General features: G+C 46.3%; 4 protein-coding genes and 2 long non-coding RNA genes across 14 annotated transcripts; 3 read left to right on the top strand and 3 right to left on the bottom strand.

Annotated features, from left to right (window-relative positions):
* Positions 1–9634: 9634 nt before the first annotated feature.
* LOC309354742 (transmembrane protein 100-like) lies at positions 9635–10018 on the top strand (the record flags this gene model as incomplete). Its single annotated transcript, XM_081885015.1, has 1 exon — positions 9635–10018. One exon carries the CDS (start codon positions 9635–9637, stop codon positions 10016–10018), a length of 384 nt encoding a protein of 127 aa, XP_081741141.1.
* A 4668-nt stretch (positions 10019–14686) lies between these two features.
* On the bottom strand, positions 14687–19570 carry RPL28 (ribosomal protein L28). The gene is made up of 5 exons (XM_081886179.1): positions 19413–19570; positions 17714–17805; positions 17353–17476; positions 15331–15449; positions 14687–14816 (listed from the first exon to the last, which is right to left on the bottom strand). The coding sequence occupies exons 2-5, from the start codon at positions 17792–17794 to the stop codon at positions 14727–14729; spliced, it is 414 nt and encodes a 137-aa protein (XP_081742305.1). The 5' UTR covers positions 17795–17805; positions 19413–19570; the 3' UTR covers positions 14687–14726.
* Positions 19571–19706: 136 nt separating this feature from the next.
* Positions 19707–30063, top strand: LOC309355386. Of its 2 annotated transcripts, XR_014162525.1 has the most exons (3): positions 19707–20102; positions 21001–21193; positions 29677–30063. It is a non-coding gene; the product is annotated as an uncharacterized lncRNA (long non-coding RNA). The 2 variants fall into 2 exon arrangements; XR_014162526.1 differs by lacking the exon at positions 29677–30063 and having other exon boundaries at positions 21001–21552.
* A 3809-nt stretch (positions 30064–33872) lies between these two features.
* LOC309354678 (germ cell-specific gene 1-like protein) lies at positions 33873–46867 on the top strand. The gene is made up of 6 exons (XM_081884940.1): positions 33873–34008; positions 36402–38461; positions 39089–39136; positions 41543–41695; positions 43155–43266; positions 44631–46867. The coding sequence occupies exons 2-6, from the start codon at positions 38152–38154 to the stop codon at positions 44977–44979; spliced, it is 972 nt and encodes a 323-aa protein (XP_081741066.1). The 5' UTR covers positions 33873–34008; positions 36402–38151; the 3' UTR covers positions 44980–46867.
* Positions 46868–49055: 2188 nt separating this feature from the next.
* IL11 (interleukin 11) lies at positions 49056–115101 on the bottom strand. 8 transcript variants are annotated; one of them, XM_081886172.1, is made up of 7 exons: positions 114300–115101; positions 90744–90868; positions 83221–83421; positions 53047–53210; positions 52439–52525; positions 50761–50922; positions 49056–50357 (listed from the first exon to the last, which is right to left on the bottom strand). In XM_081886172.1, exons 4-7 carry the CDS (start codon positions 53092–53094, stop codon positions 50193–50195), a joined length of 462 nt encoding a protein of 153 aa, XP_081742298.1. In that variant the 5' UTR covers positions 53095–53210; positions 83221–83421; positions 90744–90868; positions 114300–115101; the 3' UTR covers positions 49056–50192. The 8 variants fall into 8 exon arrangements, with proteins under 8 accessions (XP_081742298.1, XP_081742297.1, XP_081742300.1 ...); XM_081886171.1 differs by having other exon boundaries at positions 83221–83416; XM_081886174.1 differs by having other exon boundaries at positions 83221–83416; positions 90744–90841.
* On the bottom strand, positions 108681–110448 carry LOC309354609. Its single transcript, XR_014162361.1, has 2 exons — positions 110360–110448; positions 108681–109329 (listed from the first exon to the last, which is right to left on the bottom strand). It is a non-coding gene; the product is annotated as an uncharacterized lncRNA (long non-coding RNA).
* Positions 115102–117337: the final 2236 nt, after the last annotated feature.

The following is a 117337-nucleotide window of genomic DNA, read 5'->3' as shown; positions in this document are numbered from 1 at the left end:
GGACTGGTTCTCCAAGAATTCAGATTAAGGAGCACTCCCATCCCTACCTGGAGATGTTCAGAAATTGAACCCAGGACCTTCCGAACATAAAGTAGATGTGCTGCTACTTGAGCCCACAGCCCTTCCTTCCTAGTGTAGGGTTGCCTTATTTCAAAAAGTGAAGAGTTGTGGAGCTTTTTAAATTTTTTGTTTAGTTTTGCTTTTTGGGCAAATTGCAAAGAACGACACTGCTGACATGGGTCCCAGACATGTTTCTGATTTCCACTCATACACTGCTTATGGCTGCAGTATTTTGGCTATGTCCGGAAAACATATGGCAACCCTTTCCTAGTGTCTGCGAGTGCTCCAGTTGGAGAACAGCCTTTACCAAAGGTGTCATGGGCTTTGAAGACACTTGAGCTCAGCACGCAAGAGACGTGCTAAGAGGAAGGCACGCTTGGCAAATCCACACCGTGATCAACTCCCGCCCAGAAACCAATGTCCCCACTGTGGAAGGATGTGTGGATCCAAAATTGGCCTCCACAGTCACTTACGGACTCATTGTTAAAATTGTGTTTATGGAAGACAATCTTACTTGGCTATGAGTGATCGCCAAAGAAGAAGAAGACACAGAGCCATAGATTTGCAGAGTTGGAAGGGACATTGCAGTTACTTTCAGTTGCTAGGTTTAGTTGATTGATATACGGACTTTGACTTCTATGATTGTCAGCTTTTTAAATGCTATGTTAAAATTTCTAATTGTAAACTACCGTAGCATTAATCCAATACAATATAACATTATTATATTTCACATAAGCTGTATATCCAGGGGTAAAGTTTGGATAGACTTTGGTGCTGAAGATGTCATATGCAACCCCTGGATAGGATGGGGGCAAGCATCAGAATGAGTGTATATTTAAAAACAGAGCTCTAATAAATATAGACAAAAGTAGTGGGAGGGTGTGGGAAGGTTGACAAGAGCAAAAGGTGTGTGAATGCAAACAAAAAGCAACATAGGGGATGGACGGATAAGACAAAGCCAGGGTGGTATAGTGTTGTTTAGAATACAGAACAAGGTTCAGAGAGACCTGGATTCAAATCCCCTATCGTTTGTGAAGCATATTAGGTGATAATCATCACTACTTCTCCACCTAGCCTGGCTCATAGGGTTGCGAGGATAAAATGGCAGTGGGGAATGTTATTGCATGGAGCTCTTTGAAGGTAAGCTGGATGTAAAAGGAATAAATATATTGGCAGACTATATGAGTAAGTGCAATGAAGAACTATTGGGTCCGACTGTTCATTGATGGATTGATGGCATTTATATCCCACCTTTATTCTCCAAGGAGCTCAGAAATAATACCCACAGGTTCAGGTCCTGAAAATCATATTTTTAATCTTATCAAAAGCTGCACACCACCAGCACAGGATAATGATGCTTGGCTGTCTCTTCCAGGTGAGGTGTTACTACTGAGCATTATTTGCCTGCTGGGAGGCTAGACAAAGTTGTGTTAGAGCAACTGTTATCTCGCCACTGCACACACACCCCTTCACTCTCTCATTGCAAGTGGGGAAGTGGTTCTGTTGCATAAGAGTGGGATCTGAATTCCATAATGTGGATCTTCTTATATGTGACCAAATCCCACTGGAAAGTAGAAACCGCCTGGAGATACCTTGGGATTCAGTCTCCTTTTTCTGTCAGGCTATTGATCTCAAGAGGACTACAAAAAGCCCTAGTGTTGGGCTCTCAGACTCTTGGTTTCCACTCAAGTCGTGGCTCCCTATGGCTCCTATCCCATAATGCCTCACCTGGAAAACCTTGGTGTTCCTTGTGGTCACTACCTGCTGTTCGTGTTCCCTCTTTCAAGAAGAGTCAGTCTTATGTTAATTTCTCTCATTCTTTAGGTCAAACTCCTCCCCAGGAATTCCTAGTTCCCAGCCTTCTCCCCCCCTTCTCTAACCAGTAGTGAGCACTCCTTTCCCAATGGTGTTACATAGTCTCTGACCGCCTCATAACACCCACCCACCCCACTCTGGTGGCTAATTGCAATGGGCCATGGCTAATTTGTCTGTCCCTTGCTGTCCTCAGCCATATGTTCAATCCGCTTTGCCCATCCAGATCGGCCAGTAAAGCAGTATTAGTGTCAAAATTAATCTTGTCAGGATTCAATTGTGTGTGAGGGGAGGGAGAGGCAGAGAGAGCGATCACCCCAAAACCTCAACCCCTCACGAAGGGAAAAGGGAGAAGGATTGCAGCATAAAAAAGATGGCCCCTTAGCAAATTTCTATTTCTGCTTTAGAGCAAGTGAGGTAGAACCACTAGTAAACAAAGAGTGAATCGTCCTGCAAAGTAGCACCTGGAAACTAACTTAGGCTGTGTACCTTCAAAGCACATTCAATGCACAATCCCCCCCTCAAAGAATTCTGGGTACTGTAGTTTGTTAAGGGTTTCTGGAAGCGGTAATTATTTGAAGGGTAAACTACAACACCCTAGTTCTTTAAGGGGAAGAATGTGCTTTAAAGGTATAGCATGTGTGTTCTGCCTTGGGGCACTTCCTCAGACTATCACTTTCCCCTGGCTCAGATTCGATCACATCCTGGGAAATTCAGGTTGCGTGATTATAGTTGATTGGGAGGTCTTGCGCAACAAATTGGCTTCCCCGAAAAATCGGACTTTTTCAGATAAGGAAAGTGCAGGGTGGCACTTATTCTGATGCGACTGTCAGCTAATCTCCCCACAAACAGGTAAAAAGGAATGATAATTTAACAGCCAACATCATATGAGCTTTCTGTAAACAAATCAGGACAAACAACAATTTTTGGGGTGTCCTGGTCTTTACTTTTTTAAATATGGGAACCCTACAGATGTTCAAAAGCAGGTAGTTCAGAAAGAACCCATAAGTCCTCTTGGCCTTGTTATGACTTGAGAGATGGAGACAGGATGATGACCTGACTCTAGAACAGAGGGTACCCCTTCTCATATCAGCTTCTCCACAGTGCTGTGCAGTTAAGGTGGGCAGTCTTTAGCCTTGAGGTATGAGAGAGACCAAGTACAGTGGCACCTCAGGTTACATACGCTTCAGGTTACAGACTCGGCTAACCCAGAAATAGTACCTCGGGTTAAGAAGTTTGCTTCAGGATGAGAACAGAAATCGTGTGGCGGTGGCACGGTGGCAGCGGGAGGCCCCATTAGCTAAAGTGGTGCTTCAGGTTAAGAACAGTTTCAGGTTAAGAACGGACCTCCGGAACGAATTAAGTACTTAACCCGAGGTACCAATGTACAGGAACTTGGGAAGCTACTGTATACGTGGTCAGGCTCTTTGTCCATCTAGAGGCCCAGTATTTTCCAGTCCAACTACTCTGTAGGTCCGGATATCAGGCAGAGAGATAGGATTATGCCTTCACCTGTTGCCTCATCATCTTCCTTTCAGGGCCTCTGGGGCTCTTTCACATACTAACCGTGTTCCACATACTAACCTGCAGTCTTATGGCTCAGTCCTGGTTAGCGGGGGTGGAAGGATCTGTCAAATTTTTGTTGTCTCAGTTTCTTTTTTCTGCCAACCTTAAATTCAGTACAGTGGTACCTCAGGTTACAAATGCTTCAGGTTACAGGCGCTTCAGGTTACAGACTCTGCTAACCCAGAAATAGTACCTTGGGTTAAGAACTTTGCTTCAGGATGAGAACATAAATCGTGTGGCAGTGGCATGGCGGCAGTGGGAGGCCCCATTAGCTAAAGTGGTACCTCAGGTTAAGAACAGTTTCAGGTTAAAAGTGGACCTCCAGAACGAATTAAGTTCTTAACCCGAGGTACCACTGTACTCCAGTTTAGTGCAGCAATTTGTGATTTTTTAAAAATAATACTCATGAAAATCATTCAGATTTTAGTGCAACTCTATCCCAATAAGCACATCTTTGTATATGCAGTTTTGACTATTTGCAAGCAATATCTCCCAGTATAATTCATTTTTGTATGTTGTTTTCACGAATATATACATTTTATGCACATTTCCCCCTAATACACGCATTTCGGTAAGCATTGTTTGGTTTGGAGAACTACCTGGTACATTGCAGAATTTGGATGAGTGCGAATTTCAGAGGATGGCTGTGTTTTGGTTCTCCTCTCGTTTCAGAAAGTGCAAATTGGATGAATTCGGCTTTAAATATGAACTGAATCAAAATTTCTCTCCCATCCAGCTCAGATTAAGCCTGGCTTGCATCATCAGAGCTCCATGGAACGAGGAATATAGGTCGCATCTCCTTCATACATTTAAACCACACAGAAAGCACATAGCTTCGCACACACATATACACAGAACCCGTTTAACTGTAATTTTGTAAGGATGCCAGGAACTGTCTCTCTGCGAAGGGTAAACTACAGTTCCCAGGAATTTGGGTGAGGGGAGTGAAGGCATGTGTTTTAAATGTATTGTGAGGATGTGGCTGTCTTCTAAAGCTGTGGTTTTCAAACTGTTTTTTCCCCCCTGGAGAATTCATGGAAGCTTATCAGGAGTTCCTTCCTAATAATGTGTGCCTGCGCGCACACACACATATATAAATGACAGGTGACTGAATGGGTTCTGTTCATTTATTTATTTACAGCACATTCTGAATGGCTGGGTGTGTACCTGAGGCGTACAATGTGCTGTGTGCATGTACTGTGTCCTGCATCCAAGTTTCTCCAGTGCCTACTAAGTTACAGGAACTCTCTAATTACCTCCTTATCATTCCATCATCCGTGTCCCTGCATTGATAGACATTCAAATAAATGAGGGTGGGGGCGGGAACAAATTTGAGGTCCTGAGCAGCCAGGCTGGCAGTAGAGGAGACAAACTGACCCCAAGAACACAGACTTGGGGTGGGGATTTTGCAGTGGAAGGAGGACAGAAACAAAGGATTGATCTTGAGCAGGCCTGGCACACTGAAGGAATGGGGAAATAATACTAAAAAAAGAATACTACCACCAAAACTCTTTTTTGAGGTAAGAAAGGGGTAATGGTTGAATTATCTGAGGGGAGCAGAGTGAATGGCTCAGTCAGATCCATAGCTGTCAACTTTTCCCTTTTCTTGCGAGGAATCCTATTCGGAATAAGGGAAATTCCCTTTAAAAAACGTTGACAGCTATGATCAGATCGCCCTGGAAGGAAGCATGTTTTTCTCACTTAAGAGGCCAGGGGCCAGCGCTGTCCGGAGACACTTCCGGGTCACGTGGCCAGCGTGACATCGCTGCTCTGGCGAGCAGGCACCCGGCGCCTAGGACTTGCCGATCGAAAGGTCGGCGGTTCGAATCCCTGCGGCGGGGTGCGCTCCCGCTGCTCGGTCCCAGCGCCTGCCAACCTAGCAGTTCGAAAGCACCTCCGGGTGCAAGTAGATAAATAGGGACCGCTTACCAGCGGGAAGGTAAACGGCGTTTCCGTGTGCGGCTCTGGCTTGCCAGAGCAGCGATGTCACGCTGGCCACGTGACCCGGAAGTGTCTCCGGACAGCGCTGGCCCCTGGCCTCTTAAGTGAGATGGGCGCACAACCCCAGAGTCTGTCAAGACTGGCCCGTACGGGCAGGGGTACCTTTACTTACTTTGGAGAACCTCAGTAGTTTTAAGGGTTGCCAACCTTTGAACCTCCCTCAGCAGCTATTGATGTGCATCGAGGTGATCGGGTTTATTCCACGTTATGAAAAAACCCTCCCTCTCACTTCTGCAGAAATGGGAGTGGTTTTTCCCCAGGTTCATTGGCAACCCTACAGAGTATACATTTGGAAATGAGTTGCTGTTTGCCAGACTTGTGCGTTGGGGTGCTGTGGGGTGGGAGGGGTGTGTGTGTGGTGGTGTGGGGTGTGGGGACAGAGATCTACATCCATTTATTTGGAGCTCCATTTGTGTGTGCCATTCTGCCTAGGGAGGGTTGCCAACTTTTCAGCCGGGAAATGTACCTCTTTGCCTGTAACAGTCAATTGGTGTGAGGGCAAAACATTTAGAACGCTGATGCTGTATTACCTCCATCCTGTGAAACTTCACAAGTTCTTAACATGCTTGTTCATCTTGGGTTATTGGTTGCCAACTTACCACCAGTATCACACGGCAGCTCAGTCTGCATCAGTTGACCATTCTGAGCAGGGGTTGCCCGCCAATTTCAGCAGATCAGAAAAGGCTCAAGAGCAGGCTGAGTGAAGGGGATCATTTAAATGTGCAATTCTTTTAGTCAACTGGGCAACACAAAGAAAACCTGTAATCAAACTAGAGAGTTTTTAGGCAGATATGCAAAGTGCCTCAGTGATCTTTTATGATTTCTGCTACCCTGACTGTGTTTTTATTTCCTTATGTTGTCAGTTTGTATTTAATGATTTGATACAAAGTTTAATACTATTTGTAGAGGAGCAGGACAGGTTGTTGGGCTGGATTTTATGGTGTAGTAATGGTAACTCCGCCTTTTGCCAAAGAACTCAAGGCGGTTTCCCTCAAATGAAAGATGTGTTGAATTCTTTGGCAATAGGTAAGGTCATAACTACAGTGGTACCTCAGGTTACAGACGCTTCAGGTCACAGACTCTGCTAACCCAGAAATAGTACCTCGGGTTAAGAACTTTGCCTCTGGATGAGAACAGAAATCATGTTCCAGCGGTGTGGCAGCAGCAGGAGGCCCCATTAGCTAAAGTGGTGCTTCAGGTTAAGAACAGTTTCAGGTTAAGTACGGACCTCCGGAACGAATTAAGTACTTAACCCGAGGTACCACTGTATAAGGAAACAAATCTCTACAGACAGGAGTGAAGCAGAGGGATGTAGGATGGGTGGGGAGACACAGAGATAAAAGAACTGATGTATCATTTTTGTTCATGGCACAAATAGATAATATATAGAAGTGTATTACATTCTATATTCAGGTTTGGCAAATTTATAAAGGTTTAAATTAAACTTTATTTCCAGCTTTTCAGGGGACTCTGGTTTCAGATATTTGTAAATATCTGATTAGCAGGACTCAGGGGCTGGGCTTCGTTCATTGTGGCACTTATGGATTCTACCCCCAAGGGAAATCTACCAAATTCCATCTCCGCTAAAACACTTAAGAAATAATCCATTGGGCATTTACTGCTTTTATGCTGTCTCCTGGGCTTTAAACTTATAATGTAGCTGTGCTTTGTACTTTTGCCATTTGATTGACTTAAAATTAGTGTTTTTATTGTGGTTATACTGCCTGGTTCATTTTTAAAAAAGAACCTAGGGACTCTTTCAGCCAGAGGGGGGCATTCCCCAGGTGCCACAATTCCCCATCTCTGTATCTCATTGACACAAAGACATTCCACCTATTGGTTCAGTCTGCTGGACAGCTGTTGAAGGCAGCTTTAAAAAGCTGGCCACTTTACACAATTAAGGATGCCAATTGACCAATGAGGGACTGTCCTTTTACTTTGTGTTTTTAGCGGCTGTAGGATGTGTAGAACTTAGCAGAGGAGGTTTTGTGATGCATGGAAATAAAAATATATAGTCTGTTACAGCAGCAGCTTCAAAAACTGGCAACTACCAACTCAGCATTTGTTCATTGTTAGAAATTCTCAAGAATTTTACTCTCCCGGGACCAGTGGCGTAGCATGGGTTGTCAGCACCCGGGGCAAGGCAAGTAATTTGCACCCCCTAACCCGTGGATTTGCGCCCCCTAACCCGTGGATTTGCGCCCCCTAACCCTAACCCCCAGATGTTGCGCCCGGTGCGGCCGCCCCCCCCTGCACCCCCCACGCTATGCCACTGCCCGGGACTGCAAACTCTTCAGCTGACCCCCAGAGCTGCTGGCTTTACATCAGCAGTTTGACTTGAAGCAGTTGTTGCCAGTTTAGATTTTAAAAAGCTTTGTCTTCTATAGCCCAAACTTCTGTTAAAGGGAGAGGAGCCTGGGCTAGGCTGTTGTTTTCCTGATCAGTATGGCAACCCCTATTCCAGGGGTCAGCAAACTTTTTCAGCACGGGGCCGGTCCACTGTCCCTCAGACCTTGTGGGGGGCTGGACTATATTTTGAAAAAAAATATATGAAGGAATTCCTATGCCCCACAAATAACCCAGGGATGCATTTTAAATAAAAGCACACATTCCACTCATGTAAAAACATGCTGATTCCCGGACCATCCACGGGCCAGACTCAGAAGGCGATTGGGCCGCATCTGGCCCCCGGGCCTTAGTTTGCCTATCCCTGCCCTATTCCTTTCCTAGCTCCTCCTGAAGTCCACCTTCTTTATATCTCTTTTTTAAAAAAAGATATGGGCACCTCAACACTTTCCCTTGAGAACGTCTTCCAGTCCTGGGCTCTTTCTCTCAGCTCAAAAGATTATCTTCATATGTAATCTAAAGCTCCTTTCTGGGCAGTGCCAAGCAATTCTGTCTCCTCTCATTCTCTCTCTCTCCACACATGCAACCTCCCAGATAGAGCCTGATAAGAATTCCTCTCTTCTTTTCCAAACCAACTGCCGACATACAGGACAGCCTTTTCTACATGGCTTGGGGAATAAAACGTTTCAATGGTCAGCTAAACAAGAAGACGGGCATACGTGTCCTAAATGTGGTAGAAATGGCTTTGATGGTCTGGAAAACACACTCACAGCAAATGTGTATGGAAACCCAATCCACCTTAGAATGTTACATTTGTTTTCATCCTTGCGATGTAACATTTGTCTTCACCCTTACCAAATATCTTTAGGCTTCAGACTGTTACCTCTCTCTTCATTCCTACCTAGTGTTGTATACAGTACAGTGGTACCTCGGGTTAAGAATTTAATTCACTCTGGAGGTTCGTTCTTAACCTGAAACTGTTCTTAACCTGAGGTACCACTTTAGCTAATGGAGCCTCCTGCTGCCGCCGCACGATTTCTGTTCTCATCCTGAAGCAAAGTTCTTAACCCGAGGTACTATTTCTGGGTTAGCGGAGTTTGTAACCTGAAGCATCTGTAACCCAAGGTACCACTGTACTGTGTTAGTCAAATGGAGAGCTGACACCGTGAAGTTAATGGACTTGATGACGAAGGTCTATTAATTTCAGTGGCTGAGTATAACTTGGTTAGATACAACCCCTAATCTTTCTCTACAGTCATACCTCGGGTTAAATATGCTTCAGGTTGAGCATTTTCAGGTTTCGCTCCACGGCGACCCGGAAGTAACGGAATACGTTACTTCCAGGTTTCACCGCTCACACATATGCAGACACTCAAAATGACGTCATGTGCATGCGCAGAAGCAGCGAAACACGACCCGCGCAGATGCGCGCTACGTTCTACTCAGGATTCGAACGGGGCTCTGGAACAGATCCCGTTCGCATCCAAAGGTTCCACTGTACTTACAATAGTTTTCAGACTTGCTTCTCTACAGGCTATGTGTTTTTCACAGCTATATCAGCACATTGCTGGATTATAGCAAGATCCATTCAATCCAGCATTCTGTCTCCTAAATGGTCACCAGCCTCTCTCTCTCCCTCTCTCCCTCCCTCCCTCTCCCCCCCCCCCATGTGTGTGTATGTGTTTGTATGGGGATTTTCTGTCTGCTTTTCACCTTCAAGACGGGGTGCTCAAAGTGACCAACAAGGCAAAACATATAAACTGAGAATAAAATAGTTAAAAAGTAAGATCCAAATCTAATCCACCAGGACTCTTATTATGCTCTTATTTCCCTGGTTTTCCTCCCTAGGATGGATACTGCTGCCGCCCTCCCAACCGTGCCTTATGACCGTGTGAGGGTCAACATGGAGAGGGAAGAGGTTTCCCTGGAGCGCTCGGCCTTGCCCCTGGACCCCCGCCTCATAAGTACCACCACGGGAGGTGTGGAGGCCTCCTGCCGAGACTGCCTGCTTCCCTTTGGGCTGCTGATGAGCATCATCGGCCTGGCTGCCACTGGTGTGGCTGGTGCCCGTGACCCTCCTGGCTCTGTGTTGTCTGTCCTGGGGTGGGTCTTGCTGGGCTCCGGGGTCTTGGGGGTGGCTGCCAGTTGCTTGTGGCAGCAGTACAGGAGCCGTAAGAGGTGTGGCAGCTGGACTCTACTGATGGAGCCTGAAGCAAAGAAAGCGGTCATATGAAGACCTGAGACCAGATTTTTCCTGTCAGCCGGAAGAAAACGTCAGCATGGAGTGAGAATCCAGCCCAAAAGTCTGTTTCCCAAGGAAAGCCCAATTTTGAACTGGTGACAGGTTCCGAAATCCATTGGAAGATCTCAATCCAAACCAGTCCAGGTTTTATAATCAGCCTGTTTCCACTTTGAACAAATGGCAACTGCATTCTGGGGTTGTCAACCTATATAAATTGGAAATCCATGCTGGGCCATTTCTTACCCACGTTTCCCTTCTAGTCTGGACACAGTTGGAAGTAGTCACCTGATTCTGACACGGTAAGACTGCAAGAAGTGACAATGTTTTGGAAACACTTCGGAATAATGTATTACCCTTTACGCTGTGCCAGCACTTGGCAACAAAGTCCTAGGCCTGGGTGAAGAGAAGGATCCCTTTCCCAATCCTAATTCCTTGCAACTGACGATGTGGAATGCAGTCTACAAAAGTTTACGTCTCTATAAGTTCCTAGTCCTTATGAGGCATGAAGAAAATCCATTGCCCTCCACTAAAACCTCATTCCTCACCATTATAAGGGCCAATAATTTGTTCATATTGATAAGATGACTTGTTCCTAGAAACCACACGTCTACCCCAAAATTGGACCTCTTTGCTTTCTTTTCTTTCTTTCTTTTTAAAGCACGATTCTGTCTCCCAAGTTTGCAAATATTGGCTGAGGTGGATTTCCATGGGTAAGAGAGGGTGGTGTATTAGTATTTTGTGTAGCTCTTTGCACTTCTCTTACTTACTGGAAGCGGAGTATTGTATTTTAGAATTATTTCTGGTGCTGAACGAGTTGGTAGAATGCTTATCCAGCCCTACTTGTGCCATTGAAGACAAAGACAGAAAATATATAGACCTCTCTCTTTTCGTTGAACCCTGTTGGGTGCTCTCTGATAAAGAAGGGATAGACTCCCTCCAAGTTTCCATCTTCTCAGGGCAAAGCACACGACCGTAAGCAACCAATTCCCTGCAATGGTGCTTCACTTCTGAGCCATCTGCTCCTCCTGGCAGTATATTTTCCACACTGCAAATCTGGGGAGCTGGTCAAGGCTCCAAGGAAGACCAGGTGAGATGGTAAATGTGTTTCTGGACTACTTCAGACTGCAAGGGGCGACTCACATGCTCTTCTAGAAGTGGAGGGAGCAAAGGAATTCCTGCACATAGAAAATTAGCATATCAAGAAGAAAGGTAGGTTAGATCCTTTCCTTTCGCTATAGATTTCTATGTGCAGGGCATTCAGTCACGGGAGTCCTCATTCCCAGTCTGAAGTAGTACTGTCCAGTTTAGCATTCAAATTACTGAAAACTGCGTCTTTAGACCTCGTAAAATCAATTTGGCCCAGACCCATCCAGCAAAGGCAAGTCCTCAAAGAGGAAAGGAAGGCCCCCCGTTCCCAAACCCTGGACTGACTACAAGTGTAACTGCAGACAATATACTCTTGGTGGCTGGCTTGATCTCGGCCATCTCGGTGCCCATGTATAAACAGACCAAGCTTATCACTCCGGCCCACGGTGCCACTCCTAGGTCAGGACATTGTTCTGAGAGCAAGCCCCGGTTTCCTGCTAATGACACACCCCAGGCATAGTTGGGAGTTTGGTCTAGGAGCTGTCCGCTTTCAAATTGCATTAGGAAAGTCTCTCACACACATCCTAGAGTTCACCAAGTCACAACATAGCATAGTACATTTTCATCCCCACATTATGCACTCAGTCTCAACCAAAGTCCATGTGCAGGTGAACATCTGCATTGCTTAGCCAATGGCCAGTCTCTTTGGAGTTTTGCCTAGACTTGCAAGATGGTCCTAAAGGGATGCCCTTTGCCCTTTGCCCATGCGCAGATGCTAACTTTCCGGAGATTAAGTGGCATTACTACAACATGTTGTTACTTTTATGCATCCTTCCACATTCCCTTCTATATTATATTTAGCTTCGTGCCTTATTGCTTTTCCATAATCTAGTGATTCATTTATTTATTTTCAATCAGCTTTATGTATTATCCTTGGAAAGAAACAGTTCAAATACATTTTGCAGCCTAAAGCAAATGAAAAGATTTCTGTCACAACCACATCCCCATATGACACATACAGAAGCTGAGTAAAGGGGGCTGGGAGACAGAGACATTCATGTGGGGAAGAGGTTTTCTCTTCTCTGAGGGAAAAGGGCCAGAGGAGGGGTTGAAGGAAAAGGCTGTGGCATATAACGCAGCCATTTCCAGAGATGGATTAGGTATCAAGCAGAAAGCAAAGTCAGTTCCTGCTAGTTGACTGATACAAGACCAAACTCTGCTTTCACCTGCTGCCATGTTGTGATTGGCTCTGTCCCTGAAGCACCATTTAGTGGCTGATGGGCCTCAGTAACTTGCAGCCTTCTCAAGTGGTCCCTGGGGGTAAAAGTTTAAGAAGCCCTGACCTAGAGGACATAGCTGCGGCCTTTGGCCCTTCACTGCTTCACCACCGGCCACGCAGTGCAAAACAGCCCACAGGGTGGTGGTCATGCAATAACTTCGCTTTGTTTGTTTTTGTCTGACAGAAACATGCCATGTCCATTGCCATGCCAATGAATATTGTGTATGAAGGTGCATCTAACATTTATACTCTCTGAAGATATTTACTTTGGGTTGTAAAGGTAAAGCTGCACGGCTGTTGCATGGTTAAGCTGGGGGAAAAGAGTACCTATATATGAGTTTAGTGATGTAATGGTGGGATGTTGAATGAAATAAAATATATGAATGAATTCCTAATACAGTGCTGCTGGGGAAAGGTCTTTTTTCCCTCCCAGAGGACTCTGTGCCAGAATTGGGACTTCTGGAGAGAAGGGGGAACCTTCCACCCACCCCTCCCAACTCTGGCTGCCCGCTCAATTGTGGTGCCCAGGAAGGGAGATGGCAGGGCAGGAAAGAGGTCAGGACATACGTCAGCCCAGGGCTTCAAATAGCTAGCTGGGGTCATTGGGAGGCCTGCCAGTAGCCTGCTGGGCCTATTAGATCACCTTGCTTTGGCTCAGCAAACACCACAGAGCTCTAACAAAGATAGCTTGGGGCGGGGGACAGAGATCAGAGCCACCTGTAAGAATAGGTGGATTTAGGGAAATGCACTCACACCTGGCCCTATGGCCACAGCCATCTCCAGAGATCCAATCACCTCAGTTGTGGACCTGCCAGAACCTCACAGCTTTCATGCGGAAGGCACATGCTATACAGGACAGTGAGGTGTTTTAAATCTGGAAGCTTCGCCGCATTTCTCACCAGGGAATCAACATTGAACGGACAGGTGAGGTTCATGAAGCATGCATGCAAATGCACATCCATTTCACACCAGGTCCTATTTCCTGTTCAGCCCCCTCCCTTTTGGGATGTTCCTTTCTGATTGCCCCACTCCCTCCCAACCCACCCCACCCTTTTAAAGCATGAGAATAGTAGCAGCAGTGCTTGGACTCTAAGAGTCCCAGATTCAAATCCCAGCAATGAAACCTGTCAGCCTAGTTTCCTCTCTCAGAATTGTTGTGGAGAATAAAAACATGGTAAGGAAAGGAAGCCCTGGACCACCAGCACTTCTTGGGAGAAAAGAAATGCAGAATTTTGTGTGTGTGTATGGCTAGTCTAGCCTCTTATCAAGTCTTCCTGTGGCTTCTCCAACCACTAAATGCAAGGGGAAAGGGAAGAGAAGTTTGTGAAAATATTTGATGCAACCCTGTGTCTACTTAGATGTAGGTCCTAGTGAATTCAGTGCGGCTTATTCTCAGGTAAGTGGAGCTAGAATTGCAGCCTATGCCTTCTCTCACCAGTGAAAGACTTTCCTAGCTTAACTACCAGATTCTGCAGGCAGCAGCCCATTAGTTTTTGCCTGCATCGTTCCTCTCTCACACAATGACGCTCTGAACGAGCACAAAGTGCAATTATCATTCAGCAACTGCAGCCAGCTCTTATATCTGAGGCGGAGACATTAACACAAAAGTTGGTTTTCAAGTACTTCTAAGCCTCACCTCAGAATAAAATTCACTGGTATTCATCTATCCCTTGGGACAAGAAAAAATGGAAGTATACTAGGTGGTAACAAGGAGTTTTCTTAGCTCTAAACTGCCATCTGTTGGTCATTGTCAAGGCAATTAAACAAGCATCTGTAAATCACCTTCATGACCCCCAATAGTGGACATGGAGACTTAAAAGACCGGCTCCTTTTATTTTCTCTCCCCACCCCACCCCATTTCCTCCTATGCCTTTCTTCTATTCCTTTTTTTTTTTTACTACTGAATTTGTCTTGTAGCACCTTAAAGCCTACCACATGTATAGTGCTGTATGCTTTTACAGAGGCCACTTCCATTATACTCTCAGAGTGCTATTCTCAGCAGGAGTTATAAAAGAGTAAGCTTCCCAACAATTGGGACAAGAGGCTCCACAATGCAAAGTAGTTGTATGTATATGAGAAACCCAGTTATCAGCAAGGTAGGAGATTATTTGGCCACTAATTTTTTGAGTTGTTCTCTTTGTGCAAATGAATCTCTGCAGGACAGGGAGCAACACAGCCTCTTTTGCCTTTTGGGAGACAATTCAGCAAAATGACAACTGCAGACCAGGGCTTGTATTCAGTGGCAAAGAAACAACCCAGGTTTCAATCTATTTACACCAATCAGCAACGCCATGTTCTGGTTCTAATCCTTTATTGGATAATCTGACAACTGTTTTATGTAGCCTTTGTAGCCCGAGTTCGCTTCTTCTTCACCACCACTGGCTTCTGGCTGCGCAGAATTGCACTGGCACGACGCAGAGCAGCCTGAGAGGGAGAGTTAAGAGGAAAAGTGAGCTAACAAGAGCCTCAGATGGAAAACTGAGGCTGCAAAGCACAGCAGTTATTTCCAGGTCAAGCACCTCTAGCGGTTTCTTAAAAAACCCAGATCCTGAAACACATCGTTTCTATACTGTTTCTCAAACTTGCAATACCCTCCTCTCCTCCTGTCAGATCTACGAACTTAAATGAGCAGAACCATCTTCACTCCTAAAGCAGGAGTGAAACAGAAGCCCTTTAGCAATTTCTCAATGTCTTTTGCAATTCAAAACACACTATCATAACCCTGGTTTTACACAGAAGGGTGCTTTTCATTGACTGCACCACACTTTGAACATTCATAGTGTTAGATAGATTTCGTAAGCATCTCAATTCTCACTCTAAAATGCCAGCTTACCATGCCATTTTGTTTCTGATGAATTGCCACCATATGCTCCATATGGAGACTAAATATATCCCAGTGCAAATCTACAGAAGGAGAAACCAAAGGGCCTCAACTTACCATGCGCAGGTCTTTGCGGTAGTTGTTCTTGCGGATGATGTGGCGGAGGCTGCTAAGAGTGGCACGGGCATTTTTGTTGATGGTGATCTTCTCGTAAGAGGTGGCTGGCTTCCGCTGGCCTGCAAGAGTGAAAGGTTAGGTCGCATGGATGGAACAAAAACCTAGAATCTCTAAGATGGAAGCAGCAATGCCAAATGACACACCAGTGCACTTAGGAGAAAAATATAATAGTTTGGAAGTCCTTACCATCAGCCCCAGTCAGCATGGTCAATAATTAGAATAAAGGTAAAACAGTAAAAGTCCCCTGGACAGTCAAGTCCAGTCAAAGGCAACTATGGGGTGTGGCGCTTAGCTCACTTTCCAGGCCCAAGGAGCTGGCATTTGTCCACAGACAGCTTTCCGGGTAATGTGGCCAGCATGACTAAACCGCTTCTGGCGCAACCGAACTCCGTGATGGAAACCAGAATGCACAGAAATAACATTTACCTTCCTGCTGCAGCAGTAACTATTTATCTACTTGTACTGAGGTGCTTCCGAACTGCTAGGTTGGCAGGAGCTGGGACAGAGCAACAGGAGCTCACCCAATTTCACGGATTAGAACTGCCGACCTTCCTATCAGCAAACCCAAGAGGCACAGTGGTTTAGAGTAGACCACAGCACCACCTGCGTCTCTTCAAAATAAGGAGATGTAGTCCAGCAACATCTGGAGATTCTCAGGTTCCCACCTTATAGTCACCACGCAAGGGAGGTCAGCATTTTCACCACACAGTGGCCTGCCTAAGACCTACCCAGTAAGTTCAGCTGAATTTTTCAGCTCGAGACTTTCAGTCCAAACTCACGTTCTAGATGGCAGCACACACAAGTGAGGGACAATGGCTGATCTTAAAGGATAGGAAGATTCACAAAAGAGGAGATTGCCCCTTCAAAGAGTTTGGTCGCAGTCAGAACAGGGTTTTATATGTAATCAGCATCTTGAATTGCATGGGGAAACAGACTGAGAGCAAGTATAGCCGGTGTTATTTATTTTCCGCCTTTTCCCTTGACAGGACTCAAGGTGGCTTACAGATAAAAACAAGAACCGCTAAAAACACAGAAATACTGATCATTAAAATACAATTAAACACTGAAAGAATTAATCCTATATACATCATAAAGGGGGGGGGGAGTGGCCACACAATCGCAACAGCTTGCCCCAGTCAAGATTTCCACAGCAGCCTTCTGCACCTATTGGTTTTTCTGTGGTTTTCAAAGGCAGCTCCACACAAATCACATAGCAGTAGCAAAACTGAGATATGCAAGTAGGACCATAGCCAGAACCGACTATCAGGTAAGGCACATCTGGCAAAGCAGCTGAACTTCGGCAAAAGTACTCCAAGCCACAGCAAATTTGTGAACATCCAACAAGCCGGATCCAGGAGATCTTGGGAAGCGCAACATCATCCCAAACAGGACAACCTCCTATTCCTGAACCAGTAGCACTCCTACCCAACAGCACTGTTGTCTTGTCCAGATTTAAATTTCAGTTTGTGTACCTTCATCCAGTCTGCCACTGACTTCAGACACAGATTCAGAACTGTATGGCCTCCCCAGAACAGGGTGGCATGGAACTATAGAGATGAGTCTCATCAGCATACCGAAGTAAACCCACTCCCTGGCCCCAGATGATCTATCTCCAAGTGATATCATGTAGATGTTGAAGAACATTGGTGATTTTATGATCCCACAGAGAAATATGTAGACCTTAATTTTCGATAACATTTCCTGTTCCCCAAATTTGTATTTTCAAGCTTTTAGAATTTCATTTTAAAACAATGGCTGGAATGAATACAGGCACTTGGGACAGCCAGGTAGTGTTCGCAAAAGGGATAAGGGTGTTAGAAGTCCCTCCCCCTCCAGCCACAAAACTGCATCCCTCTGACACTCTACGAAATGCTGCACTATCTACACACAAATTTTCTATGGCTCCAGAACGAGAAACTTACTCCATTCAACATTATTTTACTCTAAACTAGGCTAACCCACCTGCACGCTTCTTGAGGACCACAACAATGCCCTTCCCATCAGCTGCAGGTTCCACGCCCACAGTCTTGCGATGAATCAGTCCATTGTAGCGGAAAGAGTTGCGGGCTTTGAGGTTGTTTGGTTCCTTGGAAGAAACAAGAAAAGGTGTTACTAGGACTCCTGGGTTCCAAGAGGAAAAGAGGAGAGCTTAAGAGGTGTGGAACAATGTGTTTGAAAGTGAAAAAAGGGAAATAGAATTGTTGGAAAATAAAACCTAGGTCAGCGAAGTTCTTTAGGAAGGAAATAAGCACTAGAATTTTCAGCAAAGAGGATAGAAGGTCAAGGCTCCTGGTTTTTATTTTTTTAATTGAGGGCAGCTCACCGTGCTATATATTTGCTTGTTCCTTTTGATAAGGAAACTCGAGCAGTTGCGGACTATCATCCATTGCAGATGGGCAGACATCGTGCAGAATCCTAGGGATGAGAAGATCAAGCAATGAGAATATAAGAAAAAGAAATACGCCATTGTCAGAAGCCCAGTGCATAATCGTCTATATCCTCACACTCTCCTGCTTTAGGTATTTCCCCTCTAATTTTATGCTCCTTTACACATTATTCCAGTCTTGACATCCTGGTACCTCTAAATGTCACACTCCTCTCCAAACACAATGAAAGAGACAGTGTACTATTGTGGTTAGAATGCTGGACTAGGACCTGGCAGATCAGGGCCCAAGTCCCCACTCAAGCAATGAAACTCATTGGCTCACCTTCACTCAGTCATTCTCTCTCTCTCTCAGGCTAACCTCACTCACTTGTAAAGATGAAATGGAGATGGGAGAGGTGTGTGTGCCACCTTGACCTCCTTGGAGAAAAAGTGGGATATAAATGTAGTAACAAAGAGGGGGCTATGCTCATCAGATTCCTAATACAGCACACTACAATACAGTAGACAAAAGGCAATTATTAGGCCTCAAGAATAGGCTATTTGTTTAAATACCACTTCTTCTATCAGTGAGTGGTAGTAGTAGAATTCTGTTGTATCTTCTTCCCCCTGATATGTCACAGCAAGTAGAGACACAGCCAATGAAGGAAAGGGAAATATAAACTTAAAAGGAGAACAATAACACTGAGCAGAGGAAGATGCCTGCAAATGAGTTGCTGTTTATCATCTGACATAATATACCCTTATAACATCGTTAAGCCAGGGTTTCCCAAAGTGGTGGATACGGAGCACCCTGGGGTCAATGGGACTATGTAGAAGGTAAATAAAGACATTGGGGTTAAAATTAAGATTACAAGGGATAGTGCAAATGAACAAACAACAAATTACTTGGAAATTATGAGCCTCAGATAAAAAGGGTGTGGGCATATAGAGTGCACCTCCCTTGCCATTGAGAAGCCTCTGCATTTAATAAGTTATCTAATTTTTACATTTTGTGAATCCTAGAGATGGCAATTAATGGTTACTAAATGTTGATTATATATCATTCATGCCTGATTTTATTTCATTTACATTTCTAATAATCTGGGTTCGGGTGAATGACATCTTTCAAAGCTCATCAATGGGTCAATGAAACCTGCATTAATGCTCCTTACCATACACAGAGTTATATTATACCTTTGTAACATGCCACACATTCATTCAAACCTCAAGCTAGCGAGGCACCAATGCACAGACTGTATTTCACACACACAAAAACCGGTCTCAGGAGCTGACAAGCATCCTCAACACGGTAAGGGAGAGAGCCCTTAACTGTTAAAAATTTAGCCCAATCTTAGCGCATACCAAAAGTAAAATGAACCTGCGCGCTGCCTCCGGGAATAAGGGTGGGAATTAGGCGACCCACAACCCCTTTTTGTGCCCAATTGAAATCAACCTACAAGACTGAAATGGAGAGACTGGCCACGTGACAGCCCCTCCAAACCAACTTCCCCTCCCCACTTTCTGGTAGGCCTCAGGCACATACACTGCGGGAGAGGACCCCGAACCTGCCCTCACTACCCCCAATTCTCTTCCCTCCCCTCCAACCGGGATAATCCCACTTCCCCCGTCCAGGACAAACACGAGGCCCACTCCTTACCCTCTTCTCGCGACGACGGCCGGAAACGGAAAAGGAGGTCCGGAGCCGGCGCGAGGGGGTTTTATACCAGCTCCTTCCCACCTCTCGGTGCTGCCCGCCTCTTCCGCTTTGCGGCGCAGGGAGTCTCTCGGGCACTTCCGGCCTACGTTCGAACAGCTTTTCCAAGCCGACTGTAAAGCTATAGAGGGGCGGGGGGAGAGTGGGCGGTTTCGCCACAGAGATGTCGAGGGACAGAGCGGCACCATCATTGCCTTTCAGTTTTGAACGGCAGCCTTCCGGGGGCCTTTCGCGAAGCTTTCGGAAAATGGCGGCGTTCCTATGAGAAGGGCTTCGGAAGAGTTCGGCGGCACCTCGGAACCGTTCGGGTTTTCCTTCGGGCCGTTCTGCATGACGTCAGGAGCGTTCCGAGAAGGCGGCAGTGGACGATCGAGCGAGAAGCCGGAGCCAATCGGAAACCGCCGGGAGCGCCTTTCGGAGGCTCTGCTCGGGCGGCTCAGTTCAGCGGCTGCTGCCTCTGGCGGAGGGTGGCGAGAGCCTGACTCACTTTTGCGCATTCTACACTAGTGTGATGGGGGAAAGAGAGAGAGAAACCTGAATTAGGTTTTGAGGGACGCCTGTGCCGCTCCATTTGTTTTAAGCATTCATATACCACTTTTTAGATATACAAAACTCCAAAGTGACGTAAACAGTGTGAGTGGGAAGGGGATTTTTGAAAAACACAATTTGAATAAACACAAATTGGGACAAAATAGAGACTTGCTGCACATCAGGAGATTAGCAAATGTACAGTGGTACCTCAGGTTACATACGCTTCAGGTTACAGACTCCGCTAACCCAGAAATATTGCTTCAGGTTAAGGACTTTGCTTCAGGATGAGAACAGAAATCGGGGTCCGGCGGTGCGGCAGCAGCAGGAGGCCCCATTAGCTAAAGTGGTGCTTCAGGTTAAGAACAGTTTCAGGTTAAGTACGGAGCTCCGGAACGAATTAAGTACTTAACCTGAGGTACCACTATATTGTGGCATCATCTTTCCGTGGATCAGATGTGAAGTGACAAAATGGGTTGGGGTGTGTTTATTTTTGCACATACCCTAGTAACTGTAACTAAGCTTAAGTACATGTACCTGAAATAACACAAAGGATCCCCCTTTTCTGCCCTACTTCTGCTTGCCCCCTTTTTTCTGTTGTCTTAAAGGTAAAGGTACCCCTGCCCGTGCGGGCCAGTCTTGACAGACTCTGGGGTTGTGCGCCCATCTCACTTAATAGGCCAGTGGCCAGCGCCGTCCGGAGACACTTCCGGGTCACGTGGCCAGCGTGACATCGCTGCTCTGGCGAGCCAGAGCTGCACACGGAAACGCCGTTTACCTTCCCGCTAGTAAGCGGTCCCTATTTATCTACTTTCACCCGGGGGTGCTTTCGAACTGCAAGGTTGGCAGGCGCTGGGACCGAGCAACGGGAGCGCACCCCGCCGCGGGGATTCGAACCGCCGACCTTTCGATCGGCAAGCCCTAGGCACTGAGGCTTTTACCCACAGCGCCACCCACATCCCCTTTTTCTGTTGTCTTACCTGTGATGAATTTTGTATTGCAGACTCCTTGCTGCGAGGACCTCTCCTCTTTTATCTTTTGAAAAGCAACGTGCATGAAGAAGGCAGGTTGTGTTTTGATAAAAAGCATCATATTTCTTGAGCCTGAGGCACCCACCATCTGAGCAAGAGAAAGTGCACACACTGAACTGAATGCATGAGTTGACGCTGAATCCCAGAAGATGGGAGGCCCTTTGGGTAGGCAGTTCCCAGGTTGGGGAATTGGGCAGTTTGCTTGTTCTGGACAGATGTGTAGTATTGGGCGGAGGGGGTGCTTATTGAGCCATTGTTGTCAATGGATGGTTCAATAAGTTTCTGCAGTGGCTCTTTGCATCCCTTTTCCAGCTCAGGCTGGTGTGCGAGATACAGCCATTACCTGGAATGGGATGGCTTCATGACAGTGACCCATGTGTTGGTTAATCTCAAGATTTGACTCGTGGGTTGTGCACTGTGTAAAGGCTGCCTTAAGGTTGACTCGGAAGTCACTGCTGTTGGACTTCCTTTGCCAACCAAGTTTGCGCAGCGACTGGGATGATAGAATTAAAACTTGCCTGCAATATCTTTGCATATTTTATTTTAAATAATAATCAAACAGCTACAACTCACCACTCTACACCAGCCAGTACCATACAAAGCATTTGGTCAACTTAAATACAGATTTCAAAAGAATCAATTACCCTGTCACATCGCTGCATTTGGTGCAGCAGATAAAGTACCCCCTGCTAATTCGTTAAATTGTTAAGATACTACAGGTGTGTTGAATTGTTAAGAGCTCACAGATGTTCAGCCATGCAGGTTATAATTACAAAGACATACCATTGACCATAAGAATATTAAGAAAACCTAACAGCCACTTGTGCAAAACTCCGCTGTTTAGATTGTTCACAGAACAGCCTCCTGCAATCACGAAACACTTCTGTCTATGGAGCAACATGATCTGCCAATTTATTTAAGACATTTATATTCTGCTTAAATAGTTACATTTCTAAGCAGCTGTGCATAAAAACCCCCAATCCACTGAAAACTGGGACAATAAAACAAAAAATCAGCATAAATCCAAACACTACATTAAAGGTTCTGTTCGCTGACTTATAAAGCCCTGAACAATTTGGGACCTGGTTACCTGAGGTAACACCTGCATTGTCCTGGCTTCTGAAACCTCAGGATGAAGCCCTCTTGGCTGATCTGATGGCAACCAGGGGAGGACCTTCTCTGCCGTGGCCCCCAGTGGCCCACACTATCCAAGTTATGGCAGTTCATGATGCGGGGCAGGACAGTAAATGAGAGCCAATGTGGTGTAGTGGTTAGAATGTTGGACTAGGACCTGGGAGACCAGGGTTCAAATACCTACTTGGCCATGAAGCTCATTGGGCGACTTTGGTCCAGTCACTGCCACTCAGCCTAACCTACCCCACAGGGTTGTGGTGGGGATTAAATGAGGAGGAGGAAAAACCATGTGCCCCACATAGGACAATTGAGCTCCTTGGAGAAAAAGGTGGGATTAGAAAAGCAATAAATAAATGTTTGAAGCGCAAGCAAATAAACAGCAATATGTTCTTCATTAGTTGACCTAAGGTTCTGCTCCAACCCGTTAACTCATTGCCGTATCTCTTATTCTCTGAGAATGAAGCAGCAACAACAGCCTATAATAGGATATTTCCATCCCTCCATACACCTTAGAAGTGACTGGTTACCCCCCCAGCTCACTTTGCAACACGTCACCCCCCCTTGCTTTGTTTCCCCCTCAGAACTCTCTGTGATTTATTTTCCTGCCTCTTGTGACTTTTGTTCTGCCATGGAGATGTTCCCCCCTTGTTTCTTTTATGCCACCTTGTGACTTCTTTTATCTCTCTCTTTCTGTGTAATCTTTCACACCTCCCAATGACTCTGTGTGTGCTTCCTTGCGGTCTCACGCCCTCCTCCTCTGTTTTCTATTTATTTTCTCCTCTCATGCAACCACTTCATGCTGCGATTTTTATTTTAAAACAAAATAAATCCCCCTCGCCCCCTAGAAACTAATTTCACACTTTCTTCTGCAATCCTTGCTGTGCAAATTGCTTATTTGCTGCACCTTTGGGACAGGTCCTGACAGGGACCAAGACTGGCAAGGGGCTTCCAGAAGCTGGCTCTGCGCCCTCTGCTGCAAGGGAAGCTCTGCAGCTGGCCCATGGGTAAGCAGGCAAGCAGATAGGAGACTTCACGGTGGACGGCTGCCCATTAGGGATAATGGGGCACTGCCTCACCAACCTTGTTTGCCATTGATGGGGCCCCACCTGCCTGTCTTCTGACTTGCACCTATGCCAGGCAATAGTCCTAGCTGTTAGCTTCCTGCTCCCTATTCCCAGTGGCTCCACCTACTGCTGCCCTCTCTGCCTTCTGCCCTGCCAGTCCCGCTGTGGCTTAGCAGATCCTGGAGGGAAGGAGAATGGCAGAGGGTTGTGTGTGTGTGCATGGGCCAAACTGGCAGCAGGCAAAGTGGTGGGCTCTGGAGGTATAAGACTCTGCCCGGGGTATCCAAGGGTGCAGAGACATTCCCTAGTCATTGCACTCAGCTCAGCATCTCTCAGCCAGCATGATGTAGAAGTTAGAGAGCGTAGACTAGCACCTAAGGGACCAGAGTTCAAATCCCCACTCGGCCATGAATTTCACAGGGTGACCTTGGTCCAGTCACAGTCTCAGCCTAACCAGAACAGGATTGTTCTGTGGATAAAATGGGGAGGAAGAGAACTATGTCTTGAGCTCGGAGGAAAGGCAGGATATAATTCGTTAAGTAAATGATTTTGGAATTAACCTCAGCAGAACTCCCAGCCGAAATGCTTGAAAGCCCTGTATCCAACCACTACCCCATCAATCAATTCATCCTTTGTGCTGGCAAGCCACTGCAGCATCACAGGGGCAGAGGACCATTTGACCCTTCCAGTATGTGGGTATGCCTGGTGATGTGGTGGCTGTAATTATTGTTATTTTTATTCATACCCTACCCATCTGGCTGGGATCCCCAGCTACTCTGGGCAGCTCCCAACAGAATATTAAAACATGATAAAACATCAAACGTTAAAAACTTCCTAAAACAGGGTTGCCTTCAGATGTCTTCTAAAAAGCAGATAGTTCTTTATTTCCTTGACATCTGATGAGAGGGTGTCCCACAGGGCGGGTGCCACTACCGAGAAGGCCCTCTGCCTGGTTCCCTGTAAGCTCACTTCTGGCAGTGAGGGAATTGCCAGAAGGCCCTCAGAGCTGGACCTCAGTGTCTGGGCAGAACAATGGGGGTGGAGACACTCGTTCAGGTATACTGGGCTGAGGCTGTTTAGCCAGACCATTCTACCTACCAGGGAACAGATTAAAACTGCAAGTGAGGCATTAGCATGACCAGAACTGTTTTGAATCAATTTATCCCACTTTGATACACACCCCGTTCTCTGAGTTTTGTGACATTCCAGGGGTGCATGAGGGCTTACCTATGTTTGGCTTCCTTTGGAAGGAAGCCACTGGGGGCTGACTGGTGTTATGTAATGTTTGAGTTTATTTACAAAAGTATAGGTTGAGCATAGGTGGTTTCATGGACTGGTTGGTCACATCTGGGATGAACCATCTGGGGAAGCACCAAGGGAAGAAGGTTCAGAGCCCAGGGAGTGGTGGTGAGACAACCATGAGTAGTCAGAGGGAGGACTGGGAAGAGGTGTCAGAAGCTGAAGAGGTACCAGGGCTTAGTGAGCTGGGAGAGTCTGTGGCAGAGAGGTCCAGAATCAGAGACAGCTGAAGCAGGAGAGAAGGGAGGCCAAGAGGCAGAGATGAGTCAGGCTGGTGAAGAGTCATGGAGCAAGTCCCTCCCCATCTCCCAGAACCAGGAGAGGCGTGAAAAGAGTGGAGGAGAGGTTGGCTGCATGCAGACACAGTCTCTGATTGCTTGGGGAAAGCCCTGGAGAGGAGGGGACTTAGACGGATGTCGGGAGGCAGGGACTTTCAGTCTTAGCAACTGATCCATGGGGCAAGACCTACCAGGGATGAGCTGCTGTGCTCATTAGGTTTGTCACTCAGCCAAGTCTGTGCAGATTGTGTTCTTGCTAATAAAGAGTTAACTCCAACTGGCCTGGTGTGATTTACTGCTGGCTCCTGCCTGACAGATTGATCCTGACTGGTGGAGATGCACACAGCTTAAAAAAGGGATAACATGCCTATAGGCTGCATTTAGCTCCCCAATATTTTTTTTGTGATCCCCTCAAACCCTACCAATTTGTCATTTTATTAAAAAAAAAGTGGCTGTCAGCTGCTTCTACCGTCGTGTGAACGTGGCCCCAGTTGCATTGGCCTGACTGGGGGACAGGAAGTTTCCCCAGTAAATGAATGCAGTTGATCAAACTTTGGGAGATCTGGTGGGCTAGCAGGCAGGACCACTCAGCTTCACCCTTTGATATAGGATCTGAATTCATCTGTGGTCCTCTTGAGACTTCAGGACTGGGATTGCGCACATTTTTATTTTTATTTTAAGAGAGCGGGAGAGAGAGTTTGGTTCAGGGAGGACGGGGTAATTAACAAGCTATTGATTGCCCAGGCGGGCTGATCGATTGGGAAGGAAGCGAGGTTGCGCTGAGCACCGGCCGCACAGTGCGAGGTTGTTGGAGGGGGTGCAGATGGCATTGATGCTCTGGCTGCTGCTGCTGCTGCCCCTTCTCTGGGGTGGGGGGCTCTCGTTTGAACTGCACGAGGCCATTGAGGAGCTGCAGAGCGAGAACACACAGCTCCAGGGCAAGATCCAGAATCTCACGGAAGCCCTAAGTGAACTCAGGCTCTTCGTATGGAACCGATCGCAGGGTGAGACCCCCCAAATCTGGATCATGACCCCTCCCTTTCCTGGCAGCACCAACACTCCTCTATTCCAACCTGTATTCCCAGGGCTATCATCTCCTCTTTTATCCGATCCCATTCTTTTCAGTATAGGTAGATTTGTAGTAGCTCTCTGTTAGTTGCACGCAAAGCAAGTTACTAGTCCTTATCGGTATGTGGAAGAGCTTGGAAAACACTGAGCAGTTTCTAGTGAAAGATCGGAAGCTGGTACAGTGGGAGCAGATTGCAATATCTTGTGGTCAAGAGGACATGTGCATGTTGTGACAAGCAGAAATATTTTGTCCACTTAAGTGTGCCACGTTTGGGGGGAATACCAGAAATGTGCTTCTTCAAACAGAACATTTTACTAGTGGCAAGAAAGCAACAACTACGTGCCGTGTTTAGATCCCATGCTGAGCCGATGATGAATAAACTATGCGAAGTAAGGCGATATATATGCTAATTAATATGCTTAAAAAAAATTATTGCAGAACTGGGGTGACCTTGAGATAGAAGCTCTGCTAACTGTGCTCATAATTAACAGCACTGATTTTGCTCACTAGGGAGGTGGGTTCACCTGCCTGCTGCAACTATCCAAAGGGCCTCACCTTTGTTGACAGCAGATCTTAATAACTCCAGTGTTTACAGTGATTTTGAAATCCTGAAAATGTTCCCGTTGGGGAGAGTGCTGCTGCATGTGATGATAAAGGCAACCCAATGTATAAATATCAGAATGCAGCTCCTGTCAACTGCTATGATTAAGACTAGGTAATGACCAAGCTACGATGCCTTTCCTGGCTGATTGGAAAGCAATTTACTCTTTATTGAATAAGAGCAATCTATATGAAAATCTGTGCCCTCAAATATTTTCCATGTTGTTGATGTTTGAGTGATCCATATACATTAGGTCGCAGTGTGTGGGTACTGTAAATCAGTCCTTGGCTCTAGTAATGGGTTGGACGAGGGCCAACAAACAGAAGCTAAACCCAGATGCAGAGAGGAGGAGTGTGTGGGTACGTTATTAGTCTTCCCAAGGGAGTGGTGTTCACAGCACAGGGGGCTGGTGCTCAATGGAACTGGTTGGGTGGGAGGCCCAACAGTAGGTGGCGCCATAGAGCCAATGACGGGCAGAACCAACAAGTTGTAGTTCTGCCCCATTATCTTCCCTGCTGAGTCCTACTAGTGAGTACAACACTGAGACTAAGGAAGAGGGAGCTGGCAGGCGGGGCTTGGGGGCTGGCTGTGAGCAGACTGAGTTTGGTGGAGCAGGGCCCCATCTGCCCCCATGGGCCAGCCTTCATTGCATTATTCTTATTGATCCACAGCTGCAACTACATGTAAACAGAGATAGCCTGGCCATGTTATCCCTGTGCTGGTAATCTCCAGTCTAGACTACTGTACATTGGGCTGCCATTGAAGGTTGTTCAGAATCTACCCTTGGTGCAGAATGCAAATGCTACATTACTAACTGGGCATTGTTTTCATATTAAGTACAATGCTATGCCCACAACACTGTTCCTAGTCTATTTCCAGGCCCAATTTGACGTTAAGCTGTTCGACAGAGGGCTTCCTGTGAGGGGCTTCTTTGTGGTGGTGTCCCAGTTGTGGAATACCCTCCCTGCAGAGGCCCACCTGGTCCTTTCAGCCCCAGACATACATTTTTTATTTTCCTGAGATTGTTTTCCTCAATCCTGCTTACTGTTTTATGATTATTTTGTGGCCTTTTAGCTTATCATCTTTAGTTATATTTTACTTTTTAGGAACCATCCTGGGAATACAATGGAAGGGTGCTATTAAAATGCTTAAAAATAATTTATTTATTATGCCTTATTAGCAATTGAGCGACTGTATCTAGTTCAGTTCACCATTAGGCATAAGAAACGCCAAGGAAATTAAATGTTAAGTATCAAACAAGCGAGCGGCTTTAATATTAATAGTTATGTTCTTCTTAGTCAAATCTGTTCGTGACTCAGCTAGTGGTATTAAAAATGTAGCAATGTTCCTCATATCTTTGAAATCATTATTTAAAAGTATAAAAGCATAATTTAAAAGTATAAAATATCATTTCAAGGATAGATCGGATATAGAATTCCCTTAAAATATCTGTGAGGTATGCCTTTATCCTTACAGCCTGGGATTGTATATAATTGTCCAGTTATTTGGTATTTGTCTTTTTTCTTCTTTTTAAAGTATGCTAAAATAAATGATCAAAAAGAAAGAAAAGATCTGAGCCCCAGTTGTTGAGAAAGGAAAGAAATGCACAGAGAATGGGAATGTGGCAAGCGAAACGCTTTGTACTCCAATGCCAGAAACGTACTTTTCCAAACTGAAGACCATTCAGATCTCATCCACAGAAGCTGGATACCCTGAAGTGACGTCTTAAAGACCTGGGCCAAACATAGTTTGATCTCAGTCAGCGCATACCCTCCAACATTTCTCTGGTGAAAATAGGGACGTCCCATTCCAGAATGATAATTTTACTATTTATACCCCACACATCTTACTGGGTTGCCCCAGCACTCTGGAGAGCTTCCAACATATATAAAACATAATAAAACAGTAAACTTTTTTTTTAAAAAACTTCCCTATACAGGATTGCCTTCAGATGGCTCGGGGGGCAGATAACTCCATACATTTCTCCAATGAAAATAGGGACATCCTAAGGAAAATCGGGACATTATGGGATCAAATCAGAAACTGGGATGGCTTCTCTAAATCAGGGATGTCCCTGGGAAATAGGGACACTTGGAGGGTCTGTCAGCTCCATAACCTCTTTCTCATGCCTCAGCCCTTGAAGTAGTTGTTATGTACTGAAGTTCTCACCCTGGCCAGCAGGGGGATACTGTAGATAGTTATGCAAATAAGGGATCGAAAGTGACGTTCAGTGATTGGGTAGTTACAGAAAATTGTTACAGTTACGTTGTACTGGAGCTGTATATAAGCAGGCTGACTGAACCCTTCAGTTCAGTTCTGTCCTGGCCTGTGAATAAACAAGAGCTGTTTGAAGAATCGCTGTGTCGTCTGATATGTTCACCCAGTGGCATAGTGTGGGTTGTCAGCACCCGGGGCAAGGCAAGTAATTTGCGCCCCCTAACCCGTGGATTTTAGCACTCGAGTCTCTTCCACTAGATTAGTTAAAGAAACCCTTACCCCCTAAGCACATGTATTGTTTGTTATGAAAATACTGATGTAATTAAAGTAAAATGCATCTAAATACAAGTTTATTTTCAAACACTTTATTGAGTGCGAAAATGCATTACACATTCTCCACATTTTCAGCAGGTCTATGAATACAAATCTACAAATGTAGTAACTTAGCATGGGCCATGCTATTATATGTCGTCTCACAACCATCGTAAACGACAAAAAATATCAAGAACAAAAACTAAACATCAAAATGGAACCATACCCTGGAGATGATCCAAGACTGGGCTAGATGGAGCCAACTTCCCCAATCCTGTACCTCTAATTGTAATTCTTTAATAGAAGTGCAAGATATCAATCTGTATATACAGATTAATTTAAATTCGCCTGCTTTTAATTAGCACAAAGTTTTCAACAACGGAATTGAAATCTACATTAAAGTCTCTCTCAATGGACAGTATTGCTATATTACTCATTGCAGCGAGAGAGAGTGAGTGAGCCAGGTAGGGGCAGAGAGCTGCAAGTGCGAGCGCGTCCCCCAGATGTTGTGCCCGGTGCGGCCGGCCCCCCCTGCACCCCCCACGCTAAGCCACTGTGTTCACCCACAACATAACAGTAGTAATAAAGAAAAGCAGCTTAATGGTGTGTGTGTGTGTGTGTGTGTTGAGCATGCCTGAAGAATGGTTAATTTCACAACATGTCTTTTCCTTCAGGTTCTCATTCCACGGCTGAACACCTTCTCCGTGAGCACCTGCCTTGCCGCCCAGATGCCCATTGGCGAAACACGGCTGCTCCCCGCCTTCCTGAGCCTTCCTCGTGGCTCCTTGCTGCTATGCTCTTGATGGCGATGTTGTCAAAAGTCATGGGCTGAAAAAAAATAACAGCATAGGTGTGTGCGCGTCTGTGCACAATGCTCCTCTGCCTCTGCCGGGGGAGCTCTGATGCTTCTTGGAGCTTCCTTTCCCACCTTCTAGAAGGGAGATCATGCTTTCTGACCTTTTCTTGGACTTTGGCTCCTGCACCAGAGGGTTTTGGGTACAATTTTTATTTATGCTATCTTGACCTGTTGATTCTGGATTGCATCTAACCCAGCCAGATGGGCAGGGTATAAATAATAAAAGTATTATTATTATTATTATTATTATTATTATTATTATTATTATTATTATCACCATCATCATCAATGGACGACTTAATGTCTGTGAACAGGTGATTCAATGGGTGTACGCAAAAGCTCAGTGGTTGCTGAGCAGCCCTAAGTGATTGGGGGTGTGGCCCTATGAAGGGTACTTTGAATAGTTTAAGATGTTTCAGTGGATATTGTGCAGACTCAGTTTTTGACCAAAAGAAGCTAACTTGGGGAGGGGGGTCATTAGAAAGGGGTTGGAGTCTTTGATTTCTTGCAGTTTCTAAGCCTGGGGCTTAGATAGTAGATTTCTTGGCAATTATATTTTAACGCATCATTTCCCCACCCCCCGGCTAACTCTCAGGATTTGCTATTTAAAGGGGAATTCTGTAGAAGACGCCCCACCGGATGTTGCTTTTTTCTTTCACAAGGAGGGCAATCACATTTGGGCAATTTCAGGTTGGCACAGTTTAAGTTGATTTGGAACGAAAATGCTTCCCTCTCCGTTCCATTGGATTTATTTATTTATTTTTTTTTTTTTTACGATAAGCAACTGGGTGTGAAAATGGGCCAGATTTCCTGCTGCAACGTGGTAGGACCTGCCGACAAACAATTCAGAATGAACACTGAATAAACAGGCAGCATTCCATGCAAACCGATGGAGAGGAATGCTCCATGGAAGCTGTCTGGAAGCAACCTTACAGAACAGACACCGAAAGCAGCTTCAGGTTGCACTGGGGATAATTCTGGCACCTGACAATATGACTGAGATAAAGCAAGACAGAAATGAAGATGCATACCCTTTTGCTAAAGTGGGCTTATTTGTGGTGTTCACAATTACTAAATTTATTGTGGAGCGGATTCATGGACGTGTGTGTGTCTGTCTATCTATCATCTATCTATCTATCTATCTATCTATCTATCTATCTATCTATCTATCATCTATCTATCTATCTATCTATCTATCTATCTATCTATCATCTATCTATCTATCTATCTATCTTCTATCTATCCCCCTTTTCCAAGGAACTCAATACAGCAGAAATCTACCCACCACCACCACTTTTTATCATTACAACAACCTTGCAAGGTAGGTTAGGATGGGAGACAGTGGCATGTCCAAAGCTTCATGACTGAGTGGGGATTTCAAGCTGGGGTGCTAAAGTCCTACGCTGACACTCTAACCACTGCACCACTCTTCCCCCCTCTCTCCCTCCCTCAGATCTAATGGTAACCTTTTAAGAATACATGCTAATGCCTGCTTGGAAGGAAGATTGTGGACTTTTAAAGCATGTCTTTAATAACAACCTGTTAACTGGAATTTTAGCAGCTCAAACTTTCTCCTTTATTTTATCTTCATTCCAGGAAAAGCATCATCCTTCTAAATATCCGCTGGATGAAGCTGATCTTAAAAACGCAAGAGCAGTGCCAGGGGAAAAGGTCGCAATCTTCCTAGAAGTCTCCCTCCTGGCCAGTTCTGAGATGTATGTGGGAGCTTTTCAGTGCCATGGTAGAAATCCCCAGCTGGGAGGTCTTGACGTGCCTGAGGATGGGCCTGAGCTTTGAAGTGGTGAATTTCTTACAGTGGATGTGATTTCCTTAAGAAATTGCTGCTGTGGTCACATCCACACCATACACAAAGCACAAATTTAAAGCTTCCCTCAAATAATCTTGAGAACTGAAGTTTGTTATGGGTGCTGGGAATTGTAGTCCTGTGATGGGTAAACTACAATTCCCAGGGTTCTTTGGGGGGGATGCAATGTGCTTTAAATGTCTGGTGTAAATGTCTATTTGAACTTTATTGACAAGCAGTTGTTAAAAGTCTGAGGAACCCCCCCATTGGAAACAGCCGGGCTCTCAGTACCTGAGAGCCAGCTGAATTACAGCAGCAAAGAAATGGATCCCTATATGAACAGCTCCTTGATCTCCCTCTCCATCACATATGAGTAGCACCATCAGGACAGGACCCTCGCTCAGTAGAGGGAGCAGAAAGGCCCCCTAGTACAACTGGGTCGGCTAAGCACATTTTGAAGTAATACACATCACCAGCTGAAGAGGGTCTCTCTTCCCCCTCCATAACATTAAATCCAGAGCATAAAACAATTTATTAGTGATTAGGAGCCTCATACCCAGAGTTGCTTGGGAATTCTAATAATCCAAAAATCAGCGCTGTGAAAACAGTGGCTGAAATAAGGGCTATTTCGAAAGGTTCAGTCTGCTGTCTTGATTCAAAATGGCATCCAGTTGTATCCTGACCTATGCCTTGATTGTCAGGAGCAAGTCAGCAATAAAACACCCAGTGTCAGAGAAGCTGACTCTTTATTCAAAGAAACCAAAACAACACAGGCCTAGCGATCGCAGTGACTCTTCGCAGTAGGTGTTGCCCCAATGTGGCAGTTGTGAGGACTGAAGGTCCCAACCTTATTACTATTATTATTATTTATTGAATTTATATACCTGGGGGTCTCAGGGCAGTAAACAGAATAAAACAGAGATATAAAACCACAAAATACACCGCTCTCTAAGACTCCTCCCCAGATTCCTTCCCCAGCAGCCTAAGGCTCTGTTGACTTCTCTCTCTTTGCTCTGCCCTCTTCATTCCTCTGTGTTCTGGGAGACCAGAGGTGGGGAGAAGCTGGTCACAGAAGGAGCAGGAAGATTCCCAGGCTTCTTCAGCAGCCTGCCTGCACTCTGCCTCTTGACCCGCCTCTGTTTCTGAACTGCCACAGCCTCTTCCTGCCCACTAAACCCTGTTACCTCTTCGGCTTCCGAGTTCCGACATTTCCTTCTCCCAGTCTGCTCCCTCTTCTTCCTCTGACTGCGCATCAAGACCCACTACCAATCTGCTGGCACAGAGCCTTCTTCTCATGGGGGCTCCGGGTCAGAGGAGCACCAGAAATAGCTTGTGTGCATGGGCACGGGCCTCCTCCAACCCGGAGGTGCACCGGAAATAATGCCTGCGCATGCACACAAGCTATTTCCAGTGCTCCTCCGACCTGGAAGTGGCCAGCTGCGCAGCACAGTGCTGGTAAGAGCGGGCGGTTGCCGTGGGCCAGATAAACAAGTCCCTCAGGCCTTATCCGGCCCGCAGGCCTTAGTTTGGGGACCCCTGGTCCATGACATTGATCTCAGGAACCATCATGCCAGATTTGGTTATGGTCTCTTAAGACGTGCCCAGATGCATAGAGAACTGACAACCAACTGATGACCAACTGACGACCAAAATACATATAGTAGATGATTACTACTTGTGCCTTCCAAAGGGGAGAGGCTGAAGCTGCTGGTGGGGCATTCGGTGTCTCCAAAACTGTTTGCTTCTGCAGGTCATGCCTACAGTTCCCTCCCTGCTCAACCCCAAGAAGCCCAGGGCAGATAGAAGAAGAAGAGGAAGAAGAAGAGGAAGAAGAAGAAGAGGAAGAAGAAGAGGAAGAAGAAGAAGAGGAAGAGGAAGAAGAAGAAGAAGAAGAAGAAGAAGAAGAAGAAGAAGAAGAAGAAGAAGAAGAAGAAGAAGAAGAAGAAGAAGAAGAGTGACCCATAAATCACAACTAGTAATGCCATTAGACACTGGTGTTAACAGTAAGGAAGTGCCTTTTCCTGTGATAATTATAAGGTGCCTGAGAACAGCTTCTCCTTATTCTCTTAAACTCCCTCTCAAAACAACAACAACCCAGGAATGTGGACTTCCAGCTAAAGCGACCAAAGGAACTTTAAGCAGCTGTCTAAAAAAGGGAATTCATGCAGGGGAGGGTCATAACCAATGAGAGTGGTAGGGTGAAAGGCAAGGAGACAACCAGTAGAGGGAGCTAGAGCCAATGACAAGCAGAACCAGCTATTTTTGTCCCCACCCTCTTTCCTATTGGCCCATACCAGGGCAACACTGAAGAGAAGGAAGAGAAGGGTGCTACCCTCTGGACTGGTTGTAAGTTGGTGGCTGACTGGGGGAGGGGGAACAGTGCTCCAGTTACCCTAATGAACCAGTCTCCAGCGGCCATAACAGAGTGGGTGCTTTGCAGGCAGAAACACTGGGGGGAGGGGGCTGCCAGTTAGTGCAGGCAGTATCTGGACAGTAGATGGTCTGACTTCTTAGCAGGCAGCTTTTTTACGCTGCAGATGTTTCTCAGCCCTGCTACACGCACAGAAACTCCTTTTTCACACAGCACCATTAAAGATACAGAAGTGTCCGTCTGGTCATCCAGTTGCTGCCTCTTCAAATCCTGGTACTAGATTCTATTCCCACCACAACCTTGGGAGCCCTCAGCCCACACACGCTTGTTTTCTGCTGTTTTTTCAGCAGGCGTACCCCTCCCCTCTCTCTGAGAACCCTGGAGACTGGAGTTCTGGCTCCCAGCCCATCCTGCTAGATCCTCTGTGTCCTAATTACTTTGCTGTGTTTTAAGTCCGTGCCGGCTGTGGTGCAAGTGGTTTGATTCTCTGCGTTGCTCTTAATGAAAGGGACACACAAAAAATCTCCTTATTGCCAGCTGGGAGTTAATCCCAAGAGACACAGGGTCCCAAATAGAAAGACTGTGAACCCGGGGCAGGGTGACACAGCAGGAAGGGTGTGCGAGATGGGGCCACACAGGGCACAAAGACGAACAGGAATTGTACGTGCAAAAGGGGAAATAGAATGTGCTGGGCAGACTGAAATTCTCTTTCGCTCTCCCCCTTTCCACGGGATCGCCATATCTCCTGCCTGTCTATTCACTCATCCACACCTCTTTCTCTCTCATATATAGACAGACGGCGTCTACACCCACCTGTAACATAAAGCATTTCTTTGTATTGGCCTCTCCACTGGCCAGTCTTTCTCTACCCTTCCACACCTTCCCCTCCACGCCCACAATCCTTCCGTGCCAATAGATATTTTCTGAGGAGTGAAATATGACAGTGAAAAGCAAATTAATGAAAAGCTACAACCATGAACTTTATTTTTGCATTTCTTTGGTACCATCTGCCCACAATATTTGTTTTGTTTGTTTACATACATTAATACACACATACAAGCGCTGAAGATCCAGATTTTGTTGTGGTGGTGGGGGAATATTTCACTTCTGAAATAATGACCTCTCTCTCTCTCTCTCTCTCTCTCTCTGTGTGTGTGTGTGTGTGTGTGTGTGTGACATCAATCAATCCACCCATTAACGTGCACGTCTTCCACTGTTGATCGATCCGTGCCCCATTATCCCCCCTCCATCTCCATACAATTTGCCTTCCTGTTGGCGTCCGTTCCCCTCTCTCCCCTCCAACAAGCCCTTGTCAGCCTTCCAGCCTCTTTGTCTCTCTCTGCCTCCGTGTCCACTCTATCCCCTCTGACCCCAGCTGCTCCTTCATCTCCGCATCCAATTTCTCATCCTCTCCTCCTGGCAGCCGGGCGATTGCAGAAAGGCAAGACCAAAGCGGAGATGCTCCCCCTCCCTCTCCCTGCCCTCCCCTTTTATTAGATGCTAATCCCCACCACTTGGCACTGGTGCCCCCTTGGCACTAATGAAGAGGTTTTTTAATCAGCCGCCACCGCACTTCTCCGCCTGATTCCTATCCCCCGGGGACGGTGCCGCGCTGGAGGGTGCCGGAGCTCTCCGCCGCTTGCTCATTTATCACACTGCTTATGCCACCTCTCCACTCTGCACAGCCGGATTGGAGAGCACCTCCTGTTTCTTCCCTCTGAGCAGCATCTGGGGAGCATTTTCTCACAAGCTGCACACTGCGCCCTTGGGAGCGGCACTTTCCTTCGCCTGCAGAGGGGTCCTTGGCTCCTTTGAAACCTTTGGGGTGGACATGCACTGGGTGCTGTCTCTTTGCTGAGGAAAGAACTCCAGACCTTCTCTCCAATGGCCGTGCAAGTGTGGGCCCCAAATCCGATGTTTGGGGGTTGATCTCCAGCCAGCAGGTCAGCTGAAGGACTCGGGGCAACAACCTTATGCCAGCGAAACCTTTTTCGTGAACGATTTTATTTTGAATCAGTTTGGCAGCCTATCCTGGGGGAAGAAAGAGGATCAAAATATTCGGATGTTGAACATCAGGTCTTTTCTTCCACTTGGGTGATTTGGAACTGAAGTGGACACTGTCTCCTTCTGTTGCTGCCGGATGGCATTTTGAGCTTTCCTCAGAACCCACTTTTTCAACTCCCTCAAGCAACAGACTGAAAGGCCCTGTTCCATTTGAACCCACGGCTGCTTTCGCAGGGGCTGAGATTCACCAGACAACTTTGACAAAAGTACCTCCAGAAAGAACCTTTTCTCTCTTCCTTTTCTTTTCTTAGCCTGCTACTCTTCAGCTTTGCACAAACTTTGGATTTTTATCATCCCTTTCCAGGCAACTGTTTGGCCAGGCAGATCTCAAGACCCTGAAGAGAATCAGCACGGTGAACTTGGCGTCTTCTTGCAATTGTAGTGTGTATTTGAACAATAATCACCCTGCAAACTTGCAAGCGTGAATTGGAGGATATTTTTGAAGGAAAGCGGCGATGGAGTCAGGACAGAAGGGAAGAGATTGGATTCCTTCGTGCCTGAGGGAAAGTGGATTAGAATATAATTCTTAAAGGAGGACAAACAAAAAGCCCTTGGAGCCGTCTGACCCCAAAAGGGCACAGCTGACTGACTGGGTGTAGGGGGCAGAGACAGACAGGCCGTATCTGAAGACAGTTTCTAACAGAATTGGAGGGGCAGGAGGAAACTCTTAACAGGAGTGATCTGAATGAAAAATAAGGGGCATTTCAGAGGGCTAGTTGGATTTTTGAGTGAGCAGAACCTAGAACTCTAAGCATTGTCTCTTCACCACAAGTGACGGGCATTGTGGGTTGTGAAGACTGCGCCTTAATCTGGCTACTCCCAAAAACACCACTGAGGGGTACCAATCTAGAGGGAAAAGAGGGGTGCTTGAGACAACGGAACTTGCTAGTAGTAAGTCATTTTGGGGAGTCAGGGTTGCAGGCTGGGTTTTCCACTCCTTTCCCCCTTCCCAGGGGCTTGAATTTGAGGGGTGGACGAGGCCTTTGAAAGCTCACAGAGCTTTCCCCTCTTAGCAGACAAGCAGAACTGGCAAACCTTAAATCACTCCATGCCTCGTGACAAACTGTAGAGTTGTTTATACAGTCCCCTCTGAGCTGCTAGAAAAGGGGGAAGCGGGGCGTCCACATTTCTTGACACCCCAACTCTCTAATGGGGAGGTTTTCACTCTTTAAAACTATTTCAGAAGGGCTACTGTGCAGCATTTAGACTGCAGCAATTAGACTAAAGTTTAGACTATTTCCACTCTGTTTGGAAGAGACTTTGTTAGTCAAGGACATGTGAGGGAGAAATCCGAGATGGTTTGCAATTCTTTGTGGACTCTAAAAGACTTTTTGCATTGACTTCAAACCCATCACTTTAAAAAACCAAACCAAACCTTAAGGGATTTAAGATTTTAATTTGGAAGATTGATTAATCGGGGCAATGGCCTACAACAGCTTTTTAACAAGACTTTGAATGGGTGTTGTTAATAATTAATTAATATAGCTATAAAAGGGGGGAAGGTTAGCAGTGGGGGAAAGTATGTGTGTGTTTTAAAGTTCTTCTTAAAGTACTCAGCATAAACTAGGCAACCTGCTAATAATTACTTTATACACAGATCATTAATCAAGATCTGGAAGGTCTAGGTAGGAATCATGCTGCCAAGCTCCTTCTGTGTTCATTAGTTCAAACTAATTTCTTTCTGAGACCTTAGGTATCTTGGGTGCCAGCACCTGCGTGGCTCTTAAGCACTCCTCAAGTAACTAGTCCCTAATAAGAACAGAACCCCAGGCTGAGTTCAAATTATGATTACACCATTTTGTGGTGTACTGCTTCATAGTGGGCATATTGGATGGGCCACAGCATACGAATAAGGAGGAGAAAATCATGATCAAAAGTGAGGCATTCTCTGTAAACGGAGGTTTGTTCAGAATTCCACTGAAACAAGGAACCAGCAGATTTATCCAACAGTAGAACATAGTTTTCTGGGAACTGTGAGCGAATTTGAATTATTTGGGTGCGACTTCGGGCAGCAAAACAGACAGCTCCTCACATCTCTTGGGAAAACAGGGACGATGATTAAACTGAGCCGAAGGTCCCGCTCAATGCTCTCCTTGGGCCTCAACTCTTTGGCCCTCTGCTTTTCGGTTTCGGCCTTCTGCACCAGCTATTGGTGTGAGGGGACCCACAAGGTGGTTAAGCCGCCCTGCCTCTCGGCCGTCAAGAAGGGGAACTGCGTGCCCATCAACAGCAACGAGACGATGGATGGAAACGTGACCATGGACCCCCACGTGGTCCAGTACATCTGGGAAACGGGCGAAGACAAGTACGCTTTCCGCTATTTCCACACGGGCTTCTGGCTCTCGTGTGAGGAGCATCACGGAGGTACGAAACCAGCCTACATCTCAGATTCCATGGCAGCTGTTATTATTTTGACAGCTAGGTCACAAGCCCCTCTCCTGTTAGATAGACAAGAGAGGGAAAGGAGAAGAGTGTTGGCGGTGGGGATGTGGAAGGTGGCTGTCAAAGGGCAGCAGAGGAGCAGAATAAGATGAGGTCTCCACCTCTTGTGATCTAGGGCCAGTGGTCAAGCATAACAGGCCACATGCACACCATGCAGTTATAGCGCACAACTTCCCCCGAAGAATCCTGGGAACTGTAGCTTGCTCATGACACTTGGCATTGTAGCTCTGTGGATTCTTTGTAGGGGAAATGTGCTTTAAAATAGTGGTGTAGATCTGGATTCCTGATCCACCCTATATGTAGTTGGGTTTGTTCTACTCACCTCCCACCCCCCGGTCCTGGGGCTGCATCCTGGCTCAAATGAAGCCACCTGCAGTTTAAAAGACAAGTGCGTTCCAAGCCTGGATGGGGAGTAAATTGTGGGAAGCCCTCTTTCGCTGCGAGGGGAGAAGGAAATCTTGACAAACAGAAGAATGACATAATTGTCGCGATCAGCACCAACCTTTGGATACACTGACGCCGTCTTCTTTCATTGTTCCACCCTTTTAGAGGAGAAGTGCCGGAGCTTCATTGAGCTGCCCCCCGAGTCGGAGAAAGGTGAGATTTGGGGAGGGCAAAACAGGACATCTTGTCTAAGGGTGCAAACACAAACGGGAAATGGCAGAATTAATAATGCTGTTTTATGTTGAGACATACCAGTGGCTCATCCGACTGTCTGCTCCAGACATCCAAGATGGTGGTCGTTCCTGCCTCCTCTTGTGGGAGCGGATGCCATAGTTTAACTGAAGTGTTTCTTCACACAGGGCATAGTTAAACTATGGAATTCGCTTCTACTAGAAGCAGAGGTGGCTGCCAGCTCTGAACCTTTCCTAAGAGGACAGGGCTAAACTTATGAACAGCAAAGAGCTACCCACTTCCTGGAAAAGACTGGCTTTTGTAATAAAATTTGACACCCCCCAAATAAAATCCCACCACCACAGTGGAAATGTATAGGGCAGAAACATTCTGGACGTTGGTAGTCAGCACAATATTTTTAAAACTTCTGTGCATTAGGTTTTCCTCTGGACCTCCTATTATTTATTTTAAATTATGTGCATCCCATAGTGTCTATAAAATATTATGATGTAGTATTGCATCTGTTGCCCGCTGCTAGACGTATGTTTCACAAACACTCGGAAATCACAAATGGAACCTTTGACACGGGAGTGTTATTTAAAGCCTGGGAGCTAATTAAGTTATTGAAATTAATAACTCAGGCCGAACAATCCTATACTCCAGATACGGCAGGGGGCCACTTAGGTCATCATAATGACAGGGGCATAGATCTCAACATACCCTGCAGTACTGGAAGATCTTACAATATTGGCAACCAGTTTGCAGTTTTGGAATATGAGCTTAATGCTAAATGCTTGCATTGGACCTATTTGTTGTGCATGAACGTTTTACTCCAGCATGGGATATTTTACATTAATTTCAATGACAAATAGGAAACCCAACCCCTGCTCTCCGTTTACCATACTTCTAATTAATATGCAGTGTTCCACATCCCTTTAATTCACAGGGTAGGAGTACAGCTCAGTGGTAGAGCAGAATGCCACCGGTTCAATCCCTGGTGTCCCCAGGTAGGGCTGGGAAGCCCTGCATAGCTGCTGCCAATCTGTGTAAACAATACTGGCCTGGATGGACCAACAAGTCTGATTCAGCATAAGGCAGTTTTCTGTGTTCCTCTTGTTTCTCTTCTCTTCTACATCCCGGCTACAAAAGTTGGCTTTATACCAACCGTCATGTGCCCCCTACACCAAACAATCTTGGGAATCTACCGTATTTTTTGTTCTATAAGACTCACTTTTTCCCTCCTAAAAAGTAAGGGGAAATGTGTGTGCGTCTTATGGAGCGAATGCAGGCAGCGACCCCTCTTGCTGTTCTGGCTTCTGGGATTCAGAATATTTTTTTCCTTGTTTTCCTCTTCAAAAAACTAGGTGCGTCTTGTGGTCTGGTGCGTCTTATAGAGCGAGAAATACGGTAGTTGGTAAGGATTCCATTAGAGATCTTCCTCTATCCCCAAACTACAGCTTCCACGATTCAGTGGGGAGAAGGAACGACTATGAAATCAATTGAAGTCTGCAGTTTAAATGTGCCTACAAAAGAGGTCACTGTGATACTCATTATTGCCGAACCAAGTAATGAGGCTGAGCACTATTTTTTCCTCCTTAGTTATTTATTATGTATGAACCGATTCATTGTAGAGTTAACTCCATCCCAAAGGCTTGTCATGTGTTATCAACATGTTAAAAACATCACAAGTGTTATAAACAGGAATTTAGGAAGCTGCTGCCGTTCGTCGAGCAGGTTTTCACAGGGAAAGCTCCAGGACGAAAACAAGAGTGCTTTGACATGGAGCGTTAATGCCCAGGCCTGTGCCTGGAGAAAGCGGGAAAGCCCTTATGCTGAGTTAAGCTGCTGGTCCGTCTAGCCCAGTTTTGTCTACCTTGACTGGCAGTGGCCCTACCCGGAGATGCTGGGGCTTGAACCTGGGACCTTCTGCATGGGGAACAGGTGCTCTACCACTGAGCTACGGCCCTTCCCCAGTCTCTGTGGGACATATAAAGGTAAAGGGACCCCTGACCATTAAGTCCAGTCGTGGCCGACTCTGGGGTTGCGGCGCTCATCTCGCTTTATTGGCTGAGGGAGCCAGCGTACAGCTTCCGGGTCATGTGGCCAGCATGACTAAGCTGCTTCTGGCAAACCAGAGCAGCGCACGGAAACGCCGTTTACCTTCCCGCCGGAGCGGTACCTATTTATCTACTTGCACTTTGATACACTTTCAAACTGCCAGGTTGGCAGGAGCAGGGACAGGAGCTCACCCCATCGCAGGGATTAAAACCACTGACCTTCTGATCGGCAAGTCCTAGGCTCTGTGGTTTAACCCACAGCACCACTCGCGTCCTGTGAGACATATAGCTTGTTTATAATCTCCCACTCACCACCCATGTTACTTTCCAGGGGTGCTGTGGCTCTCCGTTGCCTCCGAATTCCTTTATATTATCCTGTTGACTGTGGGGTTCCTATTGATGTGTTTGGATGCCGTCTACTATGCCAACTTCATTGATGGGCTCAAGATCAATGCTTTTGCGGCTGTGATCACCGTTCTCTCAGGTATCTCAATCTACTCTGCACCTCCAGTAGTCAGCTACTTTTCCCACTAGCACTTAGACCTAACACTCATTTTGTATGGACTTTCTTTTTTAAAAAATCATTTTTATTAATTTTCCAATAAAAACACCCAATTAATATATCCAATCATAATACAATTAAAATAAAAAAATAAAATAAAAAAGACCAAATTATAATTGTTGATTTTTCGGGGCTCCCCATAGTCTGGACCTCTGAGGCATATCTTCAAATCTCTACCCTGCCTTTCCTCATTTCCATATTTTCCACATCCCGATTTTACCGCTTTAAAGATCTCCATCCCTGACTCTCCGATTCTCTCATTTTGTATGGACTTTCACCACTGACCCAAACCCCATCCATATAGTATTAGAGATCATGGTCCAGCCATTCCTGTATCATGTTCACATTATATCTAAATGTGTACAAGGAAGTCTCTCTTTTTAAATGAAAAGTATTTGGGGAGTGATTTTGAGTGGGGAAACAGGTGGCAGGCAAAGGTTGAAGCCCCAAAAATGAAAACAAAACCATGCAACCCCAAACTGTTCTAGTTTCTTTATACCCATTTGTGTGTAATGTGTCGTCGTCCCCCCCCCCTTGAAAAGGTTACTGCACATACTTGGTGGGGCAAGCACTGGCCACTGCCTGCTTGATGCTTGTCCCTGACAGGGCCTTCTCAGTGGTGGTGCCCTCCACCATTGTTGAGTTTGTGTCTGTCCCCCTCATTGTTGAGTTTCAGGAGGAATTTTAAAACATTCCTGTATACGCAAACATTTGATAGCTGAAAGATACGCCTCCTGGCAACCGTGAGATCACTGGCCGAAAGACTGTTTGCTACCCTGGGCTCTTTTGGGAGGAAGGATGGGATATAAATTAAAACCACCACAACATTTCTTATTCATATGTGGTGCCCAGCAAGGCACTCTGCCAGCTTTGTAAAGGGTAATCCGAGGTAGCTGGCCTCATTTCCCAGCATGTGATCAATAGTGTGTGTCCATTGCTAGAGGCAAACAATACAGTGAAATACTGAAGCCATGAGCTAAGCCGGGCCACAAATGCCTGTCAGTTCATGTATTCAGCAGGATCAAGCCTTGGTATAGCTTTCCCTAGAATGTACAACTTTAAGCTTTCAGGTAGGGATAGAATCTCAAGTTTGAGTGTTTTCTCAAGGACACAATTTCCCAAGCAAAGTAAAACAGCATTTCAGGGATTGGTCGGCCCTACCATTGGGCAAAGTGCGGTGACTGCCCGAGGCAGCAGACACCAGGATTCTGAAATGTCCAGCCTTACACTTGTAAGTGAAATCTCTCAAGTTTGTCAAACTTGCTTTCTGTTGGGCTGCCATGGCTCTGCTCCTATTCAGCTCAGACCCCAGAAAGTGGTACCCAAGAGCACTGTGGCTGGGCATATTCTGAGTATCTTTCTGACCACCCCTTCCCAACAGGGCTCCTGGGCATGGTAGCCCATATGATGTACATGACCGTCTTTCAGGTGGCTGTGAACCTGGGACCAAAAGACTGGAGACCTCAGACATGGTATTATGGCTGGTCATTTGGGTGAGTAAAGCCAGCATGGGAGAGGAGTGGGGTGTGGGTAGGGTAAATGCAACCCAGGACAGGGCTCCTATGCCTTTAATTAAAGCATAGCAGCAGGAATTTCAGCAGCTGTAGCTTAAAGGTGCAGGAGCCCCCTTTCCTTTTGCATCCAGCCACTTTGGGTGTTGGCATTTGCATTTGAGAGAGGAGTTGTTGCTCTGTCCAAAGATGAAAGGAGGAGGAGAGGATATGGGAAAGGAAGTGGAAAGAGGGGAAAAAGAGAGACAGAATGATGGACAAAGGTGGAAGAGAAGAAATGTAAGATGGGAGAAGTTACTGGATGAGTGGACAGTAAATTATTGTGACTGAAAGCATTAGACCTGAGAACCCGTGTTCAGGGTTCCATTCATATTATGGTTATTTTGCAGTTCTGCTACTTCTTGCTTGCTTGCTGGTTGGGACTTGGGACTCAACATGACACATGCCCCAATCAGTAGTAATACTGCTCCTTCTGCCTCTTCATTCCGGGATTTTTCAGATTTTTTTATGACAGCTGCTCAGGGGTCACCCAGCACGGAATCCAAGGCTGAATCTCCCTTATTTATAATACCACCCCATGCTATATAGTAGCAAAGTGCCCAATTTCCATTTTGTCCCCTCCCCCTGCCTCGCTAAAACCCCTAAATATGTTACATTTGCATTTTTGCAAGCAAACCCAAATTCGAATCATTTGTTTGACACTCCCTCCTCCCACCCCAATTTTGTTTTAGTTCAGTTCTTTGGAGCAAACCTTTCAGCCTCTGTTTCCCCATCTGGTATCCGACATCATAAGCCAAGGAAGCCTATGGAACAAAAACCCATGGTTTGGCAACACCTCATCATACATGGTTGGTTGGATTGTTGATGTCCAAAGGTTTCTGTGAGGGTGAAGAAGAGAGGGTTTGGAAGCACTGGACACACTGACTATGGGACGGCAGCCCATAACATCTCGTTTATTGTTTGGTCTAGGCTGGTCCTCTTCCAGCTATCTAGACACCAACAGAAGGAGCGGTACATGAATGGGTACCTTTTTTTTGCCTTTACCTTTCAGCGGTTCTCAACCTGTGGGTCCCCAGATGTTGTTGGAGTAGAACTCCCATCATCCCTGAGCTCTGGCCTTGCTAGTTAGGGGTGATGGGAGTTGTAGTTCAACAACATCTGGGGTCCCACAGGTTGAGAAAGGCTGCGTGACATGAATGGGTGAAGAATTATGTCAGAACCGGTGTATACATGGAAAAGGAGTTTTGGGCAGTCAGTTATCATGGGGGATCTGGATAGATTTGGCAGTGCAAGAATGACCTTGAGATCCATCCCTTTGCACCCCCTCCCCAATTTCTCTCCCACAGCATGGCCTGGCTCTCGTTCACCCTTTGCATGTCAGCCTCTGTGCTGACCCTCAATACCTACACCAAGACCATCCTGGAATTCAAGTACCGCCGGCGGATTTTTGAGAAGCACACGGCGTCGATGGGGAGCAGCAGAGGTCCCGGCTCACCCGCTCTGGCCCCTGACCTCGAACGCTTCCTCTGGGATAAATATATCTTCAGTGTTAGTGACTCTCTAGACTTCTCCCCTAGCCCTCCGGGCCCAATGGCTCCCTGCAGCGGGCGCAAGGCCTACGCGGGAGGGTATGCAGGGCTCGCAGGAGGTCACAGTGGAGATGCTGGTGACGAGGATGACGGTGAGCCATGCTAGTGTGAGAGAGAGGATGTTGGGTGGAGAACAAGACCTCCCACCATCACATCCCTTCTCTTCCATTTGCTCACCCATCCATCCTACCATTTGATCTATCACAAATACGCCCTCCCCTTCCCTCTGCTTAGGCAACGTATGGCCATTTCACAACCTGTGAAAACATTGGTTCTTTGAGGTTGCCATGACTTTTAGGTTGGGTAAAAGGGCGAGAGCAGACCTATGGATCAGGCCCATTTCAAACTGTACAAGCAGTTACTTTTTGGGGGGTGGGGCGAGGAAGACATCGTTATTATGATTTTGGCAGCCCTACCAGGAGGCAAGAGGAGGCAGCTGCCTCATGTGTTGAGTTTGGAGCGGTAGAGTGGGAGGTGGGCAGGTGAAACCCAGAGGGCGAAATGTATTAGGAAGCCGTTGTGCAGGAACCTCACAGGGATAAATGGAAGCCGTGAAATGATATTGTTGCATTCTTGTGGAGCTCTCCTTCAGTTCAGCAAGGCAACACCAAGAGCTGGCCATGAGATTTCCCCCTCTAAGGCAAAGGACAAGATGTTCCCCGCCAATACACTGGCATTTGAATCATTCTTAAAAACTGAGGGGCAGCATCCGCCACGGCACCTGCGGAAGGCAACTTCAGGGATCACGAAGAGGCCTGTCTCTTTACCTCTCAGAATCAGCTGCCCGAGGCGGCTGCCTCACTTTGCCCAATGACAAAATCCCAGAGGATTGTGTGTTCCGATTTTATTCCATTACTGCTGTTTGGATGTTTTCTTCTTTAGGCGCCGACATGCCTCTGGCATATGGCCACAGATCAGGGGGAATACCTCTCAGATTGTGCATTGCAGTTGCTCATGGGGTGTGTGGCAGGAGATCCTGGCCCAATCCCACTGTGACTCCTTGAATTTCGAGGCCCTCTTATGCTTTCTGGCAAGTTCTGTGAGGGCTGTGGCTAGTTAGGAAATAGCCACTGCGACAAACTTTCGGCCTTGTTATTTAGGTGCTGCAGCACCCACTTATGTCAGTAGAAACCAATAGGATTGCCTTCTGCTTGCTACTGCAGTAGAATTGTGTGTATCCACTGTCAGTTGACACTAAGGGCTGTATATAACCATTTATTTATCCAAGGTTGTTTGCGGTGCATATTGGACTTGTTCCTCACTAATCCTGCATAGGGCCTGTCTGTAAACCAGGTTACTAGTATATTACTCAGCTTGCACTTTGCAAAGGTAGATTCCGGGCTGCTTCAGTTATTGTTTCGTTCCTGAGAGGGAAAATTCCCACTCTCCTCCATTCCCATCAAATATTCCTATCTACAAATCCTAGGGTCAGCAGAAACTCCTGCAGCTCCCTGTTCTGTGGCGCATGTAGCTGGCTTATTCTCTCACTGCTGTTAGGAGGCGTTTTGAGCTAGTGTCATAAAGACTTCAGACTTTTCCCCAATAACCAAGGCGTGGAGCACATGTATACACTAAACCCCAGCTTTCTCTGTTGTGAAAGCACCCTAACAATTCTGATAGCCTCCCCACATCCTGAGGGGATGCCAGCGAGCGAGGCCCAAGTGTCTTTATGTATGTGGAGTGTACAATATGTTTGAGTAGTAAAATAGGTCTTGCCCTGCCCTGTTTTCAGATTGCCCATTTCAACCAGGCACTGAACTGTTATGGCTCCTTTTCAAGGCTCTGGGCTCCTTCAGCATCGTAGCCCTGGCTCCCCTGATGGCAGCCATGACCCCTCAACACTGTCCCCACCTCACATGCCTTCCCCCCAAAACCCGTCTGCAGCTCTCCTGATTTATCTCATCGGCTTTGCTTCATATAATCTCCCCGTGTGTGGGGAATGAGAAGATCAAGAGTTGTTAATTTCTGGTTGATTAAATAAATTAAAGGATTAATCAGTGTCAGTCTGCTTCGTTTTATAAAGCTGGAGGGAAGAGGGGAGAGTAAATTCATCAAGCATCAAGCCCTGCTTTCTAGGCCCAGCAAAGGTGGGAAGGAGGACTTGGGAGGCGACGGTTCGAATCCCTGCTCAGCCATGAAGCTCAATTCACGGGCCACTCACTGCCTCTTGGCCTAACCTACCTCACAGGGTTGTTGTGAGGAGTAGACAGGGAGAACCATGTACGCCACCTCGAGCTGCTTGGAAGATTAAAGGTGGTATATAAATTGTAAATATAAATAAAGCAAGCCTCAGAGGGAGGGGAACCTGTGCTGCTGGACTATTCCACCCACGAAGGAAGTTGCAGTTCCTAGATTGGTTTAATAATCGGTCTTCTCTGGGAATTGCAGCTCCCTTAACAAACAGCAGCACACTGCATTCCTTGGGGGAAGCCATGACTGTGGTGCTGTGGACTGTGAGGAGCAAGCTCCAAATTTTATGGGGTTTTGGAGACAGGAATTGGCCCTTAAGATGAGCTGACTGGATGTAGGCTGGAAGTTCAGCCTAGAAGCCCAAAGCTCTGCGACTGCCAGGCTTGCTGAGGAAAACAACCCTGGTGGCATGGCAGGTAAAGTGCTATTGTAGCTGGGTGCTCTGCTTTAACACAGCTAGCCTCCCACTTGCAGCTCCAAAATGCCAGGCTCGGAAACCGTCGTTGGCTGTTTGTCTGAATAATAGTAGTTGTTGTATGAGTGACAATTGAATTATATGTTTTAGATCATTTCTCATATTAAAAACACAGCTCTTTTGTTTTTATCCATTTAATTTTTTTTATTTCAAATTTATTTCCCCCCATCTTTTTTAAAATCTTTTTTTATTACAAAAAAGGGAAAAGAGAGAGGGAGAGAGATAGATAAAGAAAGAGAGAGGAGCCGGTCAATAAATACTTGGAAGATGCTCAAAATAAAATAACATTCATAAAATATAATAAAAATAATAATAAACACAATGATGATGATGACAATAATAATAATAATAATTAATAATAATAATAAAATGAACCAGACTTGGAACAGATAATAAATTAAAAAATAATAATAACTTACAATGAAGAAACCTAATGGCTTTATAAATACTGTGGAGCAATGAAGGGCTCATGATAAATACCTGAAACAGGAGTGGGGAGGGTTAACTACAGCCGTGAAGGGGTATCAAGAATGGGATGAACTTCTCCATCAAAAATAGTACTGCTCTATTCTGTTTTGGTCAGACCACATCTGGAGTTCTGAGTCCAGTTCTGGGCGCCACAATTTAAGGAGGATATTGACAAGCTGGAATGTGTGCAGAGGAGGGGACCAAGATGTTGAAGGGTCTGGAAACCGAGCCTTATGAGGAACAGTTGAGGGAGTTGGATATGTTCAGCCTGGTAAAGAAGACTGAGTGGAGATATGATAGCCATTTTCAAATATCTAAGGGGCTGTCATGAAGATGAAGCAAGCCTGTTTTCTCCTGCTCCGAAGGGTAGGACTCAAACCAATGGATTCAAGTTACAAGAAAGCAGATTCTAACTAAACGTCAGGAAGAACTTTATGACAGTAGGAGCTATCTGACAGTGGATCAGACTTCCTCAGGAGGTGATGGGACTCTCCATTCTTGGAGGTTTTTAAGCAGAGGTTTTAAGCAGATGGATTGCCATCTGTAATGCATTTTCTCTCTGAGATTCCTGCATGACTGGGGGTTGCGTGACCCTCTGTCCCTTCCAACTCTACAATTCCACGATTCTATGATCAATGCATTGTATAGAACTGTTCGGCCAAAATTCAAATGGGTACATTCAGAAGGATACATATTGGGTTAATAGTCTTTACTCCAAAACTCTTTTGAAGGTGAAGTTGGTTTGGTTTGGTTTTTTAACTGGTCCTTTTTGTAATCCACTGCGGCAACAGTATTGGCTGGGCTGACAAAAATGATCCAGCAGAGGGCGCTGCTGGTAAACAAATCTGCCTTAAACTTTTGACGATTCGTTGTTGTTTCTTCAGGAGCATGAAAATGAATTTCACAATCTCGACTTTCTGACTTCCCTTCCCAATGAAATTATTTTTTAACAAAAGCATGGCTTGTTTTATGTGTGATTTTTTTTTTGCTTATTGTTGAAACCACAGGTAAGATTCAATACTGCCTAAATAAACTACAAGATCATCTCTTTTGAGAAAAGGTGCCTCAAACTTCTAAAAGCTTTTCTGTCTCTTGAGTTTTGATTGACCGTCCAGCTATAATTGATGAAATCTGCATAAATCTGTATATGTGTAACAATAGTTTTGAAAGGGGATAAAAAGCAAACGTCATTTGCTTTTAGACAAGACACGCATGATATTGCATCTTAGAAGAAGCATTTCCTCGCTGTGTGAGAATGGGGAATGATGCCCCCTTTAAATGTTGCGTCCAACGCCCTTTATGCTATCTTATCTTTAAAATAGTTTGCATCTTTAAGAAGACAACAGCAACCACCCTGACTTACCCTATTAACCCATATGCGTGTGTGTGGTGCAGTGACACCCTGTATGAAGAATGCTGAAAACTATTGATTCTGTGCTAGATTGTGGCCACACTTTTGGGGTGCTACTAGATTGCAGGTGGACAAGGGGCAGAAACTGTCAGGGGCTATTGATGAAATCAGGATGGCTGCCAGTGAGAGGTCAAGCCTCCTGCCTTCAATGAATCCTCTCCTCCCCTCCGCGGCCTACAGAACTGCGGCATCTTCTCACGCACATTTCTCAGTTCCCTGGGGGCACAGCCAAGACCTGTGGGGCACAAGCTGAGAGGGCGCCCTAGATTGCAGCACACAATCTAGTGCTGGGGAAAGAACAATCGTGGTGGGCAAGGTGCTTTTCGGGCAGATTATCCACCACGACTATACCTATAAGGGGTCTCCGATACTTGACACAGATCAATGCTTATCATACAGATTATAGTGTTCCCTTAACAGGGAGCGGGAGAGGGCAAAAATGTCCTTGGAAGAAGGGGAACCCCCCCCCCCCCGTTCCCCATACCATTTCCCCAAGCCTTGAGGGAGAATGAGTTCTTCCAAGGGCAAGGGAAGTCGCTTTTTGTTTCACGATGCACCCCCCACGGAGTAGGAAGGGTGTGTGAGTGGGCCGTAGGTCTCAGCATCCCCCCCTTGCAGCACCCCCCAGAAGAGGAATCCAGGGGCACCCTGTTTCATAGACTTTCTTTCCTTCCTTGCACCCTCCTCCACCGGATTTGCTGAAGCAGCATCTAAGAGTTCCAGGTCCGTGAGAAGGCTTTCCAAAATACCCATGGTGGTTCAGTTTCTTTGCCGTTCACAGCTTGTTCCGGATCAGAACCAGCACGCGAGATGCCCAGTCCAGGTAGAGGTGAAATGAGTGGATGATGGCGTGGCCTGCCTGAACCACAGACCAGTGGGTGCCGTGGGCTGGCAGGGTTGGCAGAGGGTCGTTGGGCCGTGAGAGGCTGAGCTTGGTCATCTGGGGGAGAAGCAGACAAGCGGGTGAGTTGTGACATTTTGGAGCAAGGACAGAAGCTCTGAGGTAGCCCATATTAACCCCTCCCTATTTCTGATGATGGGCAATGTCCTATGTTCCTAAGATGACAAAGCAAGGATCACCCCGGGCTTCCCAGTGCATTTTCCCCATCACTTTCCTTACAGCAAAAAGTCCAATCTTTTGGGGAAGCCATTTTGCTGTGCAAGACCCCAACCAATTATAACCCCACAATCTGATTTTGCTGGTATGGGACCGAATCCCACCCCAAAGCAATCACAGCCTGGAAGTGCTCATAGAGCCGGAAGTGGCCTTGCAGGCGCATCTAGTCAACCCCACACAATTTGGACCACCCCCCAGGATTTGTTCCTTCCTCTCAAAGCCTTACCAGGTGCTCCAGTCTTTTGAGGAGGCGTTCCAGCCGGCTGTGCACTGTGGTGATGTCGTGCTCCATGGGTCGCAGCAGCAGTGGGGCTGCCCTCCGCAGCCACTCAAAGTGGCGTTGGTAGCACTGTAAGTCGGAGCTGAGCCGAGCCAGACCCACAGAGACCTGCAGGAGGAGGAGAGAGGAACGAGACAGAGAGGGGCTGTATGAGAAAGAACTTTGGTGGGGCAGGAAGGCAGGCCACCTGCAGAGGCTGCCTTGTCTGCATATACAGTGGTACCTCGGGTTACATACGCTTCAGGTTACACTCCGCTAACCCAGAAATAGTACCTCCGGTTAAGAACTTTGCTTCAGGATGAGAACAGAAATCGTGCTCTGGCGGCGTGGCGGCAGCAGGAGGCCCCATTAGCTAAAGTGGTGCTTCAGGTTAAGAACAGTTTCAGGTTAAGAACGGACCTCCAGAACGAATCAAGTACTTAACCCGAGGTACCACTGTATTCTGGAAATATACCGTATTTTTCGCTCTATAAGGCGCACCAGACCACAAGACGCACCTAGTTTTTGGAGGAGGAAAACAAGAAAAAAAATATTCTGAATCTCAGAAACCAGAACAGCAAGAGGGATCGCTGCGCAGTGAAAGCAGCAATCCCTCTTGCTGTTCTGGCTTCTGGGATAGCTGCGCAGCCTGCATTCGCGCCGTAAGACGCACACACATTTCCCTTTACTTTTTAGGAGGCAAAAGTGAGTCTTATAGAGCAAAAAATACGGTATTAGGGAAAGGGCCTGTGGCTTAGTGGTTACAGCATCTGCTTAGCATGGGGAAGATCCCAGGTGAAATCATCAGCCCCTCCAGGTAGGGCAGGAGAGATTTCTTATCTTGAAACCCTGGGAGCCACTGCCAATCAGTGCAGACAGTACCAAAGATCTGATAAGGCAAGTTTCTTCCCCTCCTCTGCCCACACAGAAAACCTGGGTGCACCATTGGGGCCAGGGAGCCATTTTGGAGTGAGTGGAGCTGCAGAGGGGAACCAAGAAACAGCTCCATTAAATGGGGATCGTGCCAAGAGAAGTTGCACGCCACACAGTTAATGCACCTGGCTTCCCCTGGGAACTGTAGTCAACAGAGCAATGCTTCCCAGCACCCTTAGCAAACTACGGTCCCCAGGGTTCTTTGGGACAGGCCACGTGCTTTAAATGTACAGCGTATACAAAGCGTGGCTGTATGATGTGTATGCAGCCTGGGAGTCATCTCAGGCTGTCTGTGTGAGGGAGCTGGAGCCACAAAACCTGGCAGAAAGCTAGAACCTACAAAGAGTGGGAGAACTGCAGCTACTGCGAGGGGCCAGTGAGACCAGCCATGGGAAGCCTGTATTCCCTAAAGCGGCCACTATGAGAGATTTTGCTTAAGGCAACTAGCTGTGGTGCAAAGGAGAACCTACTGGTTTTCCTGTGGGCGGGGGCATAGCTGTCAACTTTCAGATTTGAAAATAAGGGATCAGCAGCCTCGGAAATAAGGGATCAGCAGCCTCACCTGTCTTGGGGACAATCTACAGGATATCTAACAATCCAGGATAGCAGCGGGAAGCAGTGCTGGACTAAGGGAATTTCCCACAAAAAAAGGGAAGGTTGATAGCTATGGGCGGGAGCGATGGGAGAAGAGGGAAGAGGAGGCCTCTTTTACCTGGATGTTGGCAAGTTCCACCGCAGTCATGGATAACACAGGCAGCGTATCTAGCTTGTGTTCTCCTTCTGCTGGGTAGCGGTTTTTCTGTACAGGGAAGAGGAACGGCGAGAATCAGACCACAAAATAGTGCAAATGAACAGGAACATTAACCAATAAATAATGAAGGGGGAGGATATGCCCTCCTATTTATTTTATTTTCAAAACAACAAGACAAAATATCATATTTTTTCTTAAGATCTCTTAGGAAGATTTTCTTTTTCCCCAAGTGGGAACTTCTGCTGCTTAAAAGGAAAAGGAAACAGAAGGAAGGTTCCCAATTTGCCATTTTCTGAATCTGTCTCATTTGGGCCAGGAGGCAAAAAAGTCAATGTACTGCCACTTCATTTAGAAGCCACCCAAAGCTCACATCTTTGGCAGGCCATAGCTCAGCGGCAGAACATCTGCTTTTTGTGTGGAAGGTCAATCTCTGGCATTTCCAGCTCACGGGAAATGCTGGTGGCAGATTTTTGGCGAGCCTTTCCCGGGCAGAGCAGACAGCGCTGGAGTTAAGTGGACCAATAGTCTGATGTGTTCTAATGCAGCTTCAAGCTGGCCGCTTGACTTACAAAGTGGTTGAAGAGGCTCTTGGTGTCGCTCAGCAGGTTCCTTGCCATATGGACAATGGAATCGAATTCGGCTCGGAAGTCTGTAGGTTTTGGACGGAAGCCCGGAGCTGCCCACAGGGCCTCACACAGACTCAGCAGCACCACTAAGACCTGACACAAGCATGCTGCAGAGAAAGGGAGAAAGCAACAAAGATCGTGGTTAGAAGGCCTGGCCTTTGGGGAAGAGAGGAAGATAGAACAATTGCAAGTGGAAAGAAGTTCAGTCAGGAACAGCCTTTCATCATCATCATCATCATATAGCTGCATTTTTGAAACTTACGCAATAAAAATAGAAATAATTCAGACAGCAGTAAAGTGCTTTGTGTGTTTACTTACGATGGGTTAAAAAACACTCTCCCCAGCTGCAGCCTGAGGTGGTACAGTCCAGTCTCCCACCTCAGGACTCTACCACCTCATCCTGTTGCATGTGTAGACCAGGTGTCCTATTATCTTAAAGTGGGAGATTAAGAGCCAAGGTGTCTGGGATCTATCAGCAAAGGAGAAGTCTGGTGGTTCAGGGAACAGGTGTGTGTTTGGAAATTGTTGGGTGGGTTTGCTGGAAGAATTTAGAACACTGTGTCCCCGAAATCTTGATTCTGTTAGCAAGTATGCCCTTCTCTCTTCTTTTCCTCAGAAGCCACTTTCAACTCCAAAGGTTATGGGTTCAAATCATGACCTACCCTGCCTGCTATCCAGCCTTGACCTCTTGCCCACTTCCTTAAAATATTCGTGGAGTTGAATATTGGACAGACGACTTTCTGGCTGTGGGATAAAATGTATTTTTGTACACATTCTTTCTTCTGTAATTCAACCACCCACTCCTTCTTCCCTTTTTTTCACTGGGCGAGAGAGAGGAAGCGTCAGGAAATATGTGCTGCTTAATACTTGAATAATATTTTCTTGCAATGCTTTCTTTTCCATTTTTTAAAACTGCTTTGTCTCCAGGGCTTTGGGTGGTCTGATCCCTGTGGCTAAGCGCACAGACAACCCTCCGTCCAAAAACCTTCCTGTTCTCAATTGTGTTCATTCATCCTCAGAACAAGCCCTGTGATGTAGTAGTACTAAATTAGTCCCATTTCACAGAGGTGTCTCTGTGTGGGCAATAAAGGTGATTCTAAGGGGCTTAGTACTGCAAAACTGTCATTGAGATATTGCAAATGGGAGCTCAGCAACAGGTTCCCCACCTGTGTGTTTTAGATGTTCCAAGTGGTCACATTCACAGTATTTAAAGCTTCTCCCCAAGAATCCTGGCAACTGTAGTTCACCCCTGAGGAAGGCTGTGTTAAATTGAAGGATTTGTTGCTACCCCAGCCTGCCTCATGGTAGGGCCGGCCTGACTTCTGACCACCCCCATTGCTAATTATCCACATGCAATGGTGGGCCTACATTTTGGGGGCCCTAAAACTGTTATGGGGCCCTCTTCTCAAACAGCAACAAGGTTTGGGTAACCACTGTAATCTTCTCCAATGGGGTTGTTCCATAACAGATCACCAAAACACACACACAAAACAAAACAAAACACCTCAGATTTTGCTTCAAATTGCTGTACTGCAACACTCTACCTTTACAACATCTCAAATTTTGGGACTGGTGAAATATAAACAACAAAAAATTAAACCATTTGAGTTGTGTGCCTCAAATTGATTCTCCTAGACCCCAAAATTTTAAGCAGTGTGGGCCAAATTTGCTTCTGGGATTAGTTTCATAGTAGATCATTAGTTTCATAGTAGATCTGCCCTCTGCCCACATGTGCAGATGCAGTTTCTGCAGGGCAGACGAAATAAAATAAAAACAAAAACAAAATGTGCAGTTTGGCCAATGTAGGTTTCATGCCTGCAGGGTGGGCATGGGTGGTGTGGGGCAGGGGAAGAGACAGGATGGTGCTGCAACTTTTCAGCGTTGTGTGTGTGGAAATGCCTTGGCTTGGCTGCAGAGGGAATTCGGAGGGGAACAAGGAATGGCCCAGAGGTGCCCCTGGAAGGCTCCTGGCAAGAGTTCTGAGCATACAGCTGGTTGGCAGGCAGGATGGGGAAGGAGGGGTTGGTTGGGTTAGGGAATTCCTGCCCTGCGACAGAGTCATCCCGGCGCCTTTGCCGTGAGGTAAGGAAAAAAGAAGCCGTCGGTATTCGGAAATAGTGATGCTGTTGCAGGAGGGAGGGGTAAAGGAGGGGGTGAGTCAAGGTGTTTTCATGGAAAAGCCATCCTGTGTTGTCTTAGAGAGCAAACTGCATATTTTCCCTTTGCCAGGAGCTGGGGAATCAAGTCTGGATTTCAAAGGGTTCCCCCTCGCCTCCCAGAACCGAAACCATCTACCAGTTTGCCAGTGCAACCAAGTAGGTCCATTTGTTGGGAGCGTGGCTATAAAATCATGGATCCTTCGCTGGGTTTTCACAGAAGCCGACTCTTTACGGAGACATGTAGGGTTGGTAGACAACTCCTTTATTTTATTTTTTTCTCCTGTTACTGGGCCCTATTCCCCCTACTACAGTGTTTCTAACAGAGCTAGATCTGCAGCAAGGATCAAGGGCAGACACTTATCCCTATGCTGCAAAAAGCTTCACCTGCTGATTGCTGTGTATCAAGCAGGTATGAAAAGAATATGATCAGGCCAAGTAGGCAGTTCCTGGTTAGTTGGCAGCCCTGGTTTCATGCCATTCTTCAGCAAAACCTTTGAATGTTGCTTCATTCTGGCAGGGGGTTTATGCCCAGCTTCACACCAGAAGCCTAAAATGCCATTGTTACAATACCAACATGGGCAGAACGGACATCTGATTTCAAAATAGCTATTTCATTCAGCCCCACATCCCATTAAAAGGATTCGAAGGGGGCTGAAAGCAAAGCTCCCGCCCTGCTTCATTGGGTATAAGCCCTACTGAACTTAATGGGGTTTACTTGTGAGTAGATGTGCACAGCTTGGCACTGCGAGGTGCCTTGACTGGAATTGCTCTGCAGTGCTCCTGTATTCATACTTGGTCAGTTCATCCCTTCAGTAATACAGAAAAAAACAGCCTACCCTCCTTTTTAACATGTTGGCAAGAATCCCACCATGTAACTTTCCCCATTGCGTTTGATTGGAGAGGTCATACCTGGCATAATTCCCCCTTCTGTTGACACAGGGCTGCAGGACCTCAGGCCTGGGGGCTTCTCTCTATGTGGCCTGTGAGCCTCTCCCCCAGCCCCATCTCCCCAGCCCTGCCTTGCAACCCACCCACCCCCTTTGCCTAACTGGGGCTGTCCTGAACTCCAATCATGTCTCTGGTCTGCCTGGATGGCAGACAGAAAGGGGGGATCTAGGGAGGAACCAGCCTGCTGAAAAAGGCACCCCACCCCGGGAGCTAACCCTTAAAGGTACCAGGGGCTATACAAGGTGGCCATTTTCCAAAGCCAACCTGGGCAAAGAGATAGGGCAGGTCAGAATTTAACCAGTGAAGCTCTTCCTAGCACACAAGGGCCCTGCCAGGGGAAAAGCTGGCAACCTCACACCTTTGCACGCAGAGCCCTATTTCTTCTGACACTGGGGAACAGGAGGCAAGCTCTCATTCAGCCAGCATTAGGGAAGGGTGTGGTTCCAGAAAGGCTTAAAGCACCTTTCTTTTTATAAATAAAACCCGGCTGCTGCCTGCCCGAATTCCCATCCATCCATTCAGCCTGTCTGCCCCTTAACAGCCTGCATTGTATGCCCTTCAATTTCAAGCTAGGCCAGTGGTAGGCAACCTAAGGCCCGTGGGCTGGATGCGGCCCAATCGCCTTCTCAATCCGGCCCACCGACGGTCCGGGAATCAGGATGTTTTTATATGAGTAGAATGTGTCCTTTTATTTAAAATGCATCTCTGGGTTATTTGTGGGGCATAGGAATTCGTTCATTCCCCCCCCCCAAAAAAAATATAGTCTGGCCCACCACATGGTCTGAGGGATGGTGGACCGGCCCACAGCTGAAAAAGGTTGCTGACCCCTGAGCTAAGCGGTAGAGCACAGTTTCTGCATGCACAAGAGCCCAGGCTTAATCCTGGGGCATCTCTACTTAAAAAGGCTTTCAGACAGCAGGGCTGAGGGGAAGACTTTCCTCCAACCGGAGATCTTCTGCCGCCCAGAATTAGACAACAAGTATTGGAAGGGGCCCAGTACCAAGTTCGGCTTTTGTCCCTCTAGGCCAGGATCGTCTCCTCTCACTGGTAGCAGCTTTTTCCGGGCAGAGTCTCAGGCAGAAAAAGACCTTCCACATTATTTGTTCCCTGCTGGGTTTTGTTAATAGGAGATGCCAGTGATTGAACCTGGAACCTTCTGCACACCAAGCAAGTGCTCTACCACTGAGCTATGGTTGGGCACTAGATGGCCTGGTGAACAAGTCAGGTGTGTATATGTCCATTTCCTCCTGCAAAGGCTTGCTTTCTTGGCCTCAATATATGGCCAACAGACTTTGCAGCCACAAAGATGCAGAAGGAAGAAGAAGAAGAAGAAACAGGCAAAATGGGAAGTAATTACATCGGGATCCATTAAAGATGGAATGAAAGCAACATAGATAGCATTGGTTGTTATCACAAGGGTAGAATCCTTGATTATATACTGAGGCCGGTTCACATAATTCAATTCCAGAGGTACTGAATGTGTCTGTGGGTCCACATGCAGCCTCCCTCCATGAAGGGAAGAATATATCTTGGACCAGAGGGGCCTTGGACTGATTGCCAACTGAGGCAGCTCCTCTTTCCTGATGTCACTGTGTTTTCCTATGTCATCATATTGACACCATGCGCTGTAATTGTTTTCCTTCATATTTTAGGGCTTTGCTAGCTCCTCGATTGGAGTATTTGGCTTTATTGCGATGAAAGGCGAGATAGAAAGAACTTGAAAACAAACAAGATACGGGAGAGAAAAGAGGCCATTGGGTAAACTCGCCCAAGGACCTGGTCAGGTTTCGTGTTTACTCTGCAAACTCAGAAGCCAGCGGCTGGAGAAGGCTCCGCTTCTCCCACCACCCACCGCCTCGTAAAGCACCGAGACTGGAACTCTGTTAAACAGCCTTTCCTCAACCGACTCGGCCATTAAAACCACTGACCCTTGAACCCGCTCCAGCTCCTCTTGTTGCGATTGAGCGAAGCCGAAAGATCAATGAAGGTGACACACGGTGCTAAACCCACTGGCTGATACATTTCTGGGCCCGCCACGGAGACTCATGCATAAATATTGCGGTAGATGTCTCTGATGATCAATAGGCAGGAGGGCACATGCAAGGAGGGGGAGGGGGGAAACGATGGCAGAGACAGAGAGATGAAGTTATAGAGCAGGTTGAGGGGACCGATATGTGCGTAAAAATAAGATGCCATGCAAGGGTTAGACAGCTGGGCAAGTTGCACATAGGCTGGAATGGGTTGATGGACAGATCAACAGATCTGTTTTGCATGGCACATGGTGGCAAAGGCAGCAAACCACCCCTCCTGGGAGTGCATGGTTGAAAAGACGTTTCTGTTGCCTGCAATGTTTTTGCTTTTGTAGCTGAGCCCCTAAAACATGTTACTGGTTCAGGTTAAAAATGTAAGACTGGCGACACTCGAACAGGCACTTGGATAAAGGAAAGGATGGGCAGTTGCGAGTTTTATTTCTCAGCTGCCTTTTGGCCAAAGAGAGCCCTGGTGCTAATCTACCTGGGAGATTTTCCCATTAAGTGCCACACTGGAAGTTCTGAACAAGTTCCCAGGAAAACAAGATATAAAGTGGACATTGGACAGTCCTTGTGCTTCACGGAGCTATGGTTCCCAGAACCATTAACACACTACAGTTCCCATGATTCTTTTTTGGGGGGGGGGGGGAGAGAGTCATGTGCTTTAAATGCATGGTGTGCAAGCAGCTTTAGATTTTGCTGGAAATTCTGCCTTGAAATTCTTCCCAGCCAGAACAGAGACAAGGATTGAGCTGCAGCAGACTGAACAAGCCGGCGTCACGTGGCGCACCATGTAGTCCCCCAGGTGGCGGTTGGTTTCACAGCTCTGGGATTTACAGCCCTAGCTTGGCAGGATGAAGCCTCGTAAACTGGCTCAAAGGAGTGAAGGGGAGGCGTGAGAGGTGTAGCTAGTTAGGAGAGCTATACTGGCGGTTGCAGCAGCAGCAGCAGGCGACCCAACACAAACACACCCCACGCACACAACTGTGTGTGCAGTTGCTCACACCTCACCTCAAGGGATGCTCAAGTGGCTGCATGCACAAGTGTGCACCAGATGCATAGACACAGCCATGCATTTTGGGTATATGTGCAAACACAAACACACAAGAGCAGGAAAACCCATTAGCCAAAAATAAAGACAGGGATGCTTCCAGACGGGAGCTTATTGTAGAATTGGTGTCGCTCATGCACTCACATTTTGGGCAGCATCCACCTGACATCCTTAGCATCAAAATAAAAATCTAGCACATTTCTTTTTTCTTTTTGCATTTAATTTGGATTTCTCCATATTGTGGAAAATCTGATAAACAAAAACAACCCATTATAAATGTGCATTTGCTGCTGCCATTGAAGCTCATTGGTGCATTTTTGGCAGGGTGGTTGGTTTGTCACGTGTGGTGGTATTTCAGTGGACGGGCCTCTAATGCCACACCCCCTACGACTTCTGTTTGCTCCTCACCTGAGCACAACCTAGCAATTTTGTTTGCTGCAGCCCAAACACTACCAGTGTACCTATTTGCACCAACCGCCTTTTGCAGAATCTTAACAACACTGTTAAAAAGCATCTTAAAAAGCAGAGACATCACCATGATGCATGGAAGTGAGAGCTGGACCATAAAGAAGGCTGATCGCCAAAGAATTCATGCTTTTGAGGAGACTCTTGAGAGTCCCATGGACTGCAAGAAGATCAAACGTATCCATTCTGAAGGAAATCAGCCCTGAGTGCTCACTGGAAGGACAGATCCTGAAGCTGAGGCTCCAATACTTTGGCCACCTCATGAGAAGAGAAGACTCCCTGGAAATGACCCTGATGTTGGGAAAGATGGAGGGCACAAGGAGAAGGGGAAGACAGAGGACGAGATGGTTGGACAGTGTTCTCAAAGCTACCAGCATGACTTTGACCAAATTGCGGGAGGCAGTGGAAGACAGGAGTGCCTGGCGTGCTCTGGTCCAGGGTGTCACGAAGAGTCGGACACAACTAAACAACAAAACAACAACACTGTAAAGGTGAGCTATTCTCTCAAGATCTCCACATAGGGCATGGGAGACTGAAACTACAGTACTGTACACAGATGGGCTTCTTCTTCCTCTTCTTCTTTAAGTTTTAATACAGATATCTTGCGCAAGGCCACTTCATCACTCTTGTGCAAGTCTTAGTCAGGTAAATTTCACTCTTGCACAAGCTCAGTGTTAAAAAAACCAAACCAAACCAGAAATGAATACAGTATTGTGTACCTCCTGCCTCAAAGCACAAGCCTCTATTTTGTCAATTGAGAAACATGATAACTAAGGGTGGTAACATTTGTTCTTGATCACTTCCTAGGAAAATTTTGCTGTAGAAAGGCTTGCATGCCCAGGACAGAAGAAGGCAGCAAGAGGGGAAAGTAGTGGAGGGGAGAAGTGGTAGAGGGGCAGGACAAGAAACAACTCCAAGCACCTTTGGTAAAGAGCCATCTACTGGTGTGGATGGCAAACAGCAGAAAAGCAACGAGTATTCATGACTGATGATGTACACCTTACTGGTCTAAAATGCAGCCAGATCGTTCCTTTCCTCAATTTTGACTGAAGTTGGTTTGGAGGGGAAATGCATCAAAACACGGCATTTAATGAGATATGACAGGACAGATACGGATTTTGGCTAACATCATGTGTACACCACTTCTCAAATCAGCAGTGGGAGTGCACTGAATGCAGAGTATACAAGAGTGTCTTTGCAACCACACATTTAAAGCACATTATTGCCCCCCAAGAATCCTGGGAACTGTAGTTCACTCATCACAGAGCTAAAATTCCCAGCTCCCTAAATGAACTACAGCTCCCAGGATTCTTTGGAGAAGTCATGTGCTTTCAAGGTATGGCATGTACAGTGGGCTAAAATATGGGAGTGTGGGGAGGCTAGCATGCCAAACACTGACACACAAAAACAGATCTGAGCAACCTGCTTGTGATATAAGACACCCCCTCCCCCCAAAAAAATTAAAGCTAGAAGCACCCATATGGGGCATAGAGAAACATGGGTCTAAGATCTTACACACAGACAAACAGCTATACAATAACAGCAGCTATACAACAACAATAAACAAAGACATCCAAGTGTCACTAAGAAGCTACACACAGCTGCCTACCTGTAGCTCAGCTGCCACAATGCTGAGGTACACACAACTCGACTAAACCAGAACATGGAGAAATGGCGACATTGCTCACAAGCAGTTATGCCCACTCATGTTTTGCACACCCAAAATTTCAAAGTTAAACTACATATGGGTATCAGATATGTAAACGCACGGCCACAGAGACATGCAGTCCGTAGCATCAGGAGTTAAGCTCCTCATTCTCCCCCGTGCAGAGGGCTGCTATTAACACAATTCAGGTAGGTCAACTCAGCTCAAAGGCACTTTAAAGTCTGCAACTGTTTGCCAAAAACACACACAAAAAGGGCAGGTCCTAAAACTATCTGGCAGAAAGAGAGGAAGCCAGGCAGAGATAGAGTGATATCTTTTATTGGACTGGCTCTCATTGCTATAAGATGCACTTGGGCTTTTGATCATTTCATGGAATTGAATGTACAGGTTCTGGCAATTTCATAATCTGACCCAAATGCAGAAGGCTTTTGGGTAACATGTTAAATTTGTGGATTTTGCTCACAGGACAGATACTTGAGCCGTGTACACATCCCCATTCACTCTGCATCCAGGGAGCTCCCACTGCTGGTTTGTGATGCTTTGTATACACGACATCACCCACAGTCCACTTTTATCCTGTACTTTATTGAGACTACTGTCCCCTCGTCCAATTTGAAAATGTAAACCTGCATTCATTTTACTGGCTTAAAGCACACCTAGGTTGCTCTTTCTCTCAATCTGGGCGCCTTTTAAAGGCAAAAATGCATCCAAAATGCAGTACAACGTCATAAGAAATGACAGGATAGAGATGGATTGTGGCTGACATGGTGTGCACACCACTTCTCAGACCTGCGGTGAAAGCGCACTGGGTGTAGGGTAAATGGGAGTGTGGACGTAAACTACAAAGCTATATGGAGACATTTGCACCTGTTCTCCGTCCACTAGTGTGGACAGACAGTGACTTGGAAACATACCTAAGCATACCGATTTGTACGACCACATGCAAATATGATCTGAAACTCAGCGGGGAAGAAATGGCCTTGTTGCATTTTAAGCTGACAGTGGGTAAACAGCCAGGGTGAGATGGATGTTTCAGGGTACAGATCATAGCATCACACAGGAAGGGACCTCGGTGGTCATCTAGTCAACCCCCCTTCCTACTCATGTAGCATTCATCAAAAGGCAGGAGATTTTGTACAGATTTTCTTCCCCCCCTTTTTTTGAACTTTTAAAAAGAAATCTGCCCACAGGATGGCAATACAGCGGTACCTCAGGTTACATACGCTTCAGGTTACATACACTTCAGGTTACAGACTCCGCTAACCCAGAAATATTACCTCAGCGGGAGACCCCATGAGCTAAAGTGGTGCTTCAGGTTAAGAACAGTTTCAGGTTAAGAACGGACCTCCGGAATGAATTAAGTTTTTAACCCGAGGTACCACTGTACTGCATGTGCATCTTGGACACATGTGACTGCCCTCTCGCAATCGCTCTAGGAAGCTTATGCATGTGGTGAACATGCCCAGAACCATCTAGGAGGAACTCTGCTCCCCACTGGTGCTGGAAGGAGAGGACAATGTGTGCATTTGAAATGCAACCTGACTTCTACTAAGTCAGACCACTGGCCCATCTGGCTCCATGGATGGCTCCTCTAGCTGCACGCCAGGGACGGGGAACCTGTGGCTTCTGCTCCAAATCTTGTTGGGACTCCAACTCCCATCAACCCCACACAGCATGGGCAATGGCCAGGAACAATGGGAATTGCAGTCCAGCCACATCTGGAGCACAAGAAGTCCTGGCTTACCTTAACTGGCAATTTCAGAGAGGGATTTTTATCCCAGCCATTGAACCTGGAGAAGCCAGGGATTGAACCTGGAACCTCCTGAATGCAAAATGTGTCCAGTCCAGGCCGACGGGGTGGGGGCAGAGGTGAAGAAGAGAGGCCCAGAAAAGAACCATTAAAGTCATCTCCGAGCAGACAACTGAATTTATGAAAAAGCACTCCAAGGAATTTGGAGTCTCTTGTTCTCTTATCACACATATTTCTAGGGCTGGTCTACACATGCAGCACAGCCAGGCAAGGCTGAGGTGGTGGTAGAATGCTGAGGTGGCAGAATGGACCTGACCACTTCAGGCTGCAGGCAGGAAGTCACATTTCCAAATACTCCCATGTGAGGGGGTGGGGTGGGGAGAAACGCCACCCTCGTAAGCAGGAAACAAGGTACATCAGGGAGATGCCTGAGCCAGAACGTTTATCTTCCGTGCATAGGGTTTTGGGTTCCCCCTCCCTCTCCCCCAAACATTTGCAGTGATTTTTCATATGGAGGAGCAGTTAAAAATGGCACTCTGCTGCCATGTGTAGACCAGGACAGGAATACAACACTGGGCAGGGTGGGGTGTGGGGGTGTGGGGGTGGGTAGAGAATCAAGCAAATCAGACTAAGGCAGATTACAGTAAGTGGGTTTGGGTGTGTTAGCCCATGGGTAGGATACAGGTGGCGCTGTGGGTTAAACCACAGAACCTAGGACTTGCCGATCAGAAGGTCGGCGGTTCGAAACCCTGTGACGGGGTGAGCTCCCGTTGCTCGGTCCCTGCTCCTGCCAACCTAGCAGTTCAAAAGCACGTCAAAGTGCAAGTAGATAAACAGGAACCACTCCGGCAGGAAGGTAAACGGCGTTTCCGTGCGCTGCTCTGGTTCGCCAGAAGTGGCTTAGTCATGCTGGCCACATGACCCGGAAGCTGTACGCCGGCTCCCTTGGCCAATAAAGCGAGATGAGCGCCGCAACCCCAGAGTCGGTCACGACAGGACCTAATGGTCAGGGGTCCCTTTACCTTTACCTAGGCAAACTAAGGCCTGGGGGCCAGATCCGGCCCAATCGCCTTCTAAATCCAGCCCGCGGACCATCAGCATGTTTTTACATGAGTAGAATGTGTCCTTTTATTTAAAATGCATCTCTGGGTTATTTGTGGGGCATAGGAATTCGTTCATTTTTTTCTTTCAAAATATAGACTGGCTCCCCACAAGGTCTGAGGGGCAGTGGACCGACCCCCTGCTGAAAAAGGATGCCCTAACTAGATAGCCTAGAGAGGCTACATGGTCCACTGTGTGAACACTTCCTAGCCACCCAGAATGAGAAACTGCTTTCACATTTTTCCTAGATCTACTCTTAACAGTTTCCTTTTTATTCTGGACCTGATGGGGATCCTGCCCCATGCCCACCCACTCTTTGGGTAGCCTGTTTCAGGGCCACTTTGGTGTCTCAGGCAGAAAATCCAAATCTCTCTCTCTCTCTCTCTCCCTCTCTCTCTCTCTCTCTCACACACACACAGTCATCTCACAAACCAATGATAAAACACAAATCCATATATTATATTATGACCAAGAACACTGTTAAATTCACTTTGTTGCGTTGACCCCCATACTCAGTTTTATATCCTGCAAACCTGTTGCCTGAGGCAACCACCTCATCCCACGGCCATTTAATTACTTCATTTTCATCCCTGCTATTAAATTTAAAAAGTATCGTCTTGTTTCTCATCTTAGTCTGCTTGGCTATGGCTGTTCTTCATTTGCCTCACTCTGCAAAATTTGATGTCTGCTGACACTGTCTCCCCATAAAGTAAGGTTTGCCCTTCATCTTGAAATATTGCTTAATGTTTATAGAGCACTTGTAATGCACAAATCGCTTAACGGTCCTGAGCTCATTCGTTGGTAAACAACCTTCTGAGGCAGCCATCATCTTACCTACCTCCCAGGGTTGTTGTGAGGCTAAATGAGATAAGGATTGTAAAAACACTGTGCCCACTAAAAATGTCCATAAATGTTCAATAACAATGGCTAGATGCAGACAGCTGGTGCCAGAAAATAAATAAACAAATAAACGACTTAAGTGTGACTTAAATAAAAAATAAAAAATCAGGATTGGATGTTTTTCTGTCTGCATGGCAGGAATGAGGAACCTGCGGCCCTCCAGGTGTTGTTGGACTCAAAACTCCCACCACCTCAGCCAAAATGGGCTTAAGACTGTAGGAAGGTAGATCTAAGGTTTATTATTAGGAAACACTGGGTCACAGGTGATCAAGTATAAAATACGTATACCACCACACATGCATCTACTATATGTATTTTGGAAAGTTGATTGTTCTCTGTGCATTCAGACACCTCCTAAAATATTGTAACTAAAGTTTATACGAGGGTTCCTGAGATCAAGGGGTAGGATACAACTGTGTACATTTAGATGCAATCAGATGCCATTTTGAATCAAAATGGTGCATCGAAACTGCAGTGGGGTGTCCTACTAGTCCTAGGAAATGCTGGGTTCAAGGTTGTTAGTGCTGTGTTTTCTAAAGGACATGGGGAAAGAATAGGGAGAAACCCTAGGGTGGGTGTGTGGAAATCAAGGGTTGTCATTTGCACATATCTTTTTGAACATCCATGCTTTTCTATGAGCACAAATCATCATGCATGCAAAATGAAAAGGAATTCTGGGGAGGTCAAAATAAAAGAGGGTTTGGGCTAGTCTGATTATTTCTGCCCAAGAGGACAGAAGTAGCTGAACTCTCTTCTGAGGACTATTTGCCACTTTCTCTTTCAAACTGCTTAGTAACCTACAGCAAGCTCTGTGTTCTTCACCCATTGGTTGCAAGATGTTGGACTACAACTCCCATCTATGTCAGCCAATGGCCATGGATGATGGGAGCTGTAGTCTGACAACATCTGGAGACCCAAGAGTGAAGAATGCTGATGATCACTGAGCAATAGTTTGACTGAAGCAACACTGGTTGAGAACAAGCATGGTAATATGGGCACATCCAACATTTAATTCCAATAAAAATAATGTGCCAATAGCAGAGCCACTTTTTGAAATAGCAGGGTACATTTGTAACTTTTCAAAACAGCGCTGGTACTGGGAAGAGGCAACTAGCGTTCTCATACAATTATGGGCAACTGTTAACTGCAACTGGTTGCAGGGCAAGAATGTCCATTCAGCTGCAATGTCCAAACCCATTTACCAGGAAGTAAGCCCCACTGAAGGCAGTGAGATTTATTTCCAAGTAAACATATGTAGGATTATGCCGCTGCAAGTCCAGCATTTTCAACATTCCAGTGTTACCAGGAATGCCGTTTACCAGGAATGAAGACTGAAGGGTGCTCGGGTCTGCACAACCAATGTGCAAAAACAGTGTCATTTTCAGAACAATGAAGCACTGTTATGAGATTCGATCTCATGTCAGTCCTGCTCAAAGTTGACATCAATGGAGAAGACAAACTTAGGCACATAAATTAATGAGTCTTAATTGAACACAGCCCATAGATATGGGTGTAAGTTGTGCTTGGGGGTTCTCTGCAAGAAAAGGTGGTTGGAAGCAGTCCACCTAGCCTAGTTTGCTCTCATTGGCTGTGGAACCACAGCTCTCATTGGCTGTGGTTCCCCAAGGTCTCAGGCAGAGAGGTTTTTCATGCCATCTGTTGCCTGAGGTCCTTTGAACTGGAGGTCCGAGGGGCTGGGGCATTCTGCCTGCACTAAGCCATGCCTCCTGGACCACTAAGCTATGCTTCCTGTCTACCTACAGCCAAACAGATTGCTTTGAATGAAATAGAATTTCATCGCAACAGTTGGGGTTCCTGGCTGGTTCACACATGCACATCCACCATTTGATGACCTGTACCATGCTAATGGTCAGGGGTCCCTTTACCTTTACCATGGCTCAAACAGCCACAACAGGGGATGCTCGTTTGCCCAGCACAGTGTTTTTCCATGGAGTCTGTTCACACAATTCAGCTGCATGTCACTCCGGGTTGAACAAACAAGTGATGACATATTGAGCAATGCATTTAGGTCATAGCTGTCAACGTTTCCCCTTTTTTAAGGGAAATTCCCTTATTCTGAATAGGATTCCTCGCAAGAAAAGGGAAAAGTTGACAGCTATGATTTAGGTGCATGTATGTATGAATGAGTCAGCTTTTTTTCCAGGTTAACGGGGAAAGCACTTATGCCTTTCTTCAAGAGGAAGATGATGGATGACTCCTTGTGTGTATAAAAGGAACATCACAGATCACAGTCATATAGCAGCAAATAGAACTTTCATGCCACCTGAACCAATGCTTTTCAATGGAGGCAATTCAGCCACCAAGTATATAGTAATCAAGCAAAATAAATGCATGTGAGAACGAGTCAGTGCGCTTAGGATTGGGGAGTTACAGTGTTTATCCCAAGCAGATGTTTATAACAGTCCAGAAAAGAAATCTGAAAAGCCCTATAGCTGGAAACAACTTTATATGCCTAAACAATAAACCCTGCCAGGGTCTTGGGAAGGTCAAAGGAGGAGGAAACCAAGGCAGTGAGGAACAACCAGGAAAATTAGGTTCCGAGGAGAGGTGCCCCTACCAATCAGGGTCAAAGAGGAAAGAGACAATTCCAAAATCCAGTCAGGCAATACCGTTATTTGATTTAAGACCAAACAAAATGTCACAAAATGAATTGGTCCTAATAAAGGTATTGACCAACCATGGGATTGTTATTTTCCTTATGGACCAATGCAGCTGCTTTTGTCTTTTTTTGGAAGACTATTTTATTCCCTAGCACCACATCCTCATTTCTAGTTTAGGGAAGTGGCTAAAGGATGAGCAAGTTTTAGTTGCCAGCTCAAATCCTACCATACGCATGAACTTACTAGGTGGTTTTTGGAAAAAGTGGTGTACTGGTCTACCTTACCAGATTGTTGGACAAATTACGGGGGGTGGGAATCGACATGAAGCAGTTTAAAGCACTCAAAAAGGATATCATCATCATCATCATGGTATAATAATACATTCATACCATCTAAGATAAAAGCCTCTGCATTCTGCCTCTGCTCAGGAGCAGTTCCTGCCATTTCAGCAATATCTGACCTGGCCAGATCTCATGGCAAGTCCCAGTGTCAACACAACAAGTATCTGACAGCATTGGCACAAGCACTTATCCTTAAATCTAGCTGATCCACCTAGGAAGCCGATTCAGATATTTTTGCAGTTGCATGGATCACTAATTCAGGGAAGTAGGGCGGAATTAAGAACAAAACAGCACATTCGGCAGCAATTATGCCAGCTTGTCTATGTCTAAATCAGACCTGGTTTTCTTCACAAGACGGGGGGGGGGGGGTCCAACTGGACCACTGCTTTGCTGGTGGTGGGGGGCGTGTGTCAGTTCACTTCATGCAGGAAATGCACAGTGCTGTGATGAAGTTCTTTGCAGGCTGTTGCTTTTTTTACAGTGTTCAAATTCACACTTCCTTGCTGCAGCACTCAAAAGAATAAGGTTAGAAGCCCTGCTGGAGGACACCAAAGGCCCGTCCAATCAGCATTCTGTTCTTAGAGTGGCCAACCAGTGGCTTATGGGAATCCATAGGCAGGGTATAACAGCAATAGTATGCATTCCCTCACTTGTGATCCTCAGCAATTGGCACTCGGAAGCATCCTGCCTCTGATACTGGAGAGGATGCAACGCCCTCATGGGCTGCAGTCAGCAAAATCCTTATCCTCCATCCATTTGTCTAAACCCAGCCCTGCTTTAAAGTCAACCAAGCTGCTGGCCATCGCCACATCCTGTGAGAGCCAATTTCATAGTTTAACCATGTGCTGCTGTGTATGAAAAACTACTTCCCTTTGTCTGTCCCGAATCATCAAGCTTAATGGATGTGGCATGTGAAAATAGGTCCTGGCCCCATATTTGAATGAAGGGCCAGCAAAGGAAGTGCTGCTGCTGCAGCTGCTGCTGTGAACTAGGCAGTTAGCTCAGTGGTTAGAGCATCACAGGGGGTTGGACTAGATGATCCTTGGGATCCCTTTCAACTCTATGATTCTCTGATGCTAAGCAGCTGGCTCAGTTAATGCACGGGGTGGGGGGAGACAGATGTCATCTGAGAGAAGGGGGTAAAAATGCATGGGGAAAATCTGTTAGCGGGGAGAGGAGTTGATAGAGGTAGAAGAGGTAGATTAAGGAGTAGAAGGACCTTATCCTCACCATCTTACCCTACTTCCAATATATAGGATTATTCACATTTTGTCTTTACAATAGGTGAGGCTAAGTTAACCTGGCACATGACTGGACAAAGCTTTAGGATTAATGAGGGTTTTGAACCTGGTTCTCTCACCAGTCCAAATCATCCTGCTAGAGCCCATTGGTCTGAGAGGCTGCTCAGCCATACAAAAAACGTGGTTTATAATGAGCCACGTTTGTGATGCGGGAGACTGCATAGACACCACACACTGGAAGCACACACCTACACACCAAAAGGAATCCTGGGAACTTCGTCCATCTCCTGCAAAACTACATTTCCCAGCACCCTTAACATATTACCTGTTGGTTCCCTCCTTTTGCCTTTTTGGTCTTTTGTTTCTCTGTTCTCTCTTGCGCTTGCACCTTGGTCTTAAAAGCCCTTTCCTTGGAAATCACTTTGTTTTTTCCAGGTTAAATGTTTTATTAGGACTGCAATCCTAGGCATGCTCACCTTGGACTTAGTTCTGATAAAACGTCCATGGAACTGGACTGCAACACTGTGATGCTGACTATGTATTTTGGGTGGGTGGGAGAGAGAGGGGAGAGAGAGGGGAGAGAGAGGGGAGAGAGAGGGGAGAGAGAGGGGAGAGAGAGGGGAGAGAGAGGGGAGAGAAAGGGAAAGAAAGAAAGAAAGAAAGAAAGAAAGAAAGAAAGAAAGAAAGAAAGAAAGAAAGAAAGAAAGAGGACGAGTCTACCCAAGAAGTACCCATCTACCCAAGAAGCACCCATCTACCCATCTACCCAAGAAGTAACAGACCTACTCAAAAGAAAAGAGTACACAGTAGCTCCAACAGTAGAGCATGAGACTTGTGCTCTCAGGTTCAAAGGTTCGAGCCCCACAAAGATTCCTGCATTGCAGGGGGTTAGACTAGATGACACTTGAGGTCCCTCCTACAATATGATTCTCTAATAAGTGAGATCTGTGCATAAAGACAAATGGACACACAGTTCAGCCAACATTAAGATGAATCAGCGAGAGTGCTGAATTCTCCCCCCTTGGCTATCAAGGCTAGTCCTACTCAGAGTAAACACATTAAAATCAATGGATAACTTGGGTTCAGTAGTTTCAGTTCTAAGTATTGGAGCACAACCCACTGACTTTGCCTAGATTGCCTCCAGGATGTTTTAAGGCTACAAAAGGCTAAGCAGAAGAGCATGTGGACGGAGGCTGAAGAAAGTGGCTGATCTTCCCAGCAGGGAAGATACACAGCTTCGTGGGATACACAAGCATGTAGATCTGCAAGCCACAGATTGATTCGTACTTAGCTAGCTAGACTTAGAATTGTATGCCTCTTCCCCCAAACCTCCCAACCCCACAAAGAGATATTTGTACATCCTAAGGAACAAGGACTCAGAAAGTTCTGGCTATAAGCAAAGGTTAAGGGAAACATCTGCGTATCTAAGACGAAAATCGACCGCCCCACAAAATGCAATAACCTTGAATTTATGAGATCATAAATCATGTGAAGTGAACGAGGAACATACATTATCTGTCAATATGTACATTTCAAGATAGATGGTGCTGTTAAGGCAGATGTCTTCAACAGCTCAGCGGGAAATTGTTTTAAACAGCATAATATACATATTATATATTTAATTTGTCGTGCGGGAGGGAGAGAGAGAGAGAGAGAGAGAGAGAGGGAGAGAGAGAGAGAGAGAGAGAGAGAGAGAGAAACTTACTTTTCATGTTTTGGAGACGATGTGAGGGTTTCTTTTCCCTGAGTTAAAATTCCCTCTTCTTGGAAAGGAAAAAAAAAAGTCCTCCTTTGGTTTTTAGTTTGGTGTTATTCTTGTAAGGTTTAATTTGGAAGTTGCTTGTTTTGTGGGATTTTTCCTTTAAAAAAAAAAGAGTTTTCTTTGGGTTGCAAATTTCTTCCACACCACACCTGTTCTCTGCCTTTTGCAGGAGGTTCGGTCCTTTGAGGTAGATGAGTTCACACGTACACACACAAAAAAGGTGCAAGATGGCAAGAGCCTCTCCAACAGATAAATAAATAAATAGATAAATAAATAAATAATAACAAAACCAGGCACAACTAATATATATATGTATATATATATATATATATTAAATGTATGATCTCCCAGATTGCCCCTTGTTCAGTTTTTTCTTTTTAAAAAAATCTTTTTTTTAAAAAAAAAGGGTAAAAGGAGAACAGAAAATTAATTTTGTAAAAAGTTGCCCAGACCAGCTTTTAACTGTTCAGTATTTGTATATGTGCATGTGTGTGTTTTACATCACTTACAAATTGGTCTTTATATACACCCCGGCTCTTGTCTAGGCGCGTGTTTTTTTTTTTTCTCAAATGGTGACACATCTTGACTCACACACTTTTCCATTCAAAAAAAAAAAAAAAAATCCAAGAAAGGGAGAAAGAAGAGAAAAAAAAACCCCATAGGGCACAGGAAAAACTCTCTGAGTTAACCTTGCGTTTTGAAGTGGGCGGCCCAGGATGACACATATTCTCTGCAATGCTGTGTACTGTCCCTTTAAGAGGGATTTTTAAGGTGTGTGTGTGTGTGTGTGTGTGAGAGAGAGAGAGAGAGAGAGAGAGAGAGAGAGAGAGAGAGAGAGAGACTGGATGGGGGGGGTGCGAGTTGGGTGTTTGATGAGGTCATGCTCCAATCCCCCCCCCTCCAAAACTCCACAGGTTCTACACTGTCTCTCACTTTTTTATTTTTTAAAAAGAGAAGCCCCTTACCCACCAAAAAAACTCACAGCGCTCAGTAACTTTAACTGAGAGGGAAAGACAGATAAGGAAAGTAGAGAGGGCAAAAGCTGGAGATCAAGAAAGGAAAGGATGCAAAGAGTAAACTCATTGAGGACCCCTCACAACCATTTGCATGCAGACACTCCCGGGCTTGAGAGATTTATCAACAGAAGGACCAAGCCCAATCAGAGGTGTCTTCTTCGTACTACCAAACCCAAGAGAGCAAAAATTGTGAGCTCTTTTGGAGGTCTGACGCTGGAGATCTGTTCAGAACTAAGGGGAAGGAGGGGTTGAACCCAGACCCACATAGATCTGAAAGCGTAACACACAGTCATGTTGCCCCAGGTCACCACAAAGGTGTATTCATTGGAAGTAGTAATAACCATTTGCTGCTGTTTCTCCCCACTGTCTGGCTGTCTGTCAAAGATGGGCTGCTTCTGAACATGGAGGCTTGATCTCTGCCTAATTGACACTGACCAAGGATCTTCTCTATAAATATGCTAGCCCCTTTCAAAGTTTCCCACCCCAGCTGCAATGGCAACATCTGGTAGCAGTGAGTTCCATAGGTTATCAGAGACTTCCATGCATTGCACAAAGAAACTCCTCATCTGCCAGCCAATTCGCTTCATGTTATGACTAAATTTCTAGTGTTTTGACAGGAAGGGCAAGATCCAGAAAAAGTGAAGCATGTTTACTTGGAAGGAACTCCCACTTGACATTACATTCTTCTGTGGATTTCAATGGGGAATGCTAACTAGATGCTTAAATCTTTCCTCCTAAACTCAATGGGACTTTAAACATTGTCTAGATTGTACTCACGAGTAAATGCTAAAAAAAGAAGAAAAAAAGAGAAGAAACTGCATATTGAATAAGGACAAGCCATAATTTCTATAGCACCATTACAATACTTTTTGTTGATCGCTCCCTTTTTAAAGTTTACCTTAAAGTCTTACCTTTGAGTTGAATTTCACAGAACCCTTTGGTCTTTCTGCATGACACAAACTCCTCTTTTACTCAAGAGTATTATAAATACATAATTTATCAACTTCGTCTTTCCAGAGAGTCATTGTGGATGGACAGAAATACATATTTATGAAAGCAGCATAGACAGAAAATGAAATTGAGACAATTTCAGAGAAGAGACCAAAGAAGATTCTCAGATACAACACATGTATTCCTTTATTACGCTTTTAAAATCCCTTAGAGAGCCCACCATAGCATACACGGTCCCATCCTTTTATTACAACAAGCCTGTAAGGTAGGTTATGCCCTAGTAAATTTCATGATAAGGCCAGGAGTCCGAACCTGTGTCCCCCAAGTCTAAATCAAACCACTACCACTTCTTCCAAAGTAAATTCAAATGCAAACAGGTGGTGGCAATATTAATGGTATGATAGGCTACATCATAAAAAGGGACGCGGGTGGCGCTGTGGGTTAAACCACAGAGCCTAGGACTTGCTGATCAGAAGGTCGCAGTTCGAATCCCTGCGACGGGGTGAGCTCCCATTGCTCGGTCCCTGTTCCTGCCAACCTAGCAGTTCGAAAGCATGTCAAAGTGCAAGTAGATAAATAGGTACCATTCCAGCGGGAAGGTAAACAGCGTTTCCGTGTGCTGCTCTGGTTTGCCAGAAGCGGCTTAGTCATGTGCTGGCCACATGACCCGGAAGCTGCACGCCGGCTCCCTCGGCCAATAAAGCGAGATGAGCGCCGCAACCCCAGAGTCGGCCACGACTGGACCTAATGGTCAGGGGTCCCTTTACCTTTACTAGGCTACATCATACTATTACATCATACTATCACCATACAACCAAGCTGAGGCTCCTGAGAATATAAAATGTTCTGCCCACAGGAGCAAAGGAGACCCTTGCGCTTGGTCACAATGGTGGTTCAGGGAAGTATTAATGCAAAGTTGACTCTTGGGAAACACTTTTTTTATATATTCAGCATCCGGCCAGTGGACCTTACAATAAAATGTTGTATCGTGGACTGCTCCTGTTCACGGTTCTTTCTTTCTTTCTTTCTTTCTTTCTTTCTTTCTTTCTTTCTTTCTTTCTTCCTTCCTTCCTTCCTTCCTTCCTTCCTTCCTTCCTTCCTTCCTTCCTTCCTTCCTTCCTTCCTTCCTTCCTTCCCTCCCTCCCTCCCTCCCTCCCTCCCTCCCTCCCTCCCTCCCTTCCTTCCTTCCTTCCTTCCTTCCTTCCTTCCTTCCTTCCTTCCTTCCTTGCCATCAATGACCCCTTCCAAGACACTCCATTCTCTTCCCACCATTTTCCCACCCCTCCTGAACATTCTGTGGCCACTGAGCATGCCCAGTTTTCATTGGACTGCCCCCCCATTTCCGACCCAAAGGGTGAAAGCCTGTATAGTATTCAGAGTTGCCGTTTAAAAGATTTTCAAGCGGGGCCTTGATTATTTCTCGGGCACTGAGTGCACCTTTTCTAATGAATAATGTCCTCAAGTCCCAAATGCACCATTAAGAAGATTCCCTCATCAAGGTCAAAAAGGCAAGGCAGTGCAAAGCTTGATATAGTGAAAATGGGAGCAAATCCCTTGTCCTAAACTGGTCAGTGGCCAGGTCTGCCCACACACCAAACATTTAAAGCAGCCCCCCCCCCACGATTCCTGTGGACTAGTTTGTTAAGGGCGCTGGGAACTGTGATGGGTAGACTACAGTTCCTATGATTCTCGGGGTGCTGGTAGCACGAGATGCGGTTAAAATGTATGGTGTGCCAGCAGACACCAAGAAAGACCTGTTCATCCCAGGCTCCAAAGCTTAGTGACCTGAGCAGCCCGCCCCTTCTTCCTTCCTCAAACTTTCGCCTCCATTTCAAGGAATTTCATAGGGGGGGAAAGGTTCTTCCTTGTTTGTGTTGCCTCAGGCAAGAGCTGGGCCCAGCCTCTCTCTGCATAAGGCCAAACCTGAAGGACAAGGTCCCACTGCCAGTTTCCCCATGTGGGGCGTGTGCCTGGGTCAAAGGGTCACTTGCACCCTTCTGCTGCATTTCCAAACCAAATCAACGCACCTCCCCACAAACATTCCAGGAGAGGCTTCCTTTCCAGGGAAAGGGCAGGCCTGGCGGGGACACAGCTGCCCCTGCGGTGGCTGTTTACACAGGAATCCCTTGCCTAGGCCCTGAGCTGCAGCGAACTCTGGGGTGGAGGCGGCAATCTAAACAGCAGCCCCCTTGTCTGAGCTTGACGCTGGCAGGAATCGAGTCCTAGAGAAGGGTGGCTCAAAGTCCACCTTGGAACCTGCGCAGAGGGTGAGCCAATAAAGGACAGCAGAGCGGTAATTAGTGCTAATTGAGCTGTTGAGCTAGCTGACCATCATTGACAAAAATTCCACATTCAGGGTACCTGGTGGTGAGTCATCAGGCAGTCTTCCTTTCTCGCAAAGGATCCTTGGAAGGTTTTCGTGAACTCTCATGGAGTTTTCAGACTTAGAAATCCTCATTACTGCTTGCATAATTACACAACCGCCAACAGCCAATCAGAAAACAGAGGAGAGGTCCTTCTAATTGTATCAAGAGGTGAGGGACCTTTCTCAGCTGAAGAAACTCATTCCCTTCGTGGCAAACATCTGTCTCGCGGTCAGCATTCCTATAGGATAGCTGTGACTCCAACCTTAGCAATCACAGAATCGTAGAGTTGGAAGGGACCATGAGGGTCATCTAGTCCAACGCCCTGCAATGCAGGAATCTTTCTGCCCAACGTGGGGCTTGCACCCACGACCGTGATATTAAGAGTCTTATGCTCTACTGTGCTATTTTTTAAAAAATGCAAATTTATTACTATTAATCTGGAAAACTGGTCATGATGCTACTTTACTTGGCTATTCATTGAAAGAGGAGTTAACAACACATGTGAATTCAGCCTACTGCTTCCAGCATGCTGTGATCCACGGATCTCTTGGGGGGGCATTTCCAAATCACCTCCCCCCCCCCATCGTGTTAACTAATAGCTTAGAACAGTGTTTCCCAACCTTGGGCCTCCAGTTGTTTTTGGACTACAACTCCCATCATCCCTAGCTAGCAAGACCAGTGGTCAGGGATGATGGGAATTGTAGTTCAAAAACAGCTGGAGGCCCAAGGTTGGGAAACACTGGCTTAGAAGATAAAGTTGCCACATTATTTATTTATTTATATTTCTATCCCGCCTTCACTGAAGTTGGCATATGGAGTTCCTAGGAGAGTCTCTCATCGACCACCCAAAAACCTGCCTAGCTTCAGGGCAGTTGCCACATCACACACCTTCAGAACAAGGGCATGGGCAAAACAACAGGGAAAGAAGACAGAAGATAAAGAGGGGAAAGAGAAGGCAGGTAACATATTCAGGCAGGGGACAATTTGGATGCCTCATCTTGAATCTCAGAAGCCTCCCTTCCCTGATCTCAGCTCTCTCTGTGTGGGCTGACTATTGGTAATCAGCAGTAAGAGAAATGTACTTGGCACATGCTCAGAAGCACTCTCATCCTGATTACAGTTTCATATGTTGTTGCATTATACTGAGTCAGTCGACTGGACCATTTAGCCCAGTGCTGTGCACTTTGGCTGGCAGGGGCCCAGAGCCTCAGGCATTTCCCAATACTTACTACCTGAATCTTTTAGTCTGCGATGCTCTGGCCACTTTCCTGGGAGTAAGTTCCACTGAGTTTAACGGGGCTTATGTCTGAGTGGACATCTGTAAGATCGCGTTGGCTAGCAGGAGATTCCAGAGATCGAACACCGGACATTCTGCACACACTGTTAATTGTGCTACAACTGAGGTATGGCCCCTTCTCATCATATGCTTCCTCCACCTACCCAAGGGGTAAAGTGGATTGAATACTGGGTCTGGGATATGGAGATCTGGTCTGATACTGCCCCCCCCCAGCCCTGTTAGCTATTAACTTTCAGAGGCTACATTTCAGTGCAGCTATATTTGAAGATCTGGTATGGTATGGAAACAGCAGATCTCTGCACCAGAAGAGGTCAGGGGAACAGCTTCCCCAGCAGATCTTCAGCAGTTCCTACTGATGCCTCACCTAGCAGATCAAGACCAATATGGGTGCCCCAGGTAAAGGTTAGTGGGTCGTAATTTAGGTTGTCTGGGTGTGTGGTTTATTTCCTCTCTGGGGTTACATAATTGAACCAGGAATTAAAGAAAGATCCACAGAGACACGTCCCCAAGCCACCATTTTTTAAAGGCATCTGTTGTAAGAAACGAGATAACTTTGCTGCCCTTTGAAAATTGCTGTTTAAATGAGTGTTACAGGCAACAATTCTATGTACACTGACTTGTCCCACTGGATGAAGTGGGACTTATTCAAAGGTTGGCATCTCCAGGTAGTGATGGGATAGACTTCTGTCTAAAATCCTGGAGAGCTGTTGCCAATCAGTGCAAGCAATACTGAGCTCAATGGACCAATGCCTTATGCTAACATAAGGTAGCTACCTATGTTCCTCTTTCCGAATAAATGTTTAGGGAGCAGAGAAGGAGTTGTGTTTTGGGAGGAGGCAACTATGAAGCAAGAGCAGGCAGGAAGATGATACCAGAAGGGTCGGATGCAGGGAGGAGAAGCCGCTGGAAAGATTTTAGGGTACATATTAGCACAGTCTCTTCTTGCAGAGTCAGCAGCAAAAAAATGCACAGGCTACGGCCCAACATATAAAGAAGGACTTTGTGATACGGCCCAACATATAAAGAAGGACTTTGTGACAAGAAAGCTTCCCAGACCTCTACCCTCACTACTTACACACTAGTGTTCTCAGTTGGACAACCTTGCACCCTGCAGATGTTCAGGAAAATGAGAAAATGGCAAATGGTCTAATAACAAAATGTAGCTCTCTCTCTCTCTCTGCTTCCGTCCGGAGCAGAAATAGTCAGGTAGAATAGACCTTTATTTTGAACCCCCCAGAAGTCCTTTTTATTGTGTGTTCATGATGATTTGTGTTCATGATTGTATCAGGGCAGTTATATGTGGTCCTGATTTCAATTGTGCCTGTAAAAGTTTTTTTGGGCAGACATACTGATGCATTTCCAATTCATGCATGTCCCATAACTTACTGCTGAAGTTCTGCAACTTTTCACACACCTGACAGCAACAATTCAACAACTGGGGAAGCATCACAGAACAACCAATGTAGCTCAGTGATGTGTGGACAGTCCGGAATATGCCCACCCACCAGTCTGGAGGGACCCCGTAACACAATAATCATCCCAGGTCACTGATGGGGCTGATGGGAGCTCTGGTTCAACATTTTGTGGCACAAGGTTGGCTCTCTTTCAACTCCAACATGGGACCCACTTTTAATTTCTGACAGTGATTAGAATCTAGACTGGCAGGCAGCAGGGCTGAATTGAAAGTGTTTGATTGAACCTATCACTGCAAAATTGAGGAAGGAAATTTGAGGGGCACAATAACTGGTAGGGCTGGAGAAGGGAATAGTTTGCAAGCTTTGAGTAAATTTGTTTTTCCTTCCTTTTTAAGTTTGCTTTGACACCTGGTTTCTGGAATTCTTTGGGGACAGAGGAATGGAGCCTAATCTCCACCTAATTTTTAAAAGGAAAAGCACTGCCTCTTAAATCTTCCTGGGTACCATTGTGCCATGAAATAATCCATTCCTTTCTCCTAGATGCATGGGAATGTCCTGAGGCTTTTTACACATTATATGAAAATACTGCATTCTGCACATGCTCAGAGGCACTCCTCCAGCCACACAGGACAAGTAGTTTTAGGAAAGAAGCCTCAGATGACACCAACACTGTTAGCAGGTATGTTGTAAATAATGAACCTTGACTTTGGAAACAGGTTCTGGGGGTTTCTATCTCAGGCAAAACACAGTTCAAATTAAGTCTTGAATCTGATGAGAAAGTTAGCACTTTTAGGGAGGCAGCATGCCTCATACCTTGAGGGAAAGGACTGGGATAAAAGGGGAGGAAGTCTCGGAGCCAGGATTTCTCTAGGTGCCATCCTGTCCCTGAGTCAGTCCCGGATAGCCCGAGGATTCGAGACGAGGTAGCTGGGTCAGTCACCTATCCCAATGGCTAAATTGTGGTTTTGAGGGTAGGAGATGAAAGTTTGTGATCGGAGACTCTGAATCTGCAGCTCTGACTCTCTTCGGGTCAGTTGCACAAGATCACAGAATAATGCCCCCCCCCCGTGTCCAGCTCTCTGAGTCAAGGCAGGGTGCCCTTTTAACACTCTCATTAAGTGGAGTCACTAGCCACTCGTCAAAAATCATTGACTCCTCTTAAAACACACGCAAACGCACAACGCCCGGGGACCACTGGTCTTCCGGACCTAGCAAAGTCGATGTGTCAGCTTGACAGAAGAACCCACAAATCACTGATTGTGTCACAGGTTGGGGGGGGCAGACCATGTCACACTGCTGACATAACATTTGGGGGCTGATGGGATGAGGAAGCACACCGTGTTCTCTAGGAAGAGAGAAAAAGAGTGTCAGAGGGGAAAAAGAGCCAGCTTACTGGGGGTTTCTGGGAAATTTTCTGGGGCTAAGGATTAATATCCATACAGAGAGAGAGAGAGAGAGTTGCAGGTGCCTTTTCGCTTCCTCTGTGCCTGGCAGAGATGAGAAGATGTGGGGAGGGAGCCAGCCAGGCTGGCTGGGAGGGGATGGGGGGAGCGGGAGAAGAGGGTCGTAATTGGGAGAGACAGTGACACAAACTCCACACAAAAACTGTGCGGTCATCACCCGGTGCGGTCCGTCTGGGAAAGCAGTATACGGTGGATGGGAAATCTCGCCTCTTCCCACAATCCTCTGCTCTAACCCACAGAGTCGTAGTCCCCTCACGAGAGAACCCAGGAGTCCTGGCTCCTTCAAAGCTCTTTTTACAATTGCATGCATGTGCACGCACTGACCCTGCTTAGACAATTAGTCTTCGTTTTTCTTCCCAAAATGTCCTGGCTTCAGCTTCTTTCCCTTGCCTCTGGTATGGGGGGGGGAGGAGTTTGATGGATCTCCCTCCCTTTTCTGTTTCCTAGCAACCCACGGGCCTTGTTGTGAACCTGCAAGGGGGTGGGTGGGTATCATTACAAATCTTCCTCTTCAGCAAGTGATTGGAAAGGGTCATTTGGGGTGATGGGAGAGGCAAGGTAACCCAGTAGATACAGTGCTGGATTTGGACACGGGTTTAAATCACTGTTCACACACAGAGCGTACTTTGGGCTAGCTGCTGTCTCTCAGCCTAACCCACCTCACAGGATTGTTAAAACGATGAGGAGAAACCATGCCTGCCAATTTAAGTTCCTTGAAGGAAGGAAGGGTGGGGTTGACAAAGAGTAATACATAAATAAGGTCCACAGATGAGGCCCAGGTGTGAGGAACATTTGGTCCTCTAGAATCTAGATGTTGCTGAACTACAAGTCTGATCGGCCCCAGCAATGCAAAGTTAATGACCAGGGATGATGGGAGTTGTAGTTCAGTCCTCATATGGAGAACCAAAGGCTCCCCACACCTAATCTATGGAAAGGTCCCATAGATGTTGCTGCTGAGTTTATGAGCCCATAGCAGTTCGAAAGAGGACCAACACAAGACTGCAACAGCCATGGTTGTTTTTAGGCCCTCATTAACCTGCTGTGGGGGATGTGGGTGGTGCTGTGGGTTAAACCACAGAGCCTAGGACTTGCAGATCAGAAGGTCGGCAGTTCGAATCCCCGTGACAGGATGAGCTCCCGTTGCTCGGTCCCTGCTCCTGCCAACCTAGCAGTTCGAAAGCACATCAAAGTGCAAGTAGATAAATAGGTACCGCTCCGGCGGGAAGGTAAACGACGTTTACGTGCACTGCTCTGGTTCGCCAGAAGCGGCTTAGTCATGCTGGCCACATGACCCGGAAGCTGTACGCCGGCTCCTTTGGCCAATAAAGCGAGATGAGCGCCACAACCCCAGAGTCGGTCTCGCCTGGACCTAATGGTCAGGGGTCCCTTTACCTTTAGCCTGCTGTGGAGCCACTTTTTGCACATAACCACTGCTGCAGCTTTCCAAGTTCTTAAAGTTCAGTGCAGAATCCAATCTGTTTCAGTGCATGGCAGAGCACCCTCCACAAGGACTGCGGTCAGGTGGCTAGAATTCAGTGTGGACTCAAAATAAACCTATAAGTGAGCCCTAACCAGAGTGTGAGAATCAAAGCACTTTGGGGTTCAACACTCGGGCCCACCAAGCAGAATCCTTTTGCGAAATCCAGCCCACTGCAGCAAGCAGAAGCAGACAAGGTGCACTGAACTTACAGAGCAAGGTAGATTTTGATGGCTCAAGAAAGCAAGCCAAGCAACGTGCTAGGAGGAGTTGTGGGTAGAGGAGACACTCTCAGCCCGAAGTTCAGCAAATCAGAATGATGTCAGATCCTTTCACTCCCAAAATGGGATGCTGAACGAAATTCTACCTTTGCAACAGTAGGTGTTTGCAACATCTATGAGGAACAGATAAGGTCCCCACAACTGCCGCTCCTGCTGTTGTGGCAATTTGGCAATAGTTGCTCTGGAACTAACAGCTCACTTACCACCACATCTTGCCTGTGAAACGCTTATCACTCAGATTTGTAGCCTCCGTTCATTTTATCCCTTTGCCTCAAGGAGAGTAAGTGCTTCTTAAATTCATTTATATTCGCAACAATTCTGTGAAACAGGTTGCTATTATCCCCATTGAACAGGTTGGGCAACTGAGGCTGGGAGTCAAGTAATTTTCTAAAGAGCGTCCAGAGACTTCAGGCCTGAATGTACCCTTGAACCTAGGCATCCAAGCTTCAGATACAACCTTCGATCCTTGAGGCTGGGGGGGAACGCAGGCCTCAGGCCACACCTGCCCTGGCCCTTTCCACCTCTATTAACCCCACACTGCCACCATGTGGCAACTCGCCCATGAGCCATTTACTCCAGGGAGAAAGCGGGTTATTATTATGATGTTTATTATATATTTTTATATCCCCCCCAGACCGGGGCTCAAGGCAGTTTATACAAATTAAAACAACACAGATTAAATACAAAAAGCTGGAGATCTTCCATGGGACAAAACAAAAACTGCCATCAAACCAGACGGTAACATTACCTAGGAATATGGGTGCCCCTTTTAAAATTATATTTTGCTAAGGTCTCTGGTGCCTATGAGACGGGTTGCTATATGCAACTAACAATACATTCCCCATTTGGGCATCTCCATACTGGGAAAATCTGCATCGGTTGAATGGCCGCCTGAATCTCTGACTTGTTAAAGACAGGGGAGTCCTGCTAGGGGTGAGGCGGGATTCGGGGGATGTGCCAAAACATTATAGGGAGGGGTGTGTAGATGGGAGATAATTCCTGGAGGATCTTGATTCCCAGCAGGAGTGACTTCCAGGTTCTCCTTCACACCCACCAGGAGGTGCTGCTGAAACATAGCTGTGGTGCCCCCAAAATGGAAGAAACGGCAGTTTCACCGGGGAGCCTGAAACCCCCTCCCCAATGGTCTCTAAAGGAAAGAGAGCCTAAATGCCAGGTCCTTGGAAGTAGCTTCGGCGCCGTGAATGGGGCCTGTGTGAGATGACAGCGTCGTAAACGCTCTCCATAACAACGCAGGGAAGCAACGGAAAACACAGGTCAGATACGACTCCGGCAGGGGAGGTGGTGGGGAAGGGCAGGTGTGCGGCAGGCAGAAAGGAGAGACCCACACATGCATGCCCCAAAGCTGTATGGGGTGGGAGGGAGACATTTCTGCCTGTTGCCCTATGTCAGGGGTCAGCAACCTTTTTCAGCCGTGGGCCGGTCCACCGTCCCTCAGAACTTGTGGTGGGCCGGACTATATTTTGAAGAAAAAAGAAGAACAAATTCCAATGCCCCACAAAAACCCCAGAGATGCATTTTAAATAAAAGGACACATTCTACTCATGTAAAAAACACGATGATTCCCGGATCATCCATGGGCCAGACTGAGAAGGCGATTGGGCCGCATCTGGCCCACGGGCCTTAGGTTGCCTACCCCTGCCTTATGTAGTCTTCCAAATGCTCAGCCAAGCCAGGTACACCTTTGATATCCCTAGAAAAGCATCCCTGTCGATGACACTTTCGTAAAACAAATCACCCCTGCCTGCCACAGGGATGCTGAACTTTTTTTTCTGTACCAAAATTGACAGTGTCTTACCTCACAGAGTTACACGCCATTGTGCAAAAGTATCGGGTTTCAGCTGGATTTCCCAGTGCCTGAAGGCAAGGTGGTTCTCCGTCCTACTTGAAATCTTGCCTACAAGTCCAGCTCAAAGGTACCTTAGGCCCCGAAGAAAATGCATCCCCTTTCACACAAGGGCAGGAAATGAGGGGTGCCGGCTGAGGGGTGGAGCCTGCACTGAAAACAAACACAACCCTTTTAGGTTCCTTCAAAATTTGAAGAGCCTGGTTGGAATTCTGGCAGAAATCTAGAGATGTGCAGGACCCCAAATCAAACGCACAAAAATCCCCCTGTTTGATCTTCTCAAGGCTTTCCTCAGAATTCCTCAGATGTTTTCCAGAGGTGTTCACTGGAGGCAAAAAAATTGTGGCCACTCTGTGGGATGCCCTCTTTCCTGAGCCAGCAGGGATTATCCACACTTAACTTTTGCCCCAGTTCTTCAAATGTCCGTGCTATAACACTCCATGTCCAAGTGGGGGATTGTTTTTTTGATTTTTGCCCTGAGTTTTCCCTGCAAAAACCTGCTCTTTAAAGCTAAATCTGGTTCAATTTTCTACATTCATAGAATCACAGAATCATAGAGTTGGAAGGGACCCCGAGGGTCATCTAGTCCAACCTCCTGCAATGCAGGGATCTCAGCTAAAGCATCCATGGCAGATGGCCATCCAACCTCTGCTTAAAAACCTCCAAGGAAGGAGAGTCCGCCACCTTTCGTGAGAGTCTGTTCCAGCTCTTACTGTCAGAAAGATCTTCCTGATGTTTAGTCAAAATTTCCTTTCTTGTAACTTGAATCCACTGGTTTGGGTCCTAGCCTCCAGAGCAGGAAGAAACAAGCTTGCTCCATCTTCCGTGTGACAGCCCTTGGGATATCTGAAGATGGCTATCACATCTCTTCTCAAGTCTACTCTTTACTCTACTCTAAAGATGCCCAGCTTCCTCAATCATTGCTCATAAGGCCTGGTTTCCAGAACCTTTATCATCTTGGTCGCCCTCCTCTGCACACCTTCCAGCTTAGAATAGAGTGGTACTATTACTTCATTTGATTGGGACACTATACTTCTTTTAATGCAGCCTAGAATAGCATTAGGTTTTCTTTTGCTGCTACATCACACTGTTGACTCATGTTAAGCTTGTGGCCCACCAAGACCCCTAGATCCTTTTCATATCTACTACTGGCAATCCAGGTGTTCCCCATCTTATATTGGTGCAGCTGGTTCTTCCTGCCTAAGTGTAGGGCCTTACGTTTTCCCCTGTTGAAATTCATTTTGTTAGTTTTGGCCCAGTTCTGCAACCTGCTATTGTCATATTGAATCCCAATTCCATCTTCAGTGGCACCCCTCCCAGTTTGGTGTCATCTGCAAATTTGATAAGCATCCCCTCAATTCCCTCATTCAATTCGTTTATAAAGACATTGAACAACAATGGACCCAGCACAGAACCCTTAGCACTTGTCACTTTTTTCTAGGATGATGAGAAACCATTAGAGAGTACTCTTTGGGTTTAGTCAGTCAACCAACTACAAATCCACCGAATAGTTACCTCGTCTAACTCACATGTTATTGCTCCATCTGAACATCAGTTGTTGCTAAGAGAATTTGGACGCAAACTGCTTGGAGGTCACATACTGTAGCTAGTTAACATGCCAGAGTCTCAATTGTTATTCAAGTGAGGCCACGCAGGCATATTTCTTCTAGAACCTTCCGGAGGGACTACAAGAGCCACCACAGTGTAGGCTCTGCTCCTTACACTGATTAATGACTCTTAAGTGAGGGATTTTAATGGACAGGGGGCCACAGACCCAGAGAAAACCAGGACAGATTTTGCAAGCAAAGAAATGCCATGAAGACTTTCAGTCTTCAGCGGCAGCATGCTCACGACAGTGGCCAGAATCCAAATTCCTTGGCCTAGAAAGCTCACTGGGTAGCTTCGCTATCACTTTCCCATGAGTAAAAATGTGAGCTAAAGTGAGATGTCTCAAGTGCTGATACAAGGACATGTAAGCACTTTGTTTGTAAAGGACAGCCACAGAAGTAATTTTTAGCAGCCTACCTCCATTCAATGCCTTGCTACAGTCTAGTGGGGCTCAGAGGGCCACTTACGGAGTTTTTTCTGAAAGCAGCCTCAGGAGTCTGGAAATAAGGCTGGAGCGGTTGTGGGAAATGGTGATGAGGTGCTTACAAACAAATTTTTAAGAAAAATTGCCCTCCAAAAGCTGTTTTTGTTTTTTAAGACAAGCAGGGGTGGAGATTATATGGAAGCAAAACAAACAAACAAAACAACTGAGGGTGTTTGTGTGGGGATTTTAATTGCTTCCCTTCCCACCTACCATTTCTCTGCTCCCGAAAACAGCCTCCTAAGGCTGCTTTTCAAAAACATAAAGAAAAAGTTACACACAGCTACATATAACAGCTAGCACAGACCAGAGACTTGAGGCTTGAAACACTGGCTGACGGGAGGTATATGGAATTGTATACTGTATGCTCAAATCTCCCAAGCCTGGAGCTGGAAGACACACATTCCAAATCTGGAGGTATGCTGTCAGGTATTTGACCTTGACCTGGCTCTGACAGCAGGATCAAAACCCATAATAAGTTGCTTCCTGTGGGTACCAGTTTTGTGGAGAAGTGGGGGCTGAGCAATCAGCTGCTCCTATATCTCCCATTTCAGACTGACCGACCATTTCGCCAATACTGGGGATGAAGGAAGGTGAGTTGCCAGTGTGATATAACCTTGCTATCAACTTCTCAACCAACTTCCGAGACCAGGGAAGGAGGAAGTTTCATGAGGGAAGAACAACAAAACCGTGGGGGAAATGGAGTCCAGGTTTCTTTCCATGTGCCTTTTAGATGGCATTGAATGGAAGCTCCTGTTCTCCTTCGTCATCGCATAACAAACACAGCCTCCTGCAAGGAAGCCGAGACCAGGAATTGGTGCAATCTGGGCTTTTCAAGGGGCTGTCCCAAACCGGTCTCTGAGAAATGTCAGTGAATCAGTGAGAATGACCAAGTGCTTTGCTGCAGTTTACAAACAAACAGTTTGGAAATCCTGAACCTCGGCCAAGGAATGAAAATCCCAGCTCACGTCAACGCTGCACAGTAAACGGAAGTATCGTCTGAGTTCGCAGTGACCACAAGGTGCAGAGCTAATGAGTGTTCATTGCTCGCTTCCCCTAAGTGCCCTCTGATGGGAACGGAGGCTGGGATTTCTGGCCCTTGTCAACATTCCTAACTTTTGCTCCTTCCAGCACCCCTGCTGGGGTGAAGTGTCAGGTTAACAGTCTTTTTGGACCAACTTTTGGAGTAAAGTTCAGCCGGGAAGCTTCTTTAGTGAAGACAGCCTCTTAGATTCATTCTTTCATATATTTATTTTTAAAATGATTATACAATGGTACCTTGGGTTAAATACTTAATTTGTTCTGGAGGTCCGTTCTTAACATGAAACTGTTCTTAACCTGAGGTACCACTTTAGCTAATGGGGCCTCCCGCTGCTGCTGCGCCGCAATTTCTGTTCTCATCCTGAAGCAAAGTTATTAACCTGAGGTACTATTTCTGGGTTAGCGGAGTCTGTAACCTGAAGCGTATGTAACCCGAGGTACCACTGTATATAAAACTCTACATCCTGTTCAGTGTACAACCAATGTATACAGTCAGTGCTATTTTTCTAGAAAAAGAGGTGCTGGAACTCACCATGAACACTTCCCTCTTTCTCTTACTGAGAATGGCAATGGCACCCACCTGAGAGGTGCCAGAACTGAGTTCCTGTGAGTTCCCCCTGAAAAAGCCCTGCATAGTAATGCAGAATCAACAATAAAACAAATAAAATGTTTGAACCACACTGAAACTTTGTTAGGGGACCCGGGGACCCCTATTCCCTCTAGGGAGCTACAATTCCCAGAGTTCCCTAGGAAGAAGGATTTGAGTGTTAAACCATCCTGGGAACTGTAGTTCTCTGAAGGGAACAACAGGCTCCTAACAACTCTCAGCACTCTTAACAATCTACAGTTCCCTGAATTTTTTACAGGAAGCTAGGAGTGATAATTGGCACGATACTGCTTTAAATGCATAGTGCAGATGGAGCCTATGTTACATTGTCAGCTCCCCTTGCCAGTTCTCTCTTCCCATCTTCTTGCCTCATGCTTATGTCTAATTCCCTTTTCCTGTGTCCATCCGGCAACAGCGTCATGCATTGGCTCAGGGAAGCAGCAGAGATAGCAACATAGAGTGGTACCTTGGGTTAAGAACTTAATTCGTTCTGGAGGTCCATTCTTAACCTGAAACTGTTCTTAACCTGATGTACCACTTTAGCTAATGGGGCCTCCTCCTGCTGCTGCTGCGCCAAATTTCTGTTCTCATCCTGAAGCAAAGTTCTTAACCTGAGGTACTATTTCTGGGTTAGCGGAATCTGTAACCTGAAGTGTCTGTAACCCAAGGTACCACTGTACTTTATTTGAAAACTTACCTTTGGAGCTGTGCAGAAGCACAGGTGTGCATTGGGAAGTAACATCCACATATATATTAAATATGACGATCATTAACATAACTGTTCAGTCGATGGGAATAAAATTTTATTTATTTGTTTCTTTATTAATAAAAATTATTGGTCTTTTTTTTTTTACGAAGGAAACTCAAAGTGATTTATAATACAGTATATAAACAAGTGCAAACATTAAAACCAGCATAAAATAAAGGAAAAAGAGAATATAACGCACAATCCTATTTTTAAAAGACAGGATTTTAATATCTCACCCACTCAAGGATGCAGCAGGTAATTAAAAGCCAAAGGCCTAGTGAAAATGAAATATTTTTGCCCCGCGCCTAAAGCTATGGAACAATGGTGCCAGGTGAGTCTTCCTTCGGAGAGCGTTCCACAAGTGGGGAGTCATCATTGAAAACTGAGAATAAAACATCCTTCTAACACAGCCATTGTATGGTCAAAGATGGGGAGGAGGAGGAGGAAGATGTGGAAAAGGGGGGACCAAATCAATTTTGCAGGATCAAAGCCACTCTGGCAATCCAGTAAGAATAGCGGAAGTAAAATGCAGTTTACCCCCCCCCCCCAAAAAAAAGTCAGCATAAAACTAGTCTGGGAAATCCTGGCATGAAGGATCAGAGGTAGCACCATCAACACAAGTGTTGGGGTGTCATGTGTATTGTGAGGAGGTGAGGTGTAATAACACAAACAATTTTTAAAAAGCCGGAAGTGGAACCCCTCTTCGTCCGGTACAGAAAAGATTGCAACGTCAGCAACAGGTGAGCCACTTTAGGGAAGGCATTCCATAACTGAGGCACGACTGCTGAGGAAGTCTTCTCCCTTGTGAGTGAAGAGCCTATCTCTGACACAAGGAGGCCGTCAGAGAAGATCCTGAGCAGAAAAACCTAACAAACAGGGAGGGTTATCTGAGGAGCCTCATACAATTCTTACGGATTTTCCTTTGAGGAGCTCAGTGGGGGTGAACTCCTTGCTACCTACCAATGCAAAGTCTTGCCTGCTGGTCTCAAAGTTTGTGGAAGCTTTTGGTTTACACAGAACAATTACAACTAGCTCTGGGTAGATTTTGGAGGCAAGAAGGTTATAGAGCTGAATACTCTCCTTCTTCACACTTTTAGGGGCCAGGAAATCAGTACTGGCACTGGGTTCAAATGCACCAAAGTCTCTTTTTGGGGGCGGGGGGCAAAAAGGAAGCCAAAGTGGAAGACTGGAGAATACAGTCTTACAAAAGCAGACACACAGGTCCTTGCTTTCTCTCATGTCTTGCCAAACACACACACACACAGAGGGAGGGACAGCCTTCTCAGGTAGACAGTTTCTGTCTGTCCATTGGAAGGCTTGTCTGTCCAGCCCTCCAGCCGGGCGGGCCCCAGACGTACAGTTTCCCCCAGTGTGACTCAGGCATAAACACAGCCCCAGGCCAAGGTGTGTGTGCTGTGAGGTGGCGTGAGGGGGTGTGTAAGTGTGTGTGCAATCGGAACTTTACCATCAGCTCAACGGAGCGAGTGGCGCGTTCCGTGTGTGTGTGAGAGAGAGAGACAAACGTTTAAACTGATGTCTCACATGCTCCCCTGTTTTCTTGGTTGGGGGGTAGAGGAGGCACTATGAACCATCTTCTGGCCTGTAGTAATTTTAGCCTGCATGTCCTAATGGGCATTTGGAGGGGAGGAGTTGGTCTCACTCCCCTCAAGTGGTCTGTCTGTCTGTCTGTCTCTTATGATGAAGAAGGCACCTTGGAATTTTATTGCAACAATATCTCTTCCTCCCCCACCCCATACAAGTAAAATAAATTCTATTTAAGAATTGGCCATATATGGAGCCAGACTTCCTGGCTAGGTCCTTTCATTCCCAATGTGGAAATGCAGGCCTTACAAGGTCTCCAAAAATCCCCCAAGGGGAACAGAATCCACAGAAGTACCCCCAGATACTTCAATGGCTACTCTGAGAGGTCTTGTGAGAATTAACCTTCTGAAGCATCTTCTGCTGATCTCCCATGTTCTGGTTGCTCCCAGTTCAGCCATATAAGTGGCAAGCTTGGTGCCTTATAAAACCTATTACAGATCAGCTTTTTCTCCATCTTGGATAAACTGTCTGACTTTCAAATCATGTTCAAAATAAAGGATACCACCAGTGCAAGAGGTTAGCAGAAACCAGGCTTGCTAAATTGCACCACTTCAGCATGTAATATCTAAGCAGTCCTTTATTGCTAGTGTTTGGGAAATGTGATTTGTGTATATATAACTCAGGGTCCCTCTGGACATCCTTTTTATTTGTGCATCAGGGTGGTCATAAGCCTGCAAAATACTGTTTGTGCCTGCTAAAGTTTTGGGGTTGATTTGCTGCTTCATTTTCAATGACACGTAACTTCCTGCTGAACTCCTGTGACTTTTTACACTGCAAATATTCTGGATTGTTGCTTTCTGCCCCACTTCCATTGCGCTATTGAGCAAGAGTGCCCCTCCAGGTAGCAAAAGTGCAATTAACATTGGAGAAGCATTGCAGAACGAGTAAAGCAGATTGATGTGTGGACAATCCAGTATCAATTCACCATTAATGCACTATTATAGTGTCAGTGACAATAAAAATATTTAGCAAAAAAGTGGGTGGGAATTACCGTATTTTTTGCTCTATAAGACTCACTTTTTCCCTCCTAAAAAGTAAGGGGAAGTGTGTGTGCGTCTTATGGAGCGAATGCAGGCTGCACAGCTATCCCAGAAGCCACAACAGCAAGAGGGATTGCTGCTTTCACTGCACAGCGATCCCTCTTGCTGTTCTGGCTTCTGAGATTCAGAATATTTTTTTTCTTGTTTTCCTCCTCCAAAAACTAGGTGCATCTTGTAGTCTTGTGCGTCTTATAGAGTGAAAAATACGGTACATGTTGCAAAAAACAACAACAACCCACCAGCTCTAATATGAGAAGTAGTGGTGCAATTAGGCGATTTTAGACTCTGGGTGGAATGGTCTTATTTGGGGAGTGCTCTTTACATTGTAATAAACATGGTTTTACTTACTTTAAAATGTAGTAACCAAGCTTTGCTGCATTTAAGGGCTCTCCAGTTCATTCTGCTGTGGGGCCTGTCCAGGGCACTGCTGATGAGAAGATGGTAGGCTGATAGGAGGAGAGGAGAAAAGGAATCTGGTGAGAAATCAGAACGTAGTCTTGTTATTCAAACACAGTTCAAGACTTGATCTTGAATCTGCTGCAAGCAAGCATGGGGGGCTGTTGTAAACCCCTCCCCCCCCCACCAGTTCCCTTGTACCTTGGGCACGTGTCCTTGATTTGGTGTGTCACAGCGGAGAGTAAAAGCTGGATGAAAGCCATTTGACCTAGAAGTTGTGGGCACAATGCCTGGCATTCGGGGAAGGGATGTATCTCATATCATAATACGTCCCTGCCGGGTGAGACCAAAGGCCTATCTAGTCCAACAGTCTGCTCTCACGGTGGTCAACTACATGCCTGTGGGAAGCTCACAAGCAGCACATGAGCACAAGAGTACACTTTCATTCATGATTCCCAGCATTTGGTATTCAGAAGCATATGGCCTCTGATTCTGGAAGCAATATACAGCCATTTTAAAGCCAGCTAAATTGGCAGCCATCGCAACATCTTGTGGGGACAATTCTATAGTTTAATTACATGTACACATAAGCACTTCTTTTCGTCTGTCCTACTCAGGTTAAATTGGATGGCTCCGGGTTCTAGCATCACGAGAGTGGGAGAAAAACCTGTCTCTCAACTATCCGCTTTCTCCAGGCATAGTTTTATAAACTTTGTTCCCCTTTATTTGCTCTTCCCCACGTAAAAGCCCCAAATACCATTACCCATTTGCGTGCATTGGGGCAGGGATACTCAAGATGCTCAGAGGCAAACATCCGTATCACTTCACATTCCAAAAGTGTGCTGTCATTCAAATAATTTCTAAAATAACTTGAGGTGAGAAAAGTGAGTCTCAGTTCCACCCTCGTAACAACCTTATAACCAAAGTCATGCTCAGTGCATTTTTCTGGGGGTACTCAAGGGTACATAGTACCAGCACCTCCCCACCTCCCCCCAATGTTAAAAGTGTGGCACTGACTGTAACAACATGGTGAATACCAGCACCTTTTTTTTCCTTTTAAAAAAGAGCACTGGTTATGCTTATTCTCTAATTATGCACAAATGCAAGCAAGGCACAGAATGGAAACAGAATCCAGCTCCCCAAGAACCCTAGCTTCCCTTTTTAAAATGTTTCTATCCCTCTTGAGGGCAAAGCTAGACTTGAAACTGTGTTGGCAATGCCTTGTGTCATCACGGGTCACCTTGCAATTTTCTTAGGCGCTCGTTGGGTTGAGAACACTCTGTGCATGGAAGACATATAACAGCAAAACCCGGGATGGAATGTCAAGGAGCAGGGTTGGTGCCAAGGAAAACACAAGCCGGATGGGCAAATATTTGGCCATGAGGTGATGGGGGAAACCTTCTCTCCGCCTTTGGCTTGGCGCCCATGGGGGCTTTTCCAATGGCACACCAGCTCGGTGGAGTGACTGTCAGAGCAGGGTGCCCAGATTAAGCAACTTGGAATGGATCCAGCCCCCTGTGCGAGGGAAGAGGACCCGACAGAGGTCATATACATGTTCTTGCCCGCACACAGGTTAACCAAATTTTTCAGGTCTTTGAGGCTTTGCAAAGAGTCACATGTACCATCTGCCTGAATCATTAGCAAAAACAGTGCACTGCTTGTGGCAAAAAGGTTCCTGTTGACTATTTGGTATGCAGTGTGGGCCATAAATAAGGGGAGATATGTGGACATATAGGCAACCAGGCCAATGTAGGGTTTATCACTATTAACCCCTAACATTATAACCACAAAGCCCCCAATTATGTAACCAGAATGAATTATGAAAATGATTTCATTCATTGAGATTAAAAACCCACTACAGATGTTGTCCAACGTCTTTAAAATATTTCCTCCTATTACCTTGCTCCCTACATTTAGAAATGGAAATATTTATCTTTATTTATCTTTAGTCAATCCTATAAATACATCTCAAAAGGGTTTAAAATAAGGAATCAAAGAGCCTGCCCCCCCGACCTTTTAATTATGCACCCATGATTATTTGTGCTGATTATTGTATTGGGGTAGTAATACACAATCCCACTTCCAATAGCGTTCGCACGTACAAACATTTCTGCGGCAGACACACTGCTTCATTTCCAATCAGCACATGTCCCGCAACTCCCAGCTGAAATCATGTGACCTTTCATCCAAGAAATGCTTTTGTTTACTTTTATTTTGGTCACACTTTTCTTGTGCTATAGTGCAAAAGTGCCCCTTAAGAGGGCAGTAATGCAAAACACTGGAGAAGCGTCACAGAACAATTAATAAAGCATAAAGTTGTGTAAAAAGGTAAAGGTAAAGGTACCCCTGGCCGTTAGGTCCAGTCGCAGATGACTCTGGGGTTGGGGCGCTCATCTTGCTCTATAGGCCGAGGCAGCTGGCGTCTGTCCGCAGACAGCTTCCGGGTCATGTGGCTAGATTGACTAAGCCACTTCTGGCGAACCAGAGCAGCGCACGGAAACGCTGCTTACCTTCCTGCCTATTTATCTACTTGCACTTTGATGTGCTTTTGAGCTGCTAGGTTGGCAGGAGCAGGGACTGAGCAACGGGAGCTCACCCGTTGCGGGGATTCGAACCGCTGACCTTCTGATCCGCAAGTCCTAGGCTCTGTGGTTTAACCCACAGTGCCACCCACATCCCATTAAAGATGTGTAGTACTGTATAAATCCGCAACTAATATAATATTATGGGTTCTGTAACATGGTGCAGAATACCCCTGCAAACACTTCCGCCCTGCCTGCCCCCGCCCCCCCGGTCTGGAGGGACTCTCTGAAATAACAAAGAGTCAAATACATACAGCAACACAACACACCTACACAGGCAATATAAACAACATGCAAATAAATTCTTCAATCAGACTGCAGAATATTAAAAATAATAAGCAGTACAATTCAGAAACCAACAGCTGGGGAATGCCCAGACAATGAAGGATACTTTCAGCAAACATCTAAAATGTACTCAGACCTGCAGAATGGTTATACTACTTGGGTGCAGGTACTTGGGGGCTGGTTTGCAGCACGTAAATGGGACAAGAATTGGGGTGCGCAAACCTGGATGTGCCCTTACGTTGCGCAAGGAGGAAGGCCACACAAAATCAGGACAGGGATCAGGTGGCTGGCTATCAGTGTGCCAGGTACATAGAAACCCCAGAGAATATTCACACATTGAACCTTCAGGCCTATGCTTAAGCTGTTCTAAGGATACCCCTAATGCGTTGATGTGATACTAGGGACTAAGCTACACTGGCAAAGAAAAAGCGCTTTATAAGCGTTGTTGATGCATCCTGTGTCACCAGATGGCGCTGTGAAGTTCCATTTTTGCCAACCCGATTTCTCATACAAAGTTTAAAATGCATTTAAATGAAATGCTTCTTTGATGTGTCTAGATCCAGCCTTGCTTGCAAACACCGATGTCCTACAGGTATATTTGTCAGAATCTGCTAGAATCAGCTGCAGGTCCCTGTTGGGTATGTCTGGATAAACTACGTCTGCCCCCAGAAATCCTTGTAAGAAATATTTAAACATCAGTTGCCTTAACTGCCAGTCATTAATTCAGTTTCATTTATTAGAAATTCTACAACTCTCCATGCCTTTTCATATAACAGGAAAATAAAAGAGAACTGTAAAACGAAATACAATTAAGTGAGACATAAAGCAATTCTAAGTGGATATAATATATCACTAGCTACCAGGGCTTCCTCAGTTACATATAGCCACTTGCTAAAATGCAAAGTGGATTTAGCATGCTTAACAGGTTCTTAAAACCGATGGGATTAAAAAACGGAACTGTTTCTTCAGAAATACACAATTAAAAAATGCTAGGAAGCCATAAACCATCTGATATGCAGATACAAAATTAAAATAAAAGCATATCACAGACACGTGAGGTAAAATGTGTTACTCTGCAAATCACCATGGCACACTATGAAATAAATAATAATGATTAAAACTGCAAATAATTGATGCTATTTTGATTTGTCAGCCAATTTGCTATCTGTTCCAGAAACTGGCTCCCAACTCACATTCTTTGCCCTTTCCTGTCTATGATACAGAGCTTGTAGGACAAATGTTACTACTGGTTTCAACACTTTATAAGAATGGGTGGCTAGAAGGAATTTTATACTCTGAGGTAAAAGATAATGAGTCTTTTCCTATCAGCAGGGGTTCCAACCGCTGCAGTCTTAAAAGCTACCAAAAGGAATAATAAAACATGCAATGGAGAAAGAAAACCTTTCATGTTTCCAAAGTTACACGGTCAGAATTGACTAAGGTCTTGTCCACATTATGGTGGTAAAACCTAGGTCTGAAGAGGACAACTGCAAACCGCAGGTGGGGGTGGCTTTATAGGACGGACAACTCCTCCATTAAAAAGAAATAAACAAATCTTAACCTCACATATTGGAGATGGCTAGCCCAGAACCCTTTTTCCATGACATGTTTGATTTCCATGGAGATTGAATGCTTTTCCATACAAAATAAATTCAGTCATGTCAGCTTTCACCTAAAGGGTTGAAACGCATTTGTTCTTAACATTCATCATACTAGTTAGTGGATAAAGCATTTGATTGGCTATAATACTACATTTATTATTGTATTAAAACAATTACCACCATTATTTTATTGTATCTCAATTTGAGATTTCTCATGTATTGTGGCATTAGTAGAGTTTGTATAGCCATCTCTTTACAATATTTTAGAAGCAGTAAGTTCCAATTTTTATTCCCACCCAACTTTTTCATTTTTAATCATCTGCTTTTGGAGGCTGGGGCCCTACACCTCTTGCTGTGGAGCTGGTATGAAATACTACAGCCAAACACAGGCTTACCTCCTCTGTGAGAGCCAAAACTAAAAAGCAGCAATGTTCTCCATCTTCTTTTTTCATGGCCATTATAATTATTATTTAAACTTATATCCCACCCTTCCTCCCCAAGGAGCCCAGGGCAGCAAACTATAACACTGACACAATTAAAGCATCTCAAATCAATTCCTATGCAGATGCAAACTTTGAACAACAACATAAACTTAGCACAGGGTGCTTCATCTCAGCAATCCTCTAAGCAGGTTAGACCTTATGGATAAGGTGGGTTATAAATCTAGCCTGTACAGTACTAAGCTGGGTCCAGAGGCAGGTTAGTAATACTTAGTTCCCCCTGAAATCAATGGGACATAAATCATGCCTAACTTGTCTCACTGATTTTAATAGAAGTGCAATTAGAGTTGTGCCAACTAAGTTATACTCAAAGCAGACCCACTGAAACTAATGGACCTAATTTAGTCGCATCTATTAACTTCAATAGATCGACACTGGATATGATTAACAACAGCTACAACCCTCAGTCTGCATCCAACCTTTTCTTGTTGCCCGTGGGAAGCTATGAGCTTCAACATTGAGCCTGGCTATGTGTGAGTTCTTGTATACGTAACTGTGCATTCAGTTGTCTGCTGAAATGCAAAGAGCAGTACAGGATTATGTTTCATGCAACTTGGGTTGGTTTGTGGATTAAAGTAATTTTGTGTATGCTTTCCTTCATGAGGTTTGGTTGGCTGCGCATTCTTGTTTTCATTGGTAGAAATATGGGAGTGGGTAACCGTGGAACTGGAATTTATGAATCTGTATATTCTTCTGTGTGGGGATGCATGTGGTTCTTTGCTTTGCTGCCTCTGTGTGTGTGTGTGTGGTTGCGGTTTTTTTCTCCTCAGGCAGAACTTTCACATGCCATAAATGTATGTATAAAGGCGTAACGGGATCGGTTAGTGGATCTGCGCATTTGTGTGTGGTACTTTGCTTCTGTCTTCGCGTATGCATAATTATGAATGTTTGCAGGTACGTGCTTTTGGCTAGCCTGCATGCACCCATCTGCATGGTAGCAGAAGCACCCAACTGCCACAGCATGTAGATAAGTGTGCAATTGCATCATTCTGTGTGTCTTTCATGGGTGTGTGGGTCCCTCGGTCCCTTTGCCATGCCTGAAAATCTCTGAATTCCTTGGTGCGTAGCTGTACATTTTCTACGACGAGGTATATTTGTGGTTCTTCCCTTCACTCTCTGTGTGTGCATATTTGTGGATGTGTACATGGAAATGAAAAGTCTGTGTATTTTCCCATATGAGGGACGTGGATACCATAACTCTGCGTAAGCACATTTCTATTATTCATCACAACATGTATAGCTTGCCTTTCTCTAAGGAGCTCAAGTTGGCGTACATAGTTCTCTCCCCCTCCATTTTGTCCGCACAACAACCCTGTGAGGTAGGTCAGGTTATGAGACAGTGGTTGTGTACACACCATACATTCAAAGCACCCACACACAAATCACAGGGAAGTGCTGTTTACTGCTCACAGAGCTACGATTCCCGGCACCCGTAATAAACTACAGTTCTCAGGGTTTTTTGGGTGAAGGGGAACTCTGTGTCCAAAGTAAGGTGTGTCCACAGCCAATGTCTGGTCCAAGCTTCATGGGTGACTGGAGATTTGCACCCTGGTCTACCAGGTCCTAGTCCAACTCTGTAGACACCATCCCATACTAGAAATCTATAAAAGCGGGTCCATGACTGTGTGTCGCTTCTGCTGCCTCCCCCAGCCCCATGAACCACCGTCTTGAGGAAGAACTGAGTCCATGCCTGTTTCATATTATATGCATTTCACTTATGCATACCCAACCGGCTAGCAGACGAGGAGTTCCTCTTGCGTAGGTGTGGGGGCTTGCAATGTCGAGTGTGCGATATTGGATCCATCTCCCCATGTACGCCATTAGGTATATACTTTGCTTGTGTACTTTTTGATTGTTATCTTCTTTCGTTTGGAGGCGGCTGCCAAAAAGCCGAGGCGGGGAATCCGATGAATCTGGAATGGCCAAGGGAGCCGGGGGTGGGAAGGGGCGGTAGGGTAAAAGTGAAGAGGGAACCCCTGAGCTGGGATATATCAGGGGAGGGGTGAAGCCCCCGTGGGTCTTCTGGGCTGCCTGACGTCCTCTGCGTCAGTTGCCCAAAAGGTCACTGTGGTCAGCGTCTGCTGGCTTTTATTGTTTGCATTTTCCTCAGACACTGCCACAGCAAAAGGCTATGATGAGTCTCCGTCCCGGCGTCGTTTGCCCCCACCCTGGCTCTGATCCCCACCTTGGGGGGAAATGGACTCACTATGAAAATATCAAACCCGAGGAAAAGAAACAGCCCCTGAGCAAGAGACAGAGAAGGGAAAAAAGACCACAAGGCTTTAAACAGGAGGTGGGGGTGGATGGGAATATTCATCATGCAGCCCCCCTTTCCTCCCAGACTCTCTCCCCCCTCCCAGCTTTAAAAATTTGCCGAAGGCTCTGCCAGATCAAGGGAACACTTTCCGAAATCCATGGTTTCATTTATGGCTCTTACCTCCAATACCACATTATGCTACTGCAGAAATTTAGGTGAGGATTCTTTCAGAGGGAGAAGGCCTATCATCGAAACGCATGATCTAAAATGTTCCCGGGAGCTAGTCCGCCACCATCTAAATCTTTGGGTGTTTAAAATGTTTTATTTCCCACCTTTTTCAGCAATACCGCTTCCCAAAGGGGACTCTCAATAACTAATTACAAAGCAAGGCATAATAAAAACGTAACAACAACAAAAACAGCCTAATAATAATAATAATAAATGTCCAGTAGCACCTTAGAGACTGGACAATTTTTTATTTATTTTGACTGCCTCAGACCAAGACCTACCTGAGCCTAAGAAATAATAATAATAATAATAATAATAATAATAATAATAATAATAATAATCACAAATTAAATGCCACCAAATGTTTAGGCCAGAGGTGGCAAACTGGTTTTGGTCAAAGAACCAAAACAAATCCAAGCTACAGATCAGTTTACCTGTTAAAAAAATTATTTTTCTTCTAAAATTATTGGCATTTTGAGGGACTGGATCAAGCCCCCAAATAGGAGGTCTGGCTTAGTTGAGCAGAAAAGCTTAAAATTGACGCAATGTGGGTGTCAAAACAGAAGTGTCTGCAGAAAGTATATCAGAGTCTACTGTAGAAAAGGGCTTGTATCCCCGTTGCCTGCACCTCAGTTTGCAAGGTGTGAGCCCCTGGAGCAAGTGGTTCTTCAAGATACCATCTGTCTCAAAGCATTTATGGCTTAAACCATAAGGTCAAAACCAATTCCAAGTTGCAATCTGGTTAGTAACCCGGCCAGTGTAGTTTTGAACCCATTGGTGATTGCAAACCGCTCGTCAGAAGCAGCCCCACGTACAACACACTGCAGTCGTCTGAACTCAATTGCTCTTGTTTTTGTTGTTGTTGTTGTTTAGTTGTTTAGTCGTGTCCGACTCTTCGTGACCCATGGACCAGAGCACGCCAGGCACTCCTGTCTTCCACTGCCTCCCGCAGTTTGGTCAAACTCATGCTGGTAGCTTCGAGAACACTATCCAACCATCTCGTCCTCTGTCGTCCCCTTCTCCTTGTGCCCTTCATCTTTCCCAACATCAGGGTCTTTTCCAAGGAGTCTTCTCTTCTCATGAGGTGGCCAAAGTATTGGAGCCTCAGCTTCAGGATCTGTCCTTCCAGTGAGCACTTAGGGCTGATTTCCTTAGGAATGGATAGGCTTGATCTTCTTGCAGTCCATGGGACTCTCAAGAGTCTCCTCCAGCACCATAATTCAAAAGCATCAATTCTTGGGCGATCAGCCTTCTTTATGGTCCAGCTCTCACTTCCATACATCACTACTGGGAAAACCGTAGCTTTAACTTTGTACATGTAAATACACTTTCACACGTTACAAAACCCCTATGTTGAAATCACTCCTCTGTAGGAAATATCCAGTACGTAGTAGACAGGCATAGGGGCAAGAATTCAGAGCAGTGTGTGAAACATAATTTTGGAAGAGGAATTTAGGCCCGCACCAGCCGCCTCAAGCAGGCCCAGAGCTCCAGCAGCCCAGCTGCAGCCCATCAAAGCATGGGATGGGATGAGAAACACAGTCCGCTTCTAGGCTGTCGCAATCTAGAAGGCATGATTTAATAATATACTGTGAAATTTAGGTTGAGCAACTAAAGCAGACTTATTGCTTTTGCGCAGCTAACATGCTTCCAAAGAAATCCCGGAAATTTTTGTGTCAAGAAAATGCCCTGGGAAGGGTGGGATAATGTTGATGCCGGATGATGCCCTGTAATCTCTGCGCAAGCAAATAATAATTCTTCAGAGGTTCTGTTTAAATTTGTGGTTATTAAAAAGGCAGGGGTTGGGAACACAAATGCTTGGGAAGCAGTGATGCTGTATTATCTCCACGCAAATTTTGCGCACGCTAATCAGAATGAGTGTTCAATAAACAGGCCTCTCTGGAAGAGCTCAGTGTCTCTGTCACTTTGCACAGGGGCTGCTCCGAAGGAGTATTTGTGAAGCAATTGCTGTCAGGGGTGGCGGGGATCCAATCCCATGCAGGAGACCCATTTGCTCAGGTTATTTCCTATAGGGAAATGGGCTTTTTCCCCTCCTCAGCGCTCCAGTGGCTACCAACCACTGTGGCTATGTTTTACCTCCACTGTCAGAGGCTGTGTGCCTCTGAAGACCGGTTTGGAAGAATCGCTGTTGCAGTCATGTCTAGCTTGCAGGCTTCCCACAGGTATCTGGTCGGCCCGCAACTTTTCATACCACTTAGGGTCCCTCCAGACTGGTGTTTTAGTGCAGGCGTATTTTAAAACATGCTCTTGACAGAATAACAGTGCGCTAGTTGTGGATTTATTATGCGCCCCAATGCTATCACATTATTCCTGTCCGGCGCAACAAAAAATAAGAACATTTGTGGTTCAAAATTATTTTAGAGTACTTGAAAAAGCCACTGAGGTTTTGAAGGCACTAGAAGGGAATGTGTGTGGGGGGAGAAAACTGATTGTTTCTAAGATGAACATCCATAGAATAAGTTGGCTTAGCATGGGGAGGCAAACTAAGGCCTGAGGGCCGGATCCGGTCCAATCGCCTTCTAAATCTGGCCCACGGACGGTCCGGGAATCAGCGTGTTTTGACATGAGTAGAATGTGTCCTTTTATTTAAAATGCATCTCTGGGTAATTTGTGGGGCATAGGAATTTGTTCATTTTTTTTCCCTTCAAAATAAAGTCCGCCCCCCCAAGGTCTGAGGGACGGTGGACTGGCCCCCTGCTGGAAAAGTTTGCTGACCCCTGGCTTAGGGCAACTTTCTGTCCTTCCTCTCTCTATACCGTATTTGTACTAGTCCATTGTCACACTGGCAATGGACTGTGCATGTTCCAGGATGAAGGAAGCACCAGAGACAGGCAGGTGGTGGGTAACCAAGGTGGGCTTGCAGTGATGGGAGCATTGGGCTGCACAGTCAAGCAGGGTGGAGAGAGTGAATAAGCTGGGCTTGCAGCACAGAGCAGGTTGAGTGAGGGGTGTGGGTGCAGTAGTGCGGAGGTTTGGCCAGAAAATGGGGAGGGCCTTTGGCAAGAAGTAATGGAGAGTGGTCTTTGGTGAGGAATAAGGGAGAGGCAGCATTGCGGGGAGGGTTGGACCATCCGAATTGAGCAGTGGCATCAGGCCGTATGTTGTTTGTGGTACCTCGAGTTACAGACGCTTCAGGTTACAGACACTTCAGGTTACAGACTCCGCTAACCCAGAAATAGTACCTCGGGTTAATAACTTTGCTTCAGAACAGAAATTGTGTGGGAGGCCCCATTAGCTAAAGTGGTACCTCAGGTTAAGAACAGTTTCAGGTTAAGAACGGACCTCCAGAACAAATTAAGTTCTTAACCCAAGGTACCACTGTACTGTATAGCAACATTTTTATGCTACTTTAGTGTTCAAGGTGCTTCACATACATGATCTCAGTACCTTGTACGGAAGTCCTATAAGGTGGGTCAGTATTATTCTTCCCCTCACATGGCAGATGGAGGAGCTGAGCTTTCATAAGATCATCTGGTAAGGCTCATCACAGCTATCTGCCAATCACCCATTCCCACCACCCTTCTGAGTAATACCCCTCCCCACCTTCTCACTATATAGAAGGGTCTGGTAACTTCTGTTTCAGTGTATCTGAAGAAGTGTGCATGCACACGAAAGCTCATACCAAGAACTAACTAAGTTGGTCTTTAAGGTGCTACTGGAAGGATTTTTTTTGTATCATCTGGTAAGTTTATGGTAGAGGTGAGACTTGAATGTCCTGTTTCACAGCTGAGTAGTTGATCCCAAGTATAGTCCCTTTTATTGAAGCGTGTTCTTAGCCACTAGTCATCATTGTTGCCATAAATGTATTTGTACACCAAAAAGTTCACAATTGAAAATGTGAAAACAGTGAAAATGTGGTCAGTATGTTGTTATTATGCACACACATACACACCTAAATTGTGAAAGGGGCTGTTACAATGTAATGTAAATGCCAGAGAGAAACAACTAAGCTTCTTTAGAAATAATCACAATTGTCTTACCACATATTGGACATATAAGAAACAGCACATCTATGCACTAAACCCTTGCATCCATGCTATGAACAGAAATGCACATGGCAGACTGGAGTAAGGGAGACGGCTTGGGTGTGGGTGGGTTCATGTATGTGTAGATGAGGCAAACATTTCCCTGTAAGGGCAACACTTAGCGCAAGAATGATTCTATACTTGGTACAGCTGATACCCAACGCTTAAGAACTTGCCATACACACATTCATTGCGGCAGGAATGGAATTTTCTGTGCTACAAGATACCACACAACGAACACAAGAAAACAGCAATGGGTGCTATCCAACTGAATAGATCCATTGCACAAGCATTTCAGCTTGTACAACGAAACTTCCTCTCCCTCTCCTTTCCCTGCACCCCTCCGCACCCACCAACACCCTTCCCAAATCTGTTCTGGAGGGTTGTGGGGAAACCCTGAACAGATTTGGGGGGGGGCATGAGGGCTGCGAGGAAAGGACGGGGGGATGAGTGGGTGGGGAACGTTCCTTTGCGGAGCCAAACGTACTTGTGCGAGCAGATGTATTCAGATGGGTGAATATACCTGCAACAGAAATGCTACTCTGAGGAAAGACATCTGGGTCCTGTGCAACAAACGCTACAGTTATTCCATGACACAAATAACTGTGTGGGACGGCACAGAAATATGCATGTTAGCACGCAACAATGCATACTCCCACCTACTTATCTCCAAGCTCGCATTGCATGGGTGTGCTTGTGTACATTTGTGTGTATTCATAGTGCATTTCCTGTGTGACATTTGTGTCTGTGTGTAGGTATCAGCGTTTGTGAGTGGGCAGTTCTATACAAACACTGCGATGAGCATGTATTGTGAGTGGAGCGTGTGTGTGTGTTTGTGTCTGTCTATGCATATTTTCCTAGATCTCCTTTCCCCTTTCCAGCCCCTGACTGTGCACACTCTGGTGTGAATCCCATCTCTCTCACCGTCCCGATGACACAACAGCCTGGATTACAGTGTGCGTTGCTGACGGCAGAGTTTGGTCCTATCTAAACATCCCCCTTGACGCTTCCTGCCACGTCAGAGCTACTGGGGTGGGGGGAAGAGAGAGCTGGCATGTCCAACCGCAGAGTTATGAGTCTCCTGGGGGCTGGACAGGGGAACTATAACCACAAGGAGCAGCAGTTCACAGACAACAGGCAGCCTAACCTTAGGCGATCTGATCGCTAGGTAGGTCAGTGACGGGTAGACAAATATGAGCAGATGGATGTGCAGAAAGGCGACTCTTTTCAACATCTATTATACCACGCATGGAGTATATTCTAAAAAATGCATTTGAGAAGCGTTTTTAAGACCACACACAGCACATTAAATGAAGTTCTGAGAGTCATACATATCGGCACTCTCAACTACAGACAGAAAACAGGTTTAAAAACAGACAATCTGCTTGGAGAGTTTGATTGTTATTTCAAAACAAAAGTTAATGACTGTTAATTGATTAAAGTTAATTATTACATCGTTCACTTTGCCCTTCCTACAAGGAGCTCACACGCATACCTTCATCCTCACGACAATCCTGCGAGGGAGGATCGGCTGATAGGTGAGGGACTGGTCCCACATGACAAATACATGGGGAATTTAACTCGGAGCTCCATGGTCATATCCCAGGATACATTTCAAACACAGAAGCATATAAATGAACACATTTATAATACAGTTTTGTGTGTGTGCACGCGCAAGCACGCAATTGTAATGGAGAAGGCACAGGAAAACTTTCCACTGGATTGCGATCGATGTAAAAAGAAATGCCGAAACTCTCACCATGTTTGTGGTTATTTGATAAACCACACTGTAAAGCCCTTTTTACCTGAACTAGGTTTTGGTGGCTCATTAAAATGTAGGATAGAGGTGGATGCTGAGATACTTTATCTGGTTAGGTGGTTTTTGATGTACTGACACCCACATGTGGGATTGCGGGGGGGGGGGGGTTAAATAATTAAAGTGGGTATAGTTATGAAACTGAGTAAACTGAGGTAAACTGAGTATTGGTATTACCCCTTCCCTATACCTATGGTATATTCAGTTTAAAAATACATATAAAATGGACAAATGGAAAGGAGAGCCATAGGAGGAGGGACGTGTGTATTCCACAATCAGAAGGAAACAAGAACAGCCCTGCTGCTGCATCAGGCCAGCGGCCCACTAGTCCACCACTCTGTTCTCTCCGTGTCCAACCAGGGGGGAGGCTTGAAAGAAGCACCTGAAGGCAACAGCAACACTCTTCCCTTGAGATTCCTGGCAACTGATATTCAGAGGCACACTGCCTCTGACATAACCATCAGAGCCACTGAAAGCCTTATCCTCTGAGAATTTCTCCAATCCAGTCCCACTTAACAATGCAACCACATTGCTGTTGTTTTTCTCTCCCAGGGTGTTAACTACAGGCCCCACCCACACTTGTTGTTTGCTCCAGTTCAGCAGCAAAGATCGAGTTTTCCTGGGGGGAAGCGACGGGGGAAGCGGAAGTCTGGCTGAGCCCTAACTCACAAGAGAGAAAGGCTTAGCCTAGCCATCTCCCTGAGCTAACATTTTATGTGGGTGAGTAGGTGGGAGGGGGTGAATTACAAACAAAAAAGCCCATGACCCTACCCGGAACCCAGAACCCAAAGTGTTCCGCTACCTCATCCTGCCTCATGCTCAGAATCTGTAGCCTTTGGTTGAGTGCATGGGCAGCCGAGTGCCAGGTTCCAGGACGGGGATAAGAGAGGCAGTCGGGCGAAAAGCCGCTGATGCGAAAGCAGGAATGTGCAGTATGTCAACAGCTCCGGGAATCCGGGCTGAGCGCACCCTCCAGGAAGGGCACACGCTGGGAAAGCAACGGCAGGTGCTGTCCCATAAGTGCCGTCTGGGAAGCAGGATGAGTCAGTAGAATTGTTCGCAAATACACCTCAAGCATGACCTCCACCTGGGCTCTCTTGGTAAAAAAAGGTAAAGGACCCCTGGGTGGTTAGGTCCAGTCAAAGGCTTTTCAGGCCGAGGGAGCTGGCGTTTGTCCATAGACAGCTCTTTCCCGGGTCATGTGGCCAACATGACTAAACCACTTCTGGCGCAATGGAACACCGTTAAGGAAATCAGAGCGCACGGAAATGCCGTTTACTTTTCTGCCGCAGCGGTACCTATTTATCTACTTGCGCTGGTGTGCTTTCGAACTGCTAGGTTGGCAGGAGCTGGGACAGAGCAATGGGAGCTCACCCCATCGCAGGGGTTCGAACTGCTGACCTTCTGTTCAGCGAGCCCAAGAGGCTCAGTGGTATAGACCACAGTGCCATCGGGGTCTTCTCTTGGTAGCCAAGTATTGCTACCCCCTAGAAACCCAGTAAGTTGCCTTGTGTTGGGTCAGGTTACCTGTCCGTCTACCCCAGTATTGTCCGCTCTGGCTGCCAGGGTGTGAGACAGGGAAGGGTCTCCCCCCATCTTCTGCTACCTGATCCTTTCAAAACCTTCCAGCTGGGGGATGAACCTGGGACCTTCTGCAAGCAAAGTGGCTTCCCTATCTGGACCCTCCCCACCTGCATCCTGCCGAGGTATGTCCGTCCTAGCCTACAGATGCCTTCTGTATCCCAACTTGAATTCCTTCCTCCTCTCATCTCCACCAAGGCATCCAATCTCCAATTTGCACCTCTCCACCCACACATCCTGCCATGAATTCTGGGCTTTCCCCAGCCCTACCAACATCCTTCGATCTTGACTCCCAACACACAGATTTCAACATATCAGGTTAAAGTCTGTGGATCCTGTTCATCTCTCTCTCTCCCCCCCCCCAGCCCCTCACCCCCCAGCCCTTGCCTTGAACATGGTCCAAGTACAAACAACAGAGAAACAGTGTTCCTGGCTAGAGAGAATTCCTGGGTTGTGTGGAAAATCTGCTGAATCAGCAGCTGGGATTAAATGTGCAGCAGACACACAACTCTCTCCCCCCCCCCCCATTCCCCATTTGGTCTACCTATTTGTGCCAGGAGGCCTGCAGGATCCTCACAAATACCCTTCGGCAAAAGTGCCAAGTGTCCCCTCCCTTCAGAGACAGAGACCCAGCTCTTGTCCAAACCTTTTCGTGATGCAGGCAAAGGAGGGGGACTGCTGTGTGGTTTGGCTACGGAGTTGGGGATTTGCATTGGTTTAGAGGGGAGGCTGGGGGGGACAGAGAAGGAGGACAGAGGAGGGAGAGCATTTTGTACTCCATGCAAGTAATAGGACACACGTATACATTTGCAGCCACACACGTTAACGCATTCAAGCCCAAGCGCACAACGCTTCCAGCAGATCTATGCACAAAGGAACACCAGCCAGGGCATCTATATGGGCTGAACGTTGAAGTTCTGTGAGGGTTTCAGAACAAGCAAGTTCTGAATTGCGCCCTGTGTTTGGAAACACACGGGAACTGAGCTGTGTGTTCCATTGTGTCTAGGGGCCAGTGGAACACCGGCCATCATTAAGGCAGTGTGACTGGTGCAGCTGCCCAGAGCACAGCTCTCTTCTGTGTCTACCCACATTTGCCTGTGCGAAGCAGGGGAATGGAAGAAAATCTGTTCATACACTGGACTGTCTGGCCCAGTTCAGACATTGTACTAAAGTATTGAACCGTGGTTTAGCATAACAAGAACAAGCCACAGCAAACCCTGGGCTTGTGCGCTCCCATATACCAGTCTAGCATAGCTGTGAGAAGCAGCAAGGAGGAGTGTAAAAGTGTTTGGCTCTGATTTAGATGAACCACAGCTTCTTGTGCTAACCAAACAAAAAAAAACCCAACCCATGATTAGTCTTCTTTCACACAAGTGAACTTCAAACCATGGGTTATGAACTGACTTATTTAGGCAAGTCGCAGTTACCATTAACCACAGTTTAGAGTTCAAACACAGCAGCAAAATCAGCAGCAAAACTTCCTGAACTCTTCAGAGGAGAGGGAAATAGGAGAGGGAATTGTGCAAGGCTCACCATGGCTTATTCTCATCACACCAAGCTATTGTTTAGGCCCATGACATCGGCCGTGCCTTGTTTTCACCACTTGGAATGGAGTGGATCAATTACTGCTTGCTGTTGCAGCTTCCTGCACGTTGCCTGAAATAACAGTATTTTCAAAGTGTCTTAAAGTTCATGTAAGGGACAAAACCAAAAGGCAACAATCTTGAACTGTGATTGTCATTTTTGCTGGAAGATTGAAAAATTGTGGGGGTGTGGAGTTACAGATATGTAAGTCTGTGCAGGGTGCAAAAATGTCTAATTATCTAAACCGGGGGGGGGGGGGAGCCTTTTTCAGACAGAGAGACACATGCCCTGATGGTGATCTTCCAGGGGACCACATGCCAATGTAGGTGGTGGAGGCAAGGACAAAAGCTACATTCCAGCCACATAAGACTGATGGTTACATACCTTTTTTCACCTTCCATATGGACAAAAAAGAGGCGTTATCCCAGTCAGGTAAATGTACGCAAGGATGGTGCAGCGCAGAACTGGCCAGGGGACAATGGATGTGGCCTGGGGAGAAGGTCTGGGACAGTCCTTAGTTTGTAATGCTCAAAGGTTAACTGAACTGTATGGGGAGCAGCTTCAAACAAACATGTACAGCCATGTACAGCTGCCTCCTCACTTTGCTTCAAGGGCTCCCCCTGTGGTTGCTCAGATCCATCCATCCATCCATCCATCCATCCATAATTATGCAGTATTTGCATGCCTCCTTTCCATAGTTAAACCATGCTCAAGGTGGCTTATAGCATGAAACAAAAATACAATTACAAACTTAGCAAAACTAGTCATAAACAATAAACGAAACATCAAAAAGTACACAGCCAAATTAAACCGTTTCCACATAAATCATAAAATCTAAAGATATATATCTATACCCATAACAGCAACAACGCCCCCCACACCCAACAGAACCCCCTCTAAACAACATCCCAACCCCAAAGTCTGTTCAGCAGTCTCTGCTTTTGTAGTTGGAGTCAGTCAGGGATCCGCCCTCCCAGGCCAGGTGGGAAAAGGCCTGCAAGGCAGAGTCTTCCAGGACTCACAGCCAAGAATGGTCAGCTTGGAGGCCTTCAGATGTGCCTGTGGGCGCCAGTATTGACCTAGCAGTCAAGGAAAGCGCGCTCTGCATATGTTCTGATGCTATTTCTTATCAACTCACAGCATATTTCCGGAATTAAGCCCAGCACTGGAAACAGAAGCTGGCCCAGTGTCCTGAACCTGGCACAACTCTAGTATCTCCTTTGGCGCAATTCCTATTTTTCACATCTTACTGTAACCAACTGTAACCTGCCACCAAACCTCAGGTGCATACAACTTTCCCTGTTTACCCTTGCCACAGTTTCCTTTCCCCACCTCTGCGCTGAATTTTAGATTGTAAGCTCCTCCGTGTCCTCTGCAAAGAGTACTTCATGGTTCTATATTAACAGTAATTATTACGGTTGTCGTTGTTATTGATGACACTATTGCATCCTCTCGTGTTGTGTACTAGAGCCCAGGGGAAGAAGCCACAGCACGGAAGCCTGACAGTGTGCATGACCTTTGAGCCAGCCTCAAAGGACGTGACTTCATTCCTTTTGCTTTATAGCAGCCTTCAGGGAATCCCCCGGCCAAAAAGGAAAAAAAACAAAACAGAATAGCAACCCCTTCTGCCATGTTCCAAGTCCCCATTGCCAGCCTGGTTTTGGCTCCTGCGCGACAGGGAATCCCGTGCAAAAGGAAGGCTGGCTTCTTGTCCGGACTGGCGTCTAGACATTCCAGGGGAATCCGGGACGCGTTGCCAGGGGTGGGGTCACTTTTTGGGCACGGCGGTTAGACTCTTGAGGTTGCTGCGCTCATGGGGCGGATGAGTCGTTCCAGAGAGTCCGTGTCATTTTTTTGCGCTGAGACGGAAAAGTTCTTAGCTAGCAGGTGACGGAGCTGAAACAGCCATGGTGGGAGGCTCCCGTGTGTGTGTGTGTGTGTGTGTGTGTGTGGCAACTCTCCCTATTCTTCAGCAAGACGAGGTATTCAGCAGCAGATGCTGCCAGATGGTTGGTGAAAGACCCTTCCGCATTTTGACAGATGAAAATAAGCACTGCGCTGCACGAAGCCAAAAAGAAAAGTCTTAAAACAGACTTGGGAGTGAGTGGGTGGGTGGGTGGGGAGCAGCTTCTTGGGGGAGGCAGGGGTACAGAGACGTGCCAACACACCCCAGGAACAACTCGGACTGTGAACATCAAAAGCCAGCCAGAGTCCTGCAATGCTGAAGGCAAGCTCTAAACTTTTGGATGCCACAAACATTCCGTCAGTTTAGGATTTCAAACAGAAGGCTCCGAAGGAATTAATTTCTGTCTCAAAGGAGGGAAGGGGAGGGGGATATCTGTACCCACAAGGCCAGCCCCTAGTCACTGCATTCATTCCCTCCCGCAAGGTCACGTATCCAAGCACCCTGCCCTTCTTTGATGCACTGAGCTTGTTCCCTTTGTGCTCTAAGCTCGTCCTGCTCCCTCTTCCATCCTCCCCTTCTCCTAACTTCAAAGAAGGGGGATTGTCAATCACTCAGGGCTGGTTCTAGGCTTTTGTGGGTCCTCCTCCTCATTGCAGCTTGCCTCCACCACCCCATATTGGCGACTTGGGCCCAGAAACAGAAGATAGGGAGGTTGAATGGCTGGCAGCTGCAGCTCCTCCTGCTTGCTATCGCCCCATGGTGGAGATGGGCCCAGAGGGTGAGCAAATTGTTGCTTCCCTTCCTTGCTGCCAAGGCAATTGCAGAGGCTCCAGTTGGTGCTGGGCCCTAGCAGACACTTGCCTAATGCCAAGCACTGAGGCCGGGCCTGCCGTCAGTCACTGTTACTACGACTACACACACCCGCAAAGCAGCATGGTCCCAGCTGAAAAGTGGCTGGGGAGTAGGCCCATTGGTTGCTAGGCAACCCACAAAGAGCTGCCTTTTGGCTTCTGGCTCTAGGGGAATAGAGGTCCTTTGCTGTTGCTTAGCAACTTAAGGGCCCCGACCTCCACTTCATGTCAAAGAGGTGGCTTCTTCCAGCTGTTCCTGGAACCCCAGAGAGATATCCATGCAGTGAAGGCACTGTCCCACTAGTCTTCGGCCGGCCGGCCCCCAACTTACAACTAGCCTAGAGGGTGCCACTGGCCCCTAGCTGCCCTCTCCTCAGCCTCAGTGCTGCCCTTGCAGAATTCAGCCAAGAGGAGGACAGGTCACCTTGCCATTGACTTTGGCTTCACCAAATGTTGGCCTCCTTGTCTCTCGCCCAATGCGTTTCATCACATCAGCCCCCATTGTAGCCATGTGACCCAACAGTAAGCCCAGTCCGGAATGCATATCACAAAAGAGATAAGCCCTAAGGCCATCGGTGCTAAAAGCTACTGAGTGACAAGAGAGCCAGGGTGGGCAAGGTGGTCCTGGGTTCAAATCCCACGGAGGGTCTCGCCACAATTCTCTGCATGCATCAACCTGGCATGTAGGTTTTTGCTCCACATACATTTGCTGGAAAACTACCACTGGTTCCCTGCTGCATACTCACAGAGCAAGAAACATGCTCCGATGGAAGCAGCTGCAAAAAAAAGTGCCAACTGTGCCCCATCTGTAAAATAGGCATAATAGGGGCATAGCTCAAGGGGCTGCAGTGAAAACAAGGTAGCGTATTTTTGAAAAGGAGGAGGTGGTGCATGCAATATGACACATAAGTGTGCAGCAGCAAGGATTGTATTCTGAAACAGAGAAGTTTGAAATTTAGCTCATCAGCTGTTGCAGAACCCTGGGATCATTTCCCCTACTTCCTCACTGACTTCTGCCAGGAGCTGCAAATTATTTGGTGTAAGATTCTGACAGGTGCCAGTAGGCTTTGCCTAATTCCGTCACTTCTGCTGCTCCGAAGTTTCACGCTACGTTTCTCAGCAGCACCAGCCCAGCTCAACCTACAAACCTCACTACTCCTGGAAAAGCCAGGAACCCCAGCTCCCAGAATCCCTTGCTCCCACTTTTTGGCCCCAGAATCCCAAGAACCTTCTTTGCAAGCCTTGAAGGAAGGTCTGAGGAGTGGCTGGAGGAAGTGAAGTGGGGAAGAGAGTAAAAGAGTCAGACGGCTCCTAACAAAAGGGTGTATCCTTCTGCACTCTGTAGGTCTCTTTTCAGAGAATTTGGCCCAAGCCAGCACATTCCGACTTTGAACCAGCTGCCTCCGTGAGCTCTCCGAGGCATCCCCCCTACAAAGGGCTCCAGGCTTTTCCCTCCCTTGGAGCTGGCCAGCCAGACCTCCAGCACCATCAGACAAGCTAAGCCTCCGCTGTTCCATTCCTCGCTCACTCTGAACTCTTGCCCAGTCTGAGGTTTGGGAGGCAGCCTACTTGAGGGGGAAGCAGAGCCAATTCCTGTCCTACTCCCTACCATCCTCTCCTCCCTCCTTCAGACGGAGCCGTGATCCTACTCCCCTTCGGTAGCTTCTCAACCACCACCACCACCACTCCCGGCTCTCCAGAGGACCCAGGAGTCCTGGCTCCCGGCCACCTTCATTCTGGCCCATTAGGCCGGGATTGAACCAGCCCTTTCCCCCCTCCCGCTTTTGGCCACCAAGCCAAGGCTGTATGTGTGTGTGTGTGTTTTAAATGTTAGCCTGCTTCTAGACAATGGCAAACTTTGCATTTGCATGAATGCTGGCTAACGTAACTCTTGACGATTCAGCCGCAGGACTATATCACTCCCCACAACAACAACACAGTTGCTTCACAACAAGTAGCGCTCCCGTTCTGCTCCGCTCCCCTTGGGTTGGAACGGCATCTGTAAACCACCCAATCCACAATGGTTTTGTTTGCATTTTCCCCATCCTCCTGGGCCGGTGCCTGGTGCGCAGGGTGTTCCCTCTTTGCTGTGACTCTACTTAGAGGGCCCCGGTGGGTTTGTGGTTGATTCAGACAGGACGATCGTGGCCGCGACCTCCTGTTTTCATCACAGCGGCTTGTCGTCTGTCCCAACCGGAGGGTGTGAGGCCATCACGGCGGGAGCAAAAAGCCAAGTCCCGGCCGCAAGGAACGATAGGGAGTTCAGCCCTCGAGGCCTGGAGGACCCAGGCACAGGGAAGATGCCCCCTTTTAAGCCTTAAGCATGGGTGGCATCAGCAGTGGGTAAGTGTGGGCTGAAAAACATAGCTCCCCACCTGCTAGGGAGGGCTAAGACTTACCATGCACACTAGCTACAGAAAATGTTGGTGTGGTTATAGGATGCTGCTTTGTAGCCACCATTGTCTACTCTGACGGAGAGCAGCTCTCCAGCTTCTTAAGCAAAGAGGTCTTCCCCAACACCTGCTCGCTGAATTTTGTTTTTCATCTGGAGATGCCGGGGATTTTCTGCGTGCAAAGGATGTGCTCTACCCCCGAGCTTCAGTTCCAGGCATACAGATCTATAGCCACAGATTTCATAAGGTGCTGGTTTCGACCTTATGGGGCTCAGGACTCCAATACTTCAAGGACCGCCTCTCTCCACATGAACCAACTCAGACGCTGCATTCATTATCCAAGGCCTTTCTCTGTGCGCCCCCTCCAAGGAAGCTGTAGAGGGTGCTGACACAAGAACAGGCCTTCTCAGTGGTGGCTCTCCACGTGCAGAACACTCTCTCCAGGGAAGCATACCTGGCACCTTCACTGTTTATTTTTAAATGCCAAACAAAAGCATGTGTCTTCCACCAGACCTTTCTTTGGCCTTTAATTGTCTGTGGTCTCTTTTAGTGGGTAGGTGGGATGTGTTAGTCGTGCCTTTTTATAAATATGAATATGTTTTTAGCTTTTTTAGCTTTTTGTTGGTTTAAATTTTAAAAGTTGCTCTGGGTTTCTTTTTGTAAAGCAACCCAACTAATAAGTGCAACAAACAAACAAACAAACAACTACTACATGAAGTACGTATTTGGAAAAAGAACCACCTTTGCTTTGGAAACCCTATTCCTAGGACTGACTTATTCCTGCAAGTGAATGAGTTGGCACAGTGCTGATGTAGCAGAATGAACTGCACCACTCCAGACCTCACAAAGGCAGTCACATTTCTGAATGTTCCCCTATGTTAAAAACTATCTGCCAATTAGAAAATGAGCACAGGCTGACAAAGGACTGGGATAGATACTTTCTCCCTGGTGTGCTAGATTTCGATTTGCAGTGAGATTGTGTTGATTTTGATCCCACCCCACCCCCATGATTTGTAATTAGATCTGTAATTCTGCACTGCAATGCAGTGTGTAAGGGTGCACTGCAGAGCGGTGTCAGATGTTGCTGGCATCTCAATGGTGAAAGTCCTGTGACTTCAATGCAGACTAATAACACACTCCTATAAATGTCTACTCATGAGTAAGTGCCACTTAATTCAGCCGGACTTAAAGGTAAAGGTAAAGAGACCCCTGACTGTTAAGTCCAGTTTCGGATGACTCTGGGGTTGCGGCGCTCATCTCGCTTTACTGGCCAAGGGAGCTGGCGTTTGTCCGCAGACAGCTTTCCTAGTCATGTGGACAGCATGACTAAGCTGCTTCTGGCGAACCAGAGCAGCGCATGGAAACGCTGTTCACCTTCCTGCTGGAGCAGTACCTATTTATCTACTTGCACTTTGATGTGCTTTTGAACTGCTAGGTTGGCAGGAGCTTACAGGACTCGTAAGTCAGTCACACCTTTGTCTCATTGAAACAAATGGGGCTAAAGCACGGGCAACTCACAGAGCAAGTTGTCATGTCTACTCAGAAGTAAATCCTACTTTACTCCAAGGTAAGTGGGTTAAGGAATGCAGCCTGAGGTTACGATCCAATACCCTTTGGATTTGTCCAGGCCCATTAAACTGAGTGAGTCTTACTTCTGAGTAGAAGTGTGTACTGGTAGTCTGATTCCAACTGTCCATATTTTGCACTGACAGAAAGTGGGAAAAGTTGAGTTTATTACCAGTATAACCCCACGGAGGCAGAACTGTTGCTGAGAGCCCTTTCTCTCTTTTAAGCCTTACCCAAAGAAATGATCATGAGGTAGCCTTGCAAAACACATTGCTTTTTCAGAGTTTTGTAGGAAATGGAGCTAATACTTACCCTGAAAAACAGAGGAGGGTGCTTGAGGTTTTCAGGGCAATGTGGAGCAACGCTTACATAACTCAATGGAAAAGGCTGGAGCTCTTTCTATTGCTTCTTCTTTGCTGAGTGTTCTGCAGAGATCCTTCCCTCTAGGCAACAACCAGCCAAACACTTTGGTTCCCACAGTGAGTAGGCCATTATCCTTCCACTTTAAGGATTGTAGCTCTGCAAAGGGAATGAATGGGGGCCTCCTAACAACTCTCAGAGCCCTTTGAAGAACCGCAGCTCCCAGAATCCTTTGGGGGACGCCATGACTGTTTAAAGAAGCAGCATCGAAATGTATTGTGTCAATGCGGCCTTAATTATATGTTGAAGGCTATGCCCACAAACAACAACACCCAGCCAGGCTGGAGGGTCCCTTCTGTCTTTCATAAGAGTAGCCTAAGGTCGCTGTTTATCTCCTACCAATGAGAGAGACGCTGCAATTGCCAAATTTCTATGCATCTAAGAAAGATGTGGGACTGGGAGAGGTGCCCATGTTTAATCTGGTAACATCAGGTAAACTGAGGGATCTCAATTTTAGAAATAACAGCTCATCTTTTTCCTCCAAAAAGGGGTTGGCGACCTCTAGTGCCCAAAACCTGTGACTGCACCAGTTTAAAAGAGGGCAAAAGCTAATAAATACATAAATTGAGTGCAAATGCAAATAAGTAAATAAATATAAAGTTGCCGTTTGCCAAACCAATGGTCAGCACAAGTTGGTCTCCAGCTGTCAGTAACCCCAGGCAGCATTGCCAGTGGTCGGGGATGATGGAAGCCGGAATCCAAAAACATCTGGAGGGCCACAGGTTCCCCAGCCCTGACTAAACCCACAGTTCTGTTTCCCACAGTAGCCAATCAGATGCTTCCAGGAAGCCAACAAGCAAGGCATGAGGGCAATATTCCTTCCCAGCTGTTGCCTCCCTCCAGCAACTTGCATTTTCAGGTATACTACTGTTGAACATCTAAGGGACGCGGGTGGCGCTGCGGGTTAAACCACAGAGCCTAGAACTTGCCGATCAGAAGGTTGGCGGTTCGAATCCCCGCAATGGGGTGAGCTCCCGTTGCTCGGGCCCTTCTCCTGCCAACCTAGCAGTTCGAAAGCACGTCAAAGTGCAAGTAGATAAATAGGTACCGCTCCGGCGGGAAGGTAAACGGCGTTTCCGTGCGCTGCTTTGGTTTGCCAGAAGCGGCTTAGTCATGCTGGCCACATGACCTGGAAGCTGTACGCCGGCTCCCTCGGCCAATAAAGCGGGGATGAGCGCCGCAGCCCCAGAGTCGGCCACAACTGGACCTAATGGTCAGGGGTCCCTTTACATTATTGTTGAACATGGAAGTTTCATTTATTTATTGTGGTGAATTACCACTGACGTACCCATCTATTCTCAAGGTATTTGTCTATCCCCCTTCTGAGTCTTCAAAAGTAGGGGGCACCAATGCAGATTCCTTAATTTAATTATGTACCATGTGAAGCAGCACTGGTTTTTGCCCTTCCTGTTTTTTTTTTTTTTTTAAATATTTTTATTGGTTTTTACACATATTAAAGACAATACAATACAATACAAAACAAAACACAAACATCAAAGACGTACAACAAAAATTTGACTTCCCCATGCCTTCCCTTCACCACATCCTTATTTTGTCATTTTTCGAGCAACTCATCTGTCAGTATTTAATCTAGTCCCTTTTACATTTTCTTAAAGTTTAGGGTTTACAGCTGTAATTCTTTGTTTCTTACCGCTTGTCATCTTATCAGTCCGCAATGTTACAATAATTTTTTAAATATATTTTAAATTTCCCCCAGTCCTCTTCCACTGTCTCTTTCCTCTGGTCATGGATTCTGCCGGTCATCTCTGCCAGTCCCATATATTCCATCACCTTCGATTGCCATTCTTCCAGAGTAGGTAATTCTTGCATCTTCCAATACTTTGCCAACAAGATTCTTGCTGCTGTAGTTGCATACATAAAAAATATCCTGTCCTTCTTTGGTACCAATTGGCCGACCATGCCCAAGAGAAAAGCCTCCGGTTTCTTTACAAATGTCCACTTTTTGCCCTTCCTGAGTCTACTGTTCCTCAATTTCATTGAATAACCTTAATTCTTAGTATTTTGGGAGAGGGCAAAGGCTCAATCACTGAAGAATTGATGCTTTTGAATTATGCTGCTGGAGGAAACTCTTGAGAGTCCCATGGACTGCAAGAAGATCAAACCTCTCCATTCTGAAGGAAATCAGCCCTGGGTGCTCACTGGAAGGACAGATCGTGAAGCTGAGGCTCCAGTACTTTGGCCACCTCATGAGAAGAGAAGACTCCCTGGAAAAGACCCTGATGTTGGGAAAGATGGAGGGCACAAGGAGAAGGGGGCGACAGAGGACGAGATGGTTGGATAGTGTTTTCGAGGTTACCAGCATGAGTTTGACCAAACTGCGGGAGGCAGTGGAGGACAGAGGTGCCTGGCGTTCTCTGGTCCATGGGGTCACGAAGAGTCGGACACGAATAAACGACTAAACAACAACAAAAAGGCTCAATCCATTTTTTCCACACCATGCTTAATTATATAATCCCCCTCCTTAACTATTCCCCCCCCAAACAAAATATTTTTGCTAAACTGTTAGCATTATAATGATGCAGCATTTTTAGTTTCCTAAATCTCAATCAGTTGCTCAACAAGTATCTGTAATTCCATGTTGCAGAAGAAAGTACTGAGGTTGAAGTAACCTCTAATCCCACCGCGAGTGGGGTTCATCTGTACCTCCATTTGCCCTGCAGCTTTCCCCTAGGTAGGGAAACCAGCAGTTTTCCAAGGGAAAGCTGTGGGGCAAATGCAAAACCGCTTGGATCCTCCTTGATTTCTGGGTGCAGGACAGGCAGAAAAGTGTGGCTGAGCCCAAAGTCTTGATGCCACCTCCACTCCATCTACTCTAATTCCAGGACCATGGGCAGATCCACACCATACATTTAAAGCATATGGCCCCTGCCCAAAGAATCCTGGGAACTGTAGTTTCCCACTCGCAGAGC

Source organism: Podarcis melisellensis (genome assembly GCF_964234715.1).
Source record: "Podarcis melisellensis genome assembly, chromosome: 13".
Lineage (NCBI taxonomy): Eukaryota > Metazoa > Chordata > Lepidosauria > Squamata > Lacertidae > Podarcis > Podarcis melisellensis.
This window is presented reverse-complemented; position numbering and strand designations above follow the sequence as displayed.

Bases quoted from the DNA above. Each gene is read 5' to 3' on its own strand.
- RPL28 (XM_081886179.1), bottom strand. From the start codon at position 17,794: ATGTCTGCCCATCTGCAATGGATGATAGTCCGCAACTGCTCGAGTTTC. The intron at 17,477-17,713 runs GTGAGCTGCCCT...GTTTCTTCCAAG, and splicing joins ACAAGCAAATATATAGCACG to GAACCAAACAACCTCAAAGC. The intron at 14,817-15,330 runs GTAAGTTGAGGC...TCTCCCTCTCAG, and splicing joins ACCGCAAAGACCTGCGCATG to GCTGCTCTGCGTCGTGCCAG.
- LOC309354678 (XM_081884940.1), top strand. From the start codon at position 38,152: ATGATTAAACTGAGCCGAAGGTCCCGCTCAATGCTCTCCTTGGGCCTC. The intron at 41,696-43,154 runs GTATCTCAATCT...CCTTCCCAACAG, and splicing joins TGTGATCACCGTTCTCTCAG to GGCTCCTGGGCATGGTAGCC. The intron at 43,267-44,630 runs GTGAGTAAAGCC...TCTCTCCCACAG, and splicing joins TATTATGGCTGGTCATTTGG to CATGGCCTGGCTCTCGTTCA.
- IL11 (XM_081886172.1), bottom strand. From the start codon at position 53,094: ATGGCAAGGAACCTGCTGAGCGACACCAAGAGCCTCTTCAACCACTTT. The intron at 50,923-52,438 runs GTAAAAGAGGCC...CTCCTCCTGCAG, and splicing joins TGGAACTTGCCAACATCCAG to GTCTCTGTGGGTCTGGCTCG. The intron at 50,358-50,760 runs GTAAGGCTTTGA...CTTCTCCCCCAG, and splicing joins TCAAAAGACTGGAGCACCTG to ATGACCAAGCTCAGCCTCTC.